General features: G+C 46.9%; 1 protein-coding gene across 2 annotated transcripts; it reads right to left on the minus strand.

The window, feature by feature from the left end:
• Positions 1–39,791: 39,791 nt before the first annotated feature.
• efna5b (ephrin-A5b) lies at positions 39,792–112,910 on the minus strand. 2 transcript variants are annotated; one of them, XM_057032822.1, is made up of 5 exons: positions 111,756–112,902; positions 55,264–55,556; positions 45,295–45,360; positions 44,869–44,943; positions 39,792–43,534 (listed from the first exon to the last, which is right to left on the minus strand). In XM_057032822.1, exons 1-5 carry the CDS (start codon positions 111,878–111,880, stop codon positions 43,407–43,409), a joined length of 687 nt encoding a protein of 228 aa, XP_056888802.1. In that variant the 5' UTR covers positions 111,881–112,902; the 3' UTR covers positions 39,792–43,406. The 2 variants fall into 2 exon arrangements, with proteins under 2 accessions (XP_056888802.1, XP_056888803.1); XM_057032823.1 differs by lacking the exon at positions 44,869–44,943 and having other exon boundaries at positions 111,756–112,910.
• Positions 112,911–144,179: the final 31,269 nt, after the last annotated feature.

Genomic DNA, 144,179 nt, shown 5'->3' on the forward strand with positions numbered 1-144,179 from the left:
AAGAGCGCGATGGGGAAAGTCGATCGGTGCGTTTCTCAGGAGTTTTCCCGCTGTTTCATTTCCCGCACTTGTTTACATTTTACGGGCTCGCTCGGGGCCTCAGCGCCGCTGTTTTTCTTCTCTGTTTATTCCTCAGGTTCTTTTCTTCCCTCACATGACAACTTTGAAGTGAGCACACGTGTTCTCTTGCCGCTTTTGCACTCTTTTCCTGCCAGCGTGTGTGCTGCCATCTTGAGAAACATAAATGTGCACCCCCCACCTTTCTCAATGTTCATGTGTGTTTGATAAAAATCTCCCAGGCCTCTTTTTCCCCCCCTGTCGGCAGCCATTAACCACCTCCAGCTCCGCCTCCAGCAGCCTCCATTTCGTCATAGGCGCTCTAAACAAAACCAGGTCCGCCTGGACTCTCACCCGCACATTTGCATGTGCGAACACACGTGCAGACGTAATGAGAATGCGCACACCCTCTAATATGGTTCCAATTATGTGTTTGAGCTTTTCTAAATTGGAACAGTATTCAACTGTGACCAATGAATGTTTCGCCCACGGGGGCGTTTTACGGGCCGTACGTACAGGAAAATGAATGAACTGGGAGAACAACACCATTATTGTCACCATCAGATGAGCCAGATGATAATTGCAGCATTCTTTAATATTTCACAGGAACACAGTTAAAGCGCGCGACTCCCCCTGTGTGTAGAAGATTATTTACAAGAGAACTGCTGGGGGGGTATGTAATTTTCAGGCCATAAAGGTCAGGTATTACAATGTCAATTATGAGAGTGTGCATTTAAAGGTCTGAGGCTCAGAAAGATGCGATCCCTGCATGGGTGACAGACGTTTCATAGGACAGACGGAAAGGTCGCACTTTTTTTTTAAGTATAGGAAGTTGTGTGATTCGACCTCGGACTTATTCCTGCCCACTGTCATCTTACATTTGGTGCTCTTTCCAGGAAATTTCAAACACTAAATGCTTTAACTTCTCCCCTGTTGCAGATATGGATCCTCGAGAGGCCAGCGACTGGTTTTTATTGAGAGCATCTGGCTTTTAGACACACAGACATTTAAAAAAAAGAAACCTGAATATCCGTCTCTCTCTTTCACACACACACACACACACACACACACACACACACACACACACACACACACACACACACACACACACACGTAGATTCATATGCATATCTCCTTCAATATTTCCAAAATAATAATTACACCTTCTAATTCAATTCAGCCCACATATGTTCTACAGTTTGATTATATGCTCTCATATATTGACTTTAAATCAAGGTATAGACGGATACCATGTCAGCTCAGAAACGATGTACCGGTAATAGAGATTTGTTGAAGAACATAACGGTCACTCCTTTTTATTGTTGAAGGACTGCTTTAATAATATAGAAACTGCAGAAAATCCTTCTGAGCAGAGGAATTTTATATTATAATACTGAAATTCGCCACTTCTTCACTCTGAAACATTGATGCTCCCTGCAGCCAGAGAAGCTGTATGTTTTGTCTGAACTGGAGTGATTGTATATATGCTAACTCTATCCTGCTGTTTCCAACTAACTTCTCCTCTTCCAACAAGTATCCTTCTATTGACACAATAACTGTTCCTTCTCAGGACAGGTCCAACCCATCTCAGTCCTGCCACTCCAAAACAACTCTGATATACTCATGATCCATCCACCCATGCCACTCCCAGAAAGTCCTCTGCATCATCATTTCTGAGACCTCCAGCTCTGCTTCACTGCTCTAACACCTATCCTCTAATTCTTGCAGATACTTTTGTATCACACAATATCACATATCACCCCGACACCTTTCCCCACCTGTTCCAACCTGCTTGCAGACTTCTTCCTTTCTTCCCTCTCCATTGCTCTGGGCTGTTGACCCTTAGCACTTCAAATCCTCCACCTTCCTTATCTCTACTTCCTGTAACCTCGCTGTTGCACGGGGATCCTTCTCATTCACACACATATTCTGTCTCGGTCTGTCTAACCTTCATTCCTGTTTAGAGGTTTCTAGATTTTTCTCTACCTGCTCTCTGCTCTTAGTACAGATCACACTATCATATGCAAATGTAAGACTCTGGAGATTTCTGTCTTACCTCATCCTCAGCCTGTCCATCACCTTAGTGAACCAGAAGGTGCTTGGAGCTACTCCTGGGTGTAGTCCTACCTCCACCTTAAACCTCTCTGTCAAACCTACAGGACATCTTACCACTGTCTTACACCCCATGATGATTAAAACACTTTTGGCACTAAGAGTTCGTGCTTGGGTGTGTGAGTGTGTTTGTCTGAGAGGATATTAACAGTCTGGCACAAGCGTCACACTGTGACTGTCTGATAACAGATATTATCTGGAGAAAGAAACACAGACAATAAATAAATAAATAGAGCTGGTCGAGGCAAGCGTGTGCAAGAAAAAAAGGTGGGCGTTTCTTTTCTGTTTATATAAAATGTATTTTTTAAAGCCTTTAAAGACAAACCACTGAGTTTTGGATCATTTTAGTATTAGTACACACAGAAAAACACACATTCACAAATCCTCGCAGTTCTATCTTAGTGGGAACATTCAACTGCTTACCCTAAACATCCCAACTTAATCCCTAACACTAACCCCAGCATGAACCTAAACCCAATTCTAACCTCTTAAAACCACGTCAAATGGTCCTTTGAAATTGCAGGGCCAAGCGCAATGGCTTCACTTTACAAATAGGTCCTCATTTTACTAATAGAATGAGGATTGCACACACACACACACACACACACACACACACACACACACACACACACACCACACACACACACACACACACACACACAGTTTCATAAAAGACTAAAAGTAACAAATGAAAGAAAATGACTCCTTGTCTGGCCTTTAACAGACATGTTTTTTTCTTCACAGGTCTAACAGGTTGTTTCATATGACCTCATATTTCCACAGACTTTACTGCTGCGGCAGCAAATACTTCTCTTAAAGTTTCCTTTCAGTGCACAAAACACGGTGCTGATTATGCCATTCTGAGCAGGGCTCTGACCGCGGGCAAGTCACAAATGGTGTTTTACTTCATTTATTGTATATTTTACCAACCCTGTACTTGACATATTTAATGGTCATCCAAAATAATTTTCCAATAAATAAAAGATGCACTCCCCCCCTTCATCATCATATTAACCTTATAACCTACTAGAGGCAGACATTTACATGGAAGAAAAGGGTTAAATTTAGATTTTGTAGCAAATTTCAATTTAATGCATGTGATTCTAGTAATTCGTGCAGATTATGCAAAGAAAAGAAAAAATTACAAAATATAATCATATCATACACTTCTGAATAAAGCATTTACAGAAGCCCAAACTGAATAATGGAGGAAGGGTTTCATGACCCTGTCTGTACCCAACACAGAGAATTCTAGACTCTCGTGATGTCTGGTTTCTTTACAGTCCACGGTTTGGGCAAAGAACCCTTTTTTCTGGCTGACGTTTTCCCAAAAATGCGTACCTGTTTTCAAACTCTAGTTTGTGACTTTGGTCAGCTTTGCGCTTCTAATCCCACATTTATTAGATGGAACACTTCCACCGAGTTTACTCTCATTAGAGTTTAATGCCAGGGAAGAGTTATGGGCAAACTCTGAGCAGGAGGCTTGGTTTCCTGGAAGCACAGTGCAATCCTGCAAATGTACCAAGAAAAGGCTCAATTCATTCCCTCATCATACAGCCTTAGGCTGCCAGGAAGGGTATCCTAAATCTCTGTTAAACCCATAGATCGGCCAGGTGAGTCACGCCAAAACAGGTAATGCTTTAAAACACTCAGAACGTTATGATGACACACACCTTATAAATCTATGTCGGTGCTCGAACAGCCAGATTATTCTGGGATGCTAAATTTCATTACTGAATTTAGAATAAATCACACAGTGATGCTGTAGCTACCCCTGATGGGGTGTGTGTTTCAACGTGATTACACCAGCATCTGAGTATTGAGTATTTGTGTCAGTCTCATTATTCATTCAGCGCAGCTCTGATTAAAATCACGGTGGGATTATCAGCCGATAGCTGTCGTCTGCGGCTCGAGCGAAGCCCGATTAAAATCCCGGTTTCACCGGCAGAGTCCTAAATGAACGACTTTAATCTCCATCACAAACTTTTTGATTAACCAGAACATGGTTTATTATCTGTTCGACCAATTCAGGAGCAGGATCTTCCATTACGTTTGACACCATCCGCCAGTTATTAAATTAACAGTTGCTGCAGCCCATTAATATTTTAATTAACAGTTATCTGATAACAGGTGCTTCCCACCAGCCACGGCGTCGCCGCTGACCTTCACAGTCTGCCTCGCGTACCACTTTGGTCGAGGAAATCCCTTTGAAAGGACGAGGAGGACTCCCATTTACATGTCAAGTCTGAATTCTATACCCATAATTCAAAACTGGGTTTGGTATTTATTATTTTTAGGCCTGATCTTAAATATTCTCTAAAACCCAAGAACGCTCGATCCAAGGACACGCGCAGGTCTTGTGCAAGCATCTCTTTGAGGTGGGTTTTATATTGAGGATGTCCAATCTGTGCACTTGTCTATTAGTATTGACCCTCAGACTGGAAAACAAGACCCCCTCGTATAGAATATTGATGCCAGTGAGGCAGCGCATGGGGTGATTTGTGCTGCACATGCTTCCTCATTGATTGTTTATTACAGCTGCGCGCTATGAAAAGAGGCTTCATCCATCACCCACCAGTAATGAGTTTTTACATGGAGACTCAATTCAGGGGTGCAGGCGTCTCTAATGGGTTGTCTCTGAAAAAAGACAGAGATTGAGCAGCAATCATACCTTATTATGACTGAGCTGCAGGACTGGGGAGATATGGGAGAAGAAATGGAGGTTTTGGGTGGAGATGGTACAATACCGGTGGTTCCTTCACTTCTCCAACCCACAAACGTTGGATCACTGATCCTTTTTTTTTTTTTTTAGATCTGGTGGGGCAGAATAGTCTATTATGGTTCTATTAATGCAGAAGGCAATCCTGGTGAGAGCCACACATATGCACTAATGAGCTGTGCTCCTGCATGTGCTGGTGGTGATTACCATCTCCAGCGACATTGATCCCAGTGGGCTACAAACAGGAAGGGAGAAGAGAGGCGACCAACAACAACTGCAAGGCTGACAACAGCATGCTGCCAAGTTCAAGATCTCCTTCAAGATGGTCTCTCCAGTGACAGAGGTTCCCGGGCAACACGATGACAACATCTCGCAGCGTTCACGCCTCAGATGCAGCTAAGGTAAATACCAGCATGATAACGGGAGTTATTCACAGCTGCACTGCTTTTGGAAGGCTTGGCTCCTGTGTCCATGTGGGGAGCCAAAGATGAGGTTATGCACTGACAGCTAATGATAACAAAGCAGAGAGCCCCTCTGTCCCTCAGGGCTGACAGTGCTGCCAGATGTGTTTTCCACCGAGCTATTGAAAATTTGTCAGCCACACGTGATCCAAGCTGACAGCTGAACTGGTTGTCCAGGCGCGAATCCACAGGAGCTCCTACAGTGCACATGCTGTCCACTTCCTGTGCTGATCGATACTCTAATGCAATTGAGAAACAGCATTATTTTTATTGATGAGGCACTTCTTAGGCTTCAGAGGAAAGCTCTCAAAAGACATGTAGAGAGAGCTTCAAGGGATTAAATGTTCTCTAATGATCTCTGATTATAGGAAAGGTTTTCTACTTAATAGAGCAAAAGAGAAAATCTAATCCTCTGTATTGGGTGCATGAAGATGAAGGAAGTAATATATACAGTAGTTTCCTTCATGGTGCTGCAGGTGCTGATACGTGTGTGTTGCAGGATCGATAAAGTGGCAGATATTGTGGAGAAAACAAGACAACGTCCTGGGCAACGTAGCACTTGACGTCCTGATATGAAGATATGACGAGGATGCAAAAGTGGAGCTAAATGGATTTTGTTTCTTCCATTAAGGCCCAAGAATTCAGGCTCAGACTTATAACAGGCGCCATTTGCCAGGTCACTGAATAGTATAAGTCCATAAAAAATCAATATTGTCTGTGTTGGACTCATGTCACATTACGTTGCCGGCTCTCTGCCTTGAAAGACTGTTGCACAGATGCTTTTAAACACAGGCTTCTAACAAATATCCAATGTGTTTTTAAGTGTTTGGTGGGCTATGATCAGAACTCATGGCAGTAGAGAACATTACAAGCCCCACATGTATTGTATTTTACTATGTAAAAAGGGAGGGTAAGCTCTATATCAGCAGCAGCATATTTGTTAAATACTGATTTGTTTTTTTAGAGTTATAAATAAGGTTTTAGTAAAACAGGCCTTCTAAATTAATGACTTTTTTATTACTGCAAGAAATCTAGCTTCTCTTTATGTCTTGGAATTCAGCTGTGAAGCAAGAAGCCAATGAAACAGGACTTCTTTCCCCCTGCATTGTGTAGATTTATAGTTGTAAGGCAGAGCAGCTGAATCAAATGAGCTCTGCATGTTCTGCTGCAGAGACACAACAGGCCTCTTGTGCAAAGTCTGTCATTTGCAATCTGGTCGATCTGCAATGAATAGCCTGTTCCGCAGGGCTGCCTCGAGAGAGCGGGAGCCCATACAGCTCCGAGGCCTAAAAACGACAGCGAAGAATCTCTCATATTGTATCTCCGGGTATAAATTTACATTTCTAATTTCTCTGGCGTTTCACAGGCAGCCCCACGGGCCAATACAGATGTCTCTGGCAATGACCTAACTCTTCATTAATATGCATGCTTACAAGCAACCAAAAAGAATAATAAAACTGCTCCTCTCCAGTTACAGATTGATGGCGCTCCCAGAGTTCCAGTGAGAGAGACAGATACTGTCTTCTGTCTCCTTAACCCCCCCAAATCATCTCACCTGAAATGCCTCCACCATGAGTCTGGTCCAAGTGGGGTGGTCGGTTCTTATTAACAGACCTCTAAAGGGGATCCTTTACCCACTTTCTCGTAATGTAATTATAAAGTATCGGAGCTCAGATCACGCCATGCCAGAATGGAAATCTTTTTTAGAAAAGGCGGAAACAACGACACAATTGTTGTAGGTCCCTCCCACTTTTTTTTCTTCTTCAGTCATATCTTAGACAAGTTAACCTCTTTAATTAAGAGTACTTAGCTGTGTGGGCCGGATGGGGCAGGAAGCGATCATTGAGACTCTGCCAAGCTGGATCGGGTTTCTCGGTGGCCCATGCCTCCAGCCAGTCCTGAATGGGAGGCTAGCTTGTCAGCAGATGCTGAGCTTGGGGATCAGTGTCTCCCTGTCGGTTTACAAGAGCCCCTTTGCTCGGGACAAGAGAGGATGAAACAGAGGACGGGCGAAGGCCGGGGTGGCCAAACAGGGACGAGGGGGAACTGTTTTAAGATATATGCTCTGATCTCAGAAACTGATACCCAGGGTAGACTGTCAGTTTGTTTCTGGCTGACTGAGCATGTCTGCACAGCGTTGTGTCCTATAGGGACGTCATCAGGAGTTGTGTTCTGGTGGATATGGCAAAATAGTTACAGTGGCTAAAAGGAGAAACTCACTGGAAATACTCTTTTACACCAACAGGACACATAAATATGCACGTGGATGAAATTAAATACCCTGATTACAATAAGGTCCTGTTTAATAATGTGTTGTGCTACATGTCAGACCATTTAAGGCACCTTGTCCAGGGAGGATGTCCACTGGAGGAGTCTTAATAATTCAACCCCCACTCCCAGCGTAAGCGTCCCTCAGTGTATCCAATCAACAAAGTTACCTTCTGATTTCTTTTCAGGCGAAGTTACTCCATAAAAAACCCCAAACAATCTGCTGTCAGAGAGCAGCCTGTGCAGGTTGAAATCCCACTGGAACAGCTACAAAGCACCGCAAGACCGACTCAAAGGCAGCCACAAACCCTGAGCCATGGAACGCCAAAAAGAAAGAAGGAAGAACAAGCTGCTGGAAGATGAAGTTTTACACAATAAGGCCAATTAAAATTAAGAAAATGAGCTCAGCAAACCCAGCAATGTTACAGTCTTTAGTCTGAGCTCCAAATATCCAACTAAATCCAAGCTCCCAGGGAAGTGTACAGTCGCTTCCAAGAAGAACCGGATGAGGAGAGAGTATCACCCAATAAAAGCCGTCTAAAATAAGAGCAGCGCGGCGCTCTTCAAAGAGAGCTCCAGACGAAGGACAAAACACAGAGAAGCGACCAACAAAAGCTTGAGAATTCCGGGAAAAAATTCCAAAACACCGAGTCATATTCCCAACAGCACAATAACGTGTGAGGAGCAGCAGCCGAAGCAGCAAAGGTCAGCGTGGAAAAGATTCCAACTCTCGGACTGAGGAAACCAGAAATCAGCAACTCATGACAAGTCGACTTCATACCAACAAGAAAATGAACCTGAACAGAGCTTCTGACACATATATTCACATATATTACATATATTCATACAGGTCGTGCACTTTAACGAGCAGATTAAATGTCTTCATACGGATTTTTACCCTTGGGTTTAATTCCTGTCTCACTGGGGATAAAATATCTGTGCGGCTGCAAAGTCAACGTGTCAATTTTCATAACATCTCTACATTATGTTTCTTAAATATGATTGTTGCAGCACTTTTGTATGTGGAAAAAGTTTAATTGATTTTGACTCTTCCAGATATATTAGCTGCACTCTTATACAGCAAAGTTGCTTTAAAAGCATTTAATAAAGAATAAGCCTCATCCGATTAACCTAAAAGGGAATCTTTTGTATAGCAGCAGTCTACCCTGTAGAAATGAGATTTAGTCTGCTTTGAAAATGACCTTCAATGGCCAAATTATGTTCATAAAAGTCAGGCAAACAAATATGTATTTGATCACTCATCTCCAGCCTGCAGTAAACAGGAAACCTGCTGTATTCCTGTGCTAATATCTGTACTGTAAAATCGCAATATGTGAAATTAAACCTCTGAGATCGATAAATGCATCTTGTTCCCAATGGTTTTCTCCTCAGGCGTCATAAACACTTTAATTAATCTGTGTGTCTGCGTGTGTGTGTGTGTGTGTGTGTGTGTGTGTGTGTGTGTGTTGTGTGTGTGTGTGTGTGTGTGTGTGCGTTGGGTCCCCTGAACTGACATTGAAGCTTGTCCATTATCCTCTTAATGGTGACATCTTCTTTACCTCACTGCCCCGTGAGCTGAGTCCAGCCGCCCTGTTTGAGTATCGGTGTACTGAAACACACCCATATAGAGTTTCCCTGTCATGCACTAACATGTACACACAAGGGTCTTCCAGAGTTCAGAGTTCTTGTGTGTCCTCGGGGACAGACTGGAGTGTAACGGAGAGACTTATTTTGGTCTAAATGCTTTCAACGGCTTTAAAATTACACCCTCAAATGTCTAGACTTTATGAAAATGCACTATAATCTCTATATGCTCTTATAAAACATAATGAGGTGCATGTCTGAGCTGCAGACATATGTATGCACTTTAAAGGGAAAAATGCATGCCGAGCGTGTTGAGGGCAACAGATAAAATTTGCACCTGCGCATGTCACCTACACGTTTCCTCCAGAACATTTCTCAACGATCTGAGGGAGATATTACACATGAAATGGACGACTGCGTCTAATTGGCTATTCCCTTTGATCTGGGATCAATTTCTACCATATGACCTGTGGTTTTGGTTAAAGGGAAAATTGGGAAAGACTGCAACCTCATTTCCCAAGTTTACCACAAGGTTCAAGCGCCTATAAATGTGGTCAGTTCCTTGTACGCTCTCATTATAGCTGTCTGCTGCTCTCCTCTCCTCTGTTCCTTACTTGTGTTTCGGGCCGCTCTCTCGGGAATACAGTGACCTTGCATGGCCAGTGAATAAGTTAAACCCCTTCAGAAGCCTTCTGAAGCAAAAGGGGGCAGCTTTGTTCATATCTCACAGATTAGCAAGTAACCGCATCCAACGCGGCCCCACGTGTCCACAATCACAACAGGAGGAAATCCCTCATTCCAAACCTGCGTCTGCTCAACGCTGTGACCTGATGCGTAAGAAGCCTCATTTCTTTGCATCTTGACAGGTTAAATGGCGGCGTTATCAGCAGCTGCTCAGCTGAAATGAAAAAGCACTCTGAAATCAGAGAGAGGCTCTTCTTCCCCTTGCAGAAACACACTCAGGCTCATCTGGAGCGGCGGGTTGCAGCTCAGGGGAATTTAAACCCTCCACCTGTAACTCATTATACCCCAGCTCGGCACCGTCCAGATTTCTTTCTTTCTACATTTCATCTGAAATAAGTTCCACTGAAGGGTGGAAAGAAAATGGAAAAGGGAAAAACGAAAAAAAAAAGAAAAAAGAAAGCAGTGGATCGGGGGCGTTGGTGTGCTGGACTCAGCAGCCGACACAGCTGCCTACAATGACTTCCTCCCCCCCCCCCACTGGCCCCCTAACTGTGGAAGATTAGAGACAGATTGGGACTCTGGCCTCACTGTGCTGAGAAAACGACAGGGAACATTCGCCGTCACAAGTCTGGAGATCTTATTCTGATTTGGCGTTTATTTTATGGTTAAAGCAGAGGACTGACTCCATCCAGACTTGCTTTTTGGCAGAAGTCGTGGGGACTGACACTGCAATTAAAACACGGCGCAAACAACTGACGGCCCCTTTCAAACTACACGCGTGTTACATGTAATCTGAGCCGAAATGTGCAGTTTACACATCCGTGTAGTTGACTTAATGCTGCTCTGAAACATACCTGCCCCAGAACTGGATCTCATCCGGTTCTGAGCGGCGTATCTGGTCCCGATTGCAGGTTAGCGTGATTTAAGGCATACGTGGCCCCCGTCTGGGATTTAATTGCTCCGGCTCGCTGAAAGTTGGCAGCCTCGTGTGATAAACACACAATTTATGAAACACACTTCAGGAATTATAAACAATGAAGTTGCGTCATTCCGATTTTAACTACGGCGAGCAGCAGCGGCAAAGATCAAGTAGCATTCTTTGTTACCGTTATATATATAATTTCCAGCATGCTATCAAAATGTCTTGGTTTGTATTTTACACAGGTAAAGATCTCCAACAGTGGAGGGTTTTTAGGTTCAGTTCTCCCTGTTTGACAGTTATAATGCTCAAAATTTGGCAACAGCACTGTCTGGGCTGCATTCCAGAAAGCCCAAATATGTTCCAAACTGTTCAGTGTCAATTACTCATTCTCTAGTTTGGACACATCATTAAAAAACAGGCTGTTTGCTGCAGAGTCAGATGGATCGAGTTAAACAAAAAAGAGCCTAACTAATATGGGAATATAAAGTACAAGTGGAAGCTGCTCATAATGTTGTGCTGCATATATACACGACATGAATCGGCCTCTCTGCGGTATGGTTTCAGCGTATTCCATACTGTAAGGTAAATTGCTTTAGCGTATTTGTGGTAAATTGGTTGTCTGCGGCACCTGGCTGACAAAGAAGCAAATTGCCACCCAAGATGGTCCTTGTTAGGCGATTTTGTTTCCCTCATCAGTGCAAATAAGACTCCTTATTTTGTCCCTCCAAATCAGCCATTTTCTTTCAGAGAGCCAATTCTGTTTACTCAGCTGCAGGTAATAATTCCATATTCCGCTTTTTCTGCTGTCATCGCAGTAGGGAAGAGAAAAGGAGATACTTTGGATTTTTGGTAAATGAGGTGAATCGGGAGCCTGATGACAAAGGAAAGACAATGATAAAGGCAGCTTCACCGACACGTGGACAGGAATGCAGCTCCTCCAAAACACATTCATGTGAATAGTGTGTGTGTCTGTGTGTGTGCGTGTGTGTGTGTGTGTGTGTGTGTGTGTGTGTGTTCATGTGTGTTCTCAGGTTTGTTCCATATTTAGTCCCAAATTAACCCTCAGTCTGCTAGCAATGTGGAGCCATTTTGCTGGGACCCCCAACTTCAAAGGACTGTTTGAGGGTTAAGAGAATGTTTTTAAGGTTGAGGTTAGAAATGGGATTAGGGTTAGGGTTAGGGAGTTAGTTGGGATAGTTAGAGTTAAGGTAAGGGGTTTGGCAATATAGTATGGCTACAAAAGTCCCCACAAAGGTCAAAATGTGAGGATGTGTGTGTGTGTGTGTGTGGGGGGGGGGGGGGTTGCTCTTACTGTTCCTTTGCTTCCAGCAGAGGAAGGAAAAAAGCCATAAAATGTGGTGGTTTTGGAGTTTACAAGACCTTAACTAGAAGGAAACATTTTAGTGAATTCCACCTTCCTTTCGGTAAGCTTTGTTTATCTTCACAGATACGGCAGATAAAGTTAGCCTGACCTCTCTCTCTCTCTCTCTCTCTGGCCATTTCATATCCTGTCCTAAAGTGCCACTGGACACGAAGTGCAGCTCTCAAGTTCTTCATCTTCCTCAGCGTAAATAAAACGGATTCCTGAAGTTTGCAGAAAGCTGCAACACCTTTTTCAAAAGTTTGCGTTGGTCAGCAGCCTTCATCAGACTGCTTTAAATTAACCCCCCACCCCCCATGCCATGGCCACTCCTCCTCCTGCTCACGCAGCCACGGCGGCCGTTTCCTCCTCTCCTGATCTGTAAATGCAGCACTGAGAAATGCCACCACACCAAATGCAGAGGGGAAAGAAAAAGTGCCGGCTAAACACAATGAGCGCACTCAAGTGATCCGGTAATCAGCACCCTGGAGTACACTTCACATTAAATTATGAAATACTCCACCACAGTTAGGAGAATTACCATCTTCTAAGTGTGACTGTGTGAATATGAATTTTGACAATGTTCCTTTTTTAGACAACTTAAGTGTAAAATCTACGCCTGTGCTCTTAGAATATCTTTCTTTGGCGATTGGAATTTGTTATTTTACTTTCATGCCAAGACAAACAGATATCTGCTACTATAGAACTTGATATGCAGTATTGCCCCCTCCCTCCACAGTATTTATGTGTTTGTGTGTACATGGAGCCCTGCCATGCATGTAAAGTCTGCTGACCCAAACGGTGTCAGTCAACGGTCACTCCCTGCGTGACGTTCCGTCCGGATTTGTCTCAACCACCTGGCCATTATTCCAAATGTGCTGACACTCTCCCTGCAGAAAACAGACGTGGCAGTGTTCCTTCCCAGACCCCTGGTGGGAGGGTCCTAACCCAGGAGGAGAGACGGCCTGAAAGGAGTCTCTGTGGAGCTGCCAGGAGGAGTTTGGCTGAGTAAGGCCAGGTGATCTTACCTGCCAGCAGATGATGGGTGCATTGTTCTCCCCGACTCCTCCGTTTGAAAAGCCCTGTGGATTGGGTCGTAGATGCCCCCTCCGCTTTGATACAGTTGCCTGGATACAGAGTCCACCTGGAGCAGCATATGGTCACAGCGTGCTGCTGCAGCCACTGAGCCAAAGCAGGCGTTTCTTCTCTTCCTTCCATCTTTCTTCCCCTCCTCCTTTTCTCTGTAGCCATTTATCTTTCTCCTGGAATGGATAGAAGAAGCAGAGCAGCCATGCACTTACAAAAACAAAGAAAAGTACAGTGTTTTACTCACCTGCCCCAGAAGATGGTGTTGCCCAAATCTGTCAGTTCCGAGTTCGGCTGGTACGTCTGTGGCTTTCATGGCTCTTTGGTCTGTGACTGGCACGTGCGGGGCCTCGCTCTTCTCCCCAACACACCCTGTGAATGTTAATATGACAGGCGGGGAGGTATCTGTACGGAGTAATTAAACAGCAGATGATGGATGGATGAGAGACTGAGAGTGGCAGCGCAGATACGGGTCACATGGAGAGCCGGCTCAAAGATGCACAGAACCAACTCTGATGGAATCGTCAGTGTTTTCCACTCTGCCAGCGGCTGGTTCCGTTTCGGCCTCACAGAGAGTTAAATGTTCAAACAATAAGCAGATAAAGATTAAAAATTTATATCCATCCCTATTACCGACGCCAATGAGAATCGAACTCCTGTCTATGAAGTCCTTTAACACTCTGGAGAAGCTCATTCAAGTTTGCTGATGATCCATTTTCAGTTCCACTGAAATTTATTGTGAGTAAAGAAGCTGTCTAATTATCAGGCAGTTGTCACAGTTAGTTGGAAATCAAAGAAAAACACTTTAATCATTAAATATGAATGAGACAAAAAGACATTTCTGATTCAAACTCCTTCAGAGAAGCAACTGGGGCATCGTTAAATGCATGAATGAATGCGATTATAAAAGAGCTGATGTGATTTCAAAGACACAAGCTGACATCCTCTTTGAATTACCTCATCAGACACCAGATGACGGCAGATACTCTGTCCCTTTTTGAATCCTGGCTAAAACGTTGGTGCTGACTATAGAATAAATGTGTGTTTATGAGCTCGATCTGCTCATTGTGTTTGATCATGATTCCTGCAAACTTGGCCGGCCTGCCGAAGAAGCATGAAGCTCATTCATCAGCGTCTGACTTTGCTTTTATGGTCCGTGCACTTAAGTGCACGTGGACACAAAGTCAGGCCTGGCTTTGGTGAGAGCCGCAGTGGGAAGAGAAGAGGGATGAGCTCAGAGGTTCGCGGTACACATGGTGAACCCTGCACATGGCTGGGGTTAAACAACACATGCAGACACCTGCGGCTTCAACGCACTCACCTCTGTCAGGCCGACGTCGGCACAAACGCTCACACGTGTGGGGGGGGAAGTCTGGGGAATGTTATAGTGCAGCATCGTAAACTAGTGCTTGATGTTGGCACCGATGACAACATCGGCGAAACACGAGGAAGAAAGCATTACAAGTGTTTGAAAAGTTCAATCTGGAGGATGGTGGGCCCTGCAGGGGGTGACCCTATGGTGGCAGTAAGACTAGATTGCCCCATTCAAGAAAGTGCCAGCATGATAAGTTTCCCAAGGATGATGCATTCAAGTCCTGTAAGAATTCTGAATGAATCAATTGACGCCCCAGTGTTTGTCTTTTAACAGATCATCATGACACTAGGGGGCAGCACTGCTGGAAACACCAGTGGAAAAGCTTTATTATTCAAAAGAGTCAGAAGAGAGAACGTATAATAGAGAAGGGGTATATGGACACACAGAGGGCCTTGAAGAGGACAAATACTCTCCCGATCCTATTTTACGTCACCTGTTGACATCTCTACCTTCTCTAGTCAATAGACCCTGAATTTAATCAAACTTGTACCATTTTTAGTGCCATATGATGTGAAAAAGTTTTAGAACTGCTGACATAAGTCTTGGTACGGCTGTTAATCAGATGTTTCTGTTTGGTTGTGTTTTTAGGAGGTAGCTCCGGCCTCGCATGCACTCAGCTCTTCAGTATAACATCAAAATTAATTTATGAAGCAATAGTCTTGAAGCGGTAAATGATTCAGAGCAAACAACGACAATATCTTTAAGGTTATTGCTTGACGTTAAACCACTGCTTCCTCCAAGAGTATCTAAAAATGACCAACATTTGTCTTTGAAGGCTCTTTCCTCTCAAAGCAGCTGGATGAATAAAACATGACTCGGGCGCATCGTTTAGCCGATTTCACATCAAATCTGACCTGTGCTCAGCTTGAATAATGTAGATAGGTCCCATCCCAAAGGTCGTTGCATATTACCTTTCATTTTGGGCCTAATGCATTTTCTCAAAACGGCTGCTATCTATTGCAAACAGAGCGAGGCCATCAGGTTCCTCCACGACGGAACCGAACAAAGAAGAGTGGGAGAACCCCAGCGCACAATCACTGACGCATTGTCTTTGTTCATATCGGAAAATCAAAGATGGGAAACGAGGACCGATTTCCATATGAAAGAGATGTCAATGTTGTTTTAATTACAAATAATGCAAACAATAATTGCAAGCTGCGACACAGCAGAGAGCGCGTTCGCTGCATTAGCATACATCAAGGTTGCTCTTCAAGCAACAGATGCTATCAGTGACAATGGCTGCTGAAATGATTTCGCACGCACACGCGTGTTTTTGGTATTTTGGTCCAAAAATGTGCCTGAACTTCAGCCACAGGTGCAGAGAACGGCTCTCTCATTTGCCTAAATGAAATGATTGTTCTAAAAATCGGACAACGGTGCAATGAGTTCATTAGGGAGTGCAATTAGCAGGTGAGGGGAATGGAGCGCCGTGATGGTGGACGGCCCGGGGAGTTCTCCTGTCAGCGCTGATTAATTCAGCTCAACGTTAAACTTTATTTGTCCTGCAGAGAACAGTGACTACGACAGCTCAGACATCACTTATAATGGGAATGAGAGCCGACAGGATCTTCAGCTGGTCAGATGAGACAGGGAGGTCTTTAAATAGTGATTTCTCATTGAATGAAAATGGCTCCTGCGCTGTTCCTCCACTCGCTGTTCTTCAGTAAGCGAAGACGTCTCAACAGTGACTGTCTGACAGGTAATTTGCCGCTAATTTATTTGCCTTAAATCTTGGTACAGTTTTGACAAAACACAGTCAGAGTTTAACCTGGACATCCTGCAAAGGTATTAGAGTAGGAGATTGACAGGGCGGAAAAGCTTGAGGGAGAAAATGAGTGAGGGGACAAGAGGGGCAGGGGAGTGGATATAGTTAAAGGGACAGGAAAGGCAGCATGAGGAGATGGCCGCTGGGCAAATTCATACCAGCCTGACGATTCCAGACAAAGTGTGGGGGGATTTTTTTTCATCATATCCGGAGCTGTGGCAGGAGGTTTACTGACAACAGTTTCTTTCAGATGTACTGGAACAGACAGTGCCAGGGCACAAACACTGCTGCCACACTGGGGAAGGGGGGGGGGGGGGGGGGACTTCAGTGAGGTGTTTATGGCAAGATAGCAAACAACCACAAAGGTCAGGAATGTGTAGTTTTAGACTTCAACCAGGAGCACATTTGGCAAAATGTGGCCGGAAAAAATTCAAATGGTACAACTACATCTGCCTAGGAAAATAATAAGCTATTTATGTCATTACTTGTCACCGGACAGAAGAATGTCCTTGCAAAGATCCCAGGAGCCACCACAGCCCCCTTCCTCCTCTTCCTGCACTGGTACAGGTCAAGAAACTTGAAATAAGTTTGATTTTAAGCTCCAACACATAATCAGGATGAGCATGAAGCACCTTTCCTCTGTGTTTACCAATATCTGTCTGCCCAGTCTGTGTAGCTGGTGTGGCCAGGATACCAGAATCCAGCAGAATATGACACCAGGCTGAGCAACAGGACCTGGGGAGACCAGACCTCTCTACTTATAAGCCTCAGCACAGATGCTCAGACAGATCGAGGGTCGTAAGTGTGCAGAGAACAGGTATATATGGTGATGTTTCCTGGCTTTGGGGAACTGAAAGGCCTTGAATAGAAGTTTGCTTCTCCAGCTACTTAGCAGTCTTTCTATTGATCCTGTTTGGCTAATGATGATTGATCTTACCTCAGAGTCTATAACCCTCTCTCTCTCTCTGATCGCACGACTGGACGCTTGTCAGCTGTCCGTTTCTCCTCCAATGGGTTGTCCTGCCAGCTTTTAGCCAAGCTTCGTCTCCAGCATTATCTTCGATTCAGCCCTTCAATAGTCATCTCTTTGCTCCACACCTGATAATGTCAGACAGGGTCGCTCCTCAATGGACTCACTGCCCCACCCGTTAGAGATCGATGAAGGTCCTGTAAATCAGCTGATGGTTTATGAGCAAGAACCTGGGTTTAGTGATACTGTCATGCACAGCCTGGAACACACACCAGTACAGCCAGTTTAAGAGTCACATCGGTTCTTGTTGTTGTTACTGGTTTTGAGCATGCTCGATGTGTCTTCAGAGTGGTTCAGAAAAGCCATAGTCAGGAGTCTTGTGGACCACGTTCGATTGATGGGCCACCAATAAAAGAGAAGTGTGCCCATACGGGATGATTATATGTACACGCTATATGCAAAAATATACATGTAAAGGTTTTTTATATATATATTTAACCACAAAACATGTGTAAATTTGGCAGCGAAGGGCGATGAGCGATTTAACAGGTCTGTGTGTGTGTGTGTGTGTGTGTGTGTGTGTGTGTGTGTGTGTGTGTGTGTGTGTGTGTGTGTGTTGTGTGTGTGTGTGTGTGTGTTGGGAGGGGGGTCTGAGGTATATACACTCTTGTGTGTGTTTTCCATAGGGAGAAGCAAGGAAATAGTGTGACGTCGTGGAGCCATGAAACCTATCGTGGAAGGAGGTTGGGAGGTTGAATAGGTCAACAAAACTTCAGACCTCTAATTTCCTACCATCACTCAAAGATGTTTTCAAAGTATTTCTTTCACTGTACCACTGCTCTTTAATTACCTAATGCTTCCACTTCTTTCAAATAGACTCCAGAATATGTGTGATGGCCTCAAGACATCAATAGTCCTTTCTTTTTTATCACCTATATACAGTATATATATATATACAGTATTTATATATATATATATATATATATGTGTGTGTGTGTGTGTACACACACTCACACACATATATGTATGTATGTAGGTATGTATGCGTGTGTGTGTGTGTGTGTGTGTGTGTGTGTGTGTGTAGATTTCTATGTCCACACATACAACTTGCTGTTCTATTCATGTAAGTCCACAGATTTTCGGCAGATCTCTTGTTCCCTGGATGCAGTTTGTTTTACACTTGGATTAGTGCACTCAGACATGTATTCCTGTTAATGCTGTACATTTACCGTGTCCATTAGAGTTTTTTTTTATCATCATGTTTAGCTAAAGGCAAACACTTAGCACTGTAAATGAAGGAAAACTTGAATAAACATACACGTCCGTGCAACATTCCAACAACCACACGAAGCTAGAAGTGCTCAGGGTGCCCTATGTGCACAAAGAGGTGAGTAACCATCTGGCTTCTGTTTTCCTTTGCCGTGTGATTTACACTCTGAAGCAGGGGGCTGGAATTTAAGTCTGACATTGTACAGTCCGGGGCTCCAATCAGGGACTCCATCTTTTGTTTATGGGTCGCAGCTACCAGCTGTTAAGCACTTCCACTTGAACTGTGGTAATTTCCAGGCAAAGACAAAGGCGGCCAGCTAGTCAAAGGTTCACCTTGACTAGCGGATCCAGGAAAAACCCAAGAGAAACAAGGAAGGCTCCATTAGTGGTGTGGAGAGTACTTTCAGGTACTCGGAGAGGCAGGATGGAATAAAATATAATTTTCCTGGCATGAGGTTTAAAAGCTTTTTCCAGTGGTCAAAACTACCACTGAGAGATGAGTAATTATAGTCCTTAAAGCTGAAACACTGCTGTTCATCATCATCTTGTACATTTTTATTCTCGCAAACATTTTTTTTCTCTGCAGCATTGACTTAATTTGAGCTCCACTAAACACCAAAAAACATCAGTGTGACTTGACTTTATGATACATCCCACACGACAGCGTCTATAACAACAATATAGAGACTGCAAACTCAGGTTGGGATTTCTAACAGTTTGTAATGTGATAGTTATTTACTGCATTTTCAGGAAAAGTCACATTACAAGACTCCAGCATGGCTTCCAACGTTCAGCTCTCCCATTATTTAATCCGAATGTGTACCCTCTGCGGAGGAAAAAGAGGGAATTCTGTGATCAATTTAAAATCTATTCAAATTAAAACATCAGCCAAAGCCCAATGACTCGTCAGAGCATTTTCGATCTTCACATGTCCGACACTCGGCCGGGCTTTCATTGGCAAATGTCAAATACATAAACATGGGGAATTGTAAATGAGCTGGCGAGGAAAATGAAGTGGAGAAGGAGAAAGTCAGCACAGCAGTGAGATGATTCAAGACACAGAGACGGGGGAAAAACCCAAGAATGAGACGGCAACAATGGTGTTAAATCTTCTGTGAGCATGCAGTCCCTATAATGGAAATGGGAAAATGCATTTTCATGATTCACGGTGGACATTTCCACTTATGGCCTGCAAATCATTAGAGCGCCAGATGTCATACTTTTGTGGCCTAAATGGCAGCTTCGATTTTTTAATGCTTGAGAGGAGGGAAAAATGGAGACAGTGGGGGAAAAAAAGCCTGATAAAGGGGATACAGTAGGAGGAATTGGTTTCTGTTAGATTAATGATGTCCCTCATCCATCCACGGCGCCTTGGTGGCAACTGTAAAATATATCTGACCATGTAACCAATCACAACCAAGAGTTTAAATGGCTCCAAAAGATCTTCTATGTAAAGCTCAAGACGTGCGTTACTGTTGCTGTTTTTCTTTTCCTTATGCCTCTCATATGCTGTTAAGTTTTACAACATTACATCTTAATAAAGTAATAATACCTTCACCTTCATTTGGCATTTAAATGGAACCTAACCTTCAACCTTAGGTGTTCCTGCATTTACAGTCTTAATTAGAGACAATCAGAACCAAATATCCTACCTCAGCCTCATGAACGATCTAGAAAAATGCAATGATTTGCTTCATCGAGGTACCCAGAGCCATGGATCATTGCCCATCCCCCATCAAGATATAGAAAACCAAGCAAAAATGTGGCTATCATGCACAAACCTCAATGCCAACTGTGTGAAAACTGGACCTGGAAATGGTTAATCGAACAGTTGGGCATTGCTACTCGCAGCTGCTGGACAGGATAGAAGAAATGGACCCTTTCTGCAAACCCTGCAAACAGTGTGGGGATGCTCGGAGCAAAAATGATTGAATAAGTCAGGATGAACCAGCATCAAGTTTACTGTAGCGCCTCAGTCCGCGAAGAGTCAATAATGCTGTGTATTGTATAAGGCTGTGTATAAATGTTTGATGTAAGCGAAAGATTCAACACTAAAATCCCTGCACAGGCAAAGGCCAGGTCCTTAAATGAGAGATGATGTTGTTTTTCAAGACAGGAAAAAGAATAAAATATCGAGTGGTTCATGAAGAATACAAGAGATAAAACTGGGATTATGTAGACGTGTAAAGCAAGAAAGCTTTTTTTTTGGTAAAAATATGTATTAATCTCCGAGGCTAAGTCTTGTATTAGTCTATAACCCTTTTAATGTTTAAAAATACCACAAGGATTTATGATAACGCCAGTTGAGTATCTCTCCATGCTGCACAAAGGGGGATTTTAGTTTTAATCCCTTTAAAAACTAAACACATAAACATATTAAAGCAGTTCAGAATAAAACCATTTGAGAATGTGATAACAGCATAATGATGCTCAATGAAAGGTTGGCCTCGACAGGTTAAAAAAACAACCACAAACAGTGAAATTACTTGCAACGAGTTGTGAATAAGATCGTGTTCTCGAATGGTAAAACCCTTCCACGTCTCCCACATGGTTTTGATGTCGCAGCTCTGCTTCTGCTGAATTCCTGAAGTCTGGAGCAGAGATTGTCTGCGGCCAGTCTTGAACATCAAAATGCGAGACATCTCCTCCCCACATCTCGTCCCAAGAGGCCCTCTTATGCCCCGGCTGCTTGTTTGTTTTTTGTGATTGTGATCTACGTGCCTTTGGCGGTGCCCTTTTGGAGTGTTTTATCACCCGCTGCACACACCCTGTCCTTTAGGTGAATAATCAGAGGGCTTGTAACTGTTTTGTTCAAGGGGACAGACTGGGGGGGAGGAAAGGCAGAGAAACCCACATGCAGCAAAAAAAAAAGGGCATCTGTGTACATATGCAAACTTGGGTGTTCCCAAAATAAATGTATTGTTGACGGTTTCCTCTCTCTTATTTGGCTGTGACACTTGCTACATATGTAGTGGGAGGCCTCCGGGATCAGTTCGTATAAACTGGTGCATGACTGCAGACGGAGTGCTGATCTAGTCTGACGCAGCATGGGGACCGTAACATCAGCCGTGGTAGCAGTGTTCCTGCCTGGGGGGGGAGGATGTGCTGCTCAAGTCTTTACGATTGTGGAAATGGAAATATACGTGCAAATATTCCATTCTGAAGAGCAAGGAAATCACAGCTACAGGAGCAGGAGCTGTTGCCTTGTGGTGGTGTTTTATCGCCGGACACGGTGATGTGTAATGATGCTGTAATCAAGCAGAAATGTGGTGTATTGCACAAACCCGCACCCACCCACACACACACACACACACACACACACACACACACACACACACACACACCCACATGGAGTGGGTAATAGAGGTACTAAACTTCATGGCAGCCCGTCCTCCAGAGCCCAGCTTGGAATAGCTGTACAACACTTAAATCGGTTGTTAGAATAATGGCTTTTAATCTCTTTTGGAAGCAGAGTGAGGAGGAAACGCTTCAGAAGTGACTCACGGGCAGAGACTGGGATCATCCAGGCAAACAATGCTCATACATCCCATTTGCTTTATTGCAGCAGTTACTGTAAATTCAAGTACAGCAGCCCCGTGGAACATCTCAGTTGTCCTGTCCGATGTGTCAGGAGCTGGGATTAAAAGTGGGATTAAGGGTGATTCCCTCTGACTTCTAACAGCACAAAGATGTGGATGCTTTTATAACACAAACAGTAGAACGATATTATACAGAGGTACTTTTGCGCCCACAGCGTCTGCTGTTAACAGGATGCGTTCGCTAACTTCATAAGTTGACAGTTGTGTGGGAAATCATTCACTTCAGCTCATCATCTCGGCTGTTGTGGATTTTGTCCCAAATTAGTTCAGGGATTCTGGGAGTGTAAATTATGCAGCTTGTACTACAAAGAGGGAAGGCAGATGTGCTGGCATGCGTGTCCTGCGTGTCCCCTCGTGTATTCGCGTGTGTTCACGTGTCATAACGATGTCAATCAGCTTGACCTCTACTATCCCATCATCGGGTTTGAGGGCTGCGCTATCGATTCCCTCCACCTTGTGATCAAGAATGGTCCTCGGGAGCGATCTCTGAAGACCGTCTGTTGCTTCCACAGGTCTTGACCCAGTCAGGCAGGCTCAGTTCTAATGCAAGAAATGTAACTGCAGCTCATTTAGTCAGGCTACCTCATACTCAGCCCTCATACCTCATACTGACCTCTGACCTGTCTCGGGCGGCACACCCTTGAGTGAATTAACTTTGTCTATTTTTAGCTTCTCTTTAATGGCATGAATCACGTCGTATGTCCTCGATTGCCAACTTGGTGATGGGGAAAGACGGGTCGCGTGTGTGCAATAGCGTGTCTGTAATTCCACATGCATAATTGATCTATAACCACACAGCTCCTTCCCTCCATCACAGATGGTGCAAATATGGATGCCAGCATGCCGATTCTCCTTCCAACCCCAACTGGGGCCAGAAAGACTGCCTGAGATTCTGGAAGCGATAGAAGACAGAATGAGGCACAAATTAGTCTTGTTAACGAAGGACAATGGAACTGACATGCAGCTGTCTGATCTGGTCTATTTGAAACATGCAGAGAACATTCAGAGGAGCTCGGTCCCCACGCGGGGGCCAAGAACATGTTCCGTCTGCAGCGAAAAGGCGCTCGGCGAGCCATATTCCATCTGAAGATCTGGCACGGCACGCAGGGCTATTGCGCAATGGGGAAAAGCTCTTTATTCATTCTCCCAGACATAAAGCCGTAAATCAGCCACCGTGTTACTGCGTCTGGTCTCGGAGGTTCCCTCATTTGCCTGTGGTCGGGTCCACGTTCAGACGCCGCTCAGAAGCCCGCGTCGACCCGCCGGGATTTAGAGGCGCAGAAAATGAAGCTCGGAAGGGCGGCGTGTGATCAGAATGCCCGCGTCGGTAAATCTCACAACAGTGTTTATCTTTCGTCAGCCATTTTTTTTTCTGTCCATCGACGTGTTCTCATATTATCCCTGCTTCTGGATACTTGGCGCGCGTGTCAAAGCCGACTGCCAAGAACTGACCGTTATTACTTATTATATGGACGTTTTATAAACCTAAAGACAGAAATACACGTCAAAAAAGGAACAGGAATAACAACATTCAGTCATTTTCCATGAGTCTCTTTATGGCCGCGCTCTTCTTCTCGCTCTGTAATTATAGCGCGGCGCAGAAATCATAAATAAATAAAACGATCGCTGCTGATGAAACAAGATATGATACCCTTATTAAATTATATCATAAAATTGTCCAATCTTTCCTGGCTTGATGTTTATTTTATCTGGCGTGAACAGAAGCTCAACCCTGAACCTCCAGCACGGTGCGCCGATGTTCGTCCAGCCGCCTCCCCGGCCTCGGGACGTCAACGTTGCAGCAAAATCCTCGTTGCTAAACTGGTTCAACAATCAAAGACGTTTAAGGGAAACAACGTCCTCTTTCACACAGTCGGCCTGCTCATATGAATTAAATCACTTTTGTGTCCCATCACAGAGGGGATTTATTCAGCCCCTTCGTAGCCGGTGGGGTTGCGGCCAGCAGTTAGTCAGGCCTTGTCAACAACGCCGCAGGACCACGACTTTAACGTCTCATGTGCAGGAATGGCCATAAAGTATAAATTAGCCGAGCTATAATAGTGAATAAGGAGCACGATGAGATGCAACAAATTGCCTTTTATTGTGCGCTCCCCTCTGGATCATTAGCCGTAGTCTCACATGACCCCGCACACCAGGAAACTGCACGTTGCCATTAAAATGCATTTTCGGGCTCATTTGCGCAGCACAGGAGAAAACTGTGAAGCTCGGGGGTCCTGGTGCTGATTAACGCCCCGTTCCACTTTCATGAAAAAGGACGGCTCGAAAATAATCCCATTTCAAAGATCATAAATATTTTCGGTTTGTTTGTGAAAGTCACATGGTGTTATTTCACATCTGGATTTTAGTTGAAATGCATACGCTGGCACGGACAGAAACACGTGTGCATGTGGTTGATGTTGCTTTAACAATAGCCATTGTTTTTAAAAATGTGACTGGAAAACCTGGGAGAGTATCTCAACTCACCACCTCTGGGCTCCAACCCCTCCTCAGACCGAGCCCGACATCAGCAATGACCCCGTAATCCCGTAGTTGCATTTAATTACCGCCGTGGCTCAACGATGGGGGCGGCCAGCCTCTCCACTCTCCAGCGTGCCTGGTTCCAGCCTGGAGCCGCAGCAGAACAGAGCAGACTCGGGGACCAAGACTCTGACATTTTGAGAGATAGCAGCCACGCTACAGTCTGGGGTTTGCACCAACTGTCTTTTTTGGCCTGGAATAGTGGGGGTCTGTAATATTCAGCACATTCCCCACACAGCTAATATCTGCTGGACTGTGTCTGAGCCAGCAAAAATACATTCATTTCCAGGCCTTGAAGCTGGTTTTCATCCAGGCTGTCTTGACAATTCATGGAAAACTATGAGGGAAGAAGGGAAGTTTAATTTCTTTTGTACAGCAAAGTCTCTAGTATTTGGCTGCTACACAAAATTAAAGACAGAAAAACTGTAATTTCCTTCACTGTGTGGGACGATTAACATAGAAATCATTTCGCTTTCACGCACGGACAAACACCCAAGTTGACAAGATCTTCCCAGCCAAGACAACCGGTTTATCTCAGGGAGATAAAGGCAGATGCATGGAAACATTTAAACACTTTCAGACACATGAAAGTTCAAGAAAATGTGTTGGTGGGGAAATTTCAACTGCACTGAAAGATATTTGCTGTCCCTAATGTTCTTGATTGAACCAATATGAACTCGTCAGCCTGCTTCTCAGCTCGCGGCCCAACTTGGCTCCTTTTCATACTGTGGTTTGCATTCTTGTGGAACATTTGACAATGATGTGAGGCCGTCCGAGCCGCGCCAACATTCACTGTATATTTTCTCTAATCTGCTGGTCATCGGGCTGGATGGGTCCAGTTGTTTTTGGACACGCACGGTCATCCCACATGAAAGGGGGGAGCGCTTTAATGATCAGCATCACTTTGTCCGCCCGTCAGCTTGTGACAGTCAGAGAAGCCTGCTGATACACCCGATTATCGACTCAAAGACGTTGATCGGAGTCGTTGCTTTTAATGTTGTGACTTTTCAGCATCGTTTAAAGAAACCGAACCCTCGCCTGCCTGGGGTCAGGATGGAAGCGTTGAGAGCCAAAGCCCAGGCTGTGTTTCCCAACCGGTCCGCTGTGGTCTCCTCCTCAATCGTCGTACCTTTCCCTTCCCCTCCTCTACCCGTTCTGCTTTCCTTCCCAGGGACTGTTTCACATTGAGCTGCTGGAAATCCCCCCACGTCTGTTGAAAGGCATCCTTCACTGGCACTCAGCAGCCATTTCAGCCGGACATGCGATTTGGCGCCGAACGACAACGACAAGCTTTCAATCTTTCGGGTGCTTGAAAAATGACTAGAAGGAAGGAAAGACTTTGACGGGAAGAATGTTTATTCTTTGATGGCTCAAGAGGTGTCAGCGTGGATTAGAGGCAGTATTTCAGGGGCGGGGTGGTCAGACTGAACCAGAGCGTGTTAAGGGTTAAGCTGCATGTTTTCTGTCCAAATAACTATCAGGATTAGATGTTGACCAGATATTTTGTTTTAGGGACAATGGACAATATACGATACTATTGACGTAAAGTGAAGGGTCCGGCCTCCCACAGCAATTACAAAATGAAATTGACTGCCAAATGCTGCAAGTGGCAACGAGTGTTTTGCACAATTTTACTATTTAATAAAGCAAACAAATGCCAGGGCACGGTACATTTCATTTTACTGACACGGCTTTGTTGTGGAAATACAGCTAATCGTGCCATGGCATTCATTTATTATGAAAGAGGTTAAGTTTCTTTCATACAGAAATGTGAAATGGAGCTGGATTAGAGTCTAAATTACAGATGGCGTGATGTCACTGCAAATTCAGCCCTCCTCCATTTCACCGGGTTCAGTGTTATATGGCTGGAGTTGCTCCTCTCGTTCAGACCGGGCTTTATGATTGTAGCTTTCGTACCCTTGAGGTGTGTTTTGTCTCCACTACTACCCACATATCACTTTTTAACGCTCCCTGTCAGAAAGGGGATATGGCGTTTCCCTCTGTAAATCTGAGTGGAACGTTAGCTTCCCCTGGAAACACATGTTTTACCTTTGCAGACCTGATGAAGGTTATAGCCTATCCATCATCCTAATATTGTACTCTGACATTCAGACGCAGGAGAATACAATCTCGCATGTGCAATCTCCATCACGCACACTTCTGCATACGCGCGTGCGTCTAATGTGTACAGCAGCTTTCTACGCGGCACAGGTCGCATCATGTGATACTGTTACAGGCTTCAGTTGGTGCCCCAGAGTAAAACTGTGAAATGTTATTTGGATTCTTACCACAGACGGACGGCAGGTGTATGGGGGAAGGGCTTCGCTTAACCTGTAATGATAAGGATCGTTAATCTCCAGCTCCACAGAGTCCATTTTGATTCAGTTGGTGCACAGTATGTGAGCTATGAACTGGGCTTAGGGTTTTTCTTGTCTTTGTAAAAGTTGCATTCAATATTTTCTGATGAAAAAGATAATTAAATTTGTTAATCCCTCTTGCTAGCCTTGACCGGTTGGTGTTTCCGTCTGAGGACTTAAATGGCTTTAAGCATTAATGCTGGCATGTGCTTACAACCCAACCGGGGACTGAATTAATGTTCAGAGGAGGAAGGGCTTTATAGCCACAAAGTGAAAATGCATCAGCATTAGCCATTGGACTGCATTATCTAAGGTGCTTTTACTCACACAAATCAGGAAGTGGAAAGTTTAAGTTAAAATGTGCAGAAGTGTCCTATCCTGATGAATACAACACACAGGATTCCTCCTGCGGAGTTCCTTCAACTTCCTCACTCTGTTTCTCACACCGACCACATGGGGGATGCTAATTGATAAAATATGGTATTCATTAAAGCTAATGGGACCTCTTTTCAGCTGCACACATGATACCGGGAGGGAGAATGGCTTCACCTCTGCCCCGTTCTACTCAAGGTTTACTATAATGGAAGCAAGGCACTAGTTACAGGAGACATTTTAAGTGCATAGTTTTAAACTCCTGTAACTGGATACAGCATGAGGAAAAAAGATTTATGTGGGTGAGGTTGTTCTGTCCACACGCATATCTTTGCAAACTAGAAGGTATAGAAGAATATAATTCCATGATTAAAATTCACACTGGAGTCGGCCTGGTGAGACTTATTTTGCTACTTTTAAACCTGCCTGTCGGGGAGTTTCATGTTTGCTCTTATGTTCGAGCATTCTGCAGGGATCATTTACATGCTGGGACTATTCACACCTGCAAAAATTCCATTTGCTCTCCTTTAATACTGAACCCAGTGCAAAGTCATTGTTCTTGCATTAAAAAAGATCATATTTACACGTGCAAAAGTAGTCTAAATAATGTGATATTATTCTCTTAATGACACTTCCTCTTGTTTGTCTTTCTTACTCATGATGCGAATGCATGAGCAAGCATCATGGGTATAATTATTATTATTGCAGGCAGCAGACATCCTATTCTTTTAACAAGTGATGTGAATAATATCTTGAGCTCCTGCTTGCCTTCTCCACAGACTTGTTCAGGACCCAGCAGAGGTGGACTGAAGCTGCCAAAACTGCAGTGGGGTGGATGAAATGCAGCATAATTAACCTATCATTCTGGTTTCCATTTAAAAACAAGGTGGGGGGAAAAAGCTAATTACCCATATTTCAAATAAAATGATGAGGAAGTAATGATATGGGTAAGAAAGACGCCATTGTGTTGATGGTATCCCCACCCTCTTCCTCTGATACTGTGCATGCCAGCAGAACCGTGCAAACCCTATCGCGTATTTCAACCACAAGCAGTAATCAAGCAGACAGAGTTGTTTCTGCTACTGTGTGTTAATGGATGTTTATGTGAGCGCTGTGAGAGAGGTGCACTTCCACCGCAACAGCACTAATCCTCTGCAAACACAATAATTTACTCGGGTGAATGGAACTGATTTATTCCCAGTCTGTTCCTGGTCAAACCCAAACTGGTCAGTTGAACACCTCGCTGGGAGAAACGCGTGGGCAGGGAATCAATTGAAGGGAGAAGCTCAGGGGAAGACTGATGGTGCAGCAGGGTCAGTCAATCATTCACAAATGAAGTGCTGAAAACGTCCCATTTGTCAATGAACGTCTCGTTCATTTGGGCCCCGACGCGACACAAGCGGCGTTGGAAGTGTTTGGAATGTGTCGGCAGTGTATGTGTGTTATCTATTACCCCAAAACACAGTTAATGATTTTCCAACCACAAGACATCAGAAAGGACTAAACCGCAAAAGTCAACGGCTCTCAAACACACACACACACACACACACACACACACACACACAATACATGATAAATGTCTATAATCAATTCTGCTGGGTGATATATTCAATTGGGTAATACATTGTGAAATGTTCCGCTTCAGCCCAACCCCGCCCCCTCTCCTCTAGGCCCCACCCACTTTTGTATACCGAAACTGAGTCTGTTCAGAATGTTCTCCAACACCATCAGTGAGCAAACAAAACCACGCACCAGTTCTCTTGTTACGACTTTCAAGGGCGTCATTACGTCACATAAGTATGTACCAAAACCTCTTGAGTGTGAACGCAAAGGATGCTGGGATACATTGCTTGGTTAGGCACCAGTGGTTGCACACGACTTTTCACAATGCATTTTCACTTAAAACAGCCCTACAAACTGGCGACTGCCTAGTTAGTGCGCTACACAGGTAATAGTGAGTGATTTAGTTTTGGGACAGGTTTTTAAAAGTAAACACGATGGTGGGAGATTATATGTGACACCAAAGGGAGAGAGCTGGACTTTGTTCTGGGTTGTTTGGTTGCTTTTTGAGCAGAGAAATAAGCTCTAGCTGCTGTCATCATTGACATGGTGGAGCCTTGAAGGATGATACACAGTACAGAACCATCAATGACTTCCTTGCATTCTTTCAAAGCCTCTATAAATGTCTGAGTCTATTTAGCATTTTGCTTCTTTTCTTCTGCCTGATTGTAACTAAACCACAAGCAAAAGGTGGAATGGGAAAATGGCCTGAATTCAAAAGACCTGGAATGTGCTGGTGCTGTGTGTGGCAGTGCTGGAGGGAAACCAAAGGAGATATGAACGACTTGGACGTTTAAAGCTGCGTTTAAAGTCAAACATTGTTCAACACGTGGCCCTTTGTGCTGCTCCGCTGAGTGCAGCTGGGACCCAAACGACCAGCTTTTACTGCCTCGACAATCAAAGTAATCTTCGCCCATGATGGTTAATGGCAGAACTCGGGAGAACCAGCCTGAACTCAGCTGACGTGGGTTTTTCACGGAGACGCGGGTCGTATGTACTTAAAAACATGAGCCTGTGTTTGAAGTGGGGGCGAGGGACTTTAAGGTTCAACATCTAGTCTACAAACACTTTACAATGACATGGAAATTAGATCCTATCTCAGGAGCACGTGTAATGAGACCCACATTACTGCCATGGCAACAAAAAAGCCCAGAATAAGGTAACAATGCCATACAAGAGGAATATAATTGAGATGGAGAGAAAGGAATGGATGAAGCGTATCAGGGAGTAAAAGACTGTTTTGTGGTCTGCAGTGGAAGAGAGTTGCCCCCCAAAGGAGCTTATTATCCACATATAGACACATCACTTCCCTTTTGAATGACATAGATGGGCGAGTAAATCTACAGTCTCTCTCTCTCACACACATACAGATTGGTTCCAGGCAGATACCACCATGTTTGACCACTGTGCTAATCTAAGATGATGAAGTGTCAGCGGCTCGCTGCTGTTCCAAACACATGTGCTCAACTATTTCTGGGCATGTTTATGTGGTTACATGCGTTTAGGTTTGTTTTTTTTTAAAAAACCTTTTTGAATCTTGCCCACTTCCTCTCTCTACAATGTTTTGAGGGTCTTTTCTCCTTTGTTGTTGTGGATAAAGTGGGTTTAAATGGATTACAAAGCACTCTGATTGTAGTGTTGGAATCAGGGTTCCAGCGTCACTGGGAACGCCTGACGCACTGATTCAACCTCTGTTGCTTGGACACGGCACTTTGGTTTTTCTTTCTCTGCAGCAGCCACATATATTTAAGTAACTGTTGTTCATCCAACATGATTTCAAATGAAATGTTTATTTGTTAGAAATGTAAGGGCAGGTTCATATACTGAGCATCAATAGGGGGTTTTATATGAGGCTAACGTCGAATAAAAAGGGATTGAGTTAGGGTTAGGATTGTTTAACCAGTCACCAAATTCAGGGTATCATTGTGGACAGGATAACATTTAACAGGCAGATCATTCCTGTCATCAAAGGTAGCTTAGCGACCAAGATATACCCATCGCTCTTGTTCTCAGTTTATTGGGTTCGTGTCTTTCTTAGAATCAATCCCAAGAATTTAGGGCCCATTTTTAAGTCTTTAAATGGATTGTTCTCTCAGAACACATCGAGGCTCCTGTTCTGGCGCTGAAGGCCGCCAATCAGGTGTCTCTAGTTGTTCCTGATGGCTCCCCAACCAGAGCTGTTTAGAGCCCAGAAACCTTCACATCTGTGCTGGAGAGACACATTTATTACAACTAACAGGGCCATTTTCTTGCTGTGTGCTTCATTCTTGGGTTGATCTATTTTACTGGCATGAAGGGTTTTGGTCAACCAAGGTTGTTTTTAAAAGCTCCACATAAATAAATTCGAACTTGAACATGAGTCATGTCAGGAATTCTCAGTGCAGAGCAAAAGTTTAAAAAAAAAAAAGCAGCTGATGCCGCTTTCCAATGATTTTACCGTTATCAAAAGAAAATCAAATTTTTGTTTCTCCCAAATCAGTGTTTCAAAGGACTGGTATACACTTTGTTAACTGTTTCCACTCGTATTCCCGTGGTTTCAGCCGTGCGGTCTGAGCGGTTAGCAGCATGGGCAGCTTGTGCGGTGTTCGTACGTTTGACCTTTAACCTTAGTTGTCTGAGCTGGTTATTGAGGATGCAGCAGGAAACCAAAAGGAGACACAGTGACCTTATCAAAACCACTGAGGTTTGTTTTGTTGATCTTTTCCTGATCTGCTGATTGATTGCTGAGGGCTAATCGCTGAGGAATTAACCCTTTATATCTATCTTCTTGTGCATCCTTTATTGTTTTAGAGATGGAACCTGGTGTTTTATTTTGAATATTGACAGGACTCCGTTTTTCACAGGGGGTTCCTGTCTGCTCCCATCAGACAAGTACAAACTGAGGCGGCGTCTGTCAGAAACAGACTCGTTTTCCCTATGGGCGAGAACACTGAGCAGCCTTTGGAACACACCCGGCACGCGCAGCGATGTTGCCGGTGGAAACGTAAATACTTTGGGAGAGTTGGGAACATTACTGCATCGTTTCAGACACTCGACCTTGACACTTCCGCTGACAACAGCCTTTACCTTGGTCATTTTATAGTGCATAAGCAGGCGATGGGTTTCGGGAGCTTCAGCCGTGCAGCTTGTGTTTGATCAGTTGCCTTCATGGGTCAACCGTTTGGCACACGCACGGCGATTAAGCAGTTGACACCGGCTCCTCGTGCTTTCCCTCACCGACTCTGTGGATTTCCTCCAGGTGCGGGCACCAGCGGCGTGTTCGGAACGCTTTCCAGCCCCCCCACGAGCGCTGTATCTGCTCGGTGCCACCTGTGAAGCACAGCTGTGGAAAAAGGATGACTGAACAATTAATTCTTCTGCACTTCCCTGATTAACGCGCCCCTTTAGGGGGACCCGTCTGAAAGAGGAGTATTTGCATTTTACTAGAAGGAAACTGCATCCCTCATTGTCTTTGAGTGTCTCTGGCCTGTTCACTTTAGTTGGCCCATCAATCTCAATCAGGACACTTCCTCATCTGAAAGGCTGCATTTAGTTAATGGCCATTATTGTAAGACTAAAGGGTTGCATTATTTTAAATGGCCGAGATAGAAATAAATGAAGTGAAAACACCATTATTTGAAGGAAGGCATTAAAAGCCCATAGGCTGTTAGGCCCAATAAGCAGGAAACGTACGCTTTATGTGGATTTACTTCTTCCTGTATTCATTTAGCGATGGTCCACATTGTTCCCGTACGAGCCTGTTGGGATCAGAGCTCTTCTGAGGCTGGACTGTTTGTGATTAGAGCCCACACAGTCAGATCTGCCTGTCTCGGGCCAAAACAGTGTTTAAACACTCAGGGTTTCTGCGGTCGCTCAGGCTTTCAAGATGAACGCCGACTGTGGCTTTTGTTAAACGGCCCCATTAAAAAGGGAAAAAAAATCACATTACTCAATTTATTGCAAATGCAGGTGGGGGGTGCGTGTCGAGGATGTGAACAAACTCTTTTAATCCTTCTACCCACCAGAGGATGCAGAAGGCGAAGCGCACATCTGAGCCAGAAAAGGAAAGGACTGCTCACTAAAATACTGTTTTACACGTCACGTGCACCCATCATTGGTTTTGAAATTAACAAAAGGACTGTAGAAAAAAATATCTAATAAGACCTTTTTATTCCACTGAGTTCAACCCCTAACCTTTTCTATATGCATAGCAAGGGTTCAGGTCTCAGGAGGCTAATTAATCCACTTATTTTAATTATTAGTGTTTCTGATTAACATTTGCCCTTAATGTGACTATTATATCAACAACAATGAGTAATAAATCCGCACAGACCGGCACGGATGTGTTTATATGTAGCGAGTTGATTGATATTGAGGTTAGCTTGTTACTCGGCAACAAAAACATGTGCAGAGGAAACTCTCTTCAAATGGAACACCTGCAGAACAAAGTTCAACGCCAGGTACCCCATCATGTCTGATCCCTCAGCCTGCTGCTGAAGCGGGTGATAATCCCACCTGATTAGGATCGCCAAACGCCTGATTGACTTTTAATCCCTGACATCATCCACTTAACAACACTCTGAATGCAACCTGCTGCTCGCTGTGCGATTGTCAAGTTTCTCTGAGAATAAAGGTGCTACCGACCCGACTCCAGAGCCAAAGTCTGTGATGTGGGCTATAGGAGGGGAGGTCAGACAGAGAGACAGACAGACAGAGGGAGAGAGGCTTTGACTCATTTATTCCTCATTTATGCACATTACTGCCCGATTTATGCTCAGCCTGACTGAGGAAAAGCTTTTCCCTGTTAAATGGCGCCACTTTGCTCTGCAAATGTTACATTTGTACAAATGGAAGGAACCAGAACTCCTCCAATTATTCCTGACCATGAAGGTCTCTGAGTTCATGTCTGATCTGCTCAAGAGTTGAATCCTCACTAATGAAGGAATAATGAACGGGATTAAATTGAGCGTTACATTTTTATTGAACTCAGACTGTCACAACCTAATGAATTCCCTTTAACAATGATATCAAATTAGCGAATTGCTTGAATAATTTGGCCTCCTACTGCGTTAACAATCGTCAACTTGAAGAAAAGTGAAACTACGTGCTGCTGGTGAGGTTTGTCTCCAACACAGTATTTTCTGCTACTTTTTTATTCTTTTCCAGGAAAGTGACAGCTACGCTCACACATTTTTATGTGAGTGTGGAGAATAAAAATGATTCAGCCGGCTGGTGAGTTTTCTGGGTAAAGTCTTTGAGGATTTATCTTTGAAATATGATGTCTCTGATCTGCACACACTGAACTATGGCCTCAGATCCAGCGCCGGTTTGTGGTTTTAGCCTCATATTACCACAGTTCACAGTGCTTTTATCTGGAATTAGCAACTAAGCCCACCTAAGAGGCGCCCACCCGCCTGCTTAAAGCACATCACACAATGCACCTTTGCTCTGTCGCCGTCCACCCAGCAGCCGAACCCACAGCTATCCCAACACGTTCTCAATCATTCTTTCCAAAGCTGCGTTCATGCCGTACTGCACACACCAGCGCACCCGCACACACCCTTCACTCAACAAATACATTCCAGGACTGCCGCCTAATTTAATTTTCTACATCTACTAGCTTTGAGCCCCTCTGTCCTTGACCCCATCGCTGGTGGTCAGTAACCCTCCTCCCAGGAGGTCTGCCTGGCTCCCTGGCATATTTATAACAGGGACAACAATCGCAGCAGCTTCTGGAAAAACACAGACCAGAATCTGGGCACCTGCCAGTCATCATTCGCACCGACTCTCGGACACACGCCATCAGGAGCATGTAACTCTGAAGAGTTGGTCGTTCTGGTGCTCAGGGTGTTGTTTCTTTCGGCACTTTCCTCGGGTTTGGGCATTCACCCTGATGTCACAGTACCCCTCTGATCCCACACCCCAAACCCTCAGATGAAGGCGTATTCGGGGTTCTTTAGGTAGATGTAATAATCAAATGTGACGCGGCGGTAATCACTCTGGTCTGCATCCAAAACACCAGAAAGTGTTTAGACCAAAGTGGCGATATAATTAGATAAGACCATTGACTGTCCCTCACCTGTCGGGCAACAATCAGGGCGGCTCAGTGGCTGAATTATAGCTTTAGTCTAATCTGAGTCAGTTGAACAGCCTGATCACGGTGATTCGCTGTTCAGCCTTTATAAGCCTCTTACACAGCACACCACCTACAAGCTCCTTGGCTGAGGTTTTAGGAGTAGTTTTTAATCCAAAGCGCGCCAAATGTCGGCTTTTCTGCTAGCTCTGTGGTCAGGCTCTCGGTTTCTGTTAGCATTTTAAGACAAATTGGCTCCTGCTGAATTGTAAGTGTAAATTTTAAAGCACAGCTACTCTGCATGGGCCTCCTTAACCATAATCAGCCAGGAATTTCATCCCATCCTGAAATCTACAGATTTCTTTTTAAGAAACAGAGACAACCTAATTCCACCAACAAGTGTCTAATATTTTAATCTCAATGGGTACAAGCGTGTATGTCCTCTGTAACTCTACGCCAGTGATGGTGTACAGTTGCTGTGACAGCGTGTCAGCCGGAGCCTCCCACATACTTAACTTTAGTAGCTAATGTACAGACAGGCATGGAGGACCATGTACCAATGCTGACCCTGTGACCCCTGACATTTAAGACTGCCACTCGCGCCCAGACAGAAAGGTCAGAGGTCAAATGAGGCACCGGTAAAGAAATGATCCGACCTCAGTGAACGCGAACAGTCGAGGCTCACAAATGTGTTTGTCTTCATTCCAAATGGAGCGCCGATGACAAACATTTTTGCTCACCGTGCTCTTTGCACGTGTGTGTGTGCTTTGTGTATTCATGCTGACGTGTGTGTTGAAAAAGATCAAGGAGGGGGTCCTCAGAATACCGATCTGATCATAATTGTGCTCATTCTGCCAGTTTGAGATAAACTAAAGCACTTGACGGTGCATTAAAACAACCATGGGAGGCAGGAGCTTTTCCTTCAGCTTTCATAAATGTTGCACAGCAACACTTCAGAATAATGACCTTTAATAAGCCCAACTGGTGCAGAGTCCGAATGCGTAATTTGGATATATACTTATACCCCTCTGTAATGTTCTTTAGGGACTGATCTGTCAGGGGGTTCTCAAAGACAATTACACAGAAATGATCCCCCTGCATAAATAAAATATGGTTGCCCTCCTGTAGCACCCCTACATGTAATTAAAACAAGGTTGTATGCTACACCAATGTAAGATTATGCCCATTAGTGTAATTTCTGGTCTGAAAATGACTGTTTTTAACTGGCAGGTTGGCCGGAACAACTGTGGGATTTGTCGTACAGTTATTTCATGTCCATGAGCCTCGCGCCAGGCTTCAAACTGTTTGCTTCTCTGGAGGGTGTTGGGCGTTCAGAAATTCATTAAAGTTTTCACGTTACACCAAGGATAAATGTGCTGAAAAGGCAGTGAAAGAATTTTAATGAAGTCCAAATTGGAGCGCCTGCCCCTGCTGAAGCACAGAGATGCAAATCCAGTGAATCACCCCACATTAAACTGTGCATCATGCTTTAAATGTTTGTCATTGTAAACTCTTTTTTTTTAATGGCTTCATTTGTTTGGAAGGTTCACCCTTGGGTTAGTGAAAAGCTTTTTTCTCAGACTTGAAGGATTCTGTGAGAAATGGACGAGGAGGAAAGTCTGGAATTAGGAATCCGATTAAAGTTATGGCGTACCTCATGAATAATGCAGACAGCATTTATTTCCCAGGAGGTCAAACGTACCATCGTCCACCGGCCGCGTCTCCCAAAGCTAAAGATGGATTGCTTTCTAAAGTAAACTAATTAAACCTGAAAAAGAAAATGAATTGTGATATTGAGATATTTCTTCCCATCAGCACCCTAATGACAGGGCGCTTCTTACATCAAAAAATTAAAAGCATAAATCAAAGCTTGAAGAGCCAATGAAAGAGATTGGGTTCAGAAGTTATTGTTTTAACAGGCCGACAAAAAACATTAGAATCCAATAATTTATGACCCCCGCGGCAAAGACTGCTGGTGTGTCGGTGTAATATCCCCGTCAGAGCATTTGCCTCATTTATTAAATGGGAACTGGAAGGAAATGCTCCCGTTTCAATGGCAGACTGAGAGGAGCAAGCTGCTCCGAAGATAATCTGGGCTGCCTCCCTTCTGGCAAGGCTGTGAAATTGACGTGCTTGAATTCTGCGGCGGTGCCTCGCCAACCTGACTCGTGCGCGCTCAGAGGAAGGATGCCAGTGCGGGATCCTGCACCTGACGCCTGCATGCGAGGATCATCACACAGTAATGAAGTCGGCTTCCAAAACATAAACTCCAGTTAAGACCTTCGCCCTTACCCTAAAACATCACTGTGAGACATTCGCTGTCACCTGAAGATGAGGAAATCCTAATTCCCACATCACCACAGGACACAGAGCAGACCTGATGCAGCAGGAACACACTTCCTGTTGTCTCTACGCTCGCCACCGAAGACACCACACATCAGATTCCTGGGGTGAAATGAAGCCCATTTCCTCCTTTGTGATCTGAAAACTAGATGGTATCCAATGGAAACCGCCCTCCGCTGCCTTTGTTTACACCTCGTTTCCGCTGGAGTTGATATGGTTCCGCTGTGGTGATGTCTTTTACTCCCCCCCCCCGGACCAGCTACAGCCCCTCATCTCTCAACAATGAAGGTCACCTGTAAATGACAACAACCAGAGCGAAACACACGCCCTGTCCCCCCTCCCTCCATGAGCCAATTTCAGCTCTTATTTTGCATTCTGCCATTCCCGTCATTCACGGATGCACTATTGGAATGTAGCAAATTTGGAGAAATGATAAATAATAACCACGTTATCGGGAATGATGTTCTGTCATCCGCGGAGGACGGACCCCTTCACTGATCCGCGAGATCGAAATCCTTCTGTTTTCATGGTGGTTCTGACTCTGCAAGTTCAGATTTGATGAGAATCGATCAAACGCAGCTGCATGGAAAAGATCCATTGTGCACGCTTTGACATGGACAATGTGTTCTGAATAATTATCTGTTATCTGCTTCCCAGATTTTAAAAAAAGGCAAACATTGTAAAACAAAAGTTGCCAGGGCTTCATTATATTTCTGCATCCTACGTTTCTCTTGCTGCAATTATCCATAGTCTGTCTGATCGCGTTCAAAGGTGTCATAAATCATAAATTGTGACCTTGAATTCCATTCCGACTCTCTGAGCCGTCAAGACCGTGAAATTCCGCAGGTGAGTGAGCTGAAATTTCATCCAGTTTATCGGGTATTACGGGCGCTAGCAACCAACCCGCCGTCTCTCCATCCATTAACATGGGCTTGACTGCGTTGATTCACCTCTGGGGCTTTTGAAAACACCCTTCCCGCTAAAAAAAATATCAATTCATGAAGTGGTGAAACATAATTGGGAGGTTTACGACCTTTCCCAACCCCTGGAGCGATCAGCTGAAGACATCGTTCCAGCTGTCAATCACACCGATTGTTCACATGGAAACGCATCACCGTGACACGTGGAGGGTGCTGTCAGGAACAGTCAGCTGAAGTGGTCTCTTCACGACTGTCAGTCGTCAAGATAAAACTCGTACCTGCAAGCTACACGGAGAGACGGAGCCCTCGAATCAATGACGCCTGCGTTCTGAGACGCGGTGCGGCTGCTCCCGTCGCTCCGCTGCTGGTCACAAACCGCCGTTACGTTTGCAGCTTAATGGCACATCTGGGACACGTCTTCGTGTAAAGCTATCATTACCAGAGATTTAATGATCAGGCGCGGCGATTCGTCTTGGTTGGCCTTCGCAGACGCGCACCTGCATCTCCAGAGCCTTCAGTAATAACGCCGGGAAGAACAACTTGACACTAATTGGCTCATCACGTCAAGCGAGATCATGCATAAAGCATCCTGATGTGTTAAAAGCACTAGCTTTTGGAAGGATGAGAGTCTTGCTTCTTGGGTGTCAATGGTGTCATCCTTTTCAAGCCTACAAAAGCGCCCCTCCCCCTCTGGAGCCCCCCTGCGGTGCTGATTTCATACTTACTCCTCAAATTATGATTCAAACGAAAGCGTTGCGTACCTCACATACTAATCGCCAAGTTTGCATTTCTTCGGTCAATTTCACTCATTTCTATAACGTCGCTGCAGACGGCTTATCGGGATGCCTTCCCCCCCCTCCCCCCTCTGCTCTTCAGGGCTTGCTTGGCTCTCTGTCTAATTACCAGAGATAATGGAGGGTGAAGCTAAATGGTGCTAATGGGGTCCAGCAGAAGGTTATTAGGTGTCCTCATTAGTGCCAGGCGGAAGCGCGAGAGAGGGGGGGGGGGGGGGGGGGGGGTTAAGGTCTTATTCTGATCCTGACGGTGTTCCTTTTAGTCAGCATTAGGGAGTGTTGCTCATTGTAGTGTAAACGTGGACGGAACGTGTGTGTCCAGGTGCTAGCGGACAGTGGTCTTCAATCGATCGGAAGGTCGATTTAAGCTTTTGTTCATCAGCAAGACACAAACTCTAGAGCTGTGTTCACTTTAGTACAGCACCTCATTTATCTGGTTTTATCAATAATCATTCTCCAAGTTAAACCCCCCCCCCCCCCCCCCCCCAGCATCTCCCTGCGTCTCAGACGTCCTGAGTGACGGCACAGGTCTGCCCATCACTCCGGAGGAGGCGGACGCCGCATCATCGGTGTGTGAATTCCTCCTTTCCCGGCAGATGTTTCACGGAAGAAAGGGCCACAGCATTGAAAGCGACGTATTTGTTTTATTGTAGTACTCATAGTAGCTCAGACACATGTATATACAAATACAGACAACTTTTTTTTCATATACTGTAAAAGAGCAGATTGGAAAGTTTTCCCGCTGATGGCAAAGTGAGAGTGGGGACTGACTGTAAGGGATAGCGACGTGGTGGAGGTTACACAAGTACAAGAGAAATGGGACGGGACAGGTGCACAAAATGAACAGGAGGCTATTAACGGGGTGGGGTTGGGGTGGGGGGGGGGTTGATGAAGAGAGAAGCTTTGGCCCAGGGCGCACAGGAACTGGATCGATGATACGCTTTGACCCACATTAACAATCAAGTTCAGGATTTAGGTGGGAAGGGGGTCACACTAATCCACGACCTGTGCCCAGGGCCGACGGCTACCAATTCAGAGTGGTTAACAAAGGAAGAGGCGAAGGGCCCCTGCTGTATTCTTGTGGACACCAGCAGCCTTTCTGTGTAAAAGCACGATGGCAGAAAGAGTCTCTGGGACAGTACTGTGCTGCCAAGGCTGAGGGTGAAGGGCTAAGGCATGGGAAACACTCTTCAGTCCCATTCGCAGCGGCACTGGCAAATAAGATACAAACTCAATCTTCTTTTTTTTTTTTCTTTCCTCACACTGATAAACGCCCAAACGATCATCAGGAGAGCACACAGAAGATGACCAGTTAGAAAAGAGAGACTAGAACTACATGGGATGTTTTAGGAGAGAGAGGGAAAAAAAAACACATTTCATCTGTACTAGAAAAGAGCTGAGCCCGTCCCTCTACACCGTCACTCCACAACAATGATTCATGTTATGTACATTTGTCTTCCGTCACGACATGGCTTCATGACATCATTACAATGGAGATGCAACAACACCAACAAAAATAAAAACCAACCCACACGTAATGAAAATGAGCCAAAACAACACAAGAGCAGAAAACAAGCCTTTTCAAACATATTTTTAAAACGTTCTTTTTTGTTTTTTTGTCTTTTTTCTATTACATGTCTTCGAGTTCATGCGCATGCCGTATAATGAAACTGCAGAGATCCTTCCATCGCAAAGCAAACCGCCCATTGGTGGCAGCTCTCGGAGCTGTCCGAGCCCGTGTGGAGAGTTCCTTCCCAGGGCAGGATCCGTGCAGCACGTGAGGAGATGGCGATGTCGGGTTTGAAACATGTAACGGGTGAGCCACTGGTATGCCTAAAGTACAGCCTACTGTACACTAGTGTACAGGTTTCCCCTATATATTAGCTCAAAGGTTCATCAGGCATTGAGGATCAAATCGCACAACGCATCGATTGAGGACAGTACACACTCCGCAAAACCCAGAGATAATACCATATTCCTTTTTCTTTTTTTTTTAGAAAAGACATAAGAACCAAATTAATACTTTAATATCAAACACTATTTACATCAAGAACTTCTCCTAATGATGATAATCGTGATTTTCATCAGAACAATAATAATTATACAGTTTTAACAATGGTGTCTCTCTTTTTTTTTTCCTTCTGTCCTCCAGAAAGGTACAAAACAGATGCTAACCTGACACTACATGTTGTATGGTGACTACCTCAGGATACACAGTATCCAGTTTATAAGATGATCCTCATTCCCCAGGTTAACGTGTGTACAGAATAAACCGGGGTCGTAACGGCGAATGTATCGGTAACTGTGACAGAATACAAGCTGGTTTTCTTATAAAAGTCTGGTGCTGAGCTGCTGACAAGCGTCCATTTTGAATCACACGTGTTGCTCGTTCCCTGCGGCGCTCCCCTGAAAATTAGCGGGTCATTAAATGGACTCATCTCCCCCAGTAGCTGATGCTGTTTTCACAGTAATAGCACTGTTGCCGGAGTACGGAAAATACTGGGCAAAGCCGAGGAGAAAACCATAAAAACATGAAATGAACTAGGCGGGGGGAAAAAAGAAAAAAGCTGGTGCTGCTCTCGAGCTCTATTACGCGACTGTTTGGCTGCTTTATTTCTCTGCTGTGTTAGGCACTCCAGTCAGACTACCTGTGGCCTCCACCCATGCGTGTTCTGCCAGTCCTCGCGTGTGCGTGTGTCTAATTCGCTTCATCTCTTTCACTTACCGAGTCACTCGAATTGCAAGGTCACGGGCGCTTTAAACCCCCCCCCCCTCCCTCCCACGGTGGAAAAACGACACCTCCTTCACCCCCTCTGAGCCTCCCACTATCTATTTTTAATACCAGAAATAACTCCCCTTGCCACAACAAGGGGTCCACATGCCTGTCATTTTGAACCTCATTAGAGAGTCACTTAAACCGGTAACAGTAGGAGCTGTTGGGGGGGGGGGGGGGTGCTTCTGTGTCACTCCGATCCCCATTTTCTGTGTTTTCCAAACAGATTGTACGCCGATTTCTCCTACAAGGCTCGTCTGTCTGCAGCTCCTCAAAGGCAGAGCGGAAAAGCCGTAATAGTCTCGCTACGCTAACCCGGCATGTGCAATGAGCGGCTTTAGTTGAAAGTTAGTGCCGACACAAACATGGGCGAACTAAGTAAAACTACAGTATGCGTCGCCTTGTACTAAATGAATAGCTTCTACGTCGTTTTGCTACGTGTTTTCAACTAATTGGAACAATGGTTCCAAAACCTGATGTGAGAATCAGCGTCAGCCGAACGCCAATAAAGCTCAGGGGGGGGAAAAAAGTGTAGGATGTAAATGGTTTATGGGAGTATTAATATTGACTAATACTCGGTCGCTGCCGAGCTCAGTAAACTCCATGTAAAATGAGAGTGACTGCTGCTGTGAAATTGCGCGATCTACTTTCAGAAGATATCGATCCTCGACTTTAATAGCAGCCCCATGACGTGCCTGGAGAGAAAGTTTCAATTTGGGCCGTTTTGTGTGCCGGGGTGCCTCGAATACCTCGAGAGGCGTTTCTTTCATCTACAGCAGGATAAGAAAACATTTCCACGGGTTTTTACTCTTATTCTAAAGCATCACCACCTACACAAACACTTTGCATTAAGGAGGGAATAGGACGCTATCTTTAAACCAGGACCGTCTGGAGATCAGTGGGCTAAGGTGCATTCCATGAGCACATTTCTCATTGCTGGGGTTTTCAGGTTTGCCCTCGGCTAAAGAGATACTTTTAGAGATAACCCCTCTTCTTCACCGTTTACCATTAAAAAAATGTTAAAAAGAGCTTTTCGAAATATTTCCTCTAGTCCTTCTCTAATGATTGCGATTAAAACTACTGTGGACTTGAAACTTTGACCTCTCCAAGCGTGGATGCATTTGGCAGTAAACATCAGTGCTGCGATGATATAATCGTGATGTCTTGGGGGGGGGATTAACGGGAAAAAAAGAATCAATAAATCAAAGAAACAAAACAAAACAGGATTTGGCATCGTTGTTAAAGGTTTAAGAGGGGAACCGTCTCTCCCACTTCCAAGTGTTTTCGTTCACAGACAGAGAAAGAACACTTAAATATAATTCTGGGGGAAAAAAAACAAACAAGGGGTTCCTTAAGAAGCCTGTTCTGATGCGAACACAGTCCACTCAGATCCCACCCCCTTCCCTGCAGCCTTGGGCAGATTCAGGCCACGTTGGGTGTAAGTGCCCTCCAGGACAGAGGAGGCGCTATAACGATAAGAACGACGATAGGCAGACCAGTAGCAGAGCCAGGATGGGACTTGTTTTCTGCAGCTGCGGCGCAGCGTTTGTTTCATCGCTTCGGGAGGGCTCAGCTGGGTCGTGGCTGGTGTCGTCTGAAGGTTAGAAGAAGGCGATGGTGAGTCATCAGGCAGAACACAGACGGCTCCCTTTCCCACAGACAACAGCAAAGCAATTAAATAATGAATCCTCATGTGTTTCTGTGTCAGGACTGGGATGTTTGACCTCGGGTGAGCGTCAACAGTAAATTCTGAGTTGCCATATGAACTTCGGTTGCTGTGTCACACTTTAAAGTCAGAGCTAATTTAGAGAATTGCCCAGATGAGGTGCTTCGGGTGCGACACTGGCATCGCTATCTGTGAGGAGCCACGTGCCTTTTGCACCAGGGGAGATTAGCCGAACCATGCGCAGCAAAATAAAGATGCACACACAGGGAAAAGAAGACGAGATATGGAAAAGTTGCAGAAGCGTGCGCGCCTGCGTGCGCATTTGATGGATGAATGTTTTAATTTCCCTCCTTTGGAGAGTCTAATGGGGGATGAGCCAAAAGTAGCATGCAAGGTGAGACGCACTCATCAAACACACAGACAGGATGGGGGAGAAACAGGCACACCGGCAGAGAGAAAACTAGGCAGGTGGCGAGGGCAGGAAGTTTTCATTTTCAAAGCAGCAAGAACCTTTTTTAAGGCTTTTTTTATGGTCGTTCCTGATTGTGAGTTTTGTTAGAACGTAAGATGAACATGCAAGAATTAACTATGCCGACACAGAAAAAGAAACAAGGTCATAAAAATAAAGGCAATGTCCTGCTGTCCTGCAGCGATCACTGCATCCTGGATTAGATGTCTTGAAGTTCCAGGCTGTGTGATTTGGCGGCCCCTAGCGGCGAGAACACAGATTACCTGTCCTCAAGTGCCCCCTCACCTCAATTATATTTATAAACCTGCATATTTCACATCGCCAAAAGCGAAAGAATGTTGTTGTGAGAGTGAAATTAATGAACTTTTTTCCAGGCTACTGGAGAAATTGGTCAAACAGCATCCTAGCAAGAGCAAAGGAGGGCCCGCATCAATATTAATATAAAGTCTGAAGCACTGATTAGCATGCTGCGGTCATTTTACACAATAAAAAGTGCACTCGTGTTTGATTGCTGACAATAAGTCATTAAAAATCACGTACACCGATCCTCCACATGAATATTTCACTAGGCCAGAGCCACGAAGCGCAGCATGCTAATGGAAGGAACATGTAGGGTGAAAGGGACAGAACATTACAGTAGCCGAGAAGATGCACCTATAGAATCCCAAAAGATCCACGCTAGCTTCCGATACTGAGGGTACGCAAAGACCATCGGCAAAGAACCAAGAGACACACATGCGAATGCAGGACAGAGATCAGAAGACAATCATAAAAAGCAGGAAGCCATACTAACCTCGTGGTTCTAACGTATTGTCTACTTTGTCGTTTACGTCAAAAACACGGTCATGTATAGTTTTCGTACAGCTGTCTACAACAGAGAATAGGGAGAATGAGAGATCATTAGAGGTTTCTTCCAAATGGGTTAGTGACATTTGAAGCCCACCCCCCCTACCCGCAGACTTGAACCTACAACATGCTGAGCAACAAAGCTCATGGCAACATTCAGACCAAATGACCCTGAGTTTACCCTTCATCTCATTTCCAGCTTCATCACTTATAAAATAAAGAGCTTTTTAGTGAGAAATGAAATGAAGTGTCTAAAGAGGAAATGAGGTAACCAAACAAACTAGCCCTAAACCTTTTGGAGCTGTTTTTTTTAAGTCTTTAGTACTTGTAACAGTCTCTGTTTCAAAGCTCTCTGTTGCACGCAAGCACTTACTTGATGGTCGGACGAAAACTTTGAGCTTCAGGCACGTTTTCCTGCCGTTCTCAGCAACGGTGGAGGCTGAAAGGAAGATAGATGGTGTTGCTTTATTATTAGACATTTGGCACCAGTAAACAAAGCTTCTAATGTATACACAGTAGATATCTCTTCAGTAGACACGACACCTAAATGTGCTCGTTTACTCACAAGAAAATAGTTGCTGTTTTGTCTTAAGTGGATCGTGGAGGGTTAGCCACGGTTCTCGTTAAATTCTATCCAGAAAGTGTTTTCAGATGTCCGAGCTAATCTGGGCCTCTTTGCTCATAATTTAATTGCAGCGTTTTAGACTCTGCGACTGGCGGCCGTAGTTTAGCGGGGATAAAGATATTTGCGTCATTTCAGCTCTGGCAAAACAGGAAGTAATCATGCCGCGCTAATGGCTTTTGTATGTCTAGGCATGTATGTGCTTTGCCAAGTGACTAGGAGCTAGCGCTTTCATCGCCTGCGTCTAGCACGGGTGTCTGATGCCACCGCGTACGGCCTGCGGTTGCTGTCGGGGAAATAGATCCCTTCCTGTGGAGCCCGTGGGGTGTGAATCTCTGAGCGTTAGCTGCCACGGAGACCGTCTCGCATGCCCTAAAAATATCCCACGAAGAGTGTGTGTGTGTGTGTGTGTGTGTGTGTGTGTGTGTGTGTGTGTGTGTGTGTGTGTGTGTGTGTGTGTGTGTGTGTGTGGCTGACCACTAATGGTGTTGTGGTGAGGCACCAGGTGCTATCTCCTGGATGGGGGTCAAACACATGTCAGTTAAAGTTTGGTGGGAGCGTATGGGGCGTATTCATCATGGCAGGAAACTGTAGCAGACGAAAACATATGCGCTCGTGTTTCCACAGATCCAATCTCAAGCGCAGGCCTGGGTCCTCTATTGTGTTATATACGCCGCTGTGAGCGTCCCCTGAGCACCGGGGAGACCATATTGTCTGCTAAGATGTCTTCTGGGCATCATTTGATGCGTCCTGTGGATCATTCCACAGCTGATACAATGAGGCCGAACATTTCCAGAGGCTACCTTCTGGGATCTGTCAACTCCTCTCTGGTGACCCTTTAACCAACTGCTGCAGAGTCGCCCTCCCCCAGCTGTCTCCCCGTCCCCGCTCGCCTCTTAGTACAACCGTACGCATTCATCAAAGCTCGGCAGACTATCCTCCGTCATAATTATGTTTGACGTTTGAGCCGTTTCGGCTCCATCCAGCAGTTATTTACACTACGACTCTTGTGTTGGGTGCCGTTTACACCAGAACGGCACAATGGAAACGGTTTAGTTTTTCCTGCCTTTCTTCTCAAAACGTAAGGTGTTCGAACAAAAGCACTTTGAAAAGGAGCAGCATTCATACAGGAACACACGGAACGTTCCATGCAGGCCGGTAGCCGGTGGGGGGTGTAGAATCCATTGTTCGGTACTGACGTCGACCCACTAGCGCAGGTGTAGAACAAGTGCCGACTGAAACTGTAGTGCTCATGAGCAGGTACATCCCGTTTTAGGCAGCTATTGTATTAGAAAATGCCACCTTTAAGGGCTGAAATAAAACATTTCATGCGAAACGTTGGAGAAATATACCTTTTTTCACCTGAAAACGTTAACGGGGCCTAAGCCTGAACCACCAGCCGCCTCTATTTGATGCCTTTATCAAGCCAGGTATTGACTAATAATTACGAAAATGGGACAGAGACGAGAAGCTTCTCCTTTCTGTTTTGTCCCATTTCGCCCAGATACCAGCCGTTTGTCATCATTCCGCCTTCTCGCCATGCCGTCTCCACTTCTCGCCACCTTGTTATCATTTTAATGTTGTCACTTCATCAGCTGTTATCTTTTTCTGTGCGCCGTGTCATCGTGTGCGAGAGGTGACGTGAAATCAGATGCACAGCTCAGTCACAGCGGCAAGAAGAAGAATGAGGTGGTGGAGGGAGAATTGGCGACGGAGGCTTATTTTTTCGGCGTGGAGCCTGCCGACGCCCTAACGAACCCTGACCGCGGCTGTTCACCCACTCATATATGCACGCCAGCGCCCACATGATCCACGCCGCCCGTCTTATTGCTCCGCCACGCTTGCCTCTCCTCTCCTCTTTTAACGGCCTGCACATGCACAGTCATGCACAGAGGCGGCATTTCCAGATGTCTTATCTCCATCATTGTGGTGGGCGGAGTTGAGTCACAGCAATCGACGCCAGCCACTTAGCAAAGGCGGCAGATCTTAAGAGAGGAACGGGCCCGATGGAAACAGCACAGGGTGTCCATAGAGTAGTTGGCAAATGTGAGCAAAAGGAGCCAGTTAAAAAGAAACGCTTCCTTTTAATGGATGGAAGAAAACGCCACTTAGGTGAGAAGATGGCGGTAAAAGTATGGCTGAGGAAAACTAGTGCGACATGGTGAAACTGAAAGAGCACAGCTATCAGAACGCAGACATCTGCATCGGTGGAAACGCTCTCACGACATCTGGTTTTGGCATTTCACAACTCGCTCACAGCTTTTCCTTTCGTCAAAAACCGCCTCAGGCGAGAATAACAAAGTCAAACCAAAATCAAAAACGGAAAGTTTTTAAAAAGTCCACAGTGATCGAATCTAATGCTCCTATTTTCATTTTACTCGTCTTGCAACAGTGTTTTTGTCTATGTTGCGCTGCCCCCTCCCCCTGAATTACGTGGGGGGGCCCCCATATCAACACCTTCTATTCTAGTTTCCATCGGTGTGACCCATGGCCTCAACCATCAATCCAGCCAGTCTGGGCCAGAGGCTGCTTTGAAGGACAGTGTCCCTGTAACGATGTCCCAGAGACGACAGAGGGGGGGGATCGGGTTACTCCTGCAGGCCTCGTCCCCTCGGCTGGTAATGGCTTCTCCCCTCTGTACACGGCATTATGCATCAGCATTAAGGCAAATGGAACGAAGCAGAATCCAATTACAGGAGAACAAACAGGTGGGCTCAGCGCGGCGCGGCGCGGCCGCTGTATTGTTTCAATCGCGGCGCAAACGGAGCTTTTGGTGCAACTGGAATGTTATCTGAAAAACATGTTTTCCCCACCTTTCAATAAAAACGCTCAGCGATGAGGACACAGAATCACCTCGGACGCTAACAGCAGCGTCAATGCTAGCTAAAGGAGTGATGCATCCAGCCGTACAATTCCACACATGCAGATTTACTCCCAATCAATACACAAATCTGATTATCCACAATTATTGGTGGCTGTAATTATCCCCGTCTCCAGATGTTAATCCTAATCTCTTGATCCCGAATGTCCGTGATAGCTAGTCATTCCGGCAGCTCTCTAAAAACAACTGGCCTTGACTTTAATGACTTTTTTTTTTTTTTTTTTAAACAGACATTGAATATGAATTTAAATAAAACAGAGAGCGCCACCATTTTGATCTTTTGTGCCAACTTCTTCCATCCCTCCATCCGGCTAATTAGACCGTTTGCGGCCAGAATATAACCGCCCCCCCGCCTGCATTCACAAATCACTGCCGGGATTCATTAACTCTTGTCCTTCAGCGTTTGAATGCGGAGTCAGTCGAGAAAGGGAAGAGTTCGGAACCGATCGAACAACAGAAATCCTTGAATTCAAAATGGCCCATTCACTCCTGTTGCTCTCAGACGGTGAAAGAGACGCTCCGTGGTCGCTGCAGAAGGCGTCACGCTTTGCTGAATAGCCTCTCCTGGAACAACACGGATGCTCCTGCACATGCACACACAGACCTACACACACACACACACACACACACTGTTTGAATAAATGAACCTCAATCAGGCAGTGTCTGTCTTGTATAGAAAAAGTCATTAAAAAACACAATTACCCATGAGGAAGTATGAAGTAGTGGATACTGTGGATGAAACAGGTATAAACAAGCTGTGTGTGTCTGTGCTTATGGGTGTGTTTAAATCAGATAACAACAGGAGCAAGATAAATGAATCGGACACACTAATGTTGCTGGACTACACTTAATGTAACAATATTATTATTTATTCTCTTGTGATAAGGGAGCAGAATTTATGATGGCGCGTCTGTTTCCATAAATACAAGAATCTCAACTGAGGAATAATAAAGACGCGCAAATGAAAGAACAATAAACTATTTTAAATGGTGTTTTGGGTTGATTTATAGTGAGACATCCAAGGATAAAACCCTTTTCTGCTTCGTAAAAGACTTTTTTTTAAGCTATTCCCGCATTCCAGCTTCCATGCTTAATAATTTCCCATCATGCCCTTTGCAGAAAAACCTGACTTTTCCTGTTTCTGATATTCCTGAGACACAGAGCAGTTATTGTTCAAACCTGAGGCAGGCCGGGACAGCGTTTTAGCGTTAAACTCTTCCTAATTGTAACCGATGCCTGATGTTTCTGCCTGGCTAATGTCAACAACAAAGCCAAGGCCCCCAAAAATGGGATGTTATCGTAGATAAGACTGTAAATAAAATGCGATTAGTAGGACGAGAGTTGATGCAGTGAGCGGGAGACAGCGGTGGTGCCATGTCTATCCATCAGGATTAGAATAACCCATTCCAGATTTCTGTGTGGCTTTGCTGCGTGTCTGCTCATGCATGCGTGCACCTATTGTGTGAGAGTGCGTGCGTCTGTGGGCGTCTCGCTCTCTGTCACATTACACCGTGTTGCTGGATCCTTTCTGACTGCTGATGACAGGGCTGATTTTTCATGTGAATGAATGGAAGGGCTTGTGTTACCACGGTCCAGCTGCAGTTTCCATATTTGCACCAGGAATGGAACAGCGCGGGCACTTCATCGTGATTTGGGGACCTCCCGGGGCTCCGACGAAACACAGAGGCTGCGCGCTGGGGTTTCAATGACATGGGCAGAGTGGTGGCAAAGCTAATGTTCAGGTGCCACCCTTCCTATCCCGAAACCCGGCTCCTGGGAGCGTCGCTGGAATAACCAGTATAGCGAGACCAGAGCTAACACCTAGCATTGAGGTGTCAGAGGATGCTAGGGGAAGATCTCCACACTGGCTTCTTGACAGGATGCTCTCTCGTGTGGTTGCTAATGACATTGTTTTGACCCACTCGGCCGTTCATTAACAGCATTTTCAGCGGCGGCCCACGTCTCCTCCGAGGTGGACGCACAGTGCTGCTGCTGTGCCTTTTTTCCTCTTTTATGGCTAAAAGCCAGAATCAGAGGGTTTATAATTAATCACAATGTCCTGAATGCTCTTGATCTTTGTGTCAGTGACAGTGAGATTCTTCAGTGAGACTTTCTATAAGGCCTTATGAGTGTTTGCTGGCGTGGTCACAGATTTAAATACAATCTTCCAATCAGATCCAAACATCTTTGTAACATTTACTGTAAAGCGATATCTGCGTTTCAGCATATGTTCAGGCTGGAAATCAATCAGAATCGGCATGATCACAGAGTGGTCTCCAATTTACTGCACATCTAGAACCGCCATAACTGGGCTCGCTCGCCTCGTGCAGCGACCTGCCACTGATATTGGATTTTTGCCCTTTTCAGATTAAAATCACTCAAACACGCGCTCGTGGACGGCCTCCATATTAGAAAAATGTGCTTGCGACAGCATTCTGGGAGATGGGAGTTCTCTTAAACCAGCAATGCAGGGTGACCTTTGACCTCAGAAGTGCTCCAACCATCTGCTTATCTCTTTGTTTGTCTGTCACCGACTCTTCCCTGCAGTCCATCACCTGCTGCTTTGATAGCGTTTCACTGAACTGCTTGAATACAGTGTGCGCTATCTCCCTAAGCTGCTTACATTTACAACCGATATTGTGACTTGGTTTTTTTTCCCTTCACCTCGTGAAGTGAAACGCCATGTTGTCCTCACTGATTCCAGCGTTGGCCTCGACTTGCACGAGCATCAGCAGAAACTTGTCCCCTCTGATTAATGTTGTCAACTATGCTGCAAATCCGCCCTCGACTCCAATCAAACAGGGCGGAATAACGGCAACGGGGAGCTTCGTGCCAAAACAAACACTATTTTGCAGATTCCTTTTCTCTCAATCACGTTCCTGCAGGACGGAGGTCATCGGTCCATGTGTGTCGCGACAGACGGGGGAATGATAATGATTCTGATAAATAAAATGACATCGCGGACTGTACTGTATAAAACTATACATTTGGAATTGTGGATCCTGAAAAAAAAACAATGAACGAGTTCGCATCAACGGATGAGCTGAGCGATATTCTCTTTGATCGTTAACCTTATTCTTGACCTCTTCGGGCGACGCAGGTAATGATGCATGAGCGCTTTGTTTTTCTCCTACGATCTTTTCCATGCAGACAACTGGGCAGCACCCTCAGGACCAGTGATGTTTAGCCTGACAGTAGTTGAAGCTCCTGAATGATTCAAACCAGCAAGTCTAATCTTCATTCACAAACGAAAGCACAACAAAGAATTTCGTTGTCAGTGTTCAGGTAATAGCGCCCGACTGACCTCCGCTGTGACCCCTATTGATGGTTCACCTAGTCCACTGATCAAAGTTCTCTCTACCACAGATCTATCAAACACCTACTGGAGTTAAAACGGTACCGTCGACTTTAAAAGGCGCCTCAGAGAACAAATGCGTCTCCCGACCTCCGGAACAACCAGGCCTGAATAACAAGGCTGTCTTAGACAGCGTGACATTAATTAAAATGGTGACAAACATCTGAGGACCGCCGCAGGACAGGAGCCATTACCGCCATCTTCATAACGCACAAGAACACCCGCAGGAGTCCGTGGACATCAACCTGGGGACAACATTTCTGATAAACACTCGCATTCTCGGAAGCCTTGAGGGTTTTTTGGTTGTTTTTTTTTACAGTGCAGGCGAGGGACGAGCTTCCTCTGTGTTGCTAACTGGCTATGAAGAAACTTGATGAGAAAACGACAGACACATTTATTCTTGTCCTGACTGACAGTTGCTGGACACGTTCTCAACAGTCGCTGTTTAGATTTCCCATCATCTTAACGCAGTTACTATAGAAACGATCTCACCATACCATCGTTATTCAGTGTCCGTGCGTCGAATGACTTGCCAAACCGCCATCCGAGTGCATATTAATATGGCAAGACAACAAACTGTGGCCTCGACTCCATCTGCAAGTTGCTCTCGTAAATAAACTGGGGCTGCGAGCTTCACGCAAATAAAAGTATCATTTGCTGCAATTTAAATAACCACAGGCTATAGCGAGTGCAGCCAAAGAGGCCTGTTTGTGGATTATCAGAGTATTTACACTAGTTTTTCTCCTTTAAAGAGATTAGAAAGAAAAGAAGTGTTAATCAGGTCTGAGCCAACACTAGTTTGCTAAATCCAAACTCCTGAATATTAATAATAATGGTGTGATAAGCCAAAATGGAATCCCTGAAAAACAAAGTAATTGGGTTAGGATGAAAAATCCCTGCTGGGATCTAACTTTAAAGGTCATTTATGTGTTTTCCAAATACAGTATAAAAATAAATTTGTTACAAATCTTTAGGAATCAAAGATGCTCGGGCTGAAAACTCTCTCTCTCTCTCGTGGTGATGACGGCGTTACAGACTGTTACAGATTGAAAAGCAGCTACAGTAATGAAAGACACTCTTAATTTTCTTCCAACGGCTCAGTCTGGATGGATTCTGCCACTTCAGCGGCAGCAATCTACCCCCTTTTCCTGTGGACATTCCTTATGGACACAATGGAAGCGGGAAATCACACGTCAGACGATTTCATGGTATATGACTCTAATATCCGCCACGGTAGCCAGACAGGCTATACGCTAGAATCATTCAATAGCCAATGAAGCCGCGGGCCACTAAACCAATATGGCGTGCTCGAGCAAAATGGATGTGTTCCATGGCTGCCTTGTCAGTCGCATAGTAATTTAATCTGGCCCTTAGGACGAGCATCTCTCAACAGAAATGGCGGGAAAAAAAGGTGGAGAAAAAGACCTGAGGGAGTGGATGAGTGGTATAACCGTGCGCTAACCCCCATCAATGATCTCAGCTCCAAACACAAATTTTTCCTTCATCTCATTACAAGGGCTTTCAATGCAAATTGGCTCTGAAGGCAAAAGGAAAGATTTGGCCATTTATAAACGCCTTCTTGGGTCAGAGGCTCGTTGCGTACACGGTGACAACCTGCGGGTTGTAATAGCCGCCGACCTAGACTAACGAGAAAAGATGGCAAAGCATTGCTGCGACGTGGAAAGAACCTGATGCCCACGATAACTTTAGCCTGTGCACTGCAGCAGCGAGAGCCGGGACAATACCTCCTGCTGCCAGCAGGGGAGCTAAAGAGTAGGAACCACCCCCCAGGTCAATCCGGAACACATACAAAACATGAGAAGTCACAGAGAATGCTCTATTCAGCTATTTCTTCAAATGTCAAAGCTGTGAAGAAGAAGAAACGGCGGGGACCGCCGGGTTTGACTGCCACCTACAGCTGCGTTAATGCCATAGAGACACAGATAAATATGGCATAAGCAACGGCATTTAGCAGGAGGGTGTTAGCTGTCAAACCTGACACCCCCTCACTGAGAAGGAATTTATATGGGTTTTCCTCATACCTCTGCCCACAAAGTGCATAAATCCATTAAGTTTTCCTTCAACAGCTGAAGAAATAATCCATTACCCTGCGTGATATTGCACTAATGCCACCCATATGAGAACATAGCCGTGCTTCCTATTTTATAAGATCAGCGTATCCCTGTGACAAATGTGTTTTGAGTGAGCGGCGGCGACTGTGCCTGCTCACGCCGACTCCTCGGTCTCCCGTGTGTGGAAGAGTCTGTGGTGGGAGGACAAACTCGACTCAATTCCATTCTATCACCTAGCTTTGATGAAACCTAATTTCCCAGGGGCTTTAACTTCAGATGAACTCGGCTCTTATGCCGAGAAACAGACAACTTAACAGCTAACACAAGCTGAGTGGGAGCCCAGCCCGGTGTGGAGCGGAGGGTGCTCCTTTTGAAGGATACCGTAATGTGCAGCAGGGGTGGTGGGCTATAACTTTCAAAGTGTCTCACTTTGACTCCCCCTCAGATTCCATGGCCATGTTAGGGAAGAGTTTGCCACGAGAGCGGTGTGAAAAAGCATGGCTGAAACCAGAGCCTGACCGCGTCTGTTCGGGTCCGTCTGATTCCGTCCTCAAACCTTCAGGTTGAAGTTATGAAAACTGGGATGGATAGGGTGTGTGTCCACCGCTCTCTCTTTACTTTAGAGCCATTTTGTGACTCGTATCAAGTGACATTTCCAATATTTTTCTTCTCTTTGAATACGCGATTCATACTTCTGGAACCAGATTATAGCCGAGATCTACTTTTAGGGGTGGTTCTCCTCCTACAGTAAGCTTCTCGTAACCTCACTGATCATCTGATTCCTTGCGTGTGGATTTACTGAGTTAATGTAAAACAGCTCGTTATGCAATGTGAGCTTTGCGTTTCCACGGACAAAAGTAGTCGAGCTATCGGATTACTGCCACCGTCCACACACACGTGGGAATTATTGGTATATATGACGGTGCTTGGTAGCGGTAACCAGCCAACGTGCTATTTTTTTCTTCTTTTTTTTTCTTTTTCTTAACTGCTATTTCCCATTCGGGAAGGGTGCTGGAGCCTATCCCAGCTGCATGTGGGCGAAGCGCAGGATACACCCCTGAGTGAGTCACTAGCTCATTGCAGGGCCCTTGGGGGTTCGGTGCTTTGCTCAAGGGTACCACGGCAGTGCTCTGAAGGTGTCCTGGTACACCTTCCATGTTTTTTCCCCACACCAGGGCTTGAACCGAGAACCCTCAACCCAGTCCCTTTCTGGCTGAGCTACCAAACAAGCTCGCTAGCAACGTGCTGTGGAAATTTGAGCATTAACCGCATTCTCAACCTTGTTTTTTAGCATCCTTACATATTTGATCAACTAAGCGGCAAACTCGGTCTAAATTGTTGGACTCCTATGGTCTATCTATGGTGGATCATTTGTTCAGAATGGACAGGGGTATGATGAAACTCTGACTCACAGATGTAGTAGTATTCTCTGCCCGGTCTGAACTCGAAGCCCAGGGAGAAGGGAGTGAAGAGCTGGAACTTCTCTGAAAACTTAAGCGGTCCATTCGGAGAGTGCGGCCTGTTGCACTCCCAACGTTTGAAGCCCTTGGCGGTGTGGTCGCACGTGCTGTAGCCATCATAGTTGACCATGTAGAGGACGTATCGTTCTGTCCGCTCCTCAGGCACCGAGTCTTCATAGTGAGGACAGTAGACGTCCAGGTAGTCGTTTATGCACACGTCGATGTGGTAGTCCCCTCGATGGAACCTGTTCGTAACAGAAGAGTGAAGAGAAACAGCTCAAGGTTATATTCATGGAATTAATAAGTGCAACTGCCATGAGCCAAAATGATGTACATGCACCTCAAGGAACATCTAAGAGACACAGTGCTCTCCTTCATGGCTGCATGGAAATTTATAATCACCAGCTCTCCGTCTTCTGGCTTCAATAAATATATGTGCGCTGGGCCATCAATAAATCTGTCACTGCAACTGATATTTACTCGCAGGCTCAAACATTTGGCATCGAAATGCTAGCAAAGTTTACAAAACCAAGAACGTATGCCCTGAAGAAAGATGGATGGATGGATGGATGGAAGGATGGATGGATGGATGGATGGATGGATGGATGGATGGATGGATGGATGGACAGACAGAGAGGCAGACAGACAGACAGACACTCCTCTCATCTGTGGAATTTTCACAGCTACCAAAATTAGAGGGTCACTCTTGAGTGCATCCAGGAAGTGGTCCCGTCCCCCCCGCCCCCCGGGGTCACAGGAGACCCGCCAAAGAAAACAATGACCACCTGTAAACTCGCCAAGGATGCCCTCAATTTAGCACAGCACATACGCGTGTACACCTGCCGCCCCTGACTCATTTCTCTCCCGCCCCCCCGACACCCAACGCAGGTGGCGCGAGTTCAAAAAAACGAGACTTTTAATGTGGTAAGTGCGCGACCCCGACAAGAGGCTTTGGTGAAACTTTTAATTAAAAAGCACCACTGCTGCCTGTTTGATATCCCACACAAAGGGCAGAGCCTCCAACAGGCTGCAGCCATCTGGAGCCTTTCCTGGAGAACACCTGCAGGATCCGAATGCATCCTCTCCTCACCCTGCCCGTGTCCGCAGATTCGTTAGTTCCTGCTCCTTTCTGCATTTCTCACGATCACGTCCACGTTTGTCGCCATTACCTGTGCCGCCGCTCATCGGTCTGAAGTGTTAACGCGCGACAGAGATCGCTGATGGATTAACCTTTCCTTTCCTCACCAATTAACACTTCTTTTTCGTGCCCATAAAAACGCCCTGTTGCTAGTGTCATACATGCACCACATGTTGCTACATAATTAGCAGGTGAGAACGGCTGCGGTAAAAGGCTGGGAAATAGAAAACGACACAACCAGGAGAGTTGTCTTATCAGGCAGTACTAATCAGCTGCAGATGGATCGCAGCACCATTAATAGTCTAAATAACAATCACTCTGTCATCTCTTTTGTCTGGTAGATCCTACAGTGGGATAAGAAGCACCCAGGCATTTCCTCTGTTTCTTTACATTCTTTTTTCCCCCCACTCCAATTCCAGTCTCCTCCACGGGGCTGCTTGTTATTCCAACGTGATGTTTTGGCTCTGAAAGAGCGGATGTTCGGCGATCAAATTGCCGCATATGCACCAGAAACGCTCATCCTGCTTGGCTGCCTTCGCCTCCACTCTGCAGAATGTCCAGACGAATTACACAGAATTACAATCACAATGCAGTCCAGGCCCGCTTGTTGTCAAGATCAAATAACCATTTGGAAAAACAAAAAAACAAAACAACGCACACGTCAGCGAATTGATGTAGCCTAAATGGAATGATTAATGCAACAATCAAGCGACAAATTGAGCTGCAGACATTTCTCATTTGTGTGAGCTTGTCTGCTGCTTCTCTGCTTTTATTTCCGTTACGTGAGCATGACCCGGAATGAAATGTTGCTTCTTTTCTTTTTTTTTTTAAGGTGTCGATGTTCAGCCATGTAGGGTAAATACCAACGCGACGGTGTTCACCGTACCGCCGCGAAGCAGCTCGTCTGTAACATCTCATTTAAAACACGTCTGCGGTGGTCCAGGAAGAGCAATGCATCTCCTTCACTGTTTTAAAATGTCACTGGCTTAATGGTCGCATCCTCCCATCCACTCGACGCAGCCTGCGTGTCCGTGTGTGTGTGTGTCCTCACATTTACTACACATTGAGTACCAAAATACTCAATAGACTAGCAAAGTGGGGCCATTTTGCTGGGCCCCACATCGTCAAAGGGCTGTTTGACGGCTGGAACATGGTTTTAAGGTTGAGGTCAGATTTGGGTTTTAGTTAAGGTTAGAGAGTTAGTTGAAATGGTAAGGTTTAGGGTAAGGGGCTGGGTAATTCTATCTGGAAAAGTCACCACAAAGATAGAAATGTGTGTGTGTGTGTGTGTGTGTGTGTGTGTGTGTGTGTGTGTGGTGTGTGTGTGTGTGTGTTTGTAATGTCTCGGCTGCCCTTCTCTCCCTGCCTCAGCACTGAGAACAGCAGCTCGCGACCCTGAGTGCAAATGAAGCGGGGGATGTTTGGGTGAGTGCGCACATAAAAAGGGACAGAACGGGCATTTGTAACACGCCCAGCTACGTGCGCACACACGGGCCACAAATGCGCGGCCAGAATGCACCTCCACGCGCGCATACACAGACACGTACGTTAGGTTTGTTTTATCAGATCATTGACTTCAGACGGCCAGACGTGACAGAGGGTGAGAAGCAAACGTGGTTGGAGGGAGAACAGAAGTAGATGCTGCTGGTGTTAATTCTAATAAGAGATTCTCCCAAGAAAATCTTTTTTTTTTTGATGTAGACAGCAGTTTAATGTATTGAAAAGCTGTCAGCTGCTGTCTGCAAAACTGGACGCCCGTTTGCAACGACCCAACAACCCGGAAATTCTGGCTGACATCATTGGTGGAACTCTTAATACGAGAAATATAAGAAGATCTTAATTGATTCAAAAGTCAGTGATCAAAGTGACGCTCCCTCTGCCCCCAACACACACGCTCCAATCAACCAGAACATAACCTCCATAATCACTGACAACGCCGTCCTGAGCGACAGCGCCATCTGTTCTCTGCAGTCAGAAGTAAAAAAAAATACATTCAAGCGCTACGCTGGGCAAACGAGGAGCGAGGTTAGTTGCTAGGCTAATTGTCAAGTGGCGATAATTACATATCTTTGTTACACCACCGCGTTCCCGCTGAGCCGTAGGCACGTAACAAAGTCGGGGAAATGAGCTGGTCGCAGACCGCGGGGGCACGTACAGTACGGGTGTGCTGGTGATTGAGTGTGAGACGGGGAGGTAATCTTTATTACTGACTGATTACATTTTCACGCCACATCCTCAGGCCCGCAGGGCTGGAACTGAAGGGCCCAGTATCGTCAGCACACACACACACACACACACACACACACACACACACACACAAAAACAACACACACCCACACGCAGAGAAAGACGCTCCCATCCAAACAATGGCAAACAGAGGGGGTGCATTTGGAAGAGCTGGGAAAGGGAACACGGGGTAAAAATGGCACACTACCGCGGCTGCTGATTGGCTCATTTCCATTTCAATTACACAGCCCAGTGCCATCGCTGTGCGCACACTCTGACACGCGGGCCCACGTCGACATGCGCGCGGGTCCCGCACACACCATCCTCGCCGAGCTCCCATCAGCCACTTCTGCCAGCTGTGCACTGGCGGTCGCAGATAGAAAGAGAAAGAGGACAAGTGCAGTCAATGAGAAAGACAGAGAAAAAGGAAGGAGTGAGAGCTCGGGTAGAGGCAGAGAGCGATCCAAGTCACCTACCCAGAGAGATCCGATCGCTGAGGGGTACGCGGCCACATTATAAAATACAATAGTTCAAACTGAGGCCCATAAAGTGAGTCAGAGATTACACAAAACCTGAGAATTCTGCTGGTTTGTAATCAAAAATGAGTTCTCCGCCATCACCGCTGGGCATTTTTCTCTTGTGAGGAAGGTAGCGGTGCCTATCTTATCCTCAGGATTGATCTCCCGTTTGCAGGAGGAAGTGGAGGCAGAATGAAGCCAAAACAGGGCACCTACCATTCCTTACAACTCACTCAGCGTGAGCGAGAGGAGGAGGAAGTGAGTGATGTCCGACGGAGATGACAGCTAAAGCAGGCAGCTGATTAGCTGTGAGGAAGGTGAGGCATTTTCATAGTTTAAAGGCTTCGGTTGAGCTCCAGGGGGTTCAAACCTGTTACAGTGCCTCGGCTGCTAATGAGCAGGATGTAATTTAAAATGAAAATTGGACTGAAGCAGGTGAGGAATACAGCGTGACATGACTGAATTGATATAAACCGCTGATGCTTTGAACCATCGGATCGATTCTTTTTTGTCAGTGCAGCATCCCTCCGTGGACATGAGGGATGCTGACACCGCTGTCACTGCAAAGCCTCGGCGGCAACATTTGTGGCATTGTTGATGGGGTCTTTCATGAATGCTGAACGTCCGGGGTTTAACGTTAAAGCTGCAGAGACATCCGTCACCTGCTGACAGCTACATGGACATCACAGCCTCCTCTTCCACACCTTATTCCCACCCTCCTACATTATGATTCCATTCTCTCCCTCCTGAATGATTCACCAGCTTGATTTTTTCGGGCACCGTCTCGCTTCCTGACCCCAAATCTGATTTTTTTATTTTTTTACATTATTTATCACGGCAGCTTTCGCCGTTGAAAGCGATACATGTGATACATTCCCTATTCAATATCCTCAGGCAATGTTCCGTTGCCCGATAAATCAAATAACAGTAACTTAAAAACGCGGAGGAAAACACACCTTGATATTCAGCAGAGTGTGTGCATGTTTGCCTTTGTGTGCGCCGGTTCCTAAAGCAGTAGATCACGCGCCAGACGTGAAATACGTTTAGCCATGAGGAGGTGACCTGCGACTGAACCCAGGCTGGAGCACACATGAGAAGCCTGGGTTGGACTTTTCAACACGTACGGCGTAAACACACACCGCAAAAAACACATCCCCGTATGGAAGGCGCAGTTGTCTAATTACACATGATTGGTCCGAGGTCAGGATGAAAGGGAGCGCGGGGCAGAAAGAAGTGAAGGATGGGGTGGAGACAGGGGTCTGTTGCAGCTGATCACACGCTGCTAACAGCGGGCGGAGGAGGATTTCTATCCGCTGAGGTATTCACCTCGTTATTACTGATGGCCGAGGACTTTCCTGGAGAGCCAGGAGCGGTGAAAGAGGCAGATAACCACCCGATATTTCCAGCCCACCATTTTTTCCTGACGGTAAAATTCAATTCCTGGCCATTTGAGCAATTCTCTTTGCCTCGGAACCCGGAGATGGAAACCATTTCTCTTTTTGTCTGACGGACAAAAAGGCAAGAAATGACATTACTACCTTGTGAGACGCTGGTGCTAGAGGCTCACAAAAGGCTTTGAGCTAGCATAGCAGGTCCAACTCTTGTTGTAGAAAAACAGGCTGAGCCACGTTGGCAAAACACGGCCTGATTGGCTCAGGTTCAGCCGGACAGTTCTTAAATTGTTTCTGGATTCCAGTAATTTGAATCACTACAGAGCACAATCGGTTCGGACAGAAATGACAGAACAAACTCGAGAGCTCCTCGAAGTTTGAAATTACAATTGCGGCGCCTTCGTTATTTGGAGAGGACCAAACACGGAAATACTGCAACGGCCGAGGGGCCAGGGAGAGCGCCGGAGTCGCAGGAAGAGCACGGCAGTGCGCTGCTTGTTACGCCAGTTGACAGCCACATTCCTCGCTGGCTAACTGGCCGATAATCTTACAGCGCCGGAGATGGGGAGAGGACACGGGGACATCAGACCTATAGAGTATCACACGTTGCCATTATTGCTTTCAGGGGAATGGTGGTGGGGCTAGGTCAGTGCAGTGGGTGGATATCTGTTTGGGGAGTACGCATAGAGGAAGGACACGAGTGCACAGCGGCTGGTCAGGAGGTATTTGATTGTGTCCATCTGCCAGAGCTTTGTGGAGGGTGTAGTGCGGGCTGAGAGCAGGTGGTCGGCTCAGCACAATATCCTGACTGTCAGCACTGAGGGACACTGGGACGTATCTGCGAATTCCTTCCATCGCTCACAGTTAAGTTTCAGTATCTCCTGTTGGTCTCTCCAATCAGCCGGCACCACCCATGATGTTCCAATGTTCACTTCTGCCGTGGACGTCCCTCAGAGCCAATTTGGCCCTGGGGAGACGACGAATTAAAGACAGCGACAGACGAGTCTTTGTTCCACGAGTGAAACATGTGTGTCTTTGGTGTAGCACACAGTGACGACAGACAGACAGACAGACGGACGGACGGACGGACGGACGGACGGACGGACGGACGGACGGACGACGGACGGACAGCTCCTCTGAGATCATCTCCTGGCTGCGCTGCCAAACAGCCATCTATATTGGCGTGTAACACTGATCTGCCGGCCCTACATGTCAGCGAAGGGCTCAGTGTGTATGCGAGTCTGTGTACATCTCTCAATGTGTGTGCGTCTAAAAGGGTTTCTTTATGTCTCTGCTCGTCGCCAAGGGAGCCAGGGGAAAAATGACACATCCCCCCCAACATCCTGTCAGAGCCCGGGGCCATTCTCCTGAATCATCGCTGCCCCAAACCCACTTCAATCCCTTTGGTAAATACAGCGTGCTGTGACATGTTTACCAATACCGGGGCAGGGGTGTGCATGCCCACAGATGTACACGCGCTTATGCGCGGCCACACGCGCGCAGTAAGTGTCAATTAATAGCAGTATATCGTCGGACGGGTGGCGTATTTGCCGTTAATCATAAGTCATTGTTTTATGGTGACAAGCCATTTGGCAGCTGGGACAGAAACGGGGATGGAAGCCGTGAGCTGTACAACGTGTCCTCCTGATGTATGTGGCAGGAAAAACAAACGTGGACGGAGCCGAAGATGTGCCGCGCAGATGTGCCACCAGTCCGGAGCCAAGGTCACGGGCTTGAGCTTTCCTGTGTGAACCCAACCAGGTGTTTATTTGAAGCAACTCACCAGTAATGACTCCGACACTGCACAACCGCACGAGCTATGGCGGTTGGTTTCCTCGCTACCCTTAATAGATTCTCTTAAGTCGTGGAAATACGGAGCTTGATCGCGTTTTTGCCGTTTTAGTGTTTATTTTGAATCACCTTCTAGGTTAACTAGCACTCTTAATTTGAACCAAAGAAGCATGAACACAAGTAACTGACCAAATGCTTTTTTTATTACCTCTTAATTATACCTCAATGATGCATTCTGCAAAATGATGATGCAACACTAACCAATCATAATGATACAGTGGGCAAAGCTCCCAAACCTCTCACTTCTAAAGGTTTCAGGCCACAAACAGCTGCTATAATGGTTAAATGGTTATATAATCAGTATTTTTTTAAGGCGCATCACGACAACAAGGACAAACAACCTTGTTTGTATGAGGATCCTGATGCATCCCTCCTGCAGTGGCTGACATAAACAGGCTTCAGGGATGAGCTGAATTTGTCGACAAGAGATAAAATGTGCCACACAATCTGGAAAAAAGGGTTAATATATCCCCTTAATGTGGCAATCTTTTCCTAAAACAGAGCGATGTTTATGTTTTTGGAAGTCACCTGTGCCATACATCTACAGTATCGACCGAAAAACGTCAGCCCACTTTTCATGCGTTGTTTCTATGTGAGCCCACCTCCGGCATGCTGTCTCCTCGGACAAATGATCAGCAGATGGATGGAGGAGTGAAATGATGAAGGGAGCTGGCAAAAGAAAAGCCAGAGATAGATGGAAAAGTAAATAAAGGAGAGATCTGATGCGGGAGAAGAAAGAAAATGAAGAAAGGCCAACAAGAAGCTGCCAAAGATTGAAGGCAACTTAGAGGAACATGAACATGCAAATGAAGAGCCGAGATAAAATGAAACACGCCGTTAACACCTTTCTAACGCTCCTCCAAACGGATTTATTGGATGTTTTTTATATAATACTTCTTTGATTAGGAATTCATTATATTTTGGCATGACATCGCGCCTGCTGCCGATCATCGTGCACGCATCCGCGCTCTGGCTTTGTGCCACGTCCATATTGATCTGCTCCATATGAGAGAGCTACTTTTAAAGAGGTGAGCGAGTGCAGCCAGAAGTCCGCGGGATGGAAACCGTCTTGTTAAGTGAGAGGTCTCCCCGTTGGTCCGTAATCTGCCTCTCGTATTTCGAGCTTTGATGCCGCTCTTGATGGCTCCTGGCGTCGCATCTCTCCCCGAGACAAACCAAGAAGAACTGGTGTTCGCGTCACAGCTAATAAATGCTTTAATGCTAACTACGCAGAGACGTCAAAACAACAAGCGCCTCCTCTGGAGTCTGATGGGTGCCCTCACGTTGGGGCGCTTTGTCGCCGTTATGGAGCAGAAATGCGAAGTGGAGGCTGAGGTGGTGATTGTCAGAGCATCTGCCGCTTGTAAGAGGCGGAACGTTTTAAGAGCAGATGGCTGCAGGAAGAAGATGGAAGCCCTCTAGAGCGAGTGTCAGTGGGAGGCAAAACATTGTCTTCCAGAGGATTTTAAAGTAAAATTAGCACTAAATGGTTTTCTCTTTCATCTAATAATTTGTGGACAACAACAATAATGACAGTCTAGATGGTGCACTTACTTGTGAGTGCATGTGTGAGACGGTGAGGCGGGGGGGCAGAGCAGTAGCGGCGACTCTAAAAGGTTCAACAGTTTTTCTATCAGTGGGAGTTGATATATGGACCAGGCTGCTAATTCCTCATAGCTGCACGGTCTTTTCACGGCTGCAGTGTAAATGTGCACGTATGTGCACAGAACGCACATGTCTGCGTGTGTGCGCGGCTTGAAGGGAGGGTGGGTGGAGCTTCCCGGCCTTCAGGGTCAGCCTCCCACGGAGACGCTGTCAAGGTCCCAGGCGGGGGGTTAAGTGGTCTGTCTGGGAGTTGGTCCGTGTGTCTTCTTGTGTGGACTGCGGCCAGTATGGAGGGCAGAAAAGGTCGCCTCTATAATACAGCCGTGAAAACGCGCACACATGCACGCAAAGCTCCCAACGTGCATATGAGCACCACATGCAACACATGCGTGTTCACACATAAATCCCTCAAAGTTGAACTGTGCTTCAGGGCCGGCCTCTGCTCGCCCTTGCTTTGATCCCTTTATGAAAGTCTTAAATTACAGCAGCCGCGGTCGCACAGAGCTGCATGTTTGTTGCGGGTAGCCCAAAACATGATCAACCAGCAGATCAGCATCTGCGTGGAAAACCAGGAGAAATGCTTGACAGACACCTCTTAGCGCATGTTGGAATTCTTTGCCAGCCAGTTACATTCCAGATTTGTATTCCACGTTCGTCAACCTCAACAAGGTAAAACCGTTTCTAGGGCCGCTTCTCCTGAAGGGCACCTGCTTACGTATGAAAGCTGTTTCTTTCAAAGTGCGCTAACCTTAACGGGATCAAAATCGTGCAAAGCGGGAACGTTTGGTTTTGTTCCCGCCTTTGATCCCAGCTCAGCCCACTTCAGCCGGCCGAGCCTGCTTGAGCGGGAAGTCTCGTCAGTTTAACGGAGCTTTATGTCACAAGTTGAGCTAAAAGAAGCTCAGAGCTCCTTTGTTCTGCTGTCCCGCGGTGCAAGCCGTAAGCAATTAAAGTTGAAAACACGCTGCCTGACTGTGGGCGCCTGCGGACGAGAGTCAAACCTGCTGCATGTGCATACGCACGAGTGGGGGAAAAAACAAACCCGGTGATGATTTACTGTGGAAAACAAGACAAAGAAGCAGGATAGCGGCGAATGCTCCAGGATCCATTCCCCCCCCCCAAAAAAAAGAGAGAAAAAAAAGCTGCTCTGAAATCAGTCCTCTGATAATAGAGACGCTGATTGATTCTTGCTGAACCAAAACCAGAACTGCCTTCAAACTAATTGCCCTAGTTTAGATTCTCCTGCGGTGCGAGTTGGGAAAAGGGTTTCTGGCCCTGGAACAAGGTCTGAAGGTCACGCCTTGGCGGGCACAGGCTGCATTCTGTTCACACTTCTGGCTGCGAGTAGCTGAACTTTTGAACTTGCTCGGCAGAAGGGGAAACTGAAACAATAATCTCGCGACGCTATAAAATTGCAACCCAACACATGAGATTTCACTATCTGGCTCGCTGCCTGCCATTATTTGAACTCTCCCCAGTTCGGGCAAATAAAGAAAGGCCTCCAGTGCACGTACTGAAAAAAACACGCTAGCACTGCGACAAAGGGGGGGGGGGGGGTCCGTGACGGGCCGCGGGCAGGTTTTTGAGAGGTTTACCGACATGTGTGGTCTAAAGTTAGCCCAGTTGGGGAATGCCTGCCATCTTTTGCGTCCATCCATTCCTGAACATTCACTCCTCCCCAGCTGTCTCCTTCATCTCATCCTCTGACCTGAGCTGGCAGTCGGGCCGTCCAGGACACGGCGGCCCCACAGCTGCACACTGCAGCAAAACAGCATTTTACCCCATGACAAAAACTGGAACCATATGTGGCGCACGCATGCTCCATTATTACGCTCGCTGCTAGCTTTGGGCCTCGGTGGTTTTCTTTGTTTGGTTCCAACGTCGTGATAACTCAAAGGGCATTTCCACATTTTTCGGAACGCTAAAAACGGAATAATCATCGTGACCTCCTGTCATTTCTGCCTCTGCTCCACTTTGCGGCCGTCACGCTCCACCTGCTGCGCTCTCTCCACACTCTGATGCAAGTGTGTTGAAAGCCTAAACCGCCTGGTATTGATGTCCCCATCAGGGCACAGCGGGGGCCCCTTCATCGCAAACACACATGCAGACACACACAGTTGCCCGGGTGAGACGTCCCAGTCGAGGCATTACTCAAGTGTGTGTAAGGAGATACACATCAGCAGCTCAGGAGTTTAGTCGGGATGGCTGGGAGCTCCCACAAGTGTTGGGGATCAATTCAAGCACAAATCATTTCTTTCGAAAAACAATAAAAAAGCTCTGGCCCCCACCTGCAGGTTTTACACTTTCATTAAACAGCTGCTTTCCTGGCTTTTTTTCCTCTCAGCACTGAGAGGGAAAAAAAAAAAAACCTCCGCGGATTCTCTAAAGTATTGCTGACCTTTTTGTTTCCACTTACAAGGAAAAGACAAGAGGCAGATATTTGGGGAGGGAGCCAAGATGGATGGATGGTGATAAGGAAGCGGCACAAAAGATAGCACGATCTGAGACAGACTGTTTTTTCTTCCCCCGGCAAGAAAGGATAATATTCCAAAGGATAACATAGTTGCGAGCCGAAGTGATATAATTAATAAAGAGTGAGAAAAGAGAGAATATACGTGTGCGGGGGGGGAATAAAAACCATATGTCTGCAGTTGAGGATGAGGTCCACACAGACTGTGGGACTCGTTTAGACTCTGGGTGTGAAACAGGAAGCATGAGAGGGGTTTGTTCAACTATTTAAAGCACGCCTAAATCCCAGGAAACCCTTTTCTTGTTTTTAAGCCCTTTGTGGAATGAAAAGATTGACGGTCCCTCAACCTCAAAAGCTCGACCTGAGGTGAATAGTGTGAACAAACCGTTCAAGGGTTCCTCCAAAGCCACCTCAGAACACATTTTTCACCCTGAAAAATCGTGATATTTGGACCAGAGGCATCATAAACAGCAGGGACATAGTTTCTAGAAATGACATATCCCAAGGATGCTGGGCACGGAGGTGATGGAGCCGTCAGAGGAAAGAAAACCTCGGATTTAGTGGAGATTGTGGGCAATATTTCCACATGATTCGCGGTCACAGTTGGCTGAACTTAAATTAAACTGGCACACTGGAGAGTAGGCTATTCTATATTCCAACATGTTTTCATATACACAAACACACACGGTCCAAATACACAAAGAACCAGGCGAATCAACGGAAATTGTTTTTATACTGAGGCGATATTTCCGTCGCCGCTCTCTAAACACACATTTACATTAAAAGCGCATTTATGATCAAGCCCAACAGGATCAGGATTGAAAACACGCCACAGATCTATACGTTCCTGGAGCTGAGCACGCTCTTGCCTAAAACATCAGGCGTCAAGCATTTTAAGCTTCTATTGTGACCAGTGCAAAGCCTGGTGGTGCTTTTAGGCGTCAGAGAGCGCCGCTTGATCAATAGATGACCTCATTAGGGCAACGCGCTAACCTTCTGAGACGCGACGCGGCGGATAAGGAGCGGCGGGCTTGGTGGCGGAGGGGCTGGACGGCGACTGCGGCGTCGCTCCATATGCTCACGGGTTCAAACGGGAACGCAACATTTCTGCCTGGACGCCCCTCCCCGGGGCCGAGGTGCGTCTTCAGGTTGGCGTGCACGTGACGGAAAGGCACTAAAAGCTCTTTAGGGGCACCCGAGGAGGGGTCATCCTTCATGACTTATCAACATGGAAGACAGGCAAAAGTGTACGTACACATACGCACACACTTATGTGCACTTGCACACACAAAGTGGTTCCTTAATGAACCCTTGTCAGTCTGAAGGGAACAAAGGTTAGAGGCACAGAGGAGAGAGGAGGGGCCTGAAGGAGTGGAGAGAGGGGGAGGGCAGGGGGAAGGAGGCCCTCCTTCGGCTGTTTGGCCTTGAGATCGATCGCTTATCACCGCCACCTAATCTGTCCATCTCTCTCTCTCTCTCTCTCTGCCCTGTCTCTTTCTCCCTCCCTCCCTCCCGCCGTGGTGCAGAAAGGTGTGGAGAAAATGAAGGGCAGACAGAGATATAAGGAGACAGAATGATGGAGTGTGCCCCTTTCATGAATAGAATTAGAGAGGAGGAAGAGGGAGGGGAAGTCTGAGCGGAAAAAAACAAAAGCAAATAAAGACCGGCGGAAAGTGAAGTGGAATGACAGCGAGCGCTGAGCGGCAGAGGCACACCGGTGGAGGAGGGAGGCCACACGGACAACCAATAAATCTACAGTTAACCTGAAACAGCAGCGCGCTGACACAAAGCTCCATGGCCACAGGCTGCACTGCTGCACCGTTCGCCACCGCAGGGCGCCTGCAGGAGCCAGCGTGATTCAGAAGTAATAAGAATTATCTTGAAATTGACTTAGTCCCGTTAATCTGGCGGTGCAGCGAGACATTTACAGTGTCCATGAATGTCATGGACACGAAAAACATGCTTTGCCGTTGTGCCTCTGCCGTGTAAACCCAGTATAAACGACTGGATCGCCAATGTTTGCAACATAATTCCAAGTGACAGAAAATCAAAAAGTCCACCTGAGCCGTCTGAAAGGCTTCAGCTCAGCGGAGTAAAAACCATCAGTCCGTGTTCTCATCATCCCACCTCCATCACAGGTGTTACATACTGTGTTACCTGTTGCATCCCTCCCCTTTCTCCATCTCTCTCTCCTTCCCGTCCTCCCTTTTATTGGCCCTGCTCCTGTTCCCTGCCTCCTGGCTGTCTCTTGGCAGCAGGGGACGGATGACAAATGAGATGGAGGGAACGGGAGACGGCGGCACCAAGGAGAGAACGAAGGGGCCGCTGTTGACTTTACACCCCAGCTCAGATTCAAAGCACATAAACATCAGTAATGAATCAGCACCGCATCATTTTCAGAACATTGCTCCAATTTCCACCGGCTGTGGAAGGTTAGCGCGACTGCAAGTTGAAGGAGAGGAGGATCCCACCGTCGCTTCTAAACAACGTGGACAGATGAGTGCAAATAATTAGGATGGTGCGAAAACCTGCCCTTCAGATTTGGTGGAGCCTCCACTTCATGGCGTAATTAACCCGAAGGCTTAACCTCTATTGAGGCAGTGAGAGACAGTGGAAAGCTAGCACAGTGCTAACTTCCAAATTTTAATGTCGAGCGGGTGCCGGGTGGGTGCTACCTTGCTCTTGATATCTCTCACTTGTGTAGCGTACGTTACTTTAGGGGACCAACAACAATGCTAAGGGCGCCAGGATTGGTTACAAAAGTTGAGCAACAAAAACCAGAGAAAATGCTCAGTGGACGTCTCTCGTTTCTGAAGGCTCTTGCACACCCCGCAAGCACAGAGAAATGTTGTTCTCCTTCTCAGGCCCAGTCTGGGAGCTCTCACAGCTTGCTCTCCACACATATTTTCTCATCTGGTGTGTGAGAACTATTGAGCAATTGGTCAAAAACGGATGGTTTTGTGGAGCAGCTAGCCGAGCTGGTGAGAAGGTACGAATTTACACATCGTATGGGCATATAAAGACACACAAATGGGCAGCCTGAGTGTTGGGCAAAGAGGGGAGCATCTGTTGCTAAAGGCCTTGAGACTGAGGACAGATGAAGAGTGTGTGTGTGTGTGTGTGTGTGTGTGTGTGTGTGTGTGTGTGTTGTGTGTGTGTGTGTGTGTGTGTGTGTGTGTGTGTGTGTGTGTGACGTGTGCTGCAGTTTGACAGCTTTATGAGGACTTCTCAGGAGTTCTGCACTTGAGGTTTGTTTTTTTTCGTGAAGTATGAAAGTTCCCAGCCAGAACGAACTTGAGAAAACACACAAATTTCTCGGTTCTTGAGTACGTGACCCACAGCTCAGCTGCTGGAGACACAACAGTTCGACTCAGAGTCGTATTTCTTGCTGCTCGTGTCTTATCTTGTCTCTCCAACATTTCCATTTCTTTTTCCAAATAGGATATTAATGTTGCAACATCTCTGCATGCACCCGGGAAAAGACAAAGAGTGACTGCATTCACGCTGATAAGCATCTGATGTCTTGCTTTAATGGCACAAAAGGAAACCTATTTTAAACATGCCTCTTTTTCTACAAACACACTTCCACTGTGAGAAAAAAAGCTCATATGAGTAAACCAAGTCTGAGTACCATGAAGGGGAATTTCACAAGGAGCCAAATGCACTCTTGAAGATCATCTCCCCTAAAACTGGAACCTTTTCATCTTGGGTTGGATTCTTCATGTAATGAGCAAAGAGAAATCTGAGAGAGGCCATTGCTGTGATATATTACCGAGCACCATCTGGCAGGGAGGGCCACAGTTAAATGTTGACAGTAATGACAATTTAGTTCATGGGCCTGATTAAATAAAGAGCTCATTTGTGCAGACATATGGCCGATCAACTCATTGCCTCCGATGTGATGGCACAGACAAATATGAACTAGCATCCCTACATAAATAAAGAAGAAAATAACAGATTAGAACTCCACGCACATGTGCTACTATGCTGTGAGAATCTCCATCTTCAGAGGAAGGACTATGAGCACCAGACTGGATCAATGGGCACCAGGAGAGATGGCAGGGACTAGATTATTCTAGATTAGCAATTAATGTCAGAGAAGGCATCAGTGAGTCGTCCATGTAGTCCTCCTGTGGGACCTGTACGGGTGTTGGTCTGTGAAAAATGGCCATTCTTGCATCTGTCGGCCCAGTTTAGCAGCAGATTAGCTCATACGTGTGACTTTCAGGGGTAAGATTTGATGAGGGAGGCGAAAACGCCTGAAACTAGCAGCAAAGATCAAGAAAACCTCTCTGTCAAACCCTCCCTCAACCATCTCCATCGCGGATGAGAAGTTTTTGCAGCGCTGCAGCCACCTGCCCCCCCCCACGGGTTCAATCCCGCGGTGGTAGATGAAAAAAAACAAACAAACCAAACATATGTTAAGTTACACGACCGTGTGTGTTGGACACACGGACGATGTCCAGCCACATACTCAAGCGGCTGGGCCCCAATCGGCGAATCAGAAGTAACGTCCACACCACCCCGGCAAATATCCGACGGGTCGCAACGGGTCAGCGCGGCGGTGCGAGCTGAGCCTGATTTAATTTCCTGTTTCCACACAAACTCTCGTTATCTCCTTTTGCAACTTTCCCGTAACTCCTGTCAACTGGAATCAGCCTGCCGTCCCGCTCCCCCATCCTCTTCCATTGACTTTTCCGCACGTGCTGCTCTCGTCTTTCCCGCTGTGCCAACACCTCGTGTTGCTCCCTCCTTTGCTCGGGTGTGTAGTTTAGATAAGGCCAGAGGACGGGATTAGCACGAGCTCTCCGCCATGTTCGCCTTTGGCACAGAGGACAAAGGACCAGTTTCATTGCTCAGTGACTCTCCATTCACCTGTCTGTGTGTGGACAACAGCCGCGCAAGAACAAACACACACACAAACACACACACAAACACACACACAAACACACCTGTGTAATGACTGTGTCCCAGTTATGAGCCGAATCAGCATAATCCTTTCATGCCCCATTAATCAAGAAGACGGGTAGTCTGGCTAAAAAGCACACACACTCACACAAATATGGTGTTGTCACACCTCCTCCGCCTGTGTGGTCCAGCAATTTCAGCTGACTCATGAGCTGATATTTCTGGTGTACGGAACCACAAGCACAGCAGCCTCGGGTCCACAGGTGTGCACACCTGTGAGCGGGTGAGCGTGAGGCGACGCTCCCCCGAAGGAAATGACTCACGCAGCAAACGACGACGCTCCTCGGAGAGATTGTAACGCGCTTGGCTTTGTTTCCGATGCCGTTCTTAGCAGGCGGTTCCCATTATCGGAATGTTCGATCTCTCCCGCCACATTTCTCAGCATTTCTCTCCCCTTTAATCTGGTTTCCTGTGGAGATGAGCGGTCGGCCTGCACTCCAGACTCTAATGAGGAAACCTGACGTTTGATCGGGTCGCGCAAACATCTGATAAACACAACTGAGGACATTTGTACAGACACGAATAACACACACGTCAGCCACGCTCGCAATGTTCATTCCTTACAGTGCCGCCTTCCACTCCGTTCAGGACCGTTTTGATGTCTTTACAGCTGAAAATGTGTGCGTGTTTGTGTCAATATGCACACATACGGGAGAATAAAAATAGATTCCACCTATTTGGTAGGATGCAAATGCGATAAGAAAAAAAAGCACAAAAGAAAAACCACCAGAATGAGCAGCTGCATTAACTCTCCATCATTTATGACTAACTAAGATCATTCACAGTATAAACAACCAAACCCAAAAGCTAAAGTTGTTTCTCAGGGAAACTCAATCATCTTCTTAAATTACCTCATTTAAAGCTTCAAACATGTTTGTTTTTTTAAAGTAAAGCTAGAGTGATGGTGATTTTTGATGGTGAACTTTAAAGCCTCTTTTAGAAATGTGTTGATGTGCATCAGATGGTGGGGGGGGGGGGTCTCACCTGAAGGGCCAGGGCTGAATCTGCAGTGTTTTTAATAGCAGGTGAGTAAATGCACTGTACACCGATGGAAACCTCCAGCATGGAGATCAGCTAGTCTATCTGATCAGGCGGATGGAGCGCTGAACATAACAGATCAACCCGACGGCGAGTCCAGCGGGTGTTTTACATATGGCATGTAGAGAAAGCACATTTCACACACGCACATAGCCCAAACACAAGGAAAATGAGTGGGCTGAAAAAGACGGAGGGTGGTGGGGAGGAACGGGGGGAAAAAAGGAGCAAGGGAAGAGATCAAATGTGTGCGATTGTGTGCGCGGGAGCGAGACCTTGTATCTGTTTGCTCTGGGGGCGAGAGTGCGTCTTGCTTTTTCTAGCACTCACCTATCAGTCAGGGCCTACGGGCAGAGAGCAGAGCAGTGTGGGTAGGAGAGGTGTCAGCTAATCTCCCATGATTGATGAGCTGGTCTCAAAGTGAAGAAAGTTTACAGTATGACGCAATGTGGCACCACACACACACACAAACACACACACAAACACACCTGTGTAATGACTGTGTCCCAGTTATGAGCCGAATCAGCATAATCCTTTCATGCCCCATTAATCAAGAAGACGGGTAGTCTGGCTAAAAAGCACACACACTCACACAAATATGGTGTTGTCACACCTCCTCCGCCTGTGTGGTCCAGCAATTTCGGCTGACTCATGAGCTGATATTTCTGGTGTACGGAACCACAAGCACAGCAGCCTCGGGTCCACAGGTGTGCACACCTGTGAGCGGGTGAGCGTGAGGCGACGCTCCCCCGAAGGAAATGACTCACGCAGCAAACGACGACGCTCCTCGGAGAGATCGTAACGCGCTTGGCTTTGTTTCCGATGCCGTTCTTAGCAGGCGGTTCCCATTATCGGAATGTTCGATCTCTCCCGCCACATTTCTCAGCATTTCTCTCCCCTTTAATCTGGTTTCCTGTGGAGATGAGCGGTCGGCCTGCACTCCAGACTCTAATGAGGAAACCTGACGTTTGATCGGGTCGCGCAAACATCTGATAAACACAACTGAGGACATTTGTACAGACACGAATAACACACACGTCAGCCACGCTCGCAATGTTCATTCCTTACAGTGCCGCCTTCCACTCCGTTCAGGACCGTTTTGATGTCTTTACAGCTGAAAATGTGTGCGTGTTTGTGTCAATATGCACACATACGGGAGAATAAAAATAGATTCCACCTATTTGGTAGGATGCAAATGCGATAAGAAAAAAAAGCACAAAAGAAAAACCACCAGAATGAGCAGCTGCATTAACTCTCCATCATTTATGACTTTAACTAAGATCATTCACAGTATAAACAACCAAACCCAAAAGCTAAAGTTGTTTCTCAGGGAAACTCAATCATCTTCTTAAATTACCTCATTTAAAGCTTCAAACATGTTTGTTTTTTTAAAGTAAAGCTAGAGTGATGGTGATTTTTGATGGTGAACTTTAAAGCCTCTTTTAGAAATGTGTTGATGTGCATCAGATGGTGGGGGGGGGGGTCTCACCTGAAGGGCCAGGGCTGAATCTGCAGTGTTTTTAATAGCAGGTGAGTAAATGCACTGTACACCGATGGAAACCTCCAGCATGGAGATCAGCTAGTCTATCTGATCAGGCGGATGGAGCGCTGAACATAACAGATCAACCCGACGGCGAGTCCAGCGGGTGTTTTACATATGGCATGTAGAGAAAGCACATTTCACACACGCACATAGCCCAAACACAAGGAAAATGAGTGGGCTGAAAAAGACGGAGGGTGGTGGGGAGGAACGGGGGGAAAAAAGGAGCAAGGGAAGAGATCAAATGTGTGCGATTGTGTGCGCGGGAGCGAGACCTTGTATCTGTTTGCTCTGGGGGCGAGAGTGCGTCTTGCTTTTTCTAGCACTCACCTATCAGTCAGGGCCTACGGGCAGAGAGCAGAGCAGTGTGGGTAGGAGAGGTGTCAGCTAATCTGCCATGATTGATGAGCTGGTCTCAAAGTGAAGAAAGTTTACAGTATGACGCAATGTGGCACCACACACACACACAAACACACACACAAAAAGAGCGTTCACATTCTGTTCCTGAGGGGTTGCATGATAATCAGGCCACACTCTGATCGACTAAACTCTCAGCTCATCTCCCAGCTCAGTCTGTACTCTCTGAAGCCTGACAATTCTTTCCATGGTGGAGGATTCAGACACGCGCTCACCAGTGCACCTAATTGGGCATGAAAAATGGATGACAAACATAAACAGTGTGTGTCGTGCGGCGCGCGCGCGTCGGTGTTTTCATACGGAGGCTCGGGAGCATAAACCCAACGTATTCTTATTTGTTTAAAGCCTAATTGCGGAAACAACTGTGTACGTTAAAACGGCGGCCAGATGTGGCGAGCTGGCCTGACGGTCGGAACACCCACGCTGGGCTGAAGGAGAGAAATTGGGAGAGACACGGAAACAAACAAGTTACAAGAGAAAGTGGGGTTTCTTCTTTTCTTTCTAAAAAGAAAATAATCACAGAAAAATTAGGCACAACAGACCCCCACACACACCCACACACACACACACACACAACACACACACACCACACACACCACACACACATACATACACACACACACACACACACCCACACCGACACACACATACACACACACACCCACACACACACCCACATACACACCCACACTGACACACACACACACACACACACACGCACACACACACACACACCACACACACACACACACACACACAGACACACACACACACACAGGCGCCACAATGTTTAGATTGATTGGGTTCTTTCCAGATCATAAAGATAAAGATCGTCTCTAATTATGTTGGAGGATTCTGCTTTGAATGATGGAAACAAGGCCTAATTTGAACCTATATCTATAAAATCTAATATATTTACATAATTAGTCACGGAATTTTCAGCGGAGGTTTGCTGCGGCGCTCTCTGTGAATTCCTCCCTGGAGGCTGTGCTGAGTGTGGTCAACCACCATACTGAACATACACAACATTCTCATCCAGAACCACACACATACACACAGGTGCGGAGGGAGGAACCGGAGAACAGTGGAAACTTCTGGAGCTGAAAAAGGCAACAATCCAAAAAAAAAAAGGGGGGGGGGGGTTGACCCCTGTAGCTCAGGTCATTTCATCTGCTTTCATTTGACCTTTGGCCCCGCTGCCACGTCTGTTGACACCTGAGCTGATGTAAAATGAAAAAGGAATCACATCCCTGAATTAGTTTTTATCAGATGATCAATGTTAACCGCTAAGATTAATAGCCGGGGACGGACCGAGCCCAAGGTTCAGTCCGCGACCCCTGTGCACGTGTCCTTGGGCAAGGCATTGAACTCTGCCTTTCCGATGGCAGCTCCGCCGTGTCCTGCGAGTATGGAAGTCATTAAGTATTGTATCTATTAAAATGTAATATGCATGAATTGGTGACCTGTTGAAGGTCACTCTCACCAAAAAGGGGGCAGTACATCACTGCTGCTCACTGGCGTGGTTACCGGGGCGATCACTGAGCCCGGGTCGGCCTCGGACACAGACTGACAGTCGGGAATATAATGCAGAGGTGATTTACTGGATGGTTTCTGACTCCTGTAATGTCAAAGCCAAGGCGAGCGAGAGGGACTCGGTCATCACCGGCCAGAAAACTTCATCAGGTGTCCAGAACGGTTTCATTCCTGGTAAATGTAACTTTTACTTCAATCCGAATCAACGTGTTTGCAGGCGCTTCGGCCAGCTTTGACAGGCATTATATAGTTTCTTTTGAGTTTAAATGGCAGGAGTGAGTACAATCGTCTACGATCATTTAAAGAGAGCTCCAGTTTTCATAAACACAATTTAAAACACAGCTCTCCACGCGTACGAGCGTAGGCTTTTAAGGTGGTCAATACAATCAATGCAATCCAATTAGCATCCACTTCTTCCTTTGGGTCCAGTCTGTGATAATGTTGACTCAACTCTGCACAGCTGGCTTAAGAGGAGAAAATATGAGCCTACTGTCACTCAAGTTTGAATGTATAGGACACATAAATACCAGAATACAGGCAGTCATTGCAATATGAGGGCAGGATTTTAAAAAAAAAAGAAAAACTAAAAGCAGCCAAAGAGATCCAGCAAATTTTACAAGCCTTCCAAACAAACCTGTAGTGAGTCTCCTGGGTAAAGGGGCCCGGGTTAGGATTTGAATCAGAATCGGTAGTAAAGGACATTGACATTCTGCTCGGGGTTTGGCTACGGGAAACTTTGGCAGGCCTGTGTGGCTGCACCAGACTAGAATTCCTGATGAGTTTATGTTTATGTGATCCGGGAGAGAGGTAGTCATTTCTGAAGTGTTCTACATCAATTCAGCTGATTCAAACAGGATTTGGACAAAGAGCGACATTGCATCCAATCAGATGAGTGTTGGGGTGCTGTCCCACACAAACCTTCGTGAGCTGCCTCACAAACCCTCGTGCCTGCCTGCTAAACCTTGCCCTTTAAATGGCCGAGGCTATGCAAACCGTGACCCCGCTGGGGGTGAGGTGCAGAATGAGGGCGAGTGGTCCGGCTGCGGGACAGCAGCAACAATAGAGGCCTCCTTCTGAGTCTCTTGAGGGCCAATTAGTAGTAAGTAGCCATGGTGGACCTAACAAAACCTCTCCTCTGCTTTATTTCCTTTGATGGGGGGCCACCACTAAAATATTTACAACAAAGCAGCGCAAATTAGAAACAGTCAGAAATGTTTCCTGCCCCAATTAATCAGTATATAACCCTGTTTTCAGCCCATATCAGTGGGTATTTTGAGTATAATTCCACCATCCTGTATTGATACGTCGGGAGAAGCTTTAATCAGAGCTCGAACACCTGATTGGTGCTTGTTGGCTTCCTTCCTGCTGCTATCTACAGGCATTCTTTCCTGGTGCAACAAAAGTAATTACCAGAGACCTCTACCTTACCCAAGGGACAGAGAGTGCACACTGTCTCTCACACACACCAACACACACACACTGCCCAATACACATTTACCACGTCTGCTACCCTGGCCAGTGAATGACAGCCAAGCTAATTAGAGTCTGATTTACCCATTTAATGAAAAAAGGAATAATTACACGGGCAGATTAAAGGCAGGAGATAGTTTATTCTCCATGCATTTAGAGTCACAAAGTGTGTGTGCATATGCGAGCCCGTATGGACGACCTGAGGGGATAACGCTTCCAATTGGAAACGCCTGACTGCGCTGGCCATCTAAACGCTTTCTAAATGAAATTACTGATCATTAAATTGCGGTATGTAAATGGTCAGACCCGAGGGTGCCCCAGACACGCAGATAAAGGTGGCGCAATATTTGAGATGTGCAACTTTTTCTCGGCGCCTGCTGTCTTCCAAAGACGTGACGCCGTCAGTCAGCGTCCTTTGCTGAACGGGTGTCGGCTTAATTGCATTGTCCTCCTTTCCATTAATGACCTCCTGCTTTTCTGGGCCCTTTCCAGATCACAGCGCGTGATATCGCATCCCACTGCCGAAGGTACCGATGACAGCACAGGAGTGCGAGTCCACAAAGCCAAAATGAAAATTGAATACCTCAGGAGAGCCGTTGGCGTCTCATTGCCGGTAAAGACGGATGACGGGCTGAAGCTGATAAATATAAGACAGAGCGAGAGTCTGACAGGATTTGAAATTATGTCTGTGGTTCTTAAGGGATTACACTAAAGGCGGCATTCGTGTTTACAAAAGCAACACAAAGAGGATGAAACTTCAGAGGGAGCCATAAAACCAAAGCGCATGTGGCGTTTCTTATTTTATTTTTTTAATTAGAGCTCATAACACGAGAGCTGGCTGGTGCATCGCCTCTGCTTGTGGCCGCCTTCAGCGTCCAAGATTCGAGACACAGGCTGGTTGCCAAGTTAAAAAAAAACAACAAAAAATTGCGTTCATCAGCGGCGGTGTCGGAAAATCAATTTCAAGGATAAAAATGGGTAGTTTGCTGCACATAAATGAGTTCCATTTAGCGTTTGAATTGTTCTACTTTGCTCAAACTCCAGTGGAATCTCAAAATAGCCGGCTCGCCATTTGAAATATTCTGCATTTATTTGTTCGACTATGGAAATTTGACCGCAGTTGGAGAGCGAGCTCGGTCTCCTCTGGTGCTTGAGCACCCTTTTGACCCTCCCCCGCAGCAGGTGAAGGCACAATTAAAGCTCAGCTTCAACGAGAAGGTCAAAAACTATTTGGGATGTAAACTAAATCAAAGCTTTCTTCTGGGCGCTCTGATTCGAAATGCTCCATATGGTGTAAACAAGCAGAGAGAAGGGCATTTGATAATGAGAGGGCATAGTTACGGTTACTCAAACTGGAGGACGTTTGCTGCTAAGCACAGGTGGACATGTGTAAATATAGCTACGGCGTCCATGTGCTGCCAGATTTAGGAAGTTATGAGGAAGTATTTTAAGAAAAATAAAAGAAACTTGACAAGTTTAGGGGCCTGCGGACTTCTTTTAAATGTCCCCTGCTGTTAAAAGCACGACGTCAGTCAACAGTCCTCAGACTAAACGCCTGCGAAGCTTCGTTCCCATCCAAAACCCGCTGAAGGACTCAGTTTAACCGTGGTCGATTCTGCACTCGAGGCAGGAATGTCCTCCGATCCTCAGAGAGTTGATGGAGCATTCACCTCATGCCTCATTGGGCTGCCTCGCTGGTGCGTTGTACGCCGTCCAGCATATGGAAGGAAGTAAACAAACAAATGCCCCTAGTGTCCTCTCTCCATCTTGGCTTTGTGTTGACTCGCAGCCGCCGGCGGTTTCCACCGTCCCTCATTCAGGCTCTGGCGAGAGCAACCCCGAGCGGCTGCCGGGCCCCTGTGTTGATCCATCACGGCTCATCATCATTCTGGATCAACCGCCATCACGCTTGAAGAGCCTCAGAGAGGTATCTGTCACGCTCATCTTTCTGCTCCCTTCCCCGTCTCCTTCCTGCTTTGCTCTATGAAAAGCACGCTGGCACACATCTGTACACACACCTGGACGGAACCCCCCCTCTCCTTTGCCCTCCAGCATCAGCGGTCTACCTGTCAGGAAGCCTCTCTCATGCTTCCAAGACCGCACATCGACGCCCTGACAAAATCCGAACGCGCAACGGAGCTGGAGCAGCAGCTGGAAGACAGGTTGATGCTCCAGCACCTGGCAGACATGGCGGGTCCTGGGGGCCACATATGGGACCCACGCTGGCATCCAGTGCAACACATATTGCTCCTCAGACTCCATTTTGTCAGATATTTCAGATTTCCACTGAGAATTATTAGGGACCACTTTAGGTCTGAGATGGGCAAATGCTGACAAGTGAACACTGGAGACCGTTAATTAGCCACTGTACACAGGAGCATTGCTAAAGTTAATTAAATATCGAATAATAACAATCTGATCAAATCTCTAAGAGGGTTTTTTTCCCCAAGTAGGAAGCTGCCGATGACAACTTCCTCTTCTAATTCTTCAGTGTAAAAGAGGCAAAACAGGGAATTTCTCAACCCTGTCGGGGCCACCCCCTGGGAAGAAAACTAAAAAATGCTGCTTTAGCATCGTCCATATGGTTTGACCATACAGAACAAACATGAAGGGCGAGGACGAGGCCTGAAAGTGACAAAAATCGTACTTTCAATTCAAATTGGCCGATTTCCTTTTGGACTCTGGGCATGGCTCCAGGAGACTTTTATGACTGTTACATAACTCCACCAAATTTCACGCATATAGGCAAAACTAATTTTTCCTGAGATAACCTGTAGGTAGACTTATATACAGTTCTTCACCTGACCTGGGGCACCTGCAACACTTTTTGTCTTTGAGCATGTTTAGGCCCTCTAAAAGAATATTCATTTGGGGAGATGATGCATAAGAGGCAAGCTATCATTAAATCCACCAGAGGTTTCAAATGGACCCTGTCTTGATGCAAGAAAAAAGTCATTTTCATGTGAGGGCCGGCTGTGCGCATCAACAACCGCGCCAGCATGTGAGTGCAAGCTCCAACGACAACTCTCCAACCTGCCCATGGCAACATGCTGGCCGCGAGTCGCAGCCCTGACAGCTAAGTGGAGCGGGTGATTGGCATGAGGGTGTTTACAGTAAACAAGAACAAGGGCTGGCAGGTTGGCTATTACACAGGAATGCACCTTGCTCCCATTCTTTTTTTTCTTTAATGGAGCTCCCGGTGCGATCACTCCCACAAAGAGCAGCGAAGCGCCACCGCCTTGTGTGAATCACCTATCCGATGCCTACACAAACCGGACCAACGTGGGCTCCACGAGTGGGGAATGAGTAAGATTCGCTGCAGGAAAACAGCATTATTGTTTTCATTATTTAAAAGAAGAGAAAAAGGTGGTCGTTTTTTGGTGAGGTGATTTAGTTAAGCACCATTTTTTTTTTACATTTTTGGTTGGCCAACTGGTGTCACTGCAGCCATCTCCTGGACCCTTGAAGGAGTTCGCACACACTGGGCCATGGCGATGGTGACCTTACCCGCCTGGTACTGCCTGCAGATCTGGGTGTACCCCTGTGTGAACCAGTAATGAACGTCCAAATTCGGTCCTCAGCATGATTTAAGCTAGCAGCTTAGCCGCTAACTTAAACAAGAAGAGCGAACGCCACAAACTTTCTTGGGCTGCGATGGCAACGATAGTTTCGGGGAGTTTGGTGCAGTGTGTTGGAGCCAGTCCTCGTTTGGGACACCAGCTCGTAGTTACTCACAAGCTAAAGCTTGCTCACTACTCGGCCTCTGCCTGCAGACTTCCACAAAGAAATCCATCTGCCAAGTGGCTTCTTTCCCCTCTGCGTGCATCTACAGGTGAGGATGCTCATTATCTTAAGGCAGGGGTGGCACCGTGTCAATTTTGAGATGCGATCTAATCTCCCCTCCTTTGATCTCCTTCCGTCTCGTCCTGTCTACTGTCGCGCACAGAGCGATCTCCACGCACACAACATGCACATCTCAACCTAAACAATGACTTGTAGAGTCAAGTGTTATTTAGAAGCAGCAGGATTTCTTTGTGTAATTGACCGTCTCTGTTCTCCGGCTCTCTCAGGGAAAAAAGTGTTCATATTTAAAATATTCCCGTTTGGATGATGAAATATAAACATATATTACCAGATGGTGTAGCTGTGGTTTCTTTTAGCACATTTGATTTTCATTTTTTCCAACAGGACAAATCTAGAGCATCGAGGCCGTCGTGGTTTCCTGGTGATGGTGTGAGACTGCTTTTTTTTTTGGTGAACGTTTGGGAGCAATCAGTTGAGAATTCATTCCAATTTGTCTTTCTGTCTAGCCTCTGCCCCAGTTCCCAGCCTTCCGATCTCTGAATGTTCACCATTCCCTTCTTCTTCTTGACCTTTCTCACTCTGGCTGCACCCATCCAGACATTTTTCATTGTCCCTTCTTCCCCAAATTTCATTCCAACATTCCAGTGCTCTGCCTCAGTCCACACATCCACAGATATGAATACCTTCTCACAGCAGGGTGTGTCTTCTCTCCTGGGCCAAACCAGTTTTTTGGGGAATTTTTTCTCAGCATTTGTTCATTTTTCGTTCCCTCCCACCCCTCGTCCTGCTGCACACACCTTACAGCCGTTGCTCTGTTTATGGACTCTTCTCTAATCAGTGTTTTCTCCACTTTGAGAAAAGAAAAGAAAGAATCTAGCAAAAAAAGAAGAAAGTGCATACCAGGTCATGGTTGCTAGGAGACCTAGGTCTATGTTACGCCGCGCTATATCGTACCTCGACACTGGAAACATCCACAGGCAATATGTCTAACCATCCATCCCAGAGTCAGGAGCATGATGTGTCAACACTGCTGGGAGGACTTCAGCAGGAATGATGGACATCGCGCCAGCACGTAGAGAATTCACAGCTCTTTATGATGGATGTCATGGATCCGCTTCACCCTGACATGCGTTTGCACTGAAACCCTCTTCTCCTTGTCCTGGTGACTCTGGTCCCATTTTGGAGACGGCTGGTCGGCAACAGCTTGAAGCTCTGCACACGCGTGGGTATCAAACTGAATGCATTGGAGGCATACGGCCACGCTGACTCACTTCTGGTACCTTGCTCCGGTCCTGTCCTCTTCATATCACCCTGCCTGTTTGTTAATAAATCGAGAGCTTAACAAAAACGTCTGCTAGCATCTGGGCTCCCGAGTGGAAGAAGGTACAAAAAAAAGCATGTTTCTCTCTCTTCCTCCCACCACCTGATTTCTGTTTGCGCAAAGACTCTTGATATTCTTTTGTTTTTCCATCTGTTTTTTCCACTTTAATGAAATCTTTTACTCCTCTAGACTTTTGCCCTCATCCGTCAACCCCCGCCCCCCCACCGCACCTCGACCCCTGCATATCTGTCTGTCTGACAGCAGCACCGGGGGCAGTTTGGAGGAGGCGTGGCGGCCATTAGCCGAGCACCTCTCCAATGCTACTCGGCTGGGCAATGAAACAGCAGAGGGGAAGAGGAAGAGGAGGAAGAGGAGGAGGAGGAGGAGGATGTGGTGTGGCTGATCCGAGATGATCTGAGCGGCTCGTTTCCTCCCCTGTTCTGTTCAGTCTCGTTTTGTCTTCCCCTCGCAGGCTCCTAATGGCTTTCTAATGACAGCTTGGAGGCACCACACACCCGGCCATTTATAACCATCCAGACAGAGAGACTGAGTGTGTGTGTGGTGTGTGTGGAGTTTAGATGGTGGGGGGACATTTAAAAGCAGATGCAACTCATCTATAACACACATGCTGTTAGCCTTCGGCCTGTTTAAACAGTCGCTTGAGGCGGCTCTTCGTGTACCTGGAGGTGACGTAAACAGTTTCAGGATCTTACCAGGAGTCTCCCAGGCTACATGTGTGAAAACCTGCATTAGCAAAGAGAGGTTTTTCCATAAATACCCTCCGGTTGTTTTCCCCACCAATGACAGTCTGGCTCGAGTGCTACGTGTCATAAAAGTCACACAGGAGTGTGAATAATCATGCGGCTCATCGTCAAACTGTCACTTTTTTTTTTTAAATCTGCCGCTGGTTGTCAAAATAGATGTTCACACATGCAATTAAGGTAGCGGTGTGAAGAAGTTGCACTTTGGCACCCTGAGCCTTGAAGTAAACAGTCCCGGTGGTTTTGTTATTTTCATTTGTTCCTTTTTTTTACAGTGGCGACTCGTTTCTCTCAGGGGGCTGGTTTCAACGCCTCATTTCTTGCTCTTCAGATCCCTACGTCCGTGAACGCACCGTGGGTTTATTTTGCTTTATTTTCTACGGTTGCTAGCAACAGCAACAGTCAACAGCCTGCGTCAGGCGTCAGCGCAGGACTGACAGACACGTCAGCTTCAGCAATACAGACCAACAGCATCAGCTGCTGTGTTTGGCCAAATCTGCGTCGATCGCAGGTTGTTGTGGGTTGTGTTCTTTCAAATGTTAGAGTTTGACCATGTCATCACCCAATTGAAATCCATTTGAAAAGTCAGCTCTTTATTTGCCATCTGACTGATGAAAGCGATGGTATCTGTGGTGGGGAGGAAAAATCATTACTACACGTTTCTCCTGCTTCAAAGCGGCCAAGATCAACTTGTTGGCTGCATTAATTAATCTCCCGATTTTCTTCAGATCTCCAAGTTACTGCTGACAGTGGATTCTTAGCTTTCAGCCGCCACATGATCGCAGTGCTGACAGCTCATCCATTTGGGTTCAGTGGTTGCCTCTAAGGCAGAGAAATGGAGAAAAATGGAGAAAGGCAAATCGGAGGGCACGGAGAAGGTAAGGGGACTGTCCAGGGCAAAGGGACAAAGACAGACAGGAAGGATAAGAAAAGCACAGGTGAAAAGAGGAGGAAGAGGGAGGGACGGCGGCACTCAGACTCAGAACAAGCCGCAAAAAGTAAATAGAGAGAGAGACGAGCCCATCTTTCCTCCAGCATACATGCAAGACGGCACGACAGATGAAGCCACGTAATTAAGTTTGACCCGTGCGTCACGAGTGAAATTGTTATTATTTTTGTGGACGCTGGATAAACACCATCTTAATGCGCCGCTCTAAAGTCCTGTCAGCATCTCACGCTGGCCGTCTAATCAACACTTTCGCTTCCAATTCGCTTAACGTGGCCAAGTGGAGGAGCTGATGAGCGAGATAATGGACCTGACTCAGAGCCTGTCTGTTTACGTCCAGCACGCGCGCAGAGAAACACGTGCTGAGGCGCACACCTGCGTCTTCCTGAACGCAGCCACCAGAGATCTGGATGGAGTAGATAATGAAACTGCTTCTGACCCGGTTCACTTATGATCCTCTGTCCATTACCCAAATGGACACCACTTTCTGTTATTGATCACGTTCTCCCTCACTTCTGCCGAAGCTCTCGCTGTCTTTCATCTTGTTACCTCTCCACTCATCTGCGTCATTCCGCTGATGGTTTCCGTGGTCGTTGATGGGATAATAAATCTGAGGCTACGCCCAGCGATTATCACCACTGAGACCTGCTGAACACACACTCCTCGACCCTGAAAACCTGCAAATGTGCTTCCGCCAATTGATACACAACTTATCAGATGAGCGGCATGGGTGTCTAATAGGCAGGTGTAGTCAGGCGGCAGTCCACCTTTTCTTTAAATAAGCATTACCAGTGTGGGTGTGTGTGGGTGTGTGTGGGTGTGTGTGACAGAAAGAGTTATGAATTACGACAGCAGTAATGGAATCCTTCCCCTGATGGGAGGGACTGGGCCCATTCGGAGCATTGTCAACCGTGAAAATGTCAGCCGTGATGTAGAGGGGCTGGAGCGGGTTTATGACATCATCAGTGTGCTGCCACAGCAGAGATATGGAGCGGCGAGCTTGGGCAGTCTGTTATGTCCGAGAGAACTCAAAAGTCACGCAAACACTAGCAAAAATTTGCAACGGGGCGTGTCTTTGGGCGCTTCATTCTTTTCTGGAAGTGAAGGAGGCGCTCGAGATAGCGAGGCAGCGTGGAGAGCCGTTTAAACTCAATCACAAAAGCACACACTGGAAGCCAAACAGGAAACCCGACAAGTGTGCTGTGGGTGAGACACTGGATATAGGCATCCTAAACTGGTATTTAGTCTGTGGCAGATGCTGTCCTCCTCATCTAGTGTCTGCCTGGACCACATTTGGAGGCAATTCAAGCTAGCTCTCTAGGCTACAATTACGACACGGCAATCACATGGGATTAATGCGCGCATACACCCTTTGCCACATACAGTGTGCACGTAAAGATGGTCCAGAATAGGCAATTATGTAAATGCAGTTGAGTGTATACAAAAAGACGCCTGCAGATGTAGCTGCGTGCGTCCTTGAAGTTCGCCGTTTTCTAAACATACGGTCGTCTCCAATGTGCCTGCGGAAAAACGGCGGTCTGTGTTCACATAAACAATGTTTCACTCCCCGTTAGCATACCAATTTGAATGCTCTCAAGACAAGGCCAAACATCGGTTAGGTGAAGAGAAAACCGTCTTGAGCGTTTCTACATTAGCCAAAGTCTGGAAACCAGCAAGAGCGGCGGTACAGGTGCAGCACGACAAGACCGCCACCCAACACCGCCATTCAAACCGTCCTGCTCAGAGAACCCTGGCTTCAGTGCATCTGCGGGCCCTAAATGATGGTTGGATGCTATTCAAGGCTATCCGCTATCTTTCGGTCACACAAACCTCAGGCAGACACACTTCTACACCAGAAGCCATTTCTCAGACTGGAAGGATGTAACATAAGAGCGAAAGCCTCAAAGGGAACCCCAGGTGGTGGGACATAGCACAGACGGCAGCACCGCGAGGAGAAGCCAGGATAAAACAGAGCAGGACAGAGAGGGGGAGTAAAAAGAGCGCAGTGTGGATAGTGGGAAATGATAGGGTACAGCTAAATGAGGGTATGTAATTTGGAGTGTTTAGTAATTACACTGGTTTGACAGAGCCATGTCAAACTACCTCTTTGTTGATCCCCCACTGCTTCACCACCCGCGTCCCTGCCAGCATCCTCATGTTTTCCACATTTAGCTGCCGCTCACTCCCCGCTTCCCTCCCACTTGCTGCGGCATTAAATGCTCCACTCCAGTCAGCAGGCATCAGTCAGAAAGTTTTACCACCTGTATATTGCATCCATAGCCCCCCCCCCCAACACCACCACCCACCCCTTCATTTGGCAAGGCTGAAATATATGGAGGAAAATGTTAATAAATGTTTTCAACTCACTGGCCAGCGCAATGAAAATCCATTTATACTAGCGGATACAGTGCCAAGGGGTTGACAGCGGTTGCATGTGATCTCAGAGTGATTTATTTTATCCACATATTATCCTGAGGTGTGTGTGTGTGTGTGTGTGTATGAGTGTGTGTGAAAGAAGAGGACGGGACGGGGCCTTCATTAAGATTCCAATTCTACATGCGTCCAAGAACACACTGCTAAAGGTTTTTTTTTATTTAAAAGAAGAAGAAGAAGCCACGACCGCGTCTTAGAGGACTCGGTTGGAAAGTTTCAACCCGAGAACTGTTACTTTTCTCTCAAACGTCAATATCCACATGCTGAGTTGATAAAATCGACATTAGCGCGACAGGAAACCGGCAATAAAGCCCAGCACATGGAAACAGTCAGGCTCCTGTGATTCTGCAGTAGTATACGGGCTCTCCAACCAATATAAACGAAGATATACCGACGATGAAAGCCTAAACGGAGAGCAGAGGAGGCTGCCGAGGGAGGAATAACCTGTGAATGTGCGTCCGTGATTACCTTGGACGCGGCGGCGGTTGATGTCACCAACACCGCAGGTCATGAAAGTGCAAAACCGGCGAAATAGTACCGATTCGGAGCGTTCCAGGCTTGTGAAGGGTAAACACATCTCAGTCCGTTTGGCTGCTTCCATCCACTAAATGAACAAATGATAATGAGCCCCTGCAGCCATATGAAATCCAAGCACAACACACACATGCACGTACGCACGCACACAGGTGGAGGAGGACTAAAAAGGTGCTGAAAGAACATAAAGCCGGCACCAGTTTGCGTCGGTGTGAAATCCTGAGAGACGTTTCCTTTGAGCCTTTTTCCTTCACATGACCGCAGATTTTTAACAAGTCCGCACACATGTGCATTAACACGCACCCACCCGGACGTGCACGTAAGGTCGCACACAAAAAAAAAAACACACCCGCTATGTCGCTTCCCAGTTCTGTTTGACTGCCCTGGGCCCCCTGACAGTGTTTGAACTCTGACCTTGTCACATCTGAGTGGGTTCGAGGGGGAAGGGAGGGGGCCGGCTTTATTTCAGGCGGAGGAGGTAGAGGAACCCACCGTCCCTGGACAAAAGCCCCAGTTATGGCGGGTGTCTGCGGGTCAGGCTGGGTCATGGGTCATCTTCAGACCCTGACCCTCTTTCTGTCCCCCTGCCTTCTTCTTTTCCTCCCTTCCATCCATCTCTTTTCAATGGAGAGGAAGATCCAAGAGGGACAATGGCCTGTTTCTGCCCCCACTATCATCCCAACAGAGGCGATGCATACTGAACAGGGGGCCAAAGGGGCTCCTCGTGATGAATTTATGCTTTCACCTCCCTTTACCCTCCTCCTTCCCACGATACCCCCCCCCCCTTTAATCTAAAAAAAACTGTTATTTTTCTCCCTCACTGAACAACACCGCAGCGTTCCACGTGTTCTAGTTAAGCAAACATTATAGTAAATCCCCGTTCCCACTGCCCTCCTCATTTCCAGCATCCCCAGCGTTCCCTGATCCCTCGGTCTGTCTGTCCAGTGCCGATCACGGGCCTCCCCTCCAGCTGGCACTACAAGATGACCTCTGACACCGCAAAACAACTCCGACGCTCTCCGCCTCTGTACGCGGACAGCAGATACACAAAGACGCGAAGCTGCGACGACCGATCTACGACTGCAGCAGAAATGCCAGCAGGAGAGAGAAAGGGGCCGTGTAGAATACAAAATGACGGCCTTGTTCCTCTTTGAGCCGGGGGCTTTGCTAAAGAGTTTCTCCTGTTCTTCCCTCAGCCCTCCATTTTGTGCTTGTCTGACCCCTTCAATCCTTCTAGTTGCACCTTAGCAAGGGGGCTCACACTAAAAAGTGGCAGCCTGTCAACTCCAAATGTGATTAATTTGCCGCATTCACCGAGGTTGTTCTTCACATACAATGGAAATGGACTGTCTGGGAGTCCATTAAAAAGCCTCACGAGCCAGAGGGCCCCCGTCCCAGGCACTTGGCAACGAGCGGGAGGTCGTACACTGCAGTCAAGAAGTTTTTAAAGGTCTGCGAGTCCTTCAACACGCTACATAATGACGACCAGAATATGCGTTTCAGCTGGCAAAGTGAGGCAATTTTTGAGAAGGGGAGGACATTTTGATTGGTCCTCACAAAGTCAAGGTTCCGCTTGAGGGTTTGAACTTGGGTTTAAGGTTAAGGTTGGACCTGGATGCAGCTAAGGGTTAGACATGTGATGGTTACAGTTAGCATGTAACCATTGTGAGGGTCCTCACAAAGATAGAAGTCCAAGCATGTCTGTAAAGTGGAGATGACAATGTGTGTGTGAGCTTCAATGTTCCCTCGCTGAAGAAATAATATTTTGATAGCGTGTCTGGTCTAAATATCTGACAATAATTCAGCGTAACAAGAGGGCTTCGACTGGATGATGGGAGCGCATCAAAGGGAATTCCTGAGGTAATTGATCATGAAAGGCGATTAATGCAGCTGCCGCCGACACTATCCACCATATTTGGAGACGGATAACACACAGCACTGGCGAAAGGTCCAGTCTATGTCAGTTTTAATACCCTATTGTCTGAAAGGGGGGGCAATAAAAGGTTCAGATGACTCATGGTTGTGCTTTCACTGATTTCGGTGTAAAATTCCTGTATAAATATTGATGCAGGTCCCCCTGCACCGCCCGAAAAGACACACATTTGAACTTCAGCGCTGGCTGAACTTCCTCTATAGCTGCTGCCAAAGCAACAAACTAGAAAATGTGAATAATGACATTCCAGACCTTCAATGCCTGTGTTTGTTTACTTCCCATAACCAAAACAGCAATACGTTCGGTTAAAACAACAGCCCTGTGATTATAACACAAGAACTCCCCGGAGGTTGGAATAAGCAAAAAAAAGCCCGCTGCTTTAGCGCAGTCATTTGTATTAACGATCCGCTGGGCTCCTGAAGTGTCTCTCCCTCTCTTTGTTTTCCGTCTCTCTCTTTCCCGGCTGAAACAACACCGACTGCCGAACCGATGTCATAATTACTACTGATTGATGTAGCATATTAAGCAGCAAACAATTAGCATACAGTGCATTGTGAATCTGGCCATTTGAGAGTGACTGATGTGACTGACCCGCGCTAACAGCCGGCTTAATAACGCAGCCAGAAAGATGCCAGCAGAGGCAATAAAGCAGCACCGAGGGCGTCGCTGTGCGAGCGGAACCGCAGATTCGGGCGCATTATGATGGAATTATTTTTATTTTTTTGTCATTCTCTCACAAACAAATCAATTCAATTTGCAAGAGTAAAGGTTGAAAGCTCTCGTGAGGAGTTTCAACACCGCGCTGAATACTAAATATGAGAGGGTTGTTTTTTTTTAAAAACTTCCGGATGGCAAGAGACTTTTTTCTCCTTTCTATTTAGACATTAAATGGTGACTGGAGGCAAAAAGCTTCCAATTTCAGCAAGTTCATTATGTACTTACAGAGATAATATTATAAAAAGCAGGAAAAAAAAGCAGGATTTCAGCGGCAAAGCGAAAAAGCATTAGTAGCAACAGGGTATATTTCAGCTCCACTCAGGCGTGTTTAATATTACCGTCTCTGTGATGGGGGGATGGGGGGGGGCTATCGATAGGTTCCATGATTCTAATTAGGGGGAAAGCCAATCCTGCCTCCTATAATGTGGTCTGACTGAGCTGTAAGTTTACACCCAGGCTATTTAACAAAGCAGAAAAGATTAAGGGTGTACATGTTCGGCTCCTGAAAGACACCACGCACACGGGACAATGTGACAGACAGATCCCAATTTCCTACTTTTCCGCTTTTGCTCAATCAAAGCAAAGAGCAGAGGCGAGCGCGAGAGGGTTTTGTTTGCATTTCTGCCTGTTTGAATGCCTGAGCGTGAGCATGATTATGCTTGTCAGCGCACTCATGTGTGTGCGCAGGAAGCGTCCGCTGGCTGACGCTGGAGGGGTTCAATTATCCAACTTAGTTGCTAGCATGGGACAGCATCTTATCCCTGCACACAGGAGAAGGGGCCTCCGAAACCACCGTGAGCAGTTGTTCCCACACCGTCGGACAAATGGGAGGCATGGGTTTGTATGGAGGGGGAGTGTTCGGGAGACGCGCCAAGAGCCTTTACATTTCCTCCCAGCAGTGCAGATTTGAAACAAAATACAAACGTTTACGATTCTAAATCTGCACATGAAAACCACTTGATTCATCAGTTTTCTTTCCTTCTCTTCCACCGCCTGCTTACTTTTCATTTCATTGTGGTTGAGCGGAAGGCCTGGAGCAGCCACTACAGTCTCCAGAGCTTACAAATCCCTGCGAGGGCTCCCGAGACAGCTACAAGCCAAGCGTCGGGGGCCCTACCTGGGGCTCCGCGCCTTAGATGTTTCCTTGGAGACCCAGGGATATCAGCAGACCACAGGCAAATTCTACTGGGAGGACTTAAGCGGTGAGAGCACGGGAGGGTGCAGAACCAGATGAAGTCAGAGTGAGTCAGATATAGACAAAGACAAGTGAATCAGCCCCCTGTGTTCAGAGGGTGCATCTACCTCCCCTGGGCAACAGCAGGAACGCCTTGTGATTTTTGCTCTGCGTTCATTTTCTCCCTAAATTGTTAAAGTTTACAGAATAACGGGAAAACGAGACTTGCATGTGCAGAACCCCCACGGGAGGGAAGGGGGGGGGCACTCTGGCTGCAACAGGAAAGGTCAATCTCTTCAATATTAACTCTGGTTCAGGTCATCACGCTGATTATGCTACAATAACCATTTTATGCTCCGTGCCCAAGGACCGCCCTCGACCCCCGCACACACACTTTTCACACTCCCGTCCTCACACGTCCGTTTGGAATTAAAACCCCCAGCGAGGGAGCCCTGTCGGCGCCTCGCGCAGACACGCATAAACACCTTCTCGCACAATCGTCCACGATCACGATCTGATCTAATGGTCTTAGCACGCACCCAGGGACCCTGCCCGCACCCCCACCCTCACCGCCCCACCCAGTGGAAATACAAGCTGATATAGTAGAAGGGTGAAAATGCCCACACATACAGACACGGCTGGGGAGGGCACAGTCGGCGTCCCCGTTCCCACTCTGACCTCCAGCCACAGACCGACCTCAGCAGTTTTTCCTCCACCAGACCGGATGGAGATTAAGTTAAAACTTGAACCCCTCTCACCCCTCTCAGGCCCAATTCCCTTAAAACAAAAATAATCCCCCCCCCAGGCTAAACTCCGGGTGACTCAGCGCGACTTGGGGCAAGGCGCTTCGGAACGTTTACGACGGCTCATCCGTGACTCGCCGCTGTGACCGGTTCTGACACGGAGCCCGGTTTTCGCCACAGCTGTTGGAAACCACGTAAACAGACAGCGAAAGGGAATCGTGTCCCAATTTTCCAAGCAAGTCTTCGGCAAAGCATGCGGCGATAAGCACCAGTCAAAAACACCGCCCTGCCCCACCCCCTCATCAATAATTATGCGGATGGAATAGACTAATCTCCCTCCAAAACTATGGGTTTCTGATGGCTCCCCAATAAAAACGGAAAGCTGGAATGAAGTAATTCCATTAGAGAGTGATTAATGCGAAAATGTTGAGCCAGTGGAACAAAGATAAAATATAAATATATAAATAAAGGATATGAAGGAAGCAGAAGTCTTTGCAAGTGAAATCGTTTTTTCTGAGCAGCTGAGCTGTGTTAAATGACACCTTGTGAAATGTGTGGCTGAAGCTGCGTTCTCTCAATCGTCTTAATCCCGTCTAAACGTCCGTCTTCGCCGCCTATGACGGCTCATATTCGACTCGCGTTGGGTTGAGTGATCTGGCCGAGCGTTCCGTCCCATGATGGGACCGGAGAGAAGAATTAAACAGCGGCTGGTTTTAATGCGATTACCCCGTCCCGCTTGTGCGTGGTCACTTCTTCCACATTTCTTAGGTGAAAGCATTAACGACAAATATAAAATGTCTCTTTCCTATTCAAAAGACACCTTTTAAGTAAAAAATACACCAAAAGACTTTGACTAACCCTGATCCTGGCGCAGCGTGGGCTGTTGAATCGGCCCTAATCGTGAGGCTAGCTGAAGGTAGAGCTGCGTTGACCACTACGCAACCTCTTAGCGAATAAATCACGTTTGCCACGGAGAGACGCCACGCACTCGCCTCTCTGAGAGGAGAAAAATGAGTTCCAGGTAGAAAGGAAGTGGTGACAGATCTCCTCCCTGGTCTCATATCTGCTCCAGACTGTGATCCCGGCCATCCGTGCGTGAGGGATGAGCCTCTGGAGGCGCAGAAGAAACACTCTGTCATCTCTGCCGATGAGAAGGAGGACTGTCGGGTACAATCGGGAGGGTGACGGGGGTGAATGCACTGTGAGGATGGATGAATGGGGGAGGGGGTGAGGCGCTTCCCTCTTGTTAGCTGTTGGCTGTGGAATTTAAGTCAAAACAGGAGCCACTGCGTCTCCTTCGCAGTATCTCCTGGAGATGACGGAGCACCGCGGCACTCGGGCACCGTTTGGCACGTTACCAAGAACATTTGTTCTTTTGACCTTTACACGATCGCATTAGCAATCGGTTGCATGAAGAGCACATTACACAAAACAGCGGAACGTCGGGCGCCATTACGCTCGCCCGGCCGTCTCACGACTCCTGTCAGGGGAGGCGCCGTTCATCATCAAGGTGAGGAGGAAGCGAGGAGAACGTCCCTTAACAGTTAGCATCTGTGCAGCTGCAGCACCAGGTGACATGGTTAACAGGCATGCACCGGCCTTCCTGTTTGGTGGTTTAAAAAACAAGGTTAATTTCATCTTGCACACGGAGGCGGGTGAATGATCTATACCAATAAAGCAGTCCTCGCTGCAGTGCACAGACAGCACCGGGGAAAGGGCGTTTTAATCATCCGCTTTCCTTATTTGATTGCCTGGCTGTAACCGCGTGAACCCGAGTGCCCCCAGGCCAGACCCCAGCGTGATTCATCGCAGCAGAGGACATAAAAACAACAGAGCCTCGCCTTCTGTGGCCAGCAACAGAGAAAGGGACGTGGAAAAAAAAGAGGAGTTACAGCAACATAAAACGGAGACAAAACTCTTCATCACACTCAATAATCAAAGTCAATGTTCATTAAAAGAGTTTGCTTCTCTTCACTCTGAAGTTGTTCTCAGTCGTGTCGCTTTGCCAAATGTTCCTTCCTGTCCTTGCTGTTCACACACCTACACACACGCACGCACGCATAAACAGAAATCCAATAGTCCGACCGCGGAGGAAGGAATGTTTCATCACAGTAGATAAATAAATGTTTATTAGCGTTTAACAGCTGTAGCGCTGTAATGAAACCCTTCGACCCTGGAACCACATGCAAACAGCAGGTATCTGGGGTCACGCGTGCACGCGGACGCAATCCCGCAGACGTGCACGGGCACGGTCAGGTGCTGCCGCCACCGTGCTGCCTTAGAGGATGTGTAGCCTCATTACAATAAGTGCTGGCTATCCCACTAACTGAATTTGGGAGGTGGCGTCAGGCTGCGTCTGATTTTGCTGCTGCAAAGCACATTTTTTAATTTCTATTGATTGAGAAAGGGAAGAGCAAGACGAGGTTTGCAGCTGTAGGCCTTAAACCAGGGCGCAGCATTGTCTTCCTCGAAAAGGAGCGTTTTGTAGTCTTTTTACTGCTCCCTGACCTCAGTAGAATCAGGGAGCTGGCGTGGAGCTTGGATCCCAATAAGAGCGGAGCTACCCGGGCTGCCTGGAGACCCCTGGAGGGAATAAAACAGGAAAAAACAGATGAAAGCACCAAAGAAGGGGATGACTCCCCTCATCCCTCCCCTCCAGTCATCTCCATCACCCACCCACCCAGAGGAAAATTTAATAAAGTCCACATACCACGAGCCACAAAAGAGAGAGATGAGAATACATGAAAGGAGAGATGGAGAGATGGAAAGGTGGCAGTGATGACTGACCCCTCTCCCACGGTGTCATCTCTGACCTTCAGAATAGCCGGAGAGCATTGAACCCCAGGGGGAAGGATGAAACACAAAGATGCCACATCAACACACACACACACACATAGAAGACAAACAACACTGACACAGAAACTGGAGCCGCTTCCACCTGCCCCATTACATGAGATGCTAACACCGAACAACATCACGCAATTAAGCCCTGGCCGCATCTTTAAAACACGCACGGGGGCGTGAAAGGCTGGCCCCTGGGTTGGTTTCAGATGGGGAAAAAAGGATTTCCACGATCAGAGGGAAATCTGGGAGACAAAGGTGCAACACCCGGGCCTGTTGTGACATTTCTGCTGATGTTTTCACCTCGTCTAAACGTGTGCTTCCTGGAATTCAGAAAATGATCCTCAGGTCACCGTGTGACCGCCAACTGAGGTAACTACCAGCTACAGTTTATCAAATAGGTTGGAATAGGGATGTGTGTATTGATGGCACACAGTGGCTGCTGCCTAGCCGCCCACAGATGTTATTCAGAAACTCAGCTCACTGTGACAAACAGACAGCCGCACACACACACAATGTGTGTGTGTGTGTGTGTGTGTGTGTGTGTGTGTGTGTGTGTGCGTGCGTGTCACAGCCATTTTCCACAACCAGTTTACTAATTACAGCAGGAAAACTAAACATGGAACGCTAATGTGAGCTAAATGGAACCACGTTGGGTAGATAAAATGCTGCAGAATGGAAAAAATAGGCATGTTAAAGCAATTAGAAAACACGCAACACAAGTGTTTGGACTCCTCAACATTACAGGTTGCTAACCGCCAAGTGGGCAAAACACGCTGATCTTCAAACACACGTGGGTATGAAACTGAAGACGCACAATGCAAACGAGTACATCCCTCTCACACACACACACACACACACACACGCACACACACACACGCACGCACGCACACACACACACACACACACACACACACACACACACACACCAACATAGGTCATATTCAATTTCTGGAAAAATTGCTCTGTGGATTATACAAATTTCAAAACCAGGTTATGAAAATATGTCGACTTCTGCAGAGAATGCAGCCTTTTCATAACGTCCAAATTGAAATCTACACACACACACGCATGCACACACCATGTCTGGTATGAGTGACCTTGAGGGAGGATTTGGTGAGCGAGTACAGAGGAAGTGCTGAGTGAAACAAAGTGGACCATGTTGGCATCGTGGGCCGCTCAGGCTGCGACACACACAGAGCAAACTGTGTTGGCCGTGGTTACATTAATGTGTCCTCTTTCATAGATGATTAGTCCCAGCAGGGGGTGGGGGGCATCTCTTTAAAAACACACACACCCTAACCACCCCCCGAAAAACCCTGGGAGGAAGGAAACAAAGAGGATATTTAAGGAGAAAGGAAGAAAAACATTGAGGACAATAAGAGCATCGTTTGAATAAATAAAGATTGAACTCAGTAAAATAATAACAGGAAAGGAAAGAAGTGGATAACAGACGGAGGTCTGAGAAAAAGAAAGATACTGTAGAAACCGTGTTACACTTTTGAGTTTGTGTGCACGTGTTGCACGAGGAGCCCAAATGTTTGTGGACTGCCAGCCAACAGATGGTGTCTAATCTGTGGAGGGCGCCCCCTCTTCTTCACACACAGCGGGGGCCGAGGACCCCGAGTGGTGCTCACACAGTCGTCAACCACCAGTGGACCCGTCTGTGAGGAGAGCAGCACACACACACACACACACACACACACAACACACACATGGGGTGCACTCAGCTGTCGTGACACAACACAGTTCTCAGATCAACCAAATTACACTTCTTTTATTATTTTTGTTGGGGTTTTTTTTTTTTTTGTGTGTGGGGGGGGGGGGGGGTTCTCTTGATGCTGATGCCAACAGCTGGATGAGTCAGCAACGTCCAGCCCCTAATCATGGACCAAGGGGACGGCCGAAGGCGAAGGAGAGTCGTTTCTTTGCGCGTGTGCATCCGTTGGGGTGCGCTGGTGTGTCAGAGGTGGGGAAGAAGTGAAGAGAAAATGGGAGGAATAGTTTAGCATGTGGGAAGAATTATCCATTTCTTGTATTTTTAAAAAAAATGGATGTCTCGAAGGTCTGATGACAGCCTCGGCACGGACAAAGAGGTGCTGTTAGTGGCGCAGGGCCCCCGTTGGGACGCCCCGTCCTGTGACAATCAGGTCAGTTACTGGGTAATACGCAGAAATTACCGCGCCAATCAGCCGCTATTCTAATAGGGCCAAATTACGCCGCAGCGACGCCACGTCACCTTTGAAGTTGTGCTTTTCCCGCGAGCATGGATTCATCCACATCGAACAAATACCCGTTGAGGCTGCAAATAGGTGCGTGTTCTTCTACTCACCGGTCCGTCAACAGATGGAAAATTATTTCGCATTGTGCTGATACTTTAACATCGTGCACCCGTCGCATGGCGAGAATGCAAAGTGCAGGTGACTCCCAGAGGTGAATGAAGTCCTTGTCGCTTCAAAGGGTCCATTTCTCACAGATATGGGTCATTCCATCTCCATTTTTCCCCCCACCACCTTCCACCGCTGCCTTTTTTAAATTCAGTCCGTATAACAGAGCACTTTACACTATTAAACCCTCCCTCACCCCACCCCCGCATGTCTGAGCGAGGGACACAGGTCATTTGTCATCAAAAAGGCGGGGGGGGGACTCACAGAAACAGCTAGCCTACCGCGGGAGCTCCGAGGAGGGGGTGACAGAGTCGAAGGAGCTGGACGTGGACACAAATGCTGAGACGTGGACGGCGACGCGGCATCACTCACCGGCTGAGCGCGTTTACGAGGGGCCCGACTGGGTTTTATTTCTGAACAAAGGGAAGGTCACAGACGAGAGGACGGAAGCTCTGCACGTCCACACGCTCATCACGTGCACTCCCCGGCCCACGGTACTGACCCCAATATGAATTTCATTACTCTACGGCACAAACAACACGGCGCCGCACGTGCGGGCGGACCCTCATTACAAGCGATCCCGATGAAGTGGGGACGCCGTAAATGAATTCCGTGCCTCTTAACTCGCACCCTCCTGCGTGATAGGTCGGCTCACGAGCTGGAACAGAGGGGATGTAGGCAGATGGATAATATAATCGGGGCGGAGGTGTAGAAGGGCATCAGGGGAAGAGGAAGGAGCTCCGCCTACTTCACCTGACCTGCCCCCACCCCCACCGCAACTTGCTTTTTAACCCCACGTACATGCAGATATTGCATTGATCCAGGTGGTGGGCAGGAGAAGAGGGGTATTAAATAAAAGAAAAGGGGAGAAGAAAGGACAAGAAAAATCAATTCTCTCAGAAAAGAGGTGGGAAGAGGAGCTGGAAATAAACAGGATGGGGGGGTTTTGGTCAGCAGCCACACCGGTTCATTTAAGCCAGGCGGTGGATGTTCTCTGCACCCTCAGCCCACACACCTCTCCTGCTGGACGTGCTGGTCAGCATATTCTGCCTCTGTCTGCACAACCTTTCCTTCAGTTGTCAATAACAGTGCACACACACACACACACACACACAAATAGACAGTAAAACACGCCACACTTCAGCTGAATCTGGCTGGTCGTAAAAAATCTTTACTGTAAATGTGTAAATGTACAGTAAATCTGCCGTGTGCGCGAGAGTTAAAAACATAGCGTGCCAAGCATCACCCAGAGCCTCCATCCACACCGTAAGCCAGACATCGACCACTTATCTAGCGGCCGCCACCCTCCTCCTCCTCCTCGCTACACCCCGAGCCCATCAGTGACACGGAGCCAGGCAAGCGTGAGAGAAAGGTTGGCGGCAGGCACAAAATGTGGCACGAGATGCAGAAATGGAGCCTCTCAGAGAGAGAGAGAGAGACACACACACACACACACACACACACACACACACACACACACACACACACACACACACACTCTGACATCTCAGCCTTTCAGCCAAGCCTGCTGTGTGGTTAACTTCTGGCATGCCGTGCAGGAGCAGAGGCAGCTGTTCTTAGAAGAGACGCCATGACTGGGTGGAAAAAAAAAATCTTCTGGGTGTCAAAGCAACCGACTTGCATGCAAATTGTTCATATTTATATCGCCATCCGAGCAGCGCCGTTTTTGTTGCATCCATGCGCAATTTTTTTTTTTTTTTTTTTTATCCAGATTAAATCTTGTGTCTGTTGGTGTCTGGGGTTCATTTTCAAATCTGTATGTATGTGGGTGAGCTGCTGCTGCATCCCCCTGACCTTCCAATTAGAACTCAGCGCCCAACAGCAGCAAACACACTAAATCTCCCCCAGGCTGCAGGATTGGACGTCAGGATAAAACATCTAGCTATAAAATCATTACAAGGCCATAAAACACTGGAAAAATTCACAATTAAACGACAGAGAGACAACAAAGAGAGAAGGAGGGGGATTATTTTCGTGTCCAGATTTGCAGAAGTAGAATATTTGCACAGGCAAATTTATATACATTCACCCCAGAAGTTGAATTAATGAGAAAACAACATGTTGATGAATCAATGTTGAATAAATCCATAAGATGAGCCAGTAAGCAAAATAAAAATGCGAGTCATTCTCGATAAACCACGTAAGCAAATAAACATATGGCTCAACTGAGCTTTGCTGAAGACCAGGTTAATATCTTGCGTGTCTACGACGCTACATACAGCACATACACACACTATTTACACATGTCCCAGTATTCTACATGTGCCGTGGAGATATCTAAATGGTACCATGTGTTGCTGGCAGAAGGTTAAGTTCCATAGTCTTACAGAGGCGTGAACACATTTCTGTGGTGCTGCTGCTGTCTAGAAGTGCATAAATCCACGTAAAATAATTGCAGTCACAGGCAAATCTGCATAGACAGACCATTAGTGGAGTAATTAATGGTAGCAGAGCACGATAACACATGTAACTGCTGTACAATCCAATTAGTGATGCCATAATAAGATATTACGGAAGGTGCACGGCAGCGTGATGAGAAGGGCTTTTTTAAGACAAGAGAAGGTCGCAAATGAGCGGTTTTATCGGAATCTCTCGTGCCCGACTGTTGTAAACGGCGAGCTCGAAATGAAAGTGAAAACGTCAGACATGCCGATCTGATAAAGACCCGGTCCATCGGGCCAAGGAGAGCCCCTCAATTAACTTCCCTATGCTTCTGAAACGGTCTGTCGCAGTCAGGGAAATAAAAACAGGTGAGGCCAGGATCAGCAGAGCCCAGATCAGGTATCGATCCAAGTTTATTACTTTTAAATGTGGGTAATTGGGAGTTTGCTGCGATCTCTGTCTGCATCTTTATAGAATGGCTCCGGTAGGCGTATGGGCCTAAGTGCACTCGTAAATTGTTTTTTATGTGTTTCTGAGACATACCCCTGCTAATGTTTCCTCTGGCCATCTTTATGGCCACACTGTAGCAACGCTGATGAAAGATGCTTTCTTATGAACTGCAAACACGGTGTTTACCAAAGAATTACAGTCAGTATGTGGAGCGGATTTCTGGATAATGGTGCGAGTCCATGTTAGAGATAATAAAAAAGTAAGAAGGAAAATAAAAATCCACATTTTGTCCTCAGGGAGACTTGGCTAATATAGTTTAATAAATGTAAAAAATAAATAAGTAAGGAGGAAGTAACTGAGAAGGGAAAGAAAGGGTGTTGTAGTTGGTCGCAATAATGCTCATTTTATCAACAAAATCAGGAAACAGCCGCACAAAGAACGGCCTGTAACGCCGCGGCGACACTCTTTGTGCATGTCTGAACACACCGGTGAACAACTCCCTGCATTATCCCCCAAATATTCTCATTCACGATGGCGTTAAAAGACTGCCGGCATTCAGCCACCTCTCTATTTTCCATCATCCCCGCTCCTCCGAATCACACCATCCGATCCCTCCATCAAAGCGGGCCACTTTGCCAAACATGATCCCTGCCTGTTGTGTGCTGGTTTGGTTTTCAAGAAGAGGATTAAACAGTTCCCACCAACCCTCTGATGTGGACCTTATCTCAGGTTTCTCTCGACACCGCCGGTGCTGTGCTGGTATTAGAAGCTAAAGGGCTTTGTTATGGAACACAAAAGGCAGAGCTAGGCAGCAGTTAGTCAGGCTTTGTCAAGGGTCAGAGAGGTGTTAAATAGACTCCACCTGGAGCCGTGTTAACACCTTCACCTGGGACTTTCAAACTTTCCATGCAAAGTTGTTCTGTGGCGTCGAGAGCGCTCACAAAGACAACCGGGAGAGAAAGGAGGAAAAAAAGAGAGACTTACAACAGAACCATCAAACCAAATCAATTTCTAGCTCCAACAAATAATGTAAGAACAAATCATGTGTAGGTTTAGGTAAAGACGAAGATACGCAGTGACAGGTTCAAAATATTTGTAATGTGAAACATGCGGCATCGGTCTGATTTCCCCGAGTGGTCGTCTCAACCAATTTCTCAAATGGACGCGGAGGGTTGACGGCTAGCATAGCCTCCTCAGGAGGTAGACGTTTAGAGCGCTGTTGTATCAGATGATTGTGATTTCCCGACATGGCGTACCTGCCCGAGAAAGCTGCTGGTTCAAAACAATAGCGTTTAAAACGGGGCTCACTATTGTTTACTACTCCATATTTCCCGAACAAGGAACAACCCTCAGACGATTTTTAAAAATGTCCAGACACTCACATCCGCCCAAAGAGGAGCCCTGTATTAACTTAGGGAAGGGGGGCACAGACCACATTCTGGGCCAGCTCAGCGTCAGACCTTGTTACTCTGGATCCCCCGACTCCCCTCCCCTCCCCCCTCCCTGCCTTCCTTCACCCCCGCCACCCCACTCCCAGCCCTGAAAGGAGTCTGGCTGGCCTACACACGCAATCCTCGCGCTAGCCGCTCCTAAGCCCCGTAAAGGCCATCACAAGCTCCGTGTAAAAACTCCTATAGGGGCCCAGCTCCATCTCTCCGTAACACCCCCCCCCACCCACCCACTCCACCAATTCCCTCGTTCCCCCTCTTGTGCTGCCTCGACTACACTTTCACTTCGCATTACTTCTGCTATTCTAAGTTTTCCACTTCTGAGCACTATCAATTATGCACTAGAATAACAGTGGGGCCGGCCCTGGCAACGGGACATAAAGGCCGATTATGAGTGTGAATAATTCAGCCGCATTCGTGCCGTGTTCCTCTTACCAGTGATACAGGCGGGAAGGTTCTGCCGCTAATGTACGGCAGCAGACACAATCTGACCCGGGCCTAATGTAAGGAGCTCTCTACATCCCAAAGATAGCGCGTGGCCGTCCGCTGCATTATTAAAGCGCCGATGAAGCCGATGTTAGTCAAAGCTTGACACGGGCCTGGCAGCTCACATCTATCCAACGAGATGCAATTAAGCTACAAATCAGAAGATGGCAAAGCCCCAAAGAAAAGAAAGTGGCACGGAGAACTGTGCAGTCATGGGAGCCACCGCTGATTTCTTTTTTTATTGTTGAATTCCCGAGCCAGACATCCTTCCATCAGCCTTCGCTTTACAGCTATCTGGGTTTCACCTTTCGTGACTCGCGTGCAGACATTTGCCAGTGCTACTTTTCCTCAGAACTTCAAACAGTAATGAAAATTTAATCACTCCGCCCATTTCAGACGAGCAGGCACCCCAATCCAATAGATCCATCGTAAAATATGATGCATCTGTTTTCCCACAAGCTCGGTCTCGACCACATAAAAAACCATTTGGGGAAAATGTCTTAAATTATATGAAAAGTCGGGCAAAAAAAATGAATCCTTTCATCCTTTGAGTCTGACGGAAGATAATTTGATCAATTTTAACAAAATAATTCCTACAATTAAAGATTTAATAAAATGCTAAATTCATTCAACTTTGTTAAATCTTTTCTTTTCAAGGACGTTCTGCCCTCAAAGACGTGGGACAAATACTAGGGTCCAAGAAAAAAAGGAAAAAAAAAACCCTTCTCTCCTTCTTATTTGCGCTTCCGTTTGCCATGCACGCTAATCCCGGCTGGAATGTCTCCGGTCGCGGAGTCCAGCGGCTCCGAAGAACAGAACAGCAGGTGAAAGTGAACTCTCGGAGGGCCTGGAACGCCTCATAAGGTCACCATTTAAAAAAATGTAAAAAAAAATAGCATTTTATATATATTTTTTTTAATTGTAATTTTTTTAAATTTTTATTTATTTATTCCCTGAATTAATGAAGTATATAGTATTGAGTAAAATTGAGTCTTACCCATGAACTGGCTTAATTTTGTTTTCTTTCTTTTTTGTTCTCAGACATGCAAATTAAATCAAAATCTGTTGCCAGGTCACATTAATGTATATTTTTTCTTGACCATTTTAAATATTTCATATTAAAAACAAACCAGTGCGACCATAAATGCTGAACGTGTGTGCTAGCTACAGCAAAGGGTACTAGCGAGCATATAAGCACAGATCCTGCTGGAGTCCAAGAGTCCACCTGCTGGGACGGCCCAGTAGGACGTCTGCAACGACACCACCACCATCACAGCACGGTTGGAGGAGTCTCCATCTCAAACGGAGAGAGAGGAGAAAGAAGGAGGACAACATGGCAGCTAGAGCGGGAAGGAGTGTGACTGGCATGTGTTTAATACCGGCTGGCAGGAAGAGGCAGAGGGCATGAACTGAGCGAGGGGGGGGATTAGGAGTTAAAAGGAGCTGATGCGGGTCGGGTCCGCCGAGCTCAGCCTTCGACGTGCCCGCCGCTGAACCGCCGTCACCGAGACCGTCATCGCCGGCCCACGCTGAATGAGGCCGTGGAATTTGGGATGCTGAAAACTTCAGTTTGCCTGAGTAAGCAAGAGGAAACACACACAAACAGGCTCCTCGGGACGTCACCGTGGGCAGCGCTCATCACCTCTGTTTATCTGGAGGGCTTAGGCCACTTTGGGGACTCCCCTTAAGTCTCACTTATCTCATTAGACCCTTAAAACTGATTAATATGAATGGCGGCAGAGGCCAGCTGAAGGCTTTCTTAAGAAAAGGAGGGAAGGAGGGAAAGAGAAGGATGGGGGGATTTTGGAGGAAGGGGGTTTTGTGTCTCTGGACAATGAGCTGATGGCTTTTTAAGCCTCTCAGTGGCTCCGGGTTAATACCCGGGGCTGCAGTCATGGGATAGGCCGTGGTTCAAAGGCTGCTGCACTCTATAGCTTACTGCTCGCTGGTTCAGGGGAAGAAAATAAACAAGCAGAATAAATACGGCATCCACTGCAACGGGAAGCTCGCAGACCAAATAATGAACTGCCTTTCCAACGCGCACGGGCCTATCCGCGTCCTTCGAGGTGTCACATTTGGTTATGAGGGACGGTGATTATACCTCGGATGACAATAATGGGTGAAAATGGGATTCATCACATGTTCTGGGATCAATCTTTCCCCCTTAAGAGGACAAAAAAAAAAGTTTTACGGCGGAATAGTCGACCATCGCGTGTTATTTTTTTTGAAGGAGGGAACTCGTGGAACTAGGTCAAGATTAGCGCTGCACTGTGCTACAGTAAAACCTGTGTGTGAGTCGGTTAATTAAAACGAGCCTGGATTCAGAGTTCAGGTCAGGACAACCACGCGGACGCACAAATCACAGCCAACACAAAGAAGTCGCAGCATCAAACAGCGAATCAGCCGAGGGTGTCAGAATCATTTATGCGATGCGTTTTTAAACACAGTTTATGATCTCTTTGATTCCGGGCGGTTCTACAGGCTGAGATCAGAGGCTGGCTGATAAAACAGGCCCGCAGCAGAGCCGGAAAACATCTTTTTTATGTCCTTCTGTTCATCACCAGAGTTGAGAAACTATAGTTGTTTGTTATTAGTTTTGAAACAAAAGCGTAACGAGGATTTTCGTTTCTTGTTCAGCCCCGAAAATTCCATTGAGCCACATTCCGTCTCCATGCAGCCGGGAAAAAGAGCCCCACCAAAGTCAAATACGTGCACCAAATGAGATATCGTCCATTTACATCTCCATCATGCCCCATTATCCCCGTTATTCATCATAGTGAGAGGAACGCATCGTTTCGTGACCTTCACTTACAAAGTGGAACTTCTTCTGGGGAGTAAATCGGCTCATTGTTATTGTACCAATTTGTATCTGCGGCAGACGTTCGGCAATTTGCAACGAAGCCCTCCGTTAAGCCCCTGCAACGTGCACACATCTGGAATTCTGACCCGCATTTTCGGTGAAACTTGTTCTTCTCAAGCACGGAGGGTCCAGTGTGTCACAGTTGTTAAGGACAGCCTGCAACTTGGGGCCGAAGCGCCAACCCCCACGTAAGGAGCAGCCTGGCGTAGGGGAGGTGGGAGGGGGTCCCTTTAGTGTCGGAGGAAACAAAGGAGGGGTCTAAACCTGAGAAGCTTAATCCCTTTTCTCTAGAAAACAGTCCCGGTATCACTAAACGCGGGCCACAGGGATGAAACCACCTCAGGGTGAAGACCCTGGGAGGGGCAGCACCAGAGAGCCGAATTCCTCTTCTAACTATTGGGGGGGGGTGTCAAATGAGGTGGATGGCACGGAAGGAAGCAGAGAAGAGGGCCAACGCCTCTTGAGGATGCAGGGAACTGCCAAATCTCCTGCACCGTACCTCTGGCGGGTCCAGGCTTCTCTGCTAGCGTCTGGCGCCCGCGCTGCACGCCTCCTCCTCCTCCTCCTCTGGAAGGCGTACTACATCGTTCCGCCGTGCAACCAGTCCCTTCCCTTCGTCTTCGTCTCCTCCTGCCCTCCCTCTGTTTAAAGCCCATGCATAACTTCCAGGCCTGCCTATGTGGAGTGGACAGAGCACAGAACAATGGCCGCCTTTGAGCCGCACCACTGAGTGTTGGGAGGGGAGGGGGGCGCTGGCTATTTTTTTTCTACTGTCAATTCAAACGGGCTAATGCGGCTAGCTTATTATTGGCACGTCTTTCCCGTAACAGTAGACTGAACAAAGTGAAAGCGACTTTGTTTAATTGTTTGTTTGTCTCTGCCAGTGGAAAATTACTGCCGCTCAGAGAAGTTAATTCAACTTTTCATGATTAAATCGAAGCACGTGGAGAAAATCTCACATGCAGTTCGGGGGCTGTAGCCGCAAACCGACTGTGACGTGACAATACACGTAGATTTATGGCTAAAATTAGCACTATGGTGCACCTTCAGCCATTTGGATATCGACCAAATAGATTGTCTCAATTCCAAAGGGATAGCCGACCCCACCGTGGCGCAGGCCCTCTGTGCAGCTTCTCAGTCTGCCTGCGAAGAAGAATTACCTCATGAGTCATTTACAACCGCTACCGACCATCAATTAGGTCTTTATTCACAAGCTGGAGATGTGTTCTCTTCTGGGATCTATCCTCCACACTGCTGCCCAGCTAGAAAAACATCCATTCACTCCTCCGCAGCCACCACCCCCCCAAGTTAAATAAGGAAAGCGGCAGCCTAAGGTCCGAAGCCAGTCTACCATGAAAGGAATTATCTGTGGAAAATGTTTCTGGGGAAAAAAGAAACGAATAGCCTCGATCATTCCCGTCACATTTTCCAGTCCAACACACGGTGGCAGACAGAGAACAATGTTTTTGTTTTTTTGTTTTTAAAAAAGACAACTGATGGTTGTTTCGGTCTTTACGTCTCAATGTCCTTCCGGTAAATACAGGATTAGTTTGAGAGTAAATGATTTTAGCACCACAAAATCAGCAAAAGACGGTTTAAATCAAGCAATCGTGTGGGGCCTTTATTCAGCTCGACGCTCGAGATGCTTCAGACGGAGGTAAGAGGGCGACAGAGGCTATCAGACCCCCTTTCAGTAGCGCCCCTCACTGGTTAGAAGTGGTAGATCAACCAAGCGTTACTGGAGTAACAGCTGCTAAGCCTCCATTTTACAGAAGGGCTGTAGTGGGATACGCTAGCGCCATTTTCAGCTAGGAATAATGACGGATGGGGTACAATAAAAAGCACACTCGGCCTCATATTCTGATCCTAATTGGACCTGCAGAACTCCGTATTCCCAATAATAATTCCTTTAGGGGAATTCTATTGAAACATGACCTTTCTGAGTAAAACACTGACACAAAACAATGTTTATTTCTTGACAGTTAGCAAATACGCTCAAGGTGTTCAGCTGGTTTCCAAAGCTCCTCTGGGTGGTCAAATAAAAAAAAATTTAAAAAAGCAAAAAATACAATTGCAGCAGTGCAAAAAATAGAAAATAAAAACTTTTTAAAACTCTTTCCAAATGTTTTGCTTTTGCGTCAGAGAGAAACCGATACGGTGAGAACCGCGACGGGGAAGAATTCAACCCTGAATAAACAAATATGCGCATCTTGTAGACGGGCAACCCAACGGTAGGAAAAATTATTTTGATCATTCTCAGTCACGCATCCAGCCACACACATGTGCCCGTTTGCCCGCTTTGGTTGATACCTCATTGTTTCCGAGCCAGACGGAGCGTTCCGCTGAGAGCCACAGGGTTGAACGAGGGCTAAAGACAGATCGCTTGGGCTGATAGCGGCATTTTAGCACACCATCTGACCTTGGAGTGATACTCTGAAAACAAAAACCTGGACATTAGAATCTGCTTCCCTGGCAGGGGTGGGAAGCAGAACCGGAGCCGCCGTTCGGCTTTGGACTTCGACGGATTTTTAAGCCCCGATATCAAAGCAGCTGTTAACCTCGATGCTTCTTGGATGTGTTTGTTTGATGTTGAGTAAACAGACATTTTATATCTGCTGAGTGAATTTTACAAAAAAAAAAAAAAGAAAGAAAAAAATGGAGAGCTTATGACCGCATTTTGTAAAATTTCCAAAATTATAAATGTAAACAAAAACAATAATTCAATTAAATATAATCGCACCCCCCAAAAAAACACTGTTTTATGTTAGCTTTACTATTTTGGGGGGATTTGCATATCTAAGACTACAGCCTGACCACCAGGCACCCCGGCGACAGAGCCGCTTCTGTCCGCCACATAGCAAGTCCACAAGGGTCACGGCCAATAACCCCCCCCCACCGAAGCACTGAAGAACAGCTGCTCTGCCAAGCACATTGACTAAGCATTGACTACTGCCTGCTGGGCTCATTTTGTAGTTAATAGGAAAAAAAATTTCATTAGAAAACACATTCACAGCTCCAGGGGGGGAAGGCAGAGCGCTATCGACGTTAAATATCAAGTCGCTTAGCGCCAACGTCAGTTTTCACAGGTAGTCCATCAGACTCCGAGACTTCGGGCTTGAATATTTCTCCGGCTGCTGCCTTTGTCTCCTCTCCTGCGGCTCGGCCAGAGCCGGCGTTTGCCAAATGCCACGGGCGCTGGAGAACGACAGAGGCAGGAGTCATTAACGGGAACTAATCAGCCCTGAGACGGGAGCCAGAGCGGCCGATTCAAATGCGGCTACGAGCGCGGCGGGAGAAGAATTTCCAAAGGGCCACGAGAGGGAAGGACGAGGTCAAAACTTTAGCCAGCAGAGAGGATATTTGCTCAAGCTTTTTATCTGGGATTTGGTCGGAACTGTCGGCCTTTTATTTGCGCAGCGTGGGCCTTTGTGCTGATACACACATGCATGAAAGGACAGAGTGACAATTTTTCAGGTAATGAGGGGCCCACGGACGTGCACGCGCACCGCAGCCCCCGCGCACCGCAGCCCCCGCAACAACAACAGAAAAACTGTCCATTACATCAGCTACTTTATGTCGGCCTCCTGTTATATTGTGACAATAAAAATGCAGAGAGCAGCTCGTTAGAAAGGCACTGCCTGGGCTGTTTGTTCAACGACAAATTATACACCAAAAACACAAATCACCTTGAGCAATTTGCATGACCGCAACTGTTTATGGAAATAACAGCCTTCAAGGAGAGTTGTGACGTTATGAGATTGTCATTCAGAGGCCGGCTCGCTGCTCGCTGATCCTCTCCCGTACGCGTGTGACCTGTGACTGAGCTCCTCGCCGAGCGTGTCTGACCTCCGAGCGTCTTTTCCCCGCCGTCAACCACAGAGGGACTCCCGGAATATCTCGCCGTGTTCCATTTTACGTGCACAGCGAGAGAGCCAGAGGTGGGGTGGGGGGGGGGGGGGGGGGGGGGGGGGGGGGGGCGCGGTGAGGAGAGAGGAGCGCCGGTGAGGAGAGGAGTACGAGAGGGAAGGCGCCGTCATCTCCGCGCTACAGCTGAGACTTCATTAGGACCACCGTTGGCTCATTTGAATAAACACAGCCAGGAGGCGAGACGGAGCAGAGACACGGCCGAACACAAAGGAAAACAGGCCGGGTTCTGATGCTGGCTTTACAGCTGAGGACACTTCCTGATGGGAGAACCGTAGGTGCCACGAAAAACCTAACCCAGGAACAAAGAGCACGCGGGCGAATATTCACAGGCAGACTTGGGAAATCACGCCGTTATCGAATCTGTGACGAGCTGTGATACGGGGGCAGCGTGCCAGAGCGAACACAACGGTGCGGAAATCCCCTCGGCCCGTACGCCTGACGCCAACGACAGCAACGCCGCACACAACAACCGCCGCAACCACCAACGCAAACTTGGAGACGTGGGACCAACACAAGATTCCACACTTAATCCAGCACATATGAGCAGACGGACACAGAATTCAAACCCACAAGAACAGAAGTCTCAGTTTCAACCAAACGTACATATATCACGTCCAAAAGTTGGAGTTGACACTTCTGACGGGGAACACTTTCTTTTTCGTACTGTCTGTTTTGCCTTCGATAAATTAATTGTACTTAGGCAGCCAAGCATGCGGGAAACAGATGTGGCAACATTTGGAAGCAGAAGCTGACGCTGTTCCACGCAGAGCTTCTCATTTACGGCTCCGCATTTTTGCGCGAGCGCACCAAAACGGGCACGAGGAATTAAAAGCGTAAAAAACGAATAAATAAAATAAAGCAGATTCTGTGACAACCACAAATGACAGCCCCGGTGTGATGGATTATCTCGGGCAATTTGCTCCTCTCGGAGCGGTGCGGTTTGATACGTTGCGAAAAATGAACGGTGACAAATGGTTTTTCCTGCTGCGAAGCTCTACGACCAGCTCCGAGCGACCGCCTTCAGAGGACAAAAATCGAGGCAAAAACCACCAAATAATCCCTGGAGCTCCTCGCTAACATCGCTCCTGACAATTGACATCATTAGCCTTCGTTTATTGTGGTCACGCAGGCGCATGTGCTTTAATACGGACGGAGAGCGTTCACACAGGAAAAGAGGGAAAACTGCTCTTTTTGTCTGGCAGGCTGCTAGCGCCACGCCGGGTCTCCACAGTAATGCACAAAGGGACTCAATATTTATGAACCCAGCCATCAATAAGTCAAGTTTGCAATCTCTCTGACTTCTATTGTTGCCTCTCAGGCCTCCTGCAACAGCCGCTCGGCGACGGGGGTCAAAGAAACCGTCTGGAGTCAAAGAGGGGCTGCTGGAGGCAACGCTACAGTCGCCGCTCCGGCCGTTGTCCTTCCCTCGGGCACCTTTCAGAGTTCCGTAAAGCGAAAGAACTTATTTTTTCTTGACTCGATATGAGAGAGGAAAGGGCGCGACACGGGTGCAGCCACCTGAGTCTCCACATTCAGGCGTCCTCGCCTCTCCGTCAGCGCCGGATCGCGGATGAACAGTTGCTTAATTCAAATTTCCCAGAACTTTTCTCCTCCCAGAAACGCAAGAAACCTTTTGTCAGCACATCTGGCAAATATCAAGTTTACTTGGTGGCCAAACAAGTTTAAACTTTACAAAAGAAATTAAAAAAAAAAAAAAATCTTCAACAGGAAAAAAAAAAGGACTTTTGGACCCAAAAGTGTGTCAGTCCGGAGCAGAAACTTAGCTTCAACACAACAAACCCTGTTTGGTGGCGCTGAGCAAAGCCGTCGGGTAAACGGCCGCATCGCAGCGCGAGCGTAGATCACAGCAGTCATGCTCTGCGGCATATCTGCCCGAGAATCTACACACCCCGTGACTGGTCCCGACTCCAGGAGAAGGCTCGCAGTCAGGACTCCCGACCACTAATCGTTTCATGCAACACGAAGAGTTTTTAGAAAACCCCAAAGCGAACACACAAATAGCTGCACGGCTAAATCGGTGCCGACTGATAGCGAAGGCCGTGCTCACGACTCAGCTAAGTGTTGCTGGCAGCCGAGGTAAAGATTTTTGTCAACTGGACCAGAAGTGTTTCAACTCAGCCTGGGACGAGTCCGACTCTGGTGGGGACTTTTGGTGGGGAAGGCTCTGACTGCCGAGGCTGCCTGGAGCACGTACAGTTACACTGAGCTTCTGTCACATCTGACTTTGCTAGCAGACACAAAAATAGGGGTTTCTAGCAGTTACTGTGAGAGGGGGCAAAAAAAAATTGTGGGCAGTAGATTTTTACAATGGCCAACAAATTACAAATTATAGTTTGAATATTTTCAGGATAATCAATTAAGGATAAGACTTCAGCCTTAAGCAACAATTATTGTAAAATATACTTAAAAAAATAAAAGTGAAACGAACATGTAATTTGTGTAAAACTCTGCCTATTATATTATGAAAGGGGAAGCTGTACAGGGAAAAACTTCCCAAAACTTTTGACTAACACTTCCCAAAGTGTGGAGCAAATTATAGCCAGACTGGAGGTCTAAAAAAAAGAAATCTTTATGGATTTTAACTTTCATGCTTCTCTGTCTTTAATGGTCTTTTTTTAATGGTCATAGCTGTAATTGTTTCCCAGCGTGCAGCTAACTCAATAATAAGCACATAAAATGGAATCTATTTTGCAGCATTCACGGATGAACCCGCTGTGAAGAGATATCTATAAAGCAACAGTAAATATCCTAAATTCGTTCGGCCCGTTTGTGCCTCCAACTTAACTCAAGTTTTCCGAAAGAAGCCGCAAGATCTGAATCCATTTCAAGGATTCTGCGCTCGTTTGGGTCACTGCTGGCGTTCAGCGTCACAAAATAAAGCGAATGCAATAAAAACAGAATAAAGGGCAGCCTGGCCGAGGCAGATCCGAACCCTGACGGCCAGATTTTACATCAATGTGCGAGGATTTTTTTTATCTATTTTTTTTAAATCTCTAAAATTTACGTGGAGCAGTTTTTGGAGGTACAGCCGATCCGCTCCAGAGACCCGCGGCTGACGCCACCGAACATCAGCCGCTGTGCGCGGACACTTACTTGGCGTTGGTCCGGTTCCAGAAGACGGCGTAGCGGTCGGCCACCACTTTGGAACTGGGCTCCTGGCTAAATACACACAGCAGCAGCACCATGCAGACGAACAGGACCATTTCCATTTGCAGCATCACGACGGCGAAACTCGGGCGAGTATTCCTCTTCTGCGTCGGGCGGGTCAGGTCAGGCGGGTCGGGCGCTTCGAAACGGGACAGGTGATGAGGCTCATTCACGTGCGTCTGCGTGTTCCAGACGCAGCTCGTGGATGCTGGAAAAGCGGGAATGCGCGCCACATAGAAACCGGGAACAGCTTGGAAGAGACGTGACCATCCGCGGGGACGCTTGCGCGGACACTTGTTCAAGCCGAATAGGAAAGTTTTAGAGGGGGTAAAAGGCGTGTTGGCGGTGGAGCTCAGCTGCAGGTGGAGGGCGCAGACAAATCCCGGGTCGTTGGTTCAGCTCGGGTTAATCCGCGAAGGCTGAGCGAACGTTTCTCTCGCCGACGCGCAAACGGGGATTCGGGGACAGAAATGCGCAGCACGCCGGGCGGTGTCGTCCGCACAATGTTGCTCTGGTCGTGCTGGATGTAGCCTGTGTCAGGGCAAATGACAACTGCCGTGCACTTCTCCTTCCACCGAACCAAAGGCTCGGGGGGGATTAGGCAGCACAAGACGTGATGGAGAAAAGAGAGAGAGAGAGAGAGAGGCTCGATGTGTCCAATGACGGCGTGTGGCGCACGTCAGATGTCCATGCTCTCTAGGCAACTTTTTAAAGCCATACAAGCCAGTCAGCCAGTCAGTGGTAGCAGCTCGGGTAAAAGTCCAGCGTTTGAAGGAGCGAGTGTTATCCCGTCTCTGGTTCACCGGGGGTGTCACGGCCGAGCTGGGGAGGCTCCTACTCGGTCAGCGCCGCGTTCTCTCTCTGCGTTTCGCTTGTTTATGTCCGCATCCCAGCGCGGCTGCTCCTCATATACGAACCATCGTGCGAAGCAGGAAAAAAGATGTTGCCTTTTCCCATGTGTCACGCCGCTCGCTCTCTCCCTCCTTTTTTTTCTTGCGTTTGAGTTTGATCACGCCGGAACTCGCTGGAAGGTGAGGACGGAGGCAGGCAGGCAGGCAGGCAGGCAGCTCCGGGCGCCGACTGAGGGGAGTGGGCTTGGTTACGCGGAGCGGGGCACGGTCCCATTGGTTTGAAGCGATTTGAATGGGCGTCGCTCGAACAAAGCCGGACCCCTCCCCCCCTTCGGCCGCCCCAAAACCGAGCTAATTTAATTATGGAGAGGTAGAGCAGCGAAGGGGTAGAGACGCGCAGGACAGGAACATCTCCAGATATAACTGGGACCTGCGCACACGCACCACGCTGTTTAATTATATGTGCGGCGCGAACACCCCCCCCCCTCTCCAATGTGCACGATGTGCGGTGAGGGCCACAAGCATTATTAAACATCACGTCGGATCGTATGACGATGTTTTAGAATTTGACCACGTATTTTAATTGCTAATTTGGAATCTAATTTAAAATATCGGCTGCTTTTTTCGGGAGGGGGGGCAGAAACGCGGGGATCCTGAGCTCGAACATGAGACGCGCGCGGCAGCCTGTTGCGGTGGGGCGGACAGGAAGGGGTCCGAGGCGCCGCTCCTGCGCCCAGACGCCCCGCAGCGGCGAGCGGGCGGGAATGCTGACTCAGCGGGAACGGTGGGGGTGGGGGGGGGACAAATCCAAGTTCGAGAGCCGCTGGGGGAACCTCGTCTGTCGCCGCCTTAAATCAGAGGAGTGCTCGCATAAGTAGGATTTATGAAACGTTTGAAAATGAGCAGCGGGGCTGAATTCAGATGGGAAATCCCTGATGGGAACGAGCGCAACGCCAATTCATATGGATACTATATGCGGGATTTATGCCCGTCCTGTGCTGTGTGCCAAAGCGTTTTAAGTCATATTTTTAAGGGTTTTGGAGGGATTTCAAGAGAAAGCGAAATTGAAAGGAGTGCAAATGAGATGCAATATAGAGTGTGATTTAATGAAAAGAGACAAGCTGCAGCTACAATGTAAATGATCTTAAACTAGGCTGGATCAGCCGGTCAGGAAATTAAAGCAGAAGTCATTTTAAACAAGATTACAAGTGTTGTATGTTCAGACAATAAGGACAGGAAATGTTTTAAATGTCTGGCAGGAAAATAAGTCCCGCGTGCGTGTGTGTGCAACAGGTGCGGATGTGTACTTTTTAGAGCAGGAGAGAAAAGGGGAAAGAAAAGACAGGATGAAGAAAGGATAATTCCATTTATTATTTTAAGATAATCCTCTTGACCTCTTCAACTGGACTAATGTAAACTCAAGACAATTCACCCCCCACATACACACACACAGACACACACAAGGCCCCTATCTACCAGGGAAGGGGGGGTGCAGGTCGGCTCAGAGGTCAGTGAACACGGTTGTTTTCACACCCACTTTACAGCCGTGACTGCATTCCTCTCCTGCTGCGTCCCGTCTCTTTCTCCCTGCCGCACACACACACCCTCATATGAAAACACACTTCACGACAAGCACGTATGATTGTGCGGAGCTCAGAGCGTGTACCCCCAGCTGCTTTCATTTTCTCTGGCTCAGAAACAAAGCCCACCCCCCCTCGTCCCCTCCTTAACCCGCTGTTATACTGGGCCGCCATCATTACGCCTCCTGTCTTCTCCATCATTCTCATCCAGGCGGCCCTGCATCGTGGCAGGTTTGACCACGCTGCTCTGTGATCCGCTCTTTCTAAGGTGGCCATTTATTACTCCGGAGTTTTATTCTCATATTTCTTTCTTTAGATGAGCCTCATTAAAACAACTTGAGGGTGCTGCTGACCCGTCACATGGAGCTGTGGGAAAGGTCAGGTCAAAGGGTCCTTGGAACACTTGGAAATACTTTCCAGTCAGATTAGGGGCGTCGGTGTGGGGTTTTTTTTCACCGAACAAACGCAGTTGCTCGTCCATTTTAATCCAGATGTGACGTACTGAATTGCATCGATCAAAAGGTAAACTAAATAAACTAAATAAACTAAGAAGTGGTGTCAAAAAGGGATAATTGGCTGCTTTTAATCTCATGAACCACAAAACAAAAGCTCTACCCTGGAGACATCCTCCCTCTGTCACACACACACACACACACAGAGAAACACACACACACATCCTCACATCTTTGTGGATACTGACCATTTCCCTACCAAACCCTAACCCTAAAATGCATGACCTAGCTCCTTATCCTAACCCTAACCATCCACACTAACCCCTTAACCCTAACTTTTGCCTTAACCCAATTCTAACCTCACCCTTAAAACCAGGATTTTTGAAATTGTGGCATCATGTCCCCACTTTGCTAGTAGAATGAGGATTTTGGTTCTCGGAATGTCATAAATGTGAGGACACACACACACACACACAGTATTCTTATAGCTTTATAGCTCATTGCTACTAAAAGTATTGTGTGGCGCATCGGTCCCACTAATGTTCACTTGTAGTCGTCACTCGTCCATAAATGCGAGACTTTCACACAGGCGAGCTCCAGCAGTGGCATCGTTGTCAGTTAGAATTAAGAAGAGCGTCATGCGTGCCTCGTGCACCGTAACCCCAATTACGCTGTCATACGCTTCAAAACGGCGAATACGGATTAGTCCGGAGCGCTCGGGAGGAGTGGATTCCCAGCCCAGACTTTCTTGGCAAATTTATAAAGATCAGGTTTTCCCTCCCACATGGAGGTGAGACGGCGTTAAACCTGAAATCATGAATGGATCACCGAGAGCAGAACGATGTTCTAGCTCCAGCAACCCAGGGCTATGCCAGCGGGGTCGAATCCCATCGGTGGCTTCAAACACATGCGTCTGCATCTTATATATTTGTAGATTTGATGGTCAAACCGTTTCAACTGAGCTCACCGGGAGCAAGAAGCTCCCCCTCTCTGTCTCACTCCCCCACCTCCTTTTAATTCAGCGCCACCTCCCTCTTTAGGATGCATATTAGATTAAAGATTTTATTGTCACACTCAATGCACTTAGAGCGTTGGCAAACTAAATCATAGGAAGACAGCATGTCATAGAAGAGACACCTTGGGTTGACTAAGTCATGACGAGCCAGCACAAATCAATGAGAGGGACTAATCGGATGTATCAGCGGGGACAGGCCCTGCCCTGAATCTCAATGATGGGCACCAGATGGGGACTGATGTTGCCATTAGTGCACCATCAGTGCTGCAGGAGGAGTGATGTAAGTGGCTCCAGTTCAGTGCAAAATCAGGTTTTCTGTGGGGACGGCCAAGGTCTCCACAGAGGGAGAGAGGGAACTGACAGCGGAGGGGGGGTGTGACGGCGGGTTACTTTGGTAATGTGTACCCCCACACCCTGGCAAGGACAGAGAGAGACGGGGGGATGATGTCATGGGTAAACTGGGGGGGAAAACCCTGCTTGTCTTCTAGCTTTTAGACTAAATGTGAGACAATGTGATGGGATTGGACCATATTGTTGGACCATTGGACCATTGGACCATATTGTTGGACCATTGGACCATTGGACCATTGGACCATTGGACCATATTGTTGTTTCTGATTGTTTTCAGCAAACTAATTGAACGAGTGTGTCTTTTGAACCTGAAAGAACCTGAGAAAACATCCCCACCTTTCCTCGCTGCGTGATGACCAGAGCAGCCGCCGTATCCAGGGGGGTCATTATTTCAATGGCCCCGTGTCGGTGAAAGCCCGGCCCAGAGGTATCACGTTTATAGGTTGTCCATCTCTTCAGGGGAATACGAGGTCTGAAGGGATTTTTGTTTTCCCTAAACTCAAATGTTGACTCGAATTCAAGGATGAACTGATGTTTTGGAGGACAAAGGTCGCTGCAACCTGTCGCCATCTGGTCGACGCCTGCAGATAAAACAGCGGGCAACTGATATCCACAGTCCCGGGAATCAGATCAAGGATGCTAACTGTAGATGAGCTTCATATTTTTCCTGAACACTCCATTCCATCACTGGACGCAAGTAAAAGGATCTTAAAGCAATCGAGATGATCTTGTTTCTCTAAAGGCGTTTGTGGCGCTAAAAGCTAACCCCTCCCGCAGTCGTGGACTTGTTTACTTAAGACACAACCTTAAAAACCAGTGTAACAAGAGTGAGGATTGCTGCCTGGGGGTTTTAAGAAGTGGAAAATATTCTAAAGAACCAGTTAGATTTACGTAGAACAAACTGTGGAAACAGAGGCAAACGTCCAGGTTGATTTAGGCCAAAGCCAACAGGACACGCCACCTCATCAACACCTCCAGAGCTAATATTACAGTCGGTTTATTGATCCTGCACTAAAACACAAACGTGTAAAAACAAGACTCTGCGGTTTCCGCTGGCATATTGTGACATTTTTGTCCATCAACTCTCAGCACGAATATGAATATTTTCCCCTCTTACAAACTGTTTTTGTAACGATTTCCTCCCATTAACGGCCCTCGCTGGTATGGTCAGGGAGAGTGCGTGTGGAACGTACAGAACCCACATTCCTGGGTCGTGTTCTCTTATCTCGAATCGCAAAGTAAATGCTCCCCCCACCCCCCCCCCCCCCAAAAAAAAAGGCCAGTTTGCTTTGTTGGGTGGACACATGTTTCTCCTGGGCTCTAACACAAACCATCAGCAGATAGAGAATTAATAAAAAAGTTTTTCTTTACTCAGCTGGACGTGATCAGGCGGCGCTGGTGTGAAAACAGCTGTTTCACGTCTGGCCCACACCCCGTTTTCATCAGCTTCGCGGTCTGACTGATTTTAAACCCCCCAGCCCCCACATTTTCACCACAGTCGGGCAAATAGAGGCTTCCTCAGACGTAGAAACGCACTCATGTCAGTGGTGCATATGCTTATGTGGGGGGGCTTACCAGGGTTATAAGTTTGATGTATTGTGTTATATCCCAACCCCCCCAACCCCCCCAACTGTGTGAGAAACACACTGAATCTAACACGCCTCCTTGTTTACGCGTCTTTTTAAAATGTAAGCCTTACTGTCGCGACTGTTTTTCTTTTTGCCATAAACTAGAAACACTTTCTCTTTATTACCCAGGGTGCATTGCAACCCCCGGCCAAAGGTAGGGTCAACAACACAGACTCGATCTCAGGGCGGCATTTTATTCCTCCTATGTAATCCGGCGAAGTCTAACTTATCCTCATTACGGGGACCTGTAGCGCGGCGGATGACAAATCACAGTGTGCGATAATAAAGGTGACACTGTGAAAATCCCCTGGCCAGGATCCATCTCATCATTATGAGAGCATTATGAATGGATGTAATAAAAGTGAATTAAGACAGGACACCACTGATATAGATATTATGAGCACATTGTCCCTACCCTAATGCGAATGATGCTTCAGCCGGCTTCGGTAATAAGGGTCCCAATTTAGAGGGGCTGCGCTCAACGCTGACTAATACTTACATACTGTACGATCATTACTGGGATGCTGGGAGGAGACGGTGGGCAGCCATCGAGTCCTCTTTTGTGCTCACCCTGCTTTTTCATTACGGCCATGAATGTAAAAAAAAAAAAAGGCCTTTTGAAATCCTGGCTGCAGCCATCAGCACGGCAATCGTTGGGCTCCACGGGGCCCCCTTGCTCCCTTTTGAAGTCCCAGGAAGAAACGGATGTTCCACCATCTTTTTACGACTCCTCCGTCAGGCAAAAATATAGATTCGCGGGAGCGGGACAAAGCTAACAGCCAGAATTGCTCGAAAGAAAAGGGAACAGTAAAAGCACCGCGCATGAGTTGAAGCCACAAGAACATTCATCTGTCATTAATACCGGTTGATTTTCTTTTCAAATGGTGCTTTCCATCTTTTTCCTCCTGCGGAGGGATTTGCGCTGTGGGGGGAAAAAAAGGGGTGCCGCCGCTCAAGCACACATCCATACATCACTGATGAGGGTACAATAGCATTAGCGTATGTTTAACCTGCTAATTCCCGCCGCCATTATAGAACGTTTCCTAATCAGGCCGTTTGTAATTCCACACATAAAAGGACAAGCAAAGATCAGCCTCACGGGAGGGTTTATGACTTTGATCAAATTAAGGAATACCAAATAACGAGGAACGCGGTTTCCACAGAGACCATCCCTGATAGGCTGTTGACGCGTGCTGTCACACGTCTTGTGGCGTCTGCATGTCCGCCGCATATAGCAGAATATTCCCAGCTGCAGGGCCTTGATTTCCATATGCAGAGCACATGTTACAAAATGAATGCGAAACATCAATAAAGTGTCATTTAAAGTGCATTTATTTCTAAATCAGGGCTCAGGGTGTCACTGGCGCATTCTGGGGTGAATATGAGTGTTTCATATCCCCCTGACGGCGCCGTAATCCTCCGTCTCCTGATCTCACGTACGCCATTTGCTCCTCCTGGTCCTGATTTGTCTTTATTAATGGCACGAATGAAGGACACACGAGAGTCGATTTCCTGCCACTCGTGGCCAAACGGACAATGTTATTGGTGTGTGGATGCTGGCGCGCAGCTGGAAGGCGTGGTCGTAATCAGGGAGACACGAGAATATGTGTGAATTATGAGTTGCGATGTTTTCCTTCAGACAATAACTTCACTGTAATCTCATGGAACTGGGAGGAGAGAAACCTTCTCCGGGGTCTCCGCTCTCCTCCCACAGTCCAGAAACACGCACGTAAGCTTGACTGGAGACTCTAAATTGGGAGTGTGTGAGTGAATAGTGTGTGTGATGGACAGGCAACTTGTTCAGGCTTTCACCTGATGACTGCTGGGATAGGCCGTCTCACTTCTTTAGAAATATGGTGCAATCCTTCACTGTCGTTCCAGAGACGTGTGAGGTGACCTCAGAACCCCAAGAGATCCAAAAGAGCATTCCAACGCGAGGCCGTGTTGGGAGTATATCATCTCCTAAACACATAGATCCGGATTATAATTTGACTGCTGTTTTGATTTAATGACAGATTGAGCTTTATATCAGGACACAGCGACAGTTTAATTACAGCGATGAGTTGGCGGAGCGTTGCCTCGAGGCTCTATGGCAGCGGAAACCAAGTGAGCATTTCATACGCACACTCAAACCATCAATCTGTGATGGATTTAAGGGTCCTTCAGCAAAAACACATCTTTAGCCTCCGTTGTGTGCGCCCACAATTAGGGACATCACATCCAGATAGGATGGAACTTTACGGATGATGTCTTTGTCAAGTAGTGTGCTGGAATGTTTGGTGCCTTTTAGAAATTTTATGCTTTTATTGCAAAACAAAGGTGTAATCCATATTCCAAAGCCATGTTTATGATAGATGCTAGCAGATCCTATCCACCATCCCAGTGTGACCAGCAGGGGAGAAACACACACCGGACCTCCTCACCTGGCGGCCAGTAAAACACAGAGATGCCCTCTGAGCTCGCGTGTTTGACTAATAGCGACTTGTCAGCGGCGGGTGCCCCAATAGCTCATAACAACGGGGCAAATACCGCCATAGAGTACCGCCGGGGTGCACAGGGTCGCAGGAGCCCAATTCATCTGTTGGGCCCAGTCAAAGAACTACCAGCACCAGGGCTGAATTGCAGGGAAGCTGGAGTCTGTCATAATTAGCGTTGACATTTGCTGACAGAGAGGGCAGACAGGACTGGCCTCCGCTGAGAGGTTTTAGCATGAAAAAAGACACAAAAAGAAAAGATCTAACAAAAAAAGAGGGGTCTTTCACCCACCTCGCCAACACATTCTATTGCCTGAGGGGCTGTTGCGCTAATCAGCAACTTTCTAACAAATCATTTGCATTATAAACAGTCTCCCATGATGCACATTCAGTTAATCTGCAAACACTGAAGCGAGGGGGGAAAAAACCCGTTTGTGTTAGAGGAAGATCTGGAACCAGATATTTAATTACAGGTGATTTTTGCAAATTCTGCCTGCAAACAAATGTAAATTCCTCTTTTTAAAACTTTCTTTCGGGAGGAACTGTCGACTCTCCTTTTGCATTTGAACGTTAGCGCCACTCCTTTGTTGGAACCTCTGACTCCTTTGGTTAAAAGTCACGATTCATGTTCCACCGCAGCAGCTAAACCCGTTGACAGTTATCAACAGCGCTGCCTGCTAATTATCGACCCTCCGGGGCAGCAGCAGAGATAATGCTCCCTCCTCTCTGTTTTGAAATCGTGCTGCTCTCTGCTGTTTCATCACCAGCGCCGTCTCCACAGGTGGACCACTATGAAAGCGGCGTGCGAGAGGAAGCTCTGTGGTGTGACTGATAATGCACTGATTAGCGTGTTGGTGTTGCTCGGCCTGTTTTTCTCTGCATGGTAGCGACGCACACAGCCAGAGGCACCGCTGAAAAGATGAGAGAACATTGTTAAGAGGAAAAAGTGGAGAAAAGTTGGACTTTATCGCCCGTCCCTGCATGAATATAAAAGAAGAAGGCTTGAGAACATCTGGTGTCCTTGAGAGGCCGCCTTCAGGGGCCATTTCTTCCTCCTTTCATGGGACTCAGATGACGAGGTGATATCTTGGACAGCGACATGCGCCTGTTAAACTACACGTATTGCTCCTGCCTCTTGTGATCTGGAAGAAAAACGACAGCAATCAATATTAAAACCATGAAATATCGCGCCGTCGCAGCCCCGATGACTCACTTCCGCGCAAGTTCCTGCAGGACTAAATAGCTAACATTTCTGCTCCTCGACCGGTTTCGCCTCGAGGAAGTAGCGGGGCGTTCATTGCGTTAAATATATGTTCGACGGAGGAGTCCCGCTTAAGCCGTTTCTCAGTCATGTGTCACGTCTGAGGCGCAGTAAAACAAAGCAGATCCCTGTTGGTGTCAATCACCCTCACGACTGGAAGACGTGCAGAGATGAGGGGAGACAGGTGGATCATTCTCAGGGAGAATTGAGAACAAGCGTGTCCTGATTTGTTCCCTTTATGCCACCCATGAAGTATGTTGACTCTTCCACCTGCAGGCCCCTCTCTCTCTCTCTCTCTCTCTGTCTGGGTCTCTCGCTCTCACTTCCTTGCCCCGGGTGGAACAGAGGGCCAAAACAGAAGGAAGGACTTGTCTCTCTCTCGTAGCCAGGCTTGATGCAGGATGTGTCAGATCAGTACCAGGTTCCTCAAAAACAACAACATCACATGTGCCGTCGCTTTTAACGTTCTGGAATCTTCTAGAATGAGCTGAGGATTTCCTATCAATCCATGTGCAACATAAGTGTTCGCTGTGTGTGTGTGTGTGTGTGTGTGTGTGTGTGTGTGTGTGTGTGTGTGTGTGTGTGTGTGTGTGTGTGTGTGTGTATGTTTAAACATGCTTTGAGGATTAGGAGGTGTAGTAGCACCACAAAGAAAAATAAGAAAGTAAGATGGAGGGAGACAGGGAATGAGGTAATATATATGGGTGAGCTGGACAATTCTGAGGCAACAGATCCCTTCGGAGATCCTCCAATCATAAATTAAACATACGCGTCTTAATAACGCTGCCTGGGAAAAAGGACATCTCTCCGGGATCTTTGGTGCTTTTCGTAGGCGCAGGGAAAGAAAGATTTGCCTCCTTACGAGGCCGGAGTTGCGCCAGTCCCCTGCCAAAGGCTGCGTCCGCTTCCCAAGGCTGTGGGTGAATAGGAGAGGACAGATTGAGGAGAGTCTGTGATGGCGGGGGAATTGGGAGGGCCGAGGGGTCATTGTTTTCACAGGTCAACAAATAAAAACAATGACGGATCCCGTTTGAAGGAAAAACACAGGGAAGGATGTGATCTCAGCCCTAAAAATGCCATTAAAGTAAGAGGTTGCTGATGGTTCCGGAGCCGCACGAAACCAGCAAATGAACAAATTGCACACATTAAACTCTGCGTGTAACATGTGAGTCGTCTCTAACGTTGTCTAATTTCTTCTCTTATCTGCCACTGGTCCCATTAGAGCAGCAAAAAGCCGATCGTGGTGAGCTGCCTTCACTGGCCTGAGCACCAGCTGGGGTGTGTGTGGCCGCCGGAGGAATCCTGGGTTTGCGTGCGTGTGCGGAGCAACTGGCGCTAAAGCTGCAGGAGCAGAGAGGATGGAGCTGAGAGCTCAGCAGTGCCAGAGGCAAATTATTAATTAAGCATATGGCGAGAAACTGACCCTGCTGGTGGTACAACCCGACAGGGCGCGCACGTCTGCGCCTATCCCGCCTGTTTATGCTTCCCAGACGCGTAGATCTGCCCAAACATAGGAACAAAAGCACAAAGTTCCCTCTGCGGTTGAAATCAACCAGTTCCCAACTGGTCGGGTACAGGAGCTCGCTCAGACCTTACTGGTCAGACAATGTGCAGAATCAGTTCTATGATGGCCGCCGCTTGACGCCGACCACGGTCCGGTCCGGGCTGACTCCTACAATCAAACGTCGGTAATTCAGCGAACTGCTCCCGGCTCTGGGAGCAGGTCACTGGACCCTCACGCGGGCAGCGTGACCTTGATGATTTGACAAGTCGGGAGCGATAAAGCGTCGGCGGAAGCGCAGCTGTATCGCACGTACACGTCTGGGAAAAACAACTGGTCGGAGGGAGAGAGGGCAGACTTTTATGGCGGGATCGCGGGGCTTCCAGGGAGCTGCGGGGGCTTGGGTTTATCTCTGACTTTACATCTTTGTCACATCCATCATGTCAAAGCCTGATAGTGAAAAAGCTTTACTCACGTACACACAGAGGCTCTCTCTCGCCCTCTCGCCCTCTCTCTCTCTCATCGAACCTACACAGAGTCGTACTGAGGAAGAGGAGTTCAATCAGGTTGTTTAGATTGGCTGTCTCTGAGTAAATCCTCAATGCCGGACCCTATGGAGTGAGGTCATGGAAGAGCAGTCAATATGGATTAAGGTAAATTGCCAGGTTGTCTATGCGAGCAACATGGGGGGGGGGGGGGGGGGGGGGGGGGTGGGTTCTTTAATGGTGAGTCCTGCAACGCACAACTCCCTGATGCAGCACTTAGACTGTTAATTGCGAGTGTGATCGCTTCACTCAGAGCGCACAAACGCGCCGTTATTGGAAAGGAATAAATAGCCAAGGTGGCACTAAGGTGCAGGAAATATACACACTCTCGCAGCCTAACACACGGGCTCAATCACAGTGTCACACCTGTGCACGCACACACGCACTCACTACATGTATAAACATGTCTATCAGACGAACAAACAGGCCGGCACCTCAAACGCCATCTGCTTCCTATTACCAGGGCATCATGGGATCTTTTCTGGGTGACATTTTAAGAAAATCTTGGTTCTTTCAACGTGCCCCTCTGGAATGTGAGGCACTATTTTGTTCTTTTTTTTTGGAACAATTGTTGGCTTTCTTTCACACGATCACAAATGCTCGTAATGGTAATTACTCTCCACGTCAGGAGGAGAACATTCGCCGCCGGTGAAAGGCAGCCAGATGTGGCGATAAACCCGTGATTTTTGGAGATGAAGTTAACTCTGACCTCGTCTTGAATACACAATCATGCTCCCTTTCTGGGAATTTCTTTTTATTTCTCTGCCGGAGTTTCACTGTCCTGTCGCGGTATTCACACACGTGATGAGCAGCTTTCATCGAGGTCCTTGTACCCGTAAAGGAGCTTATTTGTGCCGTTCTACTTTGTACTTCTTTGAAACACAAGACTAAAATAAAAGACCAGCAGAACATTTTCAAGTCCAATGTTTTTGACCTTATCTTGTTCAGATCTCTGTCCTCATATTTCTACGTATGTTGTGTCCAAGTTCGAGTCTAACCTTGTTTATTTTGGCCAGTGTTGCCATGTGCAGTTATTTCCTCATGTTTCCTCTTTTTGAGCCAGTTTTCCCGACACTTAACGCACTTAAAATCTATTCACACAGGGCTATCAAATCCAGAAAGTTTATCAGGAGTGACCTGCACATTTTCCACATTTTGCAGCTGGAAAGACATAAATCATCCAGAACTATAATGACCTACCATTAGTTAAAAGCATAAAGGGAAGATTGGGTTTATTCAGTTTCCCAGAGTCTCAAACAGCTCAAGTAACAACAAAAGGAGTCGCTCCTGAGTGACATCCAGCCGCAGTCCTCAGGAATGGCCCCGGGCTCCGTCAAATAACATCTATTACCCATCAAGCACCATGCCAAGCAGCCCTGGGCTACCCAGCACCAATGACACCATCTGCCTCATCCATCTGCAGTAGTTTATCTTCACTATTCTTCAGACAAACACAGACAACAGACAACAAATTTTGTCATATGTGTCATATACCAACCAGCTCATCGATTCAGCCCTTTTTGCCCTGAATCACATCAGGTTTGTATGTGTGGTCACTCATAAAGCAGATACCCTGTCAAGCCCCAGTGCACGTGTGTGTGTGTGTGTGTGGTGTGTGTGTGTGTGTCTTTCAGCATCTTAATAAGAAATGGAGATTGCATCACATCCCAGCTTATTAAGTCGCCTCCGCAGCTCCGTCCATCAGCACTTGTGCATGTGTGAGTCCATATATTAAACTTCTCTTATCTGATCCAGTGATTAACATCTGTTTAGGCCGCGCGTCCTCTCGCTGGTTCACGTTTGCTCCCTTTTTTTTTTTAGAAATGTTCTATCCATCTTCCACAATTATACAGAGACACGCGCCAGGGTATTCAGCAGCCTGTTGGCCACGGTCTCGGGGTTTTAGACGTTTATTGGCCATTGGCCTTTGCGGTTACGCTACGATTTACATCTACCGACAAAGCTGCCCCCGACATGCTGAAGGCTAACCTCTTTAAGCACATTAGATTCAAAAATATATGTTTTTCCTTTTCAATTACGTTGAGGCATGAGAACACGCTGATGTATTCCAACATCTGGAAGAAGGGAGGAGCCGGGGATGGGCCCGCTGGAAATTTAAAGTCAGATATGAGCCGACGGGACGCCGCGAGAGGGAGGACCTCACGGGTGAAAGTTTGCGGAAGGTCCTTCCTTTCGTCACACCTTTCCAATATCTACTACTTCCTCGATTGCTTCCTCTTTTTCTTTTAACATTTTTGCATTATTCCAGCATGTTCTGGCTAAAATGACTCTGTGTGTGTGTGTGTGTGTGTGTGTGTGTGTGTGTGTGTGTGTGTGTGTGTGTGTGTGTGTGTGTGTGTGGTGCAGAGTCATATCCTGATAAATGTCCAAGCCCTGGTTTAAGTGCTGTTTACTTCGGGTCTCCTCACATGTGTAAATCAGCGTTCTGCTCTCGTTAGCATCATGTTTCTCCTCCCTGTTGGAGGAGGAACCTGGGCAGATCCCGTCTGTTCTGAAATCTGCAGTTTATGTGCATCCTCCCAGCATGTCCAGCTTTAAATACCACTGACTACCACACACACAAACACACACACACACACACACAAAGGGCAAACTGGCTGTGATTGACTCCTCTGACCTCCTTCTGTCAAGCGTGACATGTAAAAGTTACCATCCAATTTGCAAGCCTGTGACAAGATGAAGTCAAGAAAAGGAGTAAAAGGGCAAAGACTGGATACGCGGCTGTAAAAGCGGCTCTATATATGTCACAGAGAGATGTTCTGTCAGGCTCCTTATCTGGGTTTACAGGTCGTCTAAATCGCCTGCACCTCTGTGAGACTCCGAATGAGTGGGTGCAAAATGAGAAATCAATAAGGCTGAAAATGAGACCATAAAAAAATGATAAGGAACAGAGAGTCGTGCAAAGTACCGCTCCGTCACGGCAACCCCGGCTAATGAACCCTGGGAAGAATGACCGGTGGAGGTTGAGATGTTTGATGAAGGACAGCTGACTCTTTTTTTAGCATCATGCCAGAAAAGCATGAAAGAAGTAGCTGAAGGAGAGCTGAACATCAGCTCAAAGCTGAAGCACCTCTGAGGCATCTTTAAAAACATGAAGGAAGCACGTGACGGAAGGGCTCGTTTCAACTGGTGAAATGTGTTTTTTAATAAGCAGCAGGGCTGCTTATTAAAACAAGATGTTACCCTGGTCATAATTATGCCCCATCTCAGAGTGAATTCATCACACACCAGGAAGCAGGCAATAAAAGCAGCTCAGCACATCTTGGATTCCAGGTGGCTCTTCATTTCTCTGGGATGTAAAAGGGCCGGACAGTCTTTGGAGGGTTAGACGCACGTCCAGATTCATGAAAAAGGAATTATATAATATAGTAAAACAGCACTCCAACAATAACAAGGGTTGAGCTACCTTCAGAAGGAGAGCAGCTTCAGGACCCGCAGACACAGGCGAGCAGTAGAGACGGACCTTTGTTGCATATACCGGTGAAGAACATGTAAGAACTCCTCCTCCGAGGCTCTTTGAGACACAGTTGGACAAAGAGAAAGTCCTGTCCTCAATCTGAAATAATAATCTTATGGTTTACAGCATGACGAAGGATTCAGGCTCCAGTGTGCAGGATTGAGCAGCCTCTAGTGGTAAGAAGGTGCAAAGACTTGCATACTGGGGTGCTTTGGTAACTGAATTCACTCCATTTTCTTCAGGATGAATAAAATCTATTCAACTCTTGGACAGATACTCTGAATACTCAGTTTACTACTAACGTTACACAAGTCAGAAATGGTTCAGAGCTTTTTTGTGTGTGACTGAGAGGATTTATTTTTTCCCGATGTGCCTTCTGAGGCATTACCTCCCACAGAAGAGTGACGGCTCATGCAGGTTTGCACTCCTGCACATCTGTAAAGAAACACTTTGCAAATTTCCTCTGTAGTTCGGAAATGGCAGCGCCTGGAATGGGAAGGGACGTCCTTTCACCTTCTCCTTGCTTGTGTTCCTGCTGAGACTGCTTGCACACACAACAGGAAATCTCCTCCGGCCCCTTAACTTTTCCTTTTTGTGCATGAGCGTGCATTTGTTAATGTCCACCTACAGCCTACGTGTTACATATGCATGTGCATGGAAGCTAGCTGTGGTGCTGGTAAACATCCTCGTGCATCAGGTGAAAACTCAACGGAGAATCAGGAGGCTGACCGGGTTCAAGTGGAGACAAAAACCCAGAGTTTAGTGGGAAAGCAACCAGGAAAGAGGGTGGACATTTTAGTCCTTCGTATTCTATTCCCTCAAACACTGAGAGTCAAGATGGGGTCAAAGAGGGCAACGAGGGGGAGGAAGGAATGAAAAACAAGGAGAACTTGAGGAGGAACGCGATGAAGAAAGAGGAGATGAGGAACGTTAAAATGCCCCTGAGGGAATAATTGTCAGAAACAATAATAGTAATGTAAGAGATACGGCCGAGGCAGATAAGATAGGGTACGTCCGCACAGGAGATGGATGAAAAAAATGATAAAGAAATGGAAAGAAAAGGGGGAGACGAAAGGGGAGGGGCGCTAGAGTCAGAAGGGTGGAGTATAAACACAGCAGGGATTATAAAGTCACCCTGTTCTGCTCTCTGCTCCCCGTCTCCTGTGACAAGAGGCTTACAACTGAGTTATGCGTCCAACTGTGTGTGTTGGAGAAAAGAAAATTGCTAGCAGAAAGCTAACAGACACTGATACTAGTTTTTTTACCCCCCTTCCCTTACTGACAAACAGAACACACACACACACTGGCTCCAAACGGGCCGCCTCTCTCAGAGCTCGGTGGCTAATAGAAGCCTGGCCAGCCTCCAACATTTGATCACACTTATCAGAATAAATGATAAAACGCCGAAACAGTCGATAACAAGTGATTGCAATGCTATTTCATATCAGCGAGTTGGCGGCTGTCTCAAACGTCTGGATGAATGACTTTCCATCAGAGCCTTTAAATGCTCACAGGCCTTGATGAACGAGGTTGTAACAAATAACCTTCTGAGGTGGGTCGCCGCTCAGGTTTATTTAGAAGATATCGATTTTACATCGCAGCCAAGGAGAAATATCGCCGCCTTACAGTAAATTTCATAAGCTCCTATTCAGATGTGTACTAAACAACAATAAATATTTTTAAAATTCAACTCAACGGCTGTAACTGTCTGGCCGCAGAGCACGAGCTAATGCTAGCTGCATGCAGATTTGCTGTTTATATGAAGCAGTGAGGAGCAGCATGCTAAAATGAAGGAAGTCCCTCTGTGCAGGTGCTTTACAGTCAAGATACAAAAAACAATGGTGATCCCAATCATGACTAATTTATGCAGCATTTAGAGTTAAATATCATCTTTTATTTATAGATTATTTTTTTTAAATCCCTAAAAACAACGTATAACTATTCTGAGACCGTGAAAAATGTAAAAAATAAAATAAAAACTTTATTAGCCGTTTAAGTAAACTATGTGGTCGGCTTAGACCGAACACGCGGAGAAAACGGTGACATTTGTGCAGTAAAACCAGCAGCCTGTAATGATAACAGCCATCATTGTGATTAAACAGTTACGCAGTAGAGAGTGCGCTGTCAGGCTGTAAAGATTTTAACGGTCGCTCTCAGCTCTTTAGGTTCAACAGTGAAAGATTTTAGCCTCTGATTGTTACCAGTCAGAGCGGCTGAGATCAATGCAACAGGGACACCTCTGCTCATTTATGGCCATTATAATGAGCACTCTGATGTGCACCATCAATAGCCTATGCTATCAATGAGGTTAGCTAATCAGAGAGAGTGCATCGACATGGGTAGTTTGCCTGCTCGATAAAAATATAATTGATCGGCATAAATAGAATTACTTTCTGTCCTGTAATATCCTGACAGCTGTGGGAAAATGTTTGGGGATGGATCTCTAACCCAGTTTCTCTTACTTTTATGTTAAAGTTTCTGATTGCCGATCGCTCTCCCGGAGGATCGGCAGCGAGGAGCTGCGCCGCTGATGAGGCCCGTTATGGAGGATCAGGAACGCCTTCCTGCGTGTCTGTGGAAGGAATGAAGATGGATGACTTCCAGCATGTAATTCAGAAGACAACTGTTGAACACCTGTGCGCTGCTGAAAAGTTCTGAACCTCTGAGACACCTCAGAGAAAATGCAGCTTTCCAGCCAGGAGGGGTTCATATATTCACCGTTGACTGGCTCCACCGTGAGCACAGTTTGATCTTTTGTGAAGGACCAGTAAATCCGCGTGAACACAAAAATAACGATCGTAACCCGCTGACCTTTTAAGATTAACCACATTGTGACCCCCCAGCCCCGATTCTTGATTAAAAACACTGTTTTTACTTCACCCTCATTAACCTGCGACACTCTCACTTCCCTGTAGATCAAAGGAAACTATTGAAATCTGGATGAATGTGTTTCCCTCGTGCAGCAGCAGGAAAGGCGCCGCTAAATGACGGTCAGGGTGCACCGTAGCTTTAAACTGTAGGCGGGATCTTGTAGAACAACACAATTACGCTGAACCGCGGGGGCTAATTCACTCAGCTTTCGGTCTGTAAGTGAAGTGATTAGAAAATTTAGACCGTAGAGTACGAAACAATTAAGTTTTCGTTTAGGTTCGAAACATTTTATTAAAGCAGTGTGGGATGTGTGTACGCGAGGCCCCACGAAAGGATGTGAGCCAACCATTTGGGACTCGGATTCATCTCTGTCACCTCTGTCCTTTTCAAAGACGGAGACAGGTTGGAGAAAAAAGTGTGACACTCCAGTAATAGAACTGTCTCCGAATCAACTGTTGGAAACCCACTTAGGTACCTCTGCGGTTGTTCCACCAACACAATCCCAAGCTAATCCTGAGGGATAACGCTTGCCAATCAGATACACTACACCAGCCACAGTCCTTCAAAACTGTTTCTTTAGCTCTTTTTTCTCCTCCTGCTCGTTTCCTCCCTGTGGGTGGACAACAAGACATTAGAAGTGTAAGATTCGACTTTACCCGAGTCTTTTCAAGTGATGGCTGTTAGCTCTCTTCGCCAGTGACGCTCTCCTCAAGTGTCAAGTTGAAATGCCATTTTAAAGCTTCAGAACCAACCGTTTCATCTTCCCGTCAATCACAACTCTCGCTTCTTCCCAGTGTGTCCGATTTAGTTAGCGGAATACGCAGCGCAAAATATTACTCCCTTCAAAGAAACCTCATTTATAAATAGATACCCCCCCTTCCCCCCCATCTCTGAGCGCTTGAGTGTTTATTTGACAGTGTTTTTGCATGTTTGCGAGTGCCGGGTTTAATTTGTCGGTGACTCCCGGACATGTGCAGCCGATCGTCACGGTGCATGTATTAAATATGTCAATCAACGCATGATCACAGGAAAATTGAAACCTCTACAACCCAAAACAATAAAAACGCGCGAACAGGGACGCACTCGAGGGGGCCGCCGTGGGCGCGGGAATCGGCGTATCCGATATATCAGCGCTCAGCGCTGATGGTTGTTTTTATTTCTGCTGCCACGCTGAAGACAGGAATCGTACGTGAGGGCACTGCGGCCGACACCTTCATTCACACGGAGGTGAGCGCCTCACAGCTGTGCACGAACATGCATATTTATGGATGCATCTGTATGTGATTGTGTGTTGTGTCATGTGTTTGTGGGCGCTGCAGGACTGTAAATGTTGTTTATGCGAGTCCAAATCTATTGGGACATCCAGGTATTCCAGCCCCGGATCCTCGGGAATCCTCCGATTCCAGTCGTTCTGCCTGAATGGATTTGTCGTGCAGCTTCACCTCTTCACTCTCCCTCTCTTTTTCATTGTCTTTGGTAACTGGACACACCTTCACATTTCTATCTTTGTGGGGACTGTCATAGACACAATGGATTACCCAGCTAACCCTGACCTGCAGTCTCATTTATACCTTCAGTTTGGGCCAAATTACTAAGAATTGAACTTGCGTTTATCAACTACTGTAGTTTTGCTAAGAAGCGGTTATGTGAGTAAAGACTAGATGTGCGAGTTGTCGCTGCAGTTTTTACACTTAAGGAGTTAAACACAACATCCACAGCAGCATGAACTATTCACCGTCACGCTTTGCACTGCGGCCAACAAAGTAAAACTTACCACCCTCTAGAGATCATCCATTAAATTCACCCACCGCTTGGCTGTAACCAAGAAGTGGTTGTTATTTGCAAACACAAAGCCGCATTTCCAACAGGCAGTAAAGTTCAGTATTGCTGTGTCATCCTGACAAATGTCTGTGGTCGGTGTACTTGGGAGCCCAAATGAGGGTGCTAGAAACAACTTAGGTGTAGATAAATGCCTGCATGCTAAAGGGAAGCGTAACATTTGTAGAGAGTCCAGCTAAAAATGCCGACGCTCAGAGTCTAGAGACAGCCAGCAACCCCGCAGTGTTGGACGCACCCGATGATACCAGCGTAGGTAAGACTGTGATCAAATGAAGACATCAGGATCTTGCTTCCAGATCTTGGCAAGCTCGGCGGACCGTACTCGAGTGTATTTGACAATTGCGCTATTGAGTCCGGGGCTGTTTTTCCTCAGCATATGTTTCAGGAGATACGTTTCAGTGTCCTCTGAGGCATAAATACTTGAGCAGATGTCTCCTGTAAGGGCTCGATACTCCGAGTGTTCTCTCTGTTCTAGTCTGATGTAAACAGTCACACACAGGAGCGTTTCTGTGTTTCCCGCGGCCTCGCGATCCCCGGGTCGTCAACGTCAATACTCTCTGCGGGTGGGAAGCATTTTAGCTTCGTGAATGTTTTCACAGTTTATGGTACCAACCGTCCCACTTGTGCCACTTTCTTTCGTAACGGCTGGAGCCTTCGGGCGAGAGGTGGCGTCCGCCCTGGACACATCATGGACTGATGGCACGGCAGAGACGATCGATCGTTCCCGCTCATATTCACAGATAAAAGCTATTCCAGACTTCGCAAGACCTGAGATGTTTTGTCTGGCTGCGGGTTTGGGCCTTGTGAGGGACAAAATGTTTATTTTTCAGCCGATTTCTGTGGAACTTGTGTGATTTGTCAGATATTGGGAGGGGGCTGAGTTAATACTGATAAAGAAAGAAGATAAATGGAAGAAGTGACAAATCTGTTTCTGTTCGGATCCTGGCTGGATGACCGAACTGATGCCTTGCTCAACGACTCCACTGCCAATCCCACTCACCCAGGCTGTTTCCGTATCACTACCAGGATGTAACTTAATCCACTGCAGGCTTCATATCGTTTCATCTGCCCTCATACTCCTTTGCCAACATCTGTCACACCACAGCTTTATTGGCCTTAAAACAAAACTGTGAGCGGAGCTGCTCGCGCGCGTTCTCCTTTCTCGTTTGCAGCCTTGAACAACACTGGTTAACAAGGAAATGGAACCAAAGCGGCGTTTCATTCTGCCCGTTCCTGTCCTTTAGGCAATGATTGAATTTTCCCGTTGCCTGCACAAAGCCAGTCCCCACAGGAGCGTCGCTACAAATGCCGTTGGAAGCCTGTTAATCCACTAAGGAGAAGCATGTGATGAGATGTATCATGTTCGTCATGCCCGTGGCATCAGACACACACAGTCACAAGCCTGTCTGGTCGGGACGAAGGGGTTTGGGAACGGAGGATGGTGGTGAGAAGGAAATATCAGCTGACCTGAGCAGGAAAATCAAAAGTTGAATTGTATTATTCAGACCGTGGAGGTAAAAAGGTCTTGCTCACACTTAGGAGGTGAATGAGAGGCCTGCAGACTCTGGTCCATCCCTAACCTGGGGCTGGGGTCATGGGGGGGGGGGGGGGGGGGGGGTTAGCCTCTGAGAACGGAGAGAAGTTACATCAGGTTGGGAGAAAGCTATGACTCCGAAAGACAGTAGGAGGTAAAGGTCAGGACAACAGCAGATGAATGAAAACCATGAGAACATATAGAATTTTTGCACTTGTTACTCAGTGAATGGAGGATTTAGGTCACGCGGGTGTAACTGTGGAATGAGATTTTTTTTTTTTTAAATGTACTTTTACAAAGATTTCCATCCCGACTTAATGAAGCGGAGAAAATATTAACTGTGATCAGTTCGTAAATGTTAAAAAGCAGCGACTACATTTAGAAAAATCTAATTAAAAGCACACATTTGCGTGAAATGCAACGCTGTACATGCTGTCTAAACATTTTCTCAGACCACCAAAGGAATGCCCTCTGACATTCACACTTCCCTTCCATTCATTATGTGGTTTCCATGTTTTCTCCTGACTCCAAGATTATCAATTATGTCTCCGGGCCGAGCAATCTCAGTCCACTGACTGTCTCATTGTTCCACACAAATAAGCCTTTTCAAAAGCAGCTCCCACTGACCCCTGGGAGGATTAGCATAGCTACGCTGCATGACACAGTCACGCCCCACTGTTTACCAAATGTTTGGAGTCTGACACAGTCGCTCGGTCCTCTGGCTTAACTCTGGAGCAGCCATATGTGGGGAAAATGTACACGGAAAGGTCAAGATGTGGCGGGAGCCTTGTTTTTTACCCCCCAACTGTGATGCTCGCGTTTACAGCCGCATCATAACCGTGAAGTTGGAATCCATCTGCAATCATCTCTCATCAACAATCTTTCTCAAAAGGGAGGGGGGGGGGGGCAAATCCACAATGGATTCAGTAAAACGAGTCAGCCTTTGAGCTGAAAGAATAACATTAGCCTCTCATCACCAGGGACTGTCTGCAAAGTGTAAGTCCCAAAAAAAAACCCTAAACAAAAAAAACAAACCTGTTAAAACTACACTTGCAAACTGAAACCGAGTTCACCCCATTTAGAAAAAACAAGCAGTGGATTTTTACATGATTTGTTTGAGGGGAAAAATGTTACATGATATTCTAGCATGGGACTCATTTTTAGTTGGATTTATTTGTTGTTGTTGGAAGCAACAACATTTTAAAGGAAAATATCTTGGGTAGTCTGATGCGACTCTGTGCTGACGTTGATTTTAAACGTTTACCAGTAATTTAATTATTGATCTGCGGCTGTTGTTGTGGCGGCCATTCAAGGGTCAGTAGTCTGGGATCAGAAACGTTGCTCGAGACCTCAATCTTGACCAGAACCAGGCGTGTTTCAAGTTTCGGAAATGTTCTGCCACCGGTATCAGGCAGTCCTGCGTGGTACAACAAACATTACGGCTGCTCTGGTAAACAGTGAAGGCCTCATTTCACTTTGTATATCTGAACCGGAGCTGAAACTCATTCTCAAGAAATTTGCTGTGCTGTTCTCAGGAAGATCATTTCGGCTGTTTTGCTTTTTGAAAGAGCCGAGGCTAAACAGTCAGTCTACATGTTAAATGGCACGATTCCTCCCTCCCAGGAGGTCTTTCAGCTCCTAATAGTGGGTTTGTTTTGAATTGAATATGCTTTATTCAACAGGTTCAGGAAGACAAGTTAGATTTCTATCACTGTTCAATTAGCATGTACAAGTCTCATATTAAAGAAGCCTCTTGGATGAGAGGTAAAACATCTTTAAAAACCTAAATGGGTCATCGGGTCAAACATGGCAAGTTCGCTGACCTTCAGAGGAACGTTAGCAGTACTTTAGGTGGACTGATTGATGTTTGTTCCTAATACAACAAATTAGCAGGACCTTGTTACACAATGATTCAGCAGAAGGCGCATCGACGATGGTTCAGTATCGATACTCAGAGCAGGTCGTTCTGCATTCCAAACAGGTGGGGGCGCTCTTCTGTCAGAGGTGCTATTGTAACAGCATGATAGGCTATATTACGAATAGGGTCTTTTGTCACGAGTTATTGAATCAAATGGCTCTGACCACCATGTAAATTGAATGTGTCATCATTTTCGTCAAATTACACTAAAACACAATAACAGTTTAAGACGAGAGACTTTTCTTCAGTGCTCTGATGACACACATCAGGAGCAGAACAGCTATGGACCATTTTCATAGAAACAATAAAAGCTTAACTTTGCAACATCTAAAGGAGACAATCCGCACTCTCTTAATACCGGATGCTTCAACGGTTGTTAAATAAAACAAATAAATCCTACAAGAATGGCTGTTGCAGCACTTTAAAAGTGAAGAAATCCCCTTTTAACATGAAAAAAAAAACATGCTGAAGGGTGTGCTGTTCCAACGCTAGTTGTCACCAATGATTTTAGTAAGAAAAGACGTTCTGCTCTCGCTGCCAAAGTACCAGGACTGACTGATCTGTGGCTTCTGCTGAACACACTCATTCCTGAAACCCCAAACTGCTCCAGACCAAAGGTCCTCATGCAGCTCACTGAAAAAGAATGTGGAGTACAAATGGAGATACACGGTGTTCCTGAGGATTATTATTATTATTATTATTATTATTATTATTATTATTATTATTACTGCAAAATCAGCACCAACTGATTGATTGACGTGTGTGTGTGTGTGTGTGTGGTGTGTGTGTGTGTGTGTGTGTGTTTCACACATGCCAGTCACCTCATGCACACATGATTAAAAAAAAAATGACAGAAACATTTACCTCAAAACTCAAGAATGTAAACTGTACAAAAAATTAAAGGTGGTGCAGCTACCCATATGTCCTTATTTTCCATAGAAAGAGACCCGTTTCACCTCTGTGGAAGAGGCTGTTTCTCTAATTGAAGGCAGAGTCTGTTTCCATCTGAGTAACCTCTCTACCCCCTCTCCAATAAAAAAAACCCTGATGAAAACTGTTTTCCTACATGCAGCACATTTGGGAATCTCTGTTCTCCGCAGCATTTTGTCTTTGGAGCAAAGCAAAATGAAAGAGACATTGCAGTCCATACAGGACGCTTCCGGCCCGCGTTCAACGTAGAAGGAAAAATGTTGAGACGAATGAGAGTCAGACGCGGAAACAAGAGGAAATAAAAGCAGCTCTAACAGAGACGCGGCCGCAGTGACGGAGAGACATATTTCAATATTTGCTGTGACTCATGAGAGACGTCAATATGGAATTTATATGAGAGTTTTTGACAGGGCCCAAAGACACACATCAGGTTTCAGTTTTGAAATGTTCTGGACTTTTTTTTTAAGGACAAGTGAGTGACGTGTGTGTGTGTGTGTTTGTGCGCGCGTGTGTGTGTGTGTGTGTGTGTGTGTGTGTCTATTTCTGTGATACTGGGACAAAAGCTTCTAAATGTTCACCAATTTTAACTCTTCATATCATTTCTTTCTACTTCTTTTTCATTTTTTAACGTACAGTTCTTTAGTACCGGTACTCTCTGTATTTCAGCCGGTTCTGACTGGTTTGCAGCTGTGAAAGTGTATTTTGATGTGTTAGGTAATGTCAAAAATTCTACTGGCACATGTGAGCTGTTGAGGCTGAACGACCAGAGTTCAGGTTGCATTTGCAAGTGTGTTCAGTGACCCTTAATGTTTGTTGAGGAGGTTGGGAATGAAAACTTCGGAACGTCTGAAGCTCTGTGCGCTTTTAAACGGCCTCGAGGGGAAAGTGGGAAGCAAACCATCAGGCTTTAATCAGGAACGCTTAATCTCTGCATTTATGACCCTTCTGACCTTTGAGGTCTGAGCGGAGGTGGTCTCAGAGGGGTCCTGATGGTCCTTGTTGATATTCTGTGCCAAACGCTGGGGCGAGACTCCTGCAAAGAGCACCGGAGCTTTGGACCAGTAAGGTCAGGTCGGCGTGTGCCGAACCCTCTGGCAGACAGGTCTGTTCGTGTGTTTGAGAAAGTCAAGCGCCGCTCGCATCCCGATCAAGCGCTCGCCGACAACTCCTCGCTCCTCCGTGCACCCGGCAGGCAAGTGGTGGCGGAAGGAAAAGGGGAGGCAGCACAGGGGGTTCTGATCCAGGGCGGTACTGGGAGCAGGCGGTGGGACGACGGGTCATCTCTCCACTCTCTGATGCAGGAAGTTTACTGTCTGAGATCAGATGACAGACGACGCCGGTGGTACGGAAGCACAGCGCGGCCCTGCCAGAACCGCGGCTCAAACATTTAGAGCAGGCAAACCAGAATCAGCCCAGTTCTGATGAAATCCTGCGGTGAATACGCAGGATGAGTTCAAGCCTAACAACAGCAGGTTACCACGGTGAGGGAACGTCGGATGAATTCCAGACGGGAGGACTCAGACGCCTCATCTTTAGCTGCTCGTTTAGAAGAAGATGAAACAGAAGATGAAGACGGGCTGAAAGAGACCGGAGAGACAAGCACGACAACCTGGACGCTGATCCGTCAAAACCGAGTCCAGGTGAAGACGGCATTCGACGTTTTTGCGATCGCCGTGCGGGAAGCGTGAAGACGGGATGATTGAGGAGTGTCCAAGCTAACAACCTTCTGCCACGGCCGACAGTTATTGGAGCCGTGATGAGCGATGATGTTAATTATGTATCTGACTATTTTTACAGGGAAAAACAAGGGCAGATAGGATCGGCGCGCCGGCCGGGGCTGCAGACAGGTCGGTGGCGTCCTCTGAATGCAGAGCGCAGACGGGCGAGCTGGAGCGTGATTACCAGAGGATGAGAGATGATTGTAGTGGAGATAGCCGGCGTCATTAATCAAGCGGTGGTCGATACTGAGCACAGCGGCAACGGTGGCGGCCCTGATGCATCGGCAGCATTTTGAGGCTGCAGTTAGCAACAGTTAAGATTTCTCACATACGGTTAGACTCTTGTTCAAATTTCTGCAGCGTCCTCGAAGCAAAATGTCTGAGCCGTCAGACGGATGACCCGGAGTGAGGAATGATGAGGAATAGAGCAACATCAGGTTACGCATCAAAACCATGAACCCAGGTCAAAATAAAGACCACAGGAATGTAAAGGTATTTAATGTTGAGCAACAATCAGCCATTAAAGGGCTCTAATAAGAGATAAGAGCTGAGATGAGATGGAAATACCAGCCACACTTGGGTGTAGTAACGATCCGTCGTGCTAACAACCAGGTTAAATAATGAGCAGAGGGAAAAGTACACCGTAATGAGTTTTAAAATACTCAATATTCACTTTAATCTTTCATAGGAAGAACTGGAATTGTATTAAAAGCTCATTTTTGGATGACGAGAGCCCACATTCAGCAGAGAGAAGAGCTGAAACCTGAGAGTTTGAGCACCAGTGAATATTGCTGGTTGTAAATTTGCTCTGGACCAACATGAAAGGGGCGCGAGAGCGAGCTTTGTTTCTTCTTTTTACAGCCCAGCAGAGAGCAGTTTGACAGCGGAGCTCTGATCATCCAAGCAGAGAGGTTCTGATTTGTGGACCCGAGTCGGGATTAGAGGTTTCTCAGCGGTGTGACGCTTGTTTGCTGTAACCTTGACCCTCGCTGCTTACTCGCCGTCTGTCTCAAACACGCCCGTGTGTGCGGCTCACGCGTCCGCCGGCTCAGGCCGCAGATCATGTGCAAGGTCAAAGTGGTGGACCGCTGTCCTCCCCCCCCACCCCCCACCACCGTCTCCCTGTCTCCGCCTGAGCGTGTCACCTTTCTGCCCTGCTCCTCTCCTCCCTTCCTTGTCTCGTCCGTCTTTACGCCTCACTGATCCGGGTCCTTTCCTCACGTGTCACTATCCTCTTTCTCCTGCCTCCCTCTTCGCCCCCTCCTGAAGGGTCAGCTCCTAACCCTGTGCCCTGACCCCGTTGCTCTTCCCAGTAACACCAGCTGCCAATCACCAGTCTGGCCACAGCGGTGCTGCTGGAACCGCTCGAAGCTGTGCAGCAAAACGCCTCTGAAGTTCAACAGTTCAACAAAGTTGCAGTAAAATAAATAAACAAATAAGTAAATGACTTGTTTAACCACACACACACACACACACACACACACATTCTCGTATTTCTAACTTTGTTGACATTTGTTTTAACCATCCAACTAAGGCCCTCACCCCAACTTGACACCAATTCTACCCACGACTTTATAATCGTCTCTTAACGCTTAAAGAGCCAAGGAAATGGCCCGAGTTTGAGGACACACACGGACATCCTTAAATGTCTTCATATACAGGGTTGCTCCTGTTATGTTTGCCTGTTTTTAGTCACATGATCGGGAGTCACACGTGACCCCAACGAGGAGTCAGACTGGAGAACAACATATGACACACCGATGACACAAAACACAACTATTTTGGGATGAAATTCAACTCCGTCCGCTGCTATGTGTTATGTCCCCAGTCTCTGGGTAGCCTAGACATAACATGGTGTCCTCCCCACTCTTCCCACTCCCAAGAGAGATAGGAGGCACAAAGACCAGTGAACAAATAGGCAGTTTTATTAGCTTCAACCAACAAAGAAACCAGTCCACTGCAGAAACAACAGATGGGAATAAAAACAGGTTTCTATCCTGCTCTCCCAACCTAAAAACAGGAAGGTTTTAACCAAAAATGTCTTCTCCTTCCCACTATCTGCTTGTTCTGTGCTTATTTACAATGAAATATAACACAACTCTATTATTTTTAACATAAACACACACACTGGTTTAAACACCTGTGGTGGTCCAATCGCAGGTCGGTAACCTCCCTGAGCGGGCCAATCCCAGAGCACCATCAACATCCTCACACACTCCCAGGGGGTATCGAAAACAGGCATTAGGAGGTCATCGCAAAAGTACTCACATATGACCCGGGGTCGTAACCCCGAGGGAGACCAGATGAGCGGCTTCTCACCTGAGGGCCTGGAGTGAAAATGAAGCTGCTGAGCTGCCGCAGCTCCCCTCCCGACGTCGAGCGCGACACTGTGGGAACTGCTCTTTCCCACAGAACTGAACCATCTGCTCGACGTGAGGGAAAACCACATCTTCACCTTCCTACTCACCTCTCTCTCGCTCCGGCTCTATTTGTCCACCTGAATGTTTTCCTCTTATCCTCTGAGTCCAGACTGCTTCAGCCTGGGCCGACTTATCACCCAGGCCAACCCATCTTCTCCCCATTACACTGCAAACAAATTGGACTGTTGCACCTCTGTCTGGACCTGGATTGAATTTCTCTTCTTGCCTCAACATTCTCTCTTCTTCACCGTGGCCTTTTCTGCTCCCTCCATCCAGCCTTCGCCTCACACATCTCGGTGAGGTGCTTGCTCACCTGCTGCTATGTGTGACGATTTAATCATCTCACATGCATTAAAAAGCCACACACACAGCAAATACTGTTACTCACACACGGGAGGATAGAGGCACGTCTGTCTCTGGGTTTCCGAAGCCCCCCGTATTTCCACTCGGTCTTCACATCTGTCTTTGCAGTTTTCCAGGAACTCCCCGAAACACCAAGTTAGCAGCGTTTGAACACCCTTACGGAGAATAAGACACATGCGCCTGGCTCAAAGAGTGGATTCCTCTCCTACTGTCACCCCACCTGGGCTTTTTTCAGGAACCTTTAAGCATATTCCGTTAGACATTTTTGCCCAACACTGAAATTGAACGTGCGACTTTATAAGTGTGTCCAAATTTTTGCTGTGACCTCGATACAAATGTCGCTTTTTCCTGCTTCTCTGGAGAAGACTCATTTATTTGAACTGACGTGCACACTCACGCCCTTCTGAATCCAACTCAAGCCTTATACCCACGGTGCCCTGTGGGTGGTGAACTTACGTAGATCCCTGTGCTGCGTCATGGCGAGCCCCGCCCCAGTAATGCAGCTGTGTGACCACATCAGATGTGATTAGGCCACTTGTTGGCCGTACATTCCCTCCCACGCCTCTGTTTTGTTACTTACGTACCATTTGGAGGAAGGCCGACGGCACCAGTCTGCACATTTGAACATTTGTGCTCTGCATTAGCACAGAAAAGACACATTTTAACCAAAGTCGGCTGCACAACATGTTGAATTGCGGTGAGGCACACATCGGTGCAGTAATAAATTCTCCGCAGGGTGCACGCTACAAATGCCACAAAGGCACAAGTGGAAATCCGTCTCAAGAATGTGAACTTTTGATACTGGGGAGCTGAAAACGTTCAGTTTGGCATCTCTTTCAGAGCTCTCTGCTGGGCTCTGGCGGCCTTCGCAGCAGTCACTGTGGCAGGGCTGCACATGTAGGTGTGTTAAAACACATATCTACCACACACACACACACACACACACACACACACACACGCACATGTGCCTCCTCCGTCGAGACTGAGCACCATCACAACAGAGACTTGTTCCTGTTGATTCAAGTCTGTCAATACACCCTTTTAATCAAACAGGCTTTCTCGCCCCTCTGCCCCCCCCCCCCCCCCCCCCCCCCCCGCCTCCAACACATGCTCTCCCAAACAAACATATTGACTGGAATTTTCAAAGAATAACAGAAGAAAAGTGCAAAGTTGTGATGCGATGCAGGTGATGAGAGCCTCAGAATCAATTGGAGCCGCGCGCTATGCTAGCAACCGGTCCCGCGCCACTCTGTGAGGCTGCATTAATGATTGGGCCGGCCTGGTGCCCGTTTTTTGGTGCGTGCCTGCGTGTGCTTCCGTGGATGTGTGCAAGAAGGCTCTTCCGGCGGGGGAAGTATCGGAACAGCAGACACACAAAAGGTGATGGGGTTAATACAAGATGGGACTGCGAGTTCTACGATGGCACGGGAGGGATGCAAATCCTTTCCAAATGACCTTGAAGAGAATCGGATCGGGGGGTGTATCGGAGGCAGCGTGTCGGAATAAAATGCTGTGAGGAAGGAGCCCTTTGTACTCTCAGAGGTTTGTGTTTTCCAATATTACTGGAAAAATAGGAACAAAAATCAGCCTCAGTCACAAGGCATACGGAACAAAACTTCCCCGGAGGAACAGCGAGCCCCGAAGTAACCTCCATTTTTCATCAGTGCACCATTCAGGCCGACCCTAAAAAGCTCACGGTGGAAGTCTGCAGCCTGTGCCAGGAGCCCAGCAGCCTCGCCACACCACACAAAGGCCAGACGCTCCTGTTTTCCGTATGGAGCGCGGCCATGGAGCTGCAAGATAATCAACCCCATGGCTGCCCGCGCTGCCTGTGACTCCCTTCCAGGGCCAAAAAAGCAGCGTGTCACCACTTATCTGAGTGTCACACGAGAAGTGTTAAGTCAGGCATATTTAAACAGGCAAGAGTCCTTCAGAGCTCTGCAGAAACGAACGCCTCCAAACCTTCCTCCTCTCCTCGGTCCATATATGTCAGATGAGCCATACGGAGCAACACGGATCTCGAATCAGTCAGAGGGAGGAAAGGAATTAAAGAAAGACAGAGAGGAGAAGAAAAGGTTGTTTACATTCCTGCAAATTGCACTTTAATACCGCAGAAGTCAGAATAGTATATCTGACTGCAGCAGATGGAGAATATTAACGCGTGCTAAGGTTTCGAGCTGCCGTGGAAAAATACTGGAGTTACTGTGGAGGGGGGTCAGGAATCAAGATTTAAACAAATCGAATCTATATGTTAATGGAGATTACCTTTATTCTGTCGTGAATTATTTGGATCCTTATTTATGTTTTCCATATTTCCAATGAGCAGTGAACATTCAGGCTCTTGTGGCAGCTTTGTGGTTGCTAACGATGTTGGATTTGTGTTGGGTTAAAATAGTCACTCAGAAGCTTTGAGGGATTAATGGGCACCAGCTGTTGGTACCAGTTAATAATGACAGTATAGAGTTACTAATGGAGCTGGTAATGCATCAATGGTACTGGACTTGACTGGTGAGGAAAAAATAGGAATTACAGGCTGGATTAGTGCAGCGCTGCTTGGTGAAAACTGGCCCACATCTATAATCCCACCTGTAATCACCAATAAACAAGAACGGTGTTAGCAGCTGCACAGCGGGGGGTCCATACCTGCCTGGACGGACGCCACATTAGAGCCATAACCAGCATCTCAACCCAGCTCCACCACCCAAATCTTTGGAGAGCTCCAATGAAAGTAAACTTTTACTAATTAGACGAGTTTGTATCCGGCTCTGTTAATTGCCTCATTATGCCGTCCCACTGGGTTCAAGCTGCAACGTGCCATCGTTATGCCTGACAACAACAAAAAAAAACAAACGGGTTTGTTATGTCTGCCTACATGTTATCGCACATTCCCCGGCCTTTTGACAATTCATTTCGCATCCTAGCATGAAGGAGCGTTTAAGCGTGCCACTGTTGCACATTAATATCTGCCTGCTGATTAGCTGATCTCTAAGCTGCTTCCTCATGCGAGTGTGATTATTTGTGTGACTTCCTGAAAAGATCTGTAGCTGGAACTGGGAAACAAAGTCAGCCCAAGGTAAACGTTGCTGGCTGAATGTGGAAAAACGCAGCATGCTAGCATGCGCTAATAAGGTGAAAAGATTAAATTCATAGATTTCTCACGAGTGTTCCTGAGCAGGAAGTCGTTTCATTCCTTCTGCTGATCTTTATTGAGGCTGAACAGTCCTTCAAAGGGAATAACCATTCGTGCACAATTGTACACAGAAAAGCAGCTTAGGGGCCTTTTTTGAGGTTAAATAGTCAAGGACTGGGGTCTGGGGTCAAAGGTCAGGGTTGGAGGGGGTTTAATGGTCACGGCTGAGTACGTGTGCAGCATTTACACCACTTTTTCAAGTGTCAGGACAACAGACCCCAACATCAGGAGTCATTTCAATCAAAAATATCCAGCCAGTGTCATGCGACAGGATAAAAGTTTCATATTAGCAACAAAAACATTTATAACCTGTATTAAAATAAAACCGTCTTGTGTGAGAAATATAACAACACATCTCTGATGCCATTTATTGGCCCCAGCAGTGTCCATTTCCCCCCGTTTCCTGTCCTCGTCCACTTTTCCCTGCTGGACTCAAATTGCTCTCTGTGGG

This window comes from Takifugu flavidus, chromosome 5 (genome assembly GCF_003711565.1).
Source record: "Takifugu flavidus isolate HTHZ2018 chromosome 5, ASM371156v2, whole genome shotgun sequence".
Lineage (NCBI taxonomy): Eukaryota > Metazoa > Chordata > Actinopteri > Tetraodontiformes > Tetraodontidae > Takifugu > Takifugu flavidus.

Coding starts and splice junctions, on each gene's coding strand:
- efna5b (XM_057032822.1), bottom strand. CDS start 111,880: ATGCTGCAAATGGAAATGGTCCTGTTCGTCTGCATGGTGCTGCTGCTG. Junction 55,557..111,755: donor TGGAACCGGACCAACGCCAA/GTAAGTGTCCGC, acceptor TGTTACGAACAG/GTTCCATCGAGGGGACTACC. Junction 44,944..45,294: donor AGTTTTCGTCCGACCATCAA/GTAAGTGCTTGC, acceptor TCTCTGTTGTAG/ACAGCTGTACGAAAACTATA.